Source organism: Coregonus clupeaformis, unplaced genomic scaffold, assembly GCF_020615455.1.
Source record: "Coregonus clupeaformis isolate EN_2021a unplaced genomic scaffold, ASM2061545v1 scaf1464, whole genome shotgun sequence".
Lineage (NCBI taxonomy): Eukaryota > Metazoa > Chordata > Actinopteri > Salmoniformes > Salmonidae > Coregonus > Coregonus clupeaformis.
Window position 1 is genome coordinate 1 of NW_025534918.1, and position 136,929 is coordinate 136,929.

General features: G+C 46.3%; 1 protein-coding gene across 2 annotated transcripts; it reads left to right on the forward strand.

Annotated features, from left to right (window-relative positions):
- Positions 1-18,505: 18,505 nt before the first annotated feature.
- On the forward strand, positions 18,506-93,335 carry LOC121535540 (kinesin-associated protein 3). Of its 2 annotated transcripts, none has more exons than XM_045218251.1 (20): positions 18,506-18,640; positions 19,068-19,199; positions 25,338-25,489; positions 25,660-25,712; positions 33,001-33,142; positions 40,893-40,992; positions 42,666-42,790; positions 43,983-44,081; positions 60,427-60,605; positions 61,350-61,512; positions 63,740-63,840; positions 65,879-65,987; positions 71,985-72,097; positions 72,326-72,491; positions 73,598-73,723; positions 78,861-78,959; positions 79,406-79,491; positions 82,865-83,027; positions 83,527-83,608; positions 92,941-93,335. In XM_045218251.1, exons 1-20 carry the CDS (start codon positions 18,609-18,611, stop codon positions 93,050-93,052), a joined length of 2,334 nt encoding a protein of 777 aa, XP_045074186.1. In that variant the 5' UTR covers positions 18,506-18,608; the 3' UTR covers positions 93,053-93,335. The 2 variants fall into 2 exon arrangements, with proteins under 2 accessions (XP_045074186.1, XP_045074187.1); XM_045218252.1 differs by having other exon boundaries at positions 25,663-25,712.
- The last annotated feature ends 43,594 nt before the right edge of the window (positions 93,336-136,929 follow it).

Sequence of the window (136,929 nt, forward strand, 5' to 3'; positions counted from 1 at the left end):
AAGCCCTGATTCTCCCATCTGTGTTCAATAAGATATAAAAGCTCCTGATTCTGCTATCAGTGTTTAATAAGATGTAAAGTTCGATGCTCCATCTGTGTTTAATAAGAGGAACAAGCCCTGATGTTCCCATCCTGTGTTTAATAAGAGGTGAAAAGCCCCTGATGTTCCATCTGTGTTTAATAAGATGTAAAACCCTGATGATCCCATCTCTGTTTAATAAGAGGTAAAAAGCCCTAGATGTTCATCTGTGTTTAATACAGAGGTAAAAGCCCTGATGTGTCATCTGTGTTTAATAAGAGGTAAAAAGCGATGTCTATCTGTGTTTAATAAGAGTGGAAGATGTCATCTGTAAGTTTAATAAGAGGTAAAAGCCCTGATGCTCCCATCTGTTTAATAAGAGGTAGGCTCTGATGCTCCATCTGTGTTTGAATAAGAGGTAAAAAGCCGATGCTCCATCTGTTTAATAAGAGTGTAAAAGCCCGATGCTCCCATCTGAAGTTAATAAGAGGTAAAAGCCAATGTGCCATCGGTTAATAAGGGGTAAAGTCCCGATGTCATCGTTAATAAGAGGTAAAATTTCTGATGATCCCATCTCTGTTTAATAAGAGGTAAAAGCCCGATTCTCCCATCTGTGTTTAATAAGAGGTAAAATTTGATGATCCCATCTCTGTTTAATAAGAGGTAAAAGCCCTGATGTCATCGTGTTTAGATAAGAGTGTAAAAGCCCGATGTTCCATCGTGTTTAAAAGAAAAGGATGATCTGTGTTTAATAAGAGGTAAAAGCCCGATGTTCATCTGTGTTTAATAAGAGGTAAAAGCCCTGGATGCACCCATCTGTGTTTAATAAGTTTAGAAAGCCGATGTAATGTGTTTAATAAGAGGTATAAGCCCTGGATGTTCCATCTGTGTTTAATAAGAGGTAGTGCCCTGATGTGCCCATCTGTGCTTAATAAGAGGTAAAAGCCCTGATGCTCCCATCTGTTTCAATAAGAGGTAAAGTCATCATGTTCCCATCTGTGTTTAATAAGAGGTGTTCTGATGTGCCCATCTGTGTTTAATAAGAGGTACAAGCCCTGATGCTCCCATCGTGTTTAATAAGTGGTAAAAGCCCGATGTCCCATCTGTTTAATAAGAGGTGGAAAGCCCTGATGTTAATCAGTTAATAAGAGGTAAAAGCCCTGATGCTCCCATCTGTGTTTAATAAGAGGTAAAATCCCTGCTGTTCCCATCTGTGTTTAATAATAGGTAAATGACCTGATGTTCCCAACTTGTGTTTAATAAGAGGTAAAAGCCCGATGTGCCCATCTGGGCTTAATAAGAGGTAAACCCCGATGCTATCTGTGAATAAGAGGTAAAAGCCCGATGCTCCATCTGTGTTTAATAATAGGTAAAGTCTGATGCTCCCATCTGTGTTTAAAAAGAGGTAAAATCCTGATTCTTCCATCTTGTGTTTAACAAGAGGTATTAAGCCCGATGTTTATTCCGTGTTTAATAAGAGGTAAAAAGCCCGATAGTTCATCTGTGTTTAATAAGAGGTAAAGTTGATGCTCCATCTGTGTTTTAATAAGATGTAAAAGCCCTGATTCTCCCATCTGTGTTTAATAAGATGTAAAAGCCTCTGATGCTCCCATCTGTGTTTAATAAGAGGAACAAGCCCGATGTTCATCGTGTTTAATAATGTAATATGGGGAACAGAGGACCAAGGAGCGGAATGCGAAAATTTATTTATGAGGATTATACGAACAAAAACAACAAACGATAACGTGACGCCCACGGTCCAACACAAAACCACACTGGAACAAGATCCTACAACCACTGTGGGAAAAACAGCCTGTTAAATGAATGTGGTTTCAATCAGAGACAACCAGCAACAGCTACAATGTTGCCGATTGAGAAAACACTGGCAACATAGAAATACTTAAACTAGAATGGAAAAACATGAAAACTCACACCCTGCTAACATACTAGAGTCTCAGAGCCAGGGCGTGACAATAAGAGGTAAAAATGATCCAATTCTCTGTTTAATAAGAAAAAGGATGTGATCTGTGTTTAATAAGAGTAAAAGCCCTGATGCACCCATCTGTGTTTAATATGTGTGTAAAAGCCCTGATGCTCCCATCTGTATTTAGATAAGAGCTTATAAGCCTGATGTTCCATCTGTGTTTAATAAGAGGTAAAAGCCCTGATGTGCCATCTGTGTTTAATAAGAGGTGGAAAAGCCCTGGATGCTCCATCTGTGTTTAATAAGAGGTGAAAGCCCTGATGCTCCCATCTGTGTTTAATAAGATAAAAGCCGATGTGCCATCTGTGTTTAATAAGAGGTAAAACGATGCTCCATCGTGTTTAATAAGAGGTAAAAGCCGATATTACATCTGTGTTTAAGAAGAGGTAAAAGCCCTGATGCTCCCATCTGTTTAATAAGAGGTAAAGCTCTGATGCTCCATCGGGTTTAACAAGAGGTAAATCCTGATCTCTTCCATCTGTGTTTAATAAGAGGTAAAAGCCCTGATGTTCATCTGTGTTTAATGAAGAGAGTTAGAAGCCCTGATGTTCATCTGTGTTTAATAAGAGGTAAAAAGCCGATGCTCGTTTAATAAAGTAAAAGAGCATGATGTTCATCTGTGTTAATAAGAGGTAAAAGCCCGATGTGCATGTGTTAAAGTAAGCCCATGCATCTGGTTTAATAAGGTAAAAGCGATGCTCATCTGTTTAATAAGATAAAAGCCGATGCTCCCATGGGTTTAATAAGAAAAGACATGATTTAATAAGGAAAGGATGTACCCATTGTGTTAATAAGAGGTAAAAGCCCGATGTTTCATCTGTGTTTAATAAGAGGTAAAATCCCTCAGGTGTTCCCATCTGTGTTTGATAATAGGTAAACGACCTGATGTTCCCAACTGTGTTTAAGAAGAGGGAAAAGATGCTCCATCTGTGTTTAATAAGAGGTAAAAGGATGATCTGTGTTTAAAGCTAAGAGGTACAAGCCTCGGATGATGTGTTAATAAGAGGTAAAAGCCCGATGCTCCATGTAAAATAAAAGCCGATGCCCCATCGGTAATAAGAGGTAAAATCCCGATTCTTCATCTGTGTTTAACAAGAGCAGAAGGATGTTCATCTGTGCTTTAATAAGAGGCTAAAAGCCCTGATGTCCCATCTGAATTCAATAAGAGGTAAAAAGCCCTGATGCTCCCATCTGTTCAATAAGAGGTAAAAGCCCGATGCTCCATCGTGTTTAATAAGAGGAAAATCGATTCTTCCATCTGTGCTTAACAAGAGGTACAAGCCCGATGTTCATTGTGTTTAATAAGAGGTAAAGCCCTGAGTTCCCATGGTTAATAAGAGGTAAAAGCCCGATGCTCCCATCTGTTTAATAAGAGGTAAAAGCCCGATGCTCCCAACTGTGTTTAAAAGAGGTAAAAGCGATGCCCCATGTATTTAATAAGTATAAGCTGATGTACATCTGTGTTTAATAAGAGGTAAAAGCCCGATGCTTTCCATCTGTGTTTAATAAGAGGTAAAATCCTGATGTTCCCATCTGTGTTTAATAAGAGGTAAAAGCATGATGTTCCCAACTGTGTTTAATAAGAGGTAAAAGCGATGCCATCTGTGTTTAATAAGAGGTAAAAGCCCTGATGTGCCATCTGTGTTTAATAAGAGGTAAAGCCTGATGCCCCATCTGTGTTTAATAAGAGGTAAAACGATGTCATCTGTGTTTAATAAGAGGTAAAACGATGCCCATCTGGTATAAGAGGAAAACCCTGATTCTTCCATCTGTGTTTAACAAGAGGTACAAGCCCTGATGGTCCCATCTGTGTTTAATAAGAGGTAAAAGCCCTGATGTCCCATCTGAGTTCAAAGAGTACAAGCCCGATGTTCCATCTGTGTTTAATAATAGGTAAAGCCCGATGTATCGTGTAATAAGAGGTAAAAGCCCGATGCTCCATCTGTGTTTAATAAGAGTGGTAAAAGCCCGATGTTCCCATCTGTGTCTAATAATAGGTAAATGACTTGATGTTCCCATCTGTGTTTAATAAGAGGTAAAAGCCCTGATATTCCCATCTTGTTTAATAAGAGGTAAAAAGCCCGAGCTATCTGTGTTTAATAAGATGACAAAAGCCATGATTCTCCCATCTGTGTTTGATAGGATTTAAAAGCCCTGATGCTCCCATCTGTGTTTAATATGAGGTAAAAGCCCTGATGCTCCCATCTGTGTTTAATAAGAGGTAAAAAGCCCTGATGCTCCCATCTGTGTTTAATAAGAGGTCAAGCCCTGATGTTCCCATCTGTGTTCAAGAAGAGGTACAAGCCCTGATGTTCCACATCTGTGTTAATAAAAGGTAAAAAGCCATGATGTTCCAACTGTGTTTAATAAGAGTGTAAAATCCTGGATGTTCTAACTGCGTGTTTAATAAGAGGTAAAAGTCCTGATGTTCCCATCTGTGTTTAATAAGAGGTAAAAGCCCTGATGCTCCATCTCTGTTTAATAAGAGGTAAAAGTCCTGATGTTCCAACTGTGTTTAATAAGAGGTAAAGCCCGATGCTCCGCATCTGTGTTTAATAAGATGTAAAAGCCCTGATGTGCCCATCTGTGTTTAATAAGAGGTAAATGCCCTGATGTTCCCATCTGTGTTTAATAAGAGGTACAAGCCCTGATGTTCCCATCTGTGTTCAAGAAGAGGTACAAGCCCTGATGTTCCCATCTGTGTTTAATAAAAGGTAAAAGCCATGATGTTCTAACTGTGTTTAATAAGAGGTAAAAGCCCTGATGTTCCCAACTGTGTTTAATAAGATGTAAAAGCCCTGATGTTCCCATCTGTGTTTAATAAGAGGTAAAAGCCTGATGCTCCATCTCTGTTTTAATAAGAGGTAAAAGCCTGATGTTCCCATCTGTGTTTAAAAAGAGGTAAAAGCCCTGATGCTCCCATCTGTGTTTAATAAGATGTAAAAGCCCTGATGTGCCCATCTGTGTTTAATAAGAGGTAAAAGCCCTGATGTTCCCATCTGTGTTTAATAAGAGGTACAAGCCCTGATGTTCCCATCTGTGTTCAAGAAGAGGTACAAGCCCTGATGTTCCCATCTGTGTTTAATAAAAGGTAAAATCCATGATGTTCCCATCTGTGTTTAATAAGAGGTAAAAGCCCTGATGTTCCCATCTGTGTCTAATAATAGGTAAATGACTTGATGTTCCCATCTGTGTTTAATAAGAGGTAAAGCCCTGATATTCCCATCTGTGTTTAATAAGAGGTAAAGCCCTGATGCTCCCATCTGTGTTTAATAAGATGACAAAAGCCATGATGCTCCCATCTCTGTTTAATAAGAGGTAAAAGCCCTGATGTTCCCATCTGTGTTTAATAAGAGGTAAAAGCCCTGATGCTCCCATCTGTGTTTAATAAGATGTAAAAGCCCTGATGTGCCCATCTGTGTTTAATAAGAGGTAAAAGCCCTGATGTTCCCATCTGTGTTTAATAAGAGGTACAAGCCCTGATGTTCCCATCTGTGTTCAAGAAGAGGTACAAGCCCCGATGTTCCCATCTGTGTTTAATAAAAGGTAAAAGCCATGATGTTCCCAACTGTGTTTAATAAGAGTGTAAAAAGCCCTGATGTTCCCAACTGTGTTTAATAAGAGGTAAAAGCCCTGATGTTCCCATCTATGTTTTAATAAGAGGTAAAAGCCCTGATGCTCCCATCTCTGTTTAATAAGAGGTAAAGCCCTGATGTTCCCATCTGTCGTTTAAAAAGAGGTAAAGCCCTGATGCTCCCATCTGTGTTTAATAAGATGTTCAAAAGCCCTGATGTGCCCATCTGTGTTTAATAAGAGGTAAAAGCCCTGATGTTCCCATCTGTGTTTAATAAGAGGTACAAGCCCTGATGTTCCCATCTGTGTTCAAGAAGAGGTACAAGCCTGATGTTCCCATCTGTGTTTAATAAAAGGTAAAATCCATGATGTTCCCATCTGTGTGTTTAATAAGAGGTAAAAGCCCTGATGTTCCTATCTGTGTCTAATAATAGGTAAATGATTGATGTTCCATCTGTGTTTAATAAGAGGTAAAAGCCCTGATATTCCCATCTGTGTTTAATAAGAGGTAAAGGCCTGACTGTCCCATCTGTGTTTAATAAGGATGACAAAAGCCATGATGCTCCCATCTGTGTTTGATAGGATTTAAGAGCCCTGATGCTCCCATCTGTGTTTAATATGAGGTAAAAGCCCTGATGCTCCCATCTGTGTTTAATAAGAGGTAAAAGCCCTGATGCTCCCATCTGTGTTTAATAAGAGGTACAAGCCCTGATGTTCCTATCTGTGTTCAAGAAGAGGTACAAGCCCTGATGTTCCCATCTGTGTTTAATAAAAAGGTAAAAGCCATGATGTTCCCAACTGTGTTTAATAAGAGGTAAAAAGCCCTGGATGTTCCCAACTGTGTTTAATAAGAGGTAAAGCCTGATGTTTCCCCCATCTGTGTTTAATAAGAGGTAAAAGCCCTGATGCCCATCTCTGTTTAATAAGAGGTAAAATTCCTGATGTTCCCAACTGTGTTTAATAAGAGGTAAAAGCCCTGATGTTCCCATCTGTGTTTAATAAGAGGTAAAAGCCCGATGCTCCCATCTCTGTTTAATAAGAGGTAAAAGCCCTGATGTTCCCATCTGTGTTTCAATAAGAGGTAAAAGCCCTGATGTCTCCCATCTGTGTTTAATAAGATGTAAAGCCCGATGTGCCATCTGTGTTTAATAAGAGGTAAAAGCCCTGATGTTCCCATCTGTGTTTAATAAAGGTACAAGACCTGATGTTCCCATCTGTGTTCAAGAAGAGGTACAAGCCCTGATGTTCCCATCTGTGTTTAATAAAAGGTAAAAGCCATGATGTTCCCAACTGTGTTTAATAAGAGGTAAAAGCCCTGATGTTCCCAACTGTGTTTAATAAGAGGTAAAAGCCCTGATGTTCATCTGTGTTTAATAAGAGGTAAAAAGCCTGATGCTCCCATCTCTGTTTAATAAGAGGTAAAAGCCCTGATGTTCCCATCTGTGTTTAATAAGAGGTAAAAGCCCTGATGCTCCCATCTGTGTTTAATAAGATGTAAAAGCCCTGATATTCCCATCTGTGTTTAATAAGAGGTAAAAGCCCTGATGCTCCCATCTGTGTTTAATAAGATGACAAAAGCCATGATGCTCCCATCTCTGTTTAATAAGAGTTAAAAGCCCTGATGTTCCCATCTGTGTTTAATAAGAGGTAAAAGCCCTGATGCTCCCATCTGTGTTTAATAAGAGGTAAAAGCCCTGATGTGCCCATCTGTGTTTAATAAGAGGTACAAGCCCTGATGCTCCCATCTGTGTTTAATAAGAGGTAAAAGCCCTGATGCTCCCATCTGTGTTTAATAAGAGGTAAAAGTCCTGATGCTCCCATCTGTGTTTAATAAGAGGTAAAATCCTGATTCTTCCATCTGTGTTTAACAAGAGGTACAAGCCCTGATGTTCCCATCTGTGTTTAATAAGAGGTAAAAGCCCTGATGCTCCCCATCTGAGTTCAATAAGAGGTACAAGCCTGATATGTCCCATCTGTGTTTAATAATAGGTACCAAGCCCTGATGTCTATCTGTGTTTAATAAGAGGTACAAGCCCCTGATGCTCCCATCTGTGTTTAATAAGAGGTAAAAGCCCTGATGCTCCCATCTGTGTTTAATAAGAGGTAAAAGCCCTGATGCTCCCATCTGTGTTTAATAAGAGGTAAAATCCCTGATTCTTCCATCTGTGTTTAACAAGAGGTACAAGCCCTGATGTTCCCATCTGTGTTTAATAAGAGGTAAAAGCCCTGATGCTCCCATCTGAGTTCAATAAGAGGTACAAGCCCTGATGTTCCCATCTGTGTTTAATAATAGGTACAAGCCCTGATGTTCCCATCTGTGTTTAATAAGAGGTAAAAGCCCTGATGCTCCCATCTGTGTTTAATAAGAGGTAAAAGCCCTGATGTTCCCATCTGTGTCTAATAATAGGTAAATGACTTGATGTTCCCATCTGTGTTTAATAAGAGGTAAAAGCCCTGATATTCCCATCTGTGTTTAATAAGAGGTAAAAGCCCTGATGCTCCCATCTGTGTTTAATAAGATGACAAAAGCCATGATTCTCCCATCTGTGTTTGATAGGATTTAAAAGCCCTGATGCTCCCATCTGTGTTTAATATGAGGTAAAAGCCCTGATGCTCCCATCTGTGTTTAATAAGAGGTAAAAGCCCTGATGCTCCCATCTGTGTTTAATAAGAGGTACAAGCCCTGATGTTCCCATCTGTGTTCAAGAAGAGGTACAAGCCCTGATGTTCCCATCTGTGTTTAATAAAAGGTAAAAGCCATGATGTTCCCAACTGTGTTTAATAAGAGGTAAAATCCCTGATGTTCCCAACTGTGTTTAATAAGAGGTAAAAGCCCTGATGTTCCCATCTGTGTTTAATAAGAGGTAAAAGCCCTGATGCTCCCATCTCTGTTTAATAAGAGGTAAAAGCCCTGATGTTCCCATCTGTGTTTAATAAGAGGTAAAAGCCCTGATGCTCCCATCTGTGTTTAATAAGATGTAAAAGCCCTGATGTGCCCATCTGTGTTTAATAAGAGGTAAATGCCCTGATGTTCCCATCTGTGTTTAATAAGAGGTACAAGCCCCTGATGTTCCCATCTGTGTTCAAGAAGAGGTATAGAGCCCTGATGTTCCCATCTGTGTTTAATAAAAGGTAAAAGCCATGATGTTCCCAACTGTGTTTAATAAGAGGTAAAAGCCCTGATGTTCCCAACTGTGTTTAATAAGAGGTAAAAGCCCTGATGTTCCCACCTGTGTTTAATAAGAGGTAAAAGCCCTGATGCTCCCATCTCTGTTTAATAAGAGGTAAAAGCCCTGATGTTCCCATCTGTGTTTAAAAAGAGGTAAAAGCCCTGATGCTCCCATCTGTGTTTAATAAGATGTAAAAGCCCTGATGTGCCCATCTGTGTTTAATAAGAGGTAAAAGCCCTGATGTTCCCATCTGTGTTTAATAAGAGGTACAAGCCCTGATGTTCCCATCTGTGTTCAAGAAGAGGTACAAGCCCTGATGTTCCCATCTGTGTTTAATAAAAGGTAAAATCCATGATGTTCCCATCTGTGTTTAATAAGAGGTAAAAGCCCTGATGTTCCCATCTGTGTCTAATAATAGGTAAATGACTTGATGTTCCCATCTGTGTTTAATAAGAGGTAAAAGCCCTGATATTCCCATCTGTGTTTAATAAGAGGTAAAAGCCCTGATGCTCCCATCTGTGTTTAATAAGATGACAAAAGCCATGATGCTCCCATCTCTGTTTAATAAGAGGTAAAAGCCCTGATGTTCCCATCTGTGTTTAATAAGAGGTAAAAGCCCTGATGCTCCCATCTGTGTTTAATAAGATGTAAAAGCCCTGATGTGCCCATCTGTGTTTAATAAGAGGTAAAAGCCCTGATGTTCCCATCTGTGTTTAATAAGAGGTACAAGCCCTGATGTTCCCATCTGTGTTCAAGAAGAGGTACAAGCCTGATGTTCCCATCTGTGTTTAATAAAAGGTAAAAGCCATGATGTTCCCAACTGTGTTTAATAAGAGGTAAAAGCCCTGATGTTCCCAACTGTGTTTAATAAGAGGTAAAAGCCCTGATGTTCCCATCTATGTTTAATAAGAGGTAAAAGCCCTGATGCTCCCATCTCTGTTTAATAAGAGGTAAAAGCCCTGATGTTCCCATCTGTGTTTAAAAAGAGGTAAAAGCCCTGATGCTCCCATCTGTGTTTAATAAGATGTAAAAGCCCTGATGTGCCCATCTGTGTTTAATAAGAGGTAAAAGCCCTGATGTTCCCATCTGTGTTTAATAAGAGGTACAAGCCCTGATGTTCCCATCTGTGTTCAAGAAGAGGTACAAGCCCTGATGTTTCCCATCTGTGTTTAATAAAAGGTAAAATCCATGATGTTCCCATCTGTGTTTAATAAGAGGTAAAGCCCTGATGTTCCCATCTGTGTCTAATAATAGGTAAATGACTTGATGTTCCCATCTGTGTTTAATAAGAGGTAAAAGCCCTGATATTCCCATCTGTGTTTAATAAGAGGTAAAAGCCCTGATGCTCCCATCTGTGTTTAATAAGATGACAAAGCCATGATGCTCCCATCTGTGTTTGATAGGATTTAAAAGCCCTGATGCTCCCATCTGTGTTTAATATGAGGTAAAAAAAGCCCTGATGCTCCCATCTGTGTTTAATAAGAGGTAAAAGCCTGAATGCTCCCATCTGTGTTTAATAAGAGGTACAAGCCCTGATGTTCCCATCTGTGTTCAAGAAGAGGTACAAGCCCTGATGTTCCCATCTGTGTTTAATAAAAGGTAAAAGCCATGATGTTCCCAACTGTGTTTAATAAGAGGTAAAAAGCCTGATGTTCCCAACTGTGTTTAATAAGAGGTAAAAGCCCTGATGTTCCCATCTGTGTTTAATAAGAGGTAAAAGCCCTGATGCTCCCATCTCTGTTTAATAAGAGGTAAAACCTGATGTTCCCAACTGTGTTTAATAAGAGGTAAAAAGCCCTGATGTTCCCATCTGTGTTTAATAAGAGGTAAAAGCCCTGATGCTCCATCTCTGTTTAATAAGAGGTAAAAGCCCTGATGTTCCCATCTGTGTTTAATAAGAGGTAAAAGCCCTGATGCTCCCATCTGTGTTTAATAAGATGTAAAAGCCCTGATGTGCCCATCTGTGTTTAATAAGAGGTAAAAGCCCTGATGTTCCCATCTGTGTTTAATAAGAGGTACAAGACCTGATGTTCCCATCTGTGTTCAAGAAGAGGTACAAGCCCTGATGTTCCCATCTGTGTTTAATAAAAGGTAAAAGCCATGATGTTCCCAACTGTGTTTAATAAGAGGTAAAAGCCCTGATGTTCCCAACTGTGTTTAATAAGAGGTAAAAGCCCTGATGTTCCCATCTGTGTTTAATAAGAGGTAAAAGCCCTGATGCTCCCATCTCTGTTTAATAAGAGGTAAAAGCCCTGATGTTCCCATCTGTGTTTAATAAGAGGTAAAAGCCCTGATGCTCCCATCTGTGTTTAATAAGATGTAAAAGCCCTGATATTCCCATCTGTGTTTAATAAGAGGTAAAAGCCCTGATGCTCCCATCTGTGTTTAATAAGATGACAAAAGCCATGATGCTCCCATCTCTGTTTAATAAGAGGTAAAAGCCCTGATGTTCCCATCTGTGTTTAATAAGAGGTAAAAGCCCTGATGCTCCCATCTGTGTTTAATAAGATGTAAAGCCCTGATGTGCCCATCTGTGTTTAATAAGAGTAGAAGCCCTGATGTTCCCATCTGTGTTTAATAAGAGGTACAAGCCCTGATGTTCCCATCTGTGTTCAAGAATAGGTACAAGCCCTGATGTTCCCATCTGTGTTTAATAAAAAGGTAAAAGCCATGATGTTCCCAACTGTGTTTAATAAGAGGTAAAAGCCCTGATGTTCCAACTGTGTTTAATAAGAGGTAAAGCCCTGATGTTCCCATCTATGTTTAATAAGAGGTAAAAGCCTGATGCTCCCATCTCTGTTTAATAAGAGGTAAAAGCCCTGATGTTCCCATCTGTGTTTTAAAAGAGGTAAAAGCCCTGATGCTCCCATCTGTGTTTAATAAGATGTAAAAGCCCTGATGTGCCCATCTGTGTTTAATAAGAGGTAAAGCCCTGATGTTCCCATCTGTGTTTAATAAGAGGTACAAGCCCTGATGTTCCCATCTGTGTTCAAGAAGAGGTACAAGCCCTGATGTTCCCATCTGTGTTTAATAAAAGGTAAAATCCATGATGTTCCCATCTGTGTTTAATAAGAGGTAAAGCCCTGATGTTCCCATCTGTGTCTAATAATAGGTAAATGACTTGATGTTCCCATCTGTGTTTAATAAGAGGTAAAAGCCCTGATATTCCCATCTGTGTTTAATAAGAGGTAAAAAGCCCTGATGCTCCCATCTGTGTTTAATAAGATGACAAAAGCCATGATGCTCCCATCTGTGTTTGATAGGATTTAAAAGCCCTGATGCTCCCATCTGTGTTTAATATGAGGTAAAAGCCCTGATGCTCCCATCTGTGTTTAATAAGAGGTAAAAGCCCTGATGCTCCCATCTGTGTTTAATAAGAGTTACAAGCCCTGATGTGCCCATCTGTGTTCAAGAAGAGGTACAAGCCCTGATGTTCCCATCTGTGTTTAATAAAAGGTAAAAGCCATGATGTTCCCAACTGTGTTTAATAAGAGGTAAAAGCCCAGATGTTCCCAACTGTGTTTAATAAGAGGTAAAAGCCCTGATGTTTCCCATCTGTGTTTAATAAGAGGTAAAAGCCCTGATGCTCCCATCTCTGTTTAATAAGAGGTAAAATCCCTGATGTTCCCAACTGTGTTTAATAAGAGGTAAAAGCCCGATGTTTATATCCATCTCTGTTTAATAGAGTAATAAGAGGTAAAAGCCCTGATGCTCCCATCTGTGTTTAATAAGATGTAAAAGCCCTGATATTCCCATCTGTGTTTAATAAGAGGTAAAAGCCCTGATGCTCCCATCTGTGTTTAATAAGATGACAAAAGCCATGATGCTCCCATCTCTGTTTAATAAGAGGTAAAAGCCCTGATGTTCCCATCTGTGTTTAATAAGAGGTAAAAGCCCTGATGCTCCCATCTGTGTTTAATAAGATGTAAAAGCCCTGATGTGCCCATCTGTGTTTAATAAGAGGTAAAAGCCCTGATGTTCCCATCTGTGTTTAATAAGAGGTACAAGCCCTGATGTTCCCATCTGTGTTCAAGAAGAGGTACAAGCCCTGATGTTCCCATCTGTGTTTAATAAAAGGTAAAAGCCATGATGTTCCCAACTGTGTTTAATAAGAGGTAAAAGCCCTGATGTTCCCAACTGTGTTTAATAAGAGGTAAAAGCCCTGATGTTCCCATCTATGTTTAATAAGAGGTAAAAGCCCTGATGCTCCCATCTCTGTTTAATAAGAGGTAAAAGCCCTGATGTTCCCATCTGTGTTTAAAAAGAGGTAAAAGCCCTGATACTCCCATCTGTGTTTAATAAGATGTAAAAGCCCTGATGTGCCCATCTGTGTTTAATAAGAGGTAAAAGCCCTGATGTTCCCATCTGTGTTTAATAAGAGGTACAAGCCCTGATGTTCCCATCTGTGTTCAAGAAGAGGTACAAGCCCTGATGTTCCCATCTGTGTTTAATAAAAGGTAAAATCCATGATGTTCCCATCTGTGTTTAATAAGAGGTAAAAGCCCTGATGTTCCCATCTGTGTCTAATAATAGGTAAATGACTTGATGTTCCCATCTGTGTTTAATAAGAGGTAAAAGCCCTGATATTCCCATCTGTGTTTAATAAGAGGTAAAAGCCCTGATGCTCCCATCTGTGTTTAATAAGATGACAAAGCCATGATGCTCCCATCTGTGTTTGATAGGATTTAAAAGCCCTGATGCTCCCATCTGTGTTTAATATGAGGTAAAAGCCCTGATGCTCCCATCTGTGTTTAATAAGAGGTAAAAGCCCTGATGCTCCCATCTGTGTTTAATAAGAGGTACAAGCCCTGATGTTCCCATCTGTGTTCAAGAAGAGGTACAAGCCCTGATGTTCCCATCTGTGTTTAATAAAAGGTAAAAGCCATGATGTTCCCAACTGTGTTTAATAAGAGGTAAAAGCCCTGATGTTCCCAACTGTGTTTAATAAGAGGTAAAAGCCCTGATGTTCCCATCTGTGTTTAATAAGAGGTAAAAGCCCTGATGCTCCCATCTCTGTTTAATAAGAGGTAAAATCCCTGATGTTCCCAACTGTGTTTAATAAGAGGTAAAAGCCCTGATGTTCCCATCTGTGTTTAATAAGAGGTAAAAGCCCTGATGCTCCCATCTCTGTTTAATAAGAGGTAAAAGCCCTGATGTTCCCATCTGTGTTTAATAAGAGGTAAAAGCCCTGATGCTCCCATCTGTGTTTAATAAGATGTAAAAGCCCTGATGTGCCCATCTGTGTTTAATAAGAGGTAAAAGCCCTGATGTTCCCATCTGTGTTTAATAAGAGGTACAAGCCCTGATGTTCCCATCTGTGTTCAAGAAGAGGTACAAGCCCTGATGTTCCCATCTGTGTTTAATAAAAGGTAAAAGCCATGATGTTCCCAACTGTGTTTAATAAGAGGTAAAAGCCCTGATGTTCCCAACTGTGTTTAATAAGAGGTAAAAGCCCTGATGTTCCCATCTGTGTTTAATAAGAGGTAAAAGCCCTGATGCTCCCATCTCTGTTTAATAAGAGGTAAAAGCCCTGATGTTCCCATCTGTGTTTAATAAGAGGTAAAAGCCCTGATGCTCCCATCTGTGTTTAATAAGATGTAAAAGCCCTGATGTGCCCATCTGTGTTTAATAAGAGGTAAAAGCCCTGATGTTCCCATCTGTGTTTAATAAGAGGTACAAGCCCTGATGTTCCCATCTGTGTTCAAGAAGAGGTACAAGCCCTGATGTTCCCATCTGTGTTTAATAAGAGGTAAAAGCCCTGATATTCCCATCTGTGTTTAATAAGAGGTAAAAGCCCTGATGCTCCCATCTGTGTTTAATAAGATGACAAAAGCCATGATGCTCCCATCTGTGTTTGATAGGATTTAAAAGCCCTGATGCTCCCATCTGTGTTTAATATGAGGTAAAAGCCCTGATGCTCCCATCTGTGTTTAATAAGAGGTAAAAGCCCTGATGCTCCCATCTGTGTTTAATAAGAGGTACAAGCCCTGATGTTCCCATCTGTGTTCAAGAAGAGGTACAAGCCCTGATGTTCCCATCTGTGTTTAATAAAAGGTAAAAGCCATGATGTTCCCAACTGTGTTTAATAAGAGGTAAAAGCCCTGATGTTCCCAACTGTGTTTAATAAGAGGTAAAAGCCCTGATGTTCCCATCTGTGTTTAATAAGAGGTAAAAGCCCTGATGCTCCCATCTCTGTTTAATAAGAGGTAAAAGCCCTGATGTTCCCGTCTGTGTTTAATAAGAGGTAAAAGCCCTGATGCTCCCATCTGTGTTTAATAAGATGTAAAAGCCCTGATGTGCCCATCTGTGTTTAATAAGAGGTAAAAGCCCTGATGTTCCCATCTGTGTTTAATAAGAGGTACAAGCCCTGATGTTCCCATCTGTGTTCAAGAAGAGGTACAAGCCCTGATGTTCCCATCTGTGTTCAAGAAGAGGTACAAGCCCTGATGTGCCCATCTGTGTTTAATAAAAAGGTAAAAGCCAGATGTTCCCAACTGTGTTTAATAAAGGTAAAATCCCTGATGTTCCCAACTGTGTTTAATAAGAGGTAAAAGCCCTGATGTTCCCATCTGTGTTTAATAAGAGGTAAAAGCCCTGATGCTCCCATCTCTGTTTAATAAGAGGTAAAAGCCCTGATGTTCCCATCTGTGTTTAATAAGAGGTAAAAGCCCTGATGCTCCCATCTGTGTTTAATAAGATGTAAAAGCCCTGATGTGCCCATCTGTGTTTAATAAGAGGTACAAGCCCTGATGTTCCCATCTGTGTTCAAGAAGAGGTACAAGCCCTGATGTTCCCATCTGTGTTTAATAAAAGGTAAAAGCCATGATGTTCCCATCTGTGTTTAATAAGAGGTAAAAGCCCTGATGTTCCCAACTGTGTTTAATAAGAGGTAAAAGCCCTGATGTTCCCAACTGTGTTTAATAAGAGGTAAAAGCCCTGATGTTCCCATCTGTGTTTAATAAGAAGTAAAAGCCCTGATGCTCCCATCTCTGTTTAATAAGAGGTACAAGCCCTGATGTTCCCATCTGTGTTTAATAAAAGGTAAAAGCCATGATGTTCCCATCTCTGTTTAATAAGACGTAAAAGCCCTGATGCTCCCATCTGTGTTTAATAAGAGGTAAAAGCCCTGATGTTCCCATCTGTGTCTAATAATAGGTAAATGACTTGATGTTCCCATCTGTGTTTAATAAGAGGTAAAAGCCCTGATATTCCCATCTGTGTTTAATAAGAGGTAAAAGCCCTGATGCTCCCATCTGTGTTTAATAAGATGACAAAAGCCATGATTCTCCCATCTGTGTTTGATAGGATTTAAAAGCCCTGATGCTCCCATCTGTGTTTAATATGAGGTAAAAGCCCTGATGCTCCCATCTGTGTTTAATAAGAGGTAAAAGCCCTGATGCTCCCATCTGTGTTTAATAAGAGGTACAAGCCCTGATGTTCCCATCTGTGTTCAAGAAGAGGTACAAGCCCTGATGTTCCCATCTGTGTTTAATAAAAGGTAAAAGCCATGATGTTCCCAACTGTGTTTAATAAGAGGTAAAAGCCCTGATGTTCCCAACTGTGTTTAATAAGAGGTAAAAGCCCTGATGTTCCCATCTGTGTTTAATAAGAGGTAAAAGCCCTGATGCTCCCATCTCTGTTTAATAAGAGGTAAAAGCCCTGATGTTCCCATCTGTGTTTAATAAGAGGTAAAAGCCCTGATGCTCCCATCTGTGTTTAATAGGATGTAAAAGCCCTGATGTGCCCATCTGTGTTTAATAAGAGGTAAAAGCCCTGATGTTCCCATCTGTGTTTAATAAGAGGTACAAGCCCTGATGTTCCCATCTGTGTTCAAGAAGAGGTACAAGCCCTGATGTTCCCATCTGTGTTTAATAAAAGGTAAAAGCCATGATGTTCCCAACTGTGTTTAATAAGAGGTAAAAAGCCCTGATGTTCCCAACTGTGTTTAATAAGAGGTAAAAGCCCTGATGTTCCCATCTGTGTTTAATAAGAGGTAAAAGCCCTGATGCTCCCATCTCTGTTTAATAAGAGGTAAAGCCCTGATGTTCCCATCTGTGTTTAATAAGAGGTAAAAGCCCTGATGCTCCCATCTGTGTTTAATAAGATGTAAAAGCCCTGATGTGCCCATCTGTGTTTAATAAGAGGTAAAAGCCCTGATGTTCCATCTGTGTTTAATAAGAGGTACAAGCCCTGATGTTCCCATCTGTGTTCAAGAAGAGGTACAAGCCCTGATGTTCCCATCTGTGTTTAATAAAAGGTAAAATCCATGATGTTCCCATCTGTGTTTAATAAGAGGTAAAAGCCCTGATGTTCCCATCTGTGTCTAATAATAGGTAAATGACTTGATGTTCCCATCTGTGTTTAATAAGAGGTAAAAGCCCTGATATTCCCATCTGTGTTTAATAAGAGGTAAAAGCCCTGATGCTCCCATCTGTGTTTAATAAGATGACAAAAGCCATGATGCTCCCATCTGTGTTTGATAGGATTTAAAAGCCCTGATGCTCCCATCTGTGTTTAATATGAGGTAAAAGCCCTGATGCTCCCATCTGTGTTTAATAAGAGGTAAAAGCCCTGATGCTCCCATCTGTGTTTAATAAGAGGTACAAGCCCTGATGTTCCCATCTGTGTTCAAGAAGAGGTACAAGCCCTGATGTTCCCATCTGTGTTTAATAAAAGGTAAAAGCCATGATGTTCCCAACTGTGTTTAATAAGAGGTAAAAGCCCTGATGTTCCCAACTGTGTTTAATAAGAGGTAAAGCCCTGATGTTCCATCTGTGTTTAATAAGAGGTAAAAGCCCTGATGCTCCCATCTCTGTTTAATAAGAGGTAAAAGCCCTGATGTTCCCATCTGTGTTTAATAAGAGGTAAAAGCCCTGATGCTCCCATCTGTGTTTAATAAGATGTAAAAGCCCTGATGTGCCCATCTGTGTTTAATAAGAGGTAAAAGCCCTGATGTTCCCATCTGTGTTTAATAAGAGGTACAAGCCCTGATGTTCCCATCTGTGTTCAAGAAGAGGTACAAGCCCTGATGTTCCCATCTGTGTTTAATAAAAGGTAAAAGCCATGATGTTCCCATCTGTGTTTAATAAGAGGTAAAAGCCCTGATGTTCCCAACTGTGTTTAATAAGAGGTAAAAGCCCTGATGTTCCCATCTGTGTTTAATAAGAGGTACAAGCCCTGATGTTCCCATCTGTGTTTAATAAAAGGTAAAAGCCATGATGTTCCCATCTCTGTTTAATAAGAGGTAAAAGCCCTGATGTTCCCATCTGTGTTTAATAAGAGGTAAAAGTCCTGATGCTCCCATCTCTGTTTAATAAGAGGTAAAAGCCCTGATGCACCAAGTGGTGCACTGACATGATTATGTCATCACCCCATCCTTCATAGAAAACAGGAAGTGGTTAAGAGGTATTCTGTTGGACCATAGTTCTGATCATAGCCGCGGGAAGTAGGGGTGCTGAGGGTGCTGCAGAACCCCCTGAAAAATCAGCAATAATACAAAATAAATGAATAAATTAATATCTTTTTTTTTCTCTCAAAAGTAGTGCACTGGGCCTTTACTAGTCCTGTATTAGCGGACCGATATATAAGTGTCTAGCGAATAGCAGCACCCCCACCAGAAACTTCCCAGGAACACGACCCTAACTAACATGTGAGTCTGTGTCTTGCCTGTAGAGAGCGCACAAGAACATCAATGTCTTTTTCACGACTCTCAACTACCCCTCTTTCTCTTTCCAACACAGTGCATTCTGGGAAAGATAGTTGATCCTAATAACACCGCCACTGGCTTCAACATTTTCCTAGCCAGTTATTTTGCTGTGATTCTGTTTAAATAGGCATCTTTGGTTTCATATAAAGAGCATAAGATGCAGTCGGAGGATGCACGCTATCTGAAACGGTAAAGATAACGCTGTCATTTCGTCAATCTCTTCTGTATCTCGCTTGTAACGTAAACAATAATGTAAAGCCTTATCATGCTAGCAGCATACCACCTAGCTAGCTAATTGGCATGCTATTCGTATAGCTAGCTAGCCTACAGTAGCCTACTTCTTTGTAACTCAAATTCAAGATCAAATGTTACCTGTAGACGTTATGTTGTTCTCCATAATGATGTAGAATATCTGCCGCATCCGGCAACGTCAACAACAGCTGTGATGGAGAACAAATCTCAGTCCATCCCGTGAATGGGCGTGGACAATAATTAGCCTCACCTCACTAGCTGTCATATGTATGCTGTCAAATGTGGTCAAGTTAGTTGATTCTAAAGCAAATGCTAAAATGAAAAGTTAACTAAAATATATTATTCATCCTTATGATGACCGCAGGAAAGTGAAGGGTGGTAGTCTGGACGTGCACCCTACAGAGAAAGCCCTGGTTGTTCAGTATGAGGTGGAGGCGACCATCCTTGGAGAGACCGGAGACGAGATGCTGGGAGACCGCAAGAAGTGTCAGAAGATGTAAGCATGGTTTTAGCGCAGTCAACAAAGGATGTAAATGATATGTGGTGTTTTGGTCTGTGATTTCAACAGTCTAGCCCTGCCACTTTCTTTGGTAAACTGAGAGATGTGGCTGGGGAAATGTAGCTAGTCTAATTCTATTCTATTCCCCTCTATTCTATTCCCCTCTATTCTATTCTATTCTATTCCCTCTATTCTATTCCCTCTATTCTATTCCCCTCTATTCTATTCCCCTCTATTCTATTCTATTCTATTCCCCTCTATTCTATTCCCCTCTATTCTATTCTATTCCCTCTATTCTATTCCCCTCTATTCTATTCCCCTCTATTCTATTCTATTCCCCTCTATTCTATTCCCCTCTATTCTATTCCCTCTATTCTATTCCCTCTATTCTATTCCCCTCTATTCTATTCTATTCCCCTCTATTCTATTCCCCTCTATTCTATTCCCTCTATTCTATTCCCCTCTATTCTATTCCCCTCTATTCTATTCTATTCCCCTCTATTCTATTCCCCTCTATTCTATTCCCCTCTATTCTATTCCCCTCTATTCTATTCCCCTCTATTCTATTCCCCTCTATTCTATTCCCTCTATTATATTCCCCTCTATTATATTCCCCTCTATTCTATTCTATTCCCTCTATTCTATTCCCTCTATTCTATTCCCTCTATTCTATTCCCTCTATTCTATTCTCTATTCCCTCTATTCTATTCCTCTATTCTATTCCTCTATTCTATTTCCCCTCTATTCTATTCCCTCTATTCTATTCTATTCCCTCTATTCTATTCTATTCCCTCTATTCTATTTCTATTCTATTCCCTCTATTCTATTCCCTCTATTCTATTCTATTCCCTCTATTCTATTCCTCTATTCTATTCTATTCCCTCTATTCTATTCCCTCTATTCTATTCTTCTATTCCCTCTATTCTATTCCCTCTATTCTATTCTATTCCTCTATTCTATTCCCTCTATTCTATTCTATTCCCTCTATTCTATTCCCTCTATTCTATTCCCTCTATTCTATCCCCTCTATTCTATTCCCCTCTATATTCTCTATTCTATTCCCTCTATTCTATTCCCCCTATTCTATTCCTCTATTCTATTCCCTCTATTCTATTCTATTCCCTCTATTCTATTCCCTCTATTCTATTCCTCTCTATTCTACTTCCCTCTATTCTATTCCCTCTATTCTATTCTTCCTCTATTCTATTCCCTCTATTCTATTCCCTCTATTCTATTCCCTCTATTCTATTTCCCTCTATTCTATTCCCTCTATTCTATTCCCTCTATTCTACTCCCCTCTATTCTATTCCCTCTATTCCCTATTCATTCCCTCTATTCTATTCCCTCTATTCTATTCCCTCTATTCTATTCTATTCCCTCTATTCTATTCCCCTCTATTCTATTCTACTCCCTCTATTCTATTCCCTCTATTTTTTCCCTCTATTCTATTCCCTCTATTCTATTCTATTCCCTCTATTCTATTCCCCTCTATTCTATTCCCCTCTATTCTATTCCCTCTATTCTATTCCCTCTATTCTATTCCCCTCTATTCTATTTCCCTCTATTCTATTCCTCTATTCTATTCCCTCTATTCTATTCTCCTCTATTCTATTCCCCTCTATTCTATTCCCCTCTATTCTATTCTATTCCCCTCTATTCTATTCCCCTCTATTCCCTCTTCATTCTATTCTATTCTATTCCCTCTATTCTATTCCCTCTATTCTATTCCCTCTATTCCCTATTCTATTCCTCTATTCTACTTCTATTCCCTCTATTCTATTTCCCTCTATTCTATTCTCCCTCTATTCTATTCTATCCCTCTATTCTATTCCCTCTATTCTATTTCCCTCTATTCTATTCCCCTCTATTCTATTCTACTCCCTCTATTCTATTCCCTCTATTCTATTATATTCCCCTCTATTCTATTCTATTCCCTCTATTCTATTCCCTCTATTCTATTCCCTCTATTCTATTCCCCTCTATTCTATTCTATTCCCTCTATTCTATTCCCCTCTATTCTATTCCCCTCTATTCTATTCCCTCTATTCTATTCTACTCCCCTCTATTCTATTCCCTCTATTCTATTCCCCTCTATTCTATTCCCCTCTATTCTATTCCCCTCTATTCTATTCTATTCCCCTCTATTCTATTCCCCTCTATTCTATTCTACTCCTCTATTCTATTCCCTCTATTTTATTCCCCTCTATTCTACTCCCCTCTATTCTATTATATTCCCTCTATTCTATTCCCTCATTCATCCCCTCTATTCTATTCTATTCCCTCTATTCTATTCCCCTATTCTATTTCTACTCCCTCTATTCTATTCCCTCTATTTTATTCCCTCTATTCTATTCCCTCTATTCTATTCTATTCTCCCTCTATTCTATTCCCCTCTATTCTATTCCCTCTATTCTATTCCTCTATTCTATTCCCTCTATTCTATTCCTATTCTATTCCTCTATTCTATTCCCTCTATTCCTCTATTTCTATTCTATTCCCTCTATTTCTATTCCCCTCTATTCTATTCCCCTCTATCTCTATTCTATTCCCTCTATTCTATTCCCTCTATTCTATTCTATCCCCTCTATTCTATTCCCTCTATTCTATCCCTCTATTCTATTCCTCTATTCTATTCTATTCTATTCCCTCTATTCTATTCCCTCTATTCTATTCTATTCCTCTATTCTATTCCCTCTATTCTATTCTCCCTCTATTCTATTCCCTCTATTCTATTCCCCTCTATTCTATTCCTCTATTCTATTTTCCCCCATTCTATTCCCTATTCTATTCCCTCTATTCTATTCTATTCTATTCCCTCTATTCTATTCCCCTCTATTCTATTCCCTCTATTCTATTCCTCTATTCTATTCTATTCCCCTATTCTATTCCCTCTATTCTATTCCTCTATTCTATTTCCTCTATTCTATTCTATTCCCTCTATTCTACTTCCCTCTATTCTATTCTACTCCCTCTATTCTATTCCCTCTATTCTATTCCCTCTATTCTATTCCCCTCTATTCTATTCCCCTCTATTCTATTCCCCCTATTCTATTCCCTATTCTATTCCCCCATTCTATTCCCCTCTATTCTATTCCCTCTATTCTATTCCCTCTATTCTATTCTATTCCCTCTATTCTATTCCCCTCTATTCTACTCATTCTATTATATCCCTCTTTCTATTCCCTCTATTCTACTCCCCATCTATTCTATTCCCTCTATTCTATTCCCTTCTATTCTATTCTACTCCCTCTATTCTATTTCCCTCTATTTTATTCCCCTCTATTCTATTTCCCTCTATTCTATTCTATTCTATTCCCCTATTCTATTCTATTCCCTCATTCTATTCCCTCCTTTTATTCCCTCTATTCTATTCCCCTCTATTCTATTCTATTCCCTCTATTCTATTCCCCTCTATTCTTTATTCCCTCTATTCTATCCTCTATTCCCCTATTCTATTCCTCTATTCTATTCCCCTCTATTCTATTCCCTCTATTCTATTCCCCATTCCCTTCTATTCTATTCCTATCCCCTATTCTATTCTCCCTCTATTCTATTCCCCTCTATTCTATTCTATTCCCCTCTATTCTATTCCCCTCTATTCTATTCCCTCTATTCTACTCCCTCTATTCTATTCTATTCCCCTCTATTCTATTCCCCTCTATTCTATTCTACTCCCCTCTATTCTATTCCCCTCTATTCTATTCCCCTCTATTCTATTCTATTCTATTCCCCTCTATTCTATTCTACTCCCCTCTATTATATTCCCCTCTATTTTATTCCCCTCTATTCTATTCCCCTCTATTCTATTATATTACCCTCTATTCTATTCCCCTCTATTCTATTCTACTCCCCTCTATTCTATTCTATTCCCCTCTATTCTATTATATTACCCTCTATTCTACTCCCCTCTATTATATTCCCCTCTATTCTATTCCCCTCTATTCTATTCTACTCCCCTCTATTCTATTCCCCTCTATTCTATTCTATTCCCCTCTATTCTATTCCCCTCTATTCTATTCTATTCCCCTCTATTCTATTCCCCTCTATTCTATTCTACTCCCCTCTATTCTATTCCCTCTATTCTATTCCCCTCTATTCTATTCCCTCTATTCTATTCCCCTCTATTCTATTCCCCTCTATTCTATTCTACTCCCCTCTATTCTATTCCCCTCTATTTTATTCCCCTCTATTCTACTCCCCTCTATTCTATTATATTCCCCTCTATTCTATTCCCCTCTATTCTATTCCCCTCTATTCTATTCTATTCCCCTCTATTCTATTCCCCTCTATTCTATTCTACTCCCCTCTATTCTATTCCCCTCTATTTTATTCCCCTCTATTCTATTCCCCTCTATTCTATTCTATTCTATTCCCCTCTATTCTATTCTACTCCCCTCTATTCTATTCCCCTCTATTTTATTCCCCTCTATTCTATTCCCCTCTATTCTATTCTATTCCCCTCTATTCTATTCCCCTCTATTCTATTATATTCCCCTCTATTCTACTCCCCTCTATTATATTCCCCTCTATTCTATTCCCCTCTATTCTATTCTACTCCCCTCTATTCTATTCCCCTCTATTCTATTCCCCTCTATTCCCCTCTATTCTATTCTATTCCCCTCTATACCCCTATATTCTATTCTATTCCCTCTATTCTATTCCCCTCTATTCTATTCCCCTCTATTCTATTCTACTCCCCTCTATTCTATTCCCCTCTATTTTATTCCCCTCTATTCTACTCCCCTCTATTCTATTATATTCCCCTCTATTCTATTCCCCTCTATTCTATTCCCCTCTATTCTATTCTATTCCCCTCTATTCTATTCCCCTCTATTCTATTCTACTCCCCTCTATTCTATTCCCCTCTATTCTATTCCCCTCTATTCTATGCTATTCTATTCCCCTCTATTCTATTCTACTCCCCTCTATTCTATTCCCCTCTATTTTATTCCCCTCTATTCTATTCCCCTCTATTCTATTATATTACCCTCTATTCTACTCCCCTATATTATATTCCCCTCTATTCTATTCTACTCCCCTCTATTCTATTCTATTCCCCTCTATTCTATTATATTACCCTCTATTCTACTCCCCTCTATTATATTCCCCTCTATTCTATTCTACTCCCCTCTATTCTATTCCCCTCTATTTTATTCCCCTCTATTCTATTCCCCTCTATTCTATTCTATTCCCCTCTATTCTATTCTATTCCCCTCTATTCTATCCTATTCCCCTCTATTCTATTCTATTCCCCTCTATTTTATTCCCCTCTATTCTATTCCCCTCTATTCTATTATATTACCCTCTATTCTATTCTCCTCTATTCTATTCTATTACCCTATATTCTATTCCCCTCTATTCTATTCTACTCCCCTCTATTCTATTCCCCTCTATTCTATTCCCCTCTATTCTATTCTATTCTATTCCCCTCTATTCTATTCTACTCCCCTCTATTCTATTCCCCTCTATTTTATTCCCCTCTATTCTATTCCCCTCTATTATATTCTATTCCCCTCTATTCTATTATATTCCCCTCTATTCTATTCCCCTCTATTCTATTATATTACCCTCTATTCTACTCCCCTCTATTATATTCCCCTCTATTCTATTCCCCTCTATTCTATTCTACTCCCCTCTATTCTATTCCCCTCTATTCTATTCCCCTCTATTCCCCTCTATTCTATTCTATTCCCCTCTATTCCATTCTATTCCCTCTATTATATTCCCCTCTATTATATTCTACTCCCCTCTATTCTATTCCCCTCTATTCTATTTCCCTCTATTCTACTCCCCTCTATTCTATTCTACTCCCCTCTATTCTATTCCCCTCTATTCTATTCCCCTCTATTCTATTCTATTCCCCTCTATTTTATTCCCCTCTATTCTATTCCCCTCTATTCTATTCCCCTCTATTCTATTCCCTCTGTTCTATTCCCCTCTATTCTATTCTACTCCCCTCTATTCTATTCCCCTCTATTCTACTCCCCTCTATTCTATTCTACTCCCCTCTATTATATTCCCCTCTATTCTATTCCCCTCTATTCTATTCCCCTCTATTCTATTCCCTCTGTTCTATTTCCCTCTATTATATTCCCCTCTATTCTATTCCCCTCTATCTCACTCCCTCCCTGTCAGTATTCGTCTGAAGAGCCTGAATACGAGCACAGACATTGCAGCTCTGGCCCGTAAGGTGGTTGAGGAGTGTAAACTCATCCATCCCTCCAAGCTGTCGGAGGTGGAGCAGCTGCTCTTCTATCTACAGAACCGCAAGAAGGCCAGCGGGAAAGGTGAGCATCGACATCAACTGTCCCCCCTGAAACACATACCACAGATAACTATGGTACCACTCCATAGTTTATGATACAGTTGGAGTTGTTATTGTGTTATTCCACTGTAAGGACTATGCTATAACAGTGTAGTTCTGTGTTAACCAGTGAAGCATTCCATTTCTCTGCAGCAGAGAAGAGAGTGGTGAAACCTAGAGACCTAACGCCATTTGAAGGAATGGAGGTAAGTAAGGGACATTCAGCAGTCACTGCTATTACTACAACTGCTACTATTTTAACGAATAACGCTAATATCATAACAATACATTTAATTATTAAGGGGCTTCTCACAACAGACCTCTAAAGCATCATTGTGACCGTGTGGTTCTGCTTTCTAGATAGATGAGGAGGCTAACATCAACCAGGTGTCTCTCTGTTCTAGATAGATGAGGAGGCTAACATCAACAAGGTGTCTCTCTGTTCTAGATAGATGAGGAGGCTAACATCAACAAGGTGTCTCTCTGTTCTAGATAGATGAGGAGGCTAACATCAACAAGGTGTCTCTCTGTTCTAGATAGATGAGGAGGCTAACATCAACAAGGTGTCTCTGTTCTAGATAGATGAGGAGGCTAACATCAACAAGGTGTCTCTGTTCTAGATAGATGAGGAGGCTAACATCAACAAGGTGCTCTCTGTTCTAGATAGATGAGGAGGCTAACATCAACAAGGTGTCTCTCTGTTCTAGATAGATGAGGAGGCTAACATCAACAAGGTGTCTCTGTTCTAGATAGATGAGGAGGCTAACATCAACAAGGTGTCTCTCTGTTCTAGATAGATGAGGAGGCTAACATCAACAAGGTGTCTCTATTCTAGATAGATGAGGAGGCTAACATCAACAAGGTTTCTCTCTGTTCTAGATAGATGAGGAGGCTAACATCAACAAGGTGCCTCTGTTCTAGATAGATGAGGAGGCTAACATCAACAAGGTGCCTCTGTTCTAGATAGATGAGGAGGCTAACATCAACAAGGTGTCTCTCTGTTCTAGATAGATGAGGAGGCTAACATCAACAAGGTGCCTCTGTTCTAGATAGATGAGGAGGCTAACATCAACAAGGTGTCTCTGTTCTAGATAGATGAGGAGGCTAACATCAACAAGGTGTCTCTATTCTAGATAGATGAGGAGGCTAACATCAACAAGGTTTCTCTCTGTTCTAGATAGATGAGGAGGCTAACATCAACAAGGTGCCTCTGTTCTAGATAGATGAGGAGGCTAACATCAACAAGGTGCCTCTGTTCTAGATAGATGAGGAGGCTAACATCAACAAGGTGTCTCTCTGTTCTAGATAGATGAGGAGGCTAACATCAACAAGGTGTCTCTCTGTTCTAGATAGATGAGGAGGCTAACATCAACAAGGTGCCTCTGTTCTAGATAGATGAGGAGGCTAACATCAACAAGGTGTCTCTGTTCTAGATAGATGAGGAGGCTAACATCAACAAGGTGTCTCTCTGTTCTAGATAGATGAGGAGGCTAACATCAACAAGGTGTCTCTGTTCTAGATAGATGAGGAGGCTAACATCAACAAGGTGTCTCTCTGTTCTAGATAGATGAGGAGGCTAACATCAACAAGGTGCCTCTGTTCTAGATAGATGAGGAGGCTAACATCAACAAGGTGTCTCTGTTCTAGATAGATGAGGAGGCTAACATCAACAAGGTGTCTCTCTGTTCTAGATAGATGAGGAGGCTAACATCAACAAGGTGTCTCTCTGTTCTAGATAGATGAGGAGGCTAACATCAACAAGGTGTCTCTGTTCTAGATAGATGAGGAGGCTAACATCAACAAGGTGCCTCTGTTCTAGATAGATGAGGAGGCTAACATCAACAAGGTGTCTCTCTGTTCTAGATAGATGAGGAGGCTAATATCAACAAGGTGTCCCTCTGTTCTAGATAGATGAGGAGGTTAACATCAACAAGGTGTGTCTCTGTTCTAGATAGATGAGGAGGCTAACATCAACAAGGTGTCTCTGTTCTAGATAGATGAGGAGGCTAACATCAACAAGGTGTCTCTGTTCTAGATAGATGAGGAGGCTAACATCAACAAGGTGTCTCTGTTCTAGATAGATGAGGAGGCTAACATCAACAAGGTGCCTCTGTTCTAGATAGATGAGGAGGCTAACATCAACAAGGTGTCTCTCTGTTCTAGATAGATGAGGAGGCTAACATCAACAAGGTGTCTCTCTGTTCTAGATAGATGAGGAGGCTAACATCAACAAGGTGTCTCTCTGTTCTAGATAGATGAGGAGGCTAACATCAACCAGGTGTCTCTCTGTTCTAGATAGATGAGGAGGCTAACATCAACAAGGTGTCTCTCTGTTCTAGATAGATGAGGAGGCTAACATCAACAAGGTGTCTCTCTGTTCTAGATAGATGAGGAGGCTAACATCAACAAGGTGTCTCTCTGTTCTAGATAGATGAGGAGGCTAACATCAACAAGGTGCCTCTGTTCTAGATAGATGAGGAGGCTAACATCAACAAGGTGTCTCTCTGTTCTAGATAGATGAGGAGGCTAACATCAACAAGGTGTGTCTCTGTTCTAGATAGATGAGGAGGCTAACATCAACAAGGTGCCTCTGTTCTAGATAGATGAGGAGGCTAACATCAACAAGGTGTCTCTCTGTTCTAGATAGATGAGGAGGCTAACATCAACAAGGTGCCTCTGTTCTAGATAGATGAGGAGGCTAACATCAACAAGGTGCCTCTGTTCTAGATAGATGAGGAGGCTAACATCAACAAGGTGTCTCTGTTCTAGATAGATGAGGAGGCTAACATCAACAAGGTGCCTCTGTTCTAGATAGATGAGGAGGCTAACATCAACAAGGTGCCTCTGTTCTAGATAGATGAGGAGGCTAACATCAACAAGGTCTCTCTGTTCTAGATAGATGAGGAGGCTAACATCAACAAGGTGTCTCTCTGCTCTAGATAGATGAGGAGGCTAACATCAACAAGGTGTCTCTGTTCTAGATAGATGAGGAGGCTAACATCAACAAGGTGTCTCTGTTCTAGATAGATGAGGAGGCTAACATCAACCAGGTGTCTCTCTGTTCTAGATAGATGAGGAGGCTAACATCAACAAGGTGTCCCTCTGTTCTAGATAGATGAGGAGGCTAACATCAACAAGGTGTCTCTCTGTTCTAGATAGATGAGGAGGCTAACATCAACAAGGTGTCTCTCTGTTCTAGATAGATGAGGAGGCTAACATCAACAAGGTGTCTCTCTGTTCTAGATAGATGAGGAGGCTAACATCAACAAGGTGTCTCTCTGTTCTAGATAGATGAGGAGGCTAACATCAACAAGGTGTCTCTCTGTTCTAGATAGATGAGGAGGCTAACATCAACAAGGTGTCTCTCTGTTCTAGATAGATGAGGAGGCTAACATCAACAAGGTGTCTCTCTGTTCTAGATAGATGAGGAGGCTAACATCAACAAGGTGTCTCTCTGTTCTAGATAGATGAGGAGGCTAACATCAACAAGGTGTCTCTCTGTTCTAGATAGATGAGGAGGCTAACATCAACAAGGTGTCTCTGTTCTAGATAGATGAGGAGGCTAACATCAACAAGGTGTCTCTGTTCTAGATAGATGAGGAGGCTAACATCAACAAGGTGTCTCTGTTCTAGATAGATGAGGAGGCTAACATCAACAAGGTGCTCTCTGTTCTAGATAGATGAGGAGGCTAACATCAACAAGGTGTCTCTCTGTTCTAGATAGATGAGGAGGCTAACATCAACAAGGTGTCTCTGTTCTAGATAGATGAGGAGGCTAACATCAACAAGGTGTCTCTCTGTTCTAGATAGATGAGGAGGCTAACATCAACAAGGTGTCTCTGTTCTAGATAGATGAGGAGGCTAACATCAACAAGGTGTCTCTGTTCTAGATAGATGAGGAGGCTAACATCAACAAGGTGTCTCTGTTCTAGATAGATGAGGAGGCTAACATCAACAAGGTGTCTCTGTTCTAGATAGATGAGGAGGCTAACATCAACAAGGTGTCTCTGTTCTAGATAGATGAGGAGGCTAACATCAACAAGGTGCCTCTGTTCTAGATAGATGAGGAGGCTAACATCAACAAGGTGTCTCTGTTCTAGATAGATGAGGAGGCTAACATCAACAAGGTGTCTCTCTGCTCTAGATAGATGAGGAGGCTAACATCAACAAGGTGTCTCTGTTCTAGATAGATGAGGAGGCTAACATCAACAAGGTGTCTCTGTTCTAGATAGATGAGGAGGCTAACATCAACAAGGTGTCTCTCTGTTCTAGATAGATGAGGAGGCTAACATCAACAAGGTGCCTCTGTTCTAGATAGATGAGGAGGCTAACATCAACAAGGTGTCTCTCTGTTCTAGATAGATGAGGAGGCTAACATCAACAAGGTGTCCTCTGTTCTAGATAGATGAGGAGGCTAACATCAACAAGGTGTCTCTGTTCTAGATAGATGAGGAGGCTAACATCAACAAGGTGTTCTCTGTTCTAGATAGATGAGGAGGCTAACATCAACAAGGTGTCTCTGTTCTAGATAGATGAGGAGGCTAACATCAACAAGGTGTCTCTGTTCTAGATAGATGAGGAGGCTAACATCAACAAGGTGTCCTCTGTTCTAGATAGATGAGGAGGCTAACATCAACAAGGTGTCTCTGTTCTAGATAGATGAGGAGGCTAACATCAACAAGGTGTCTCTGTTCTAGATAGATGAGGAGGCTAACATCAACAAGGTGTCTCTGTTCTAGATAGATGAGGAGGCTAACATCAACAAGGTGTCTCTGTTCTAGATAGATGAGGAGGCTAACATCAACAAGGTGTCTCTCTGTTCTAGATAGATGAGGAGGCTAATATCAACAAGGTGTGCCTCTGTTCTAGATAGATGAGGAGGCTAACATCAACAAGGTGTCTCTGTTCTAGATAGATGAGGAGGCTAACATCAACAAGGTGCCTCTGTTCTAGATAGATGAGGAGGCTAACATCAACAAGGTGTGTCTCTGTTCTAGATAGATGAGGAGGCTAACATCAACAAGGTGTCTCTGTTCTAGATAGATGAGGAGGCTAACATCAACAAGGTGTCCTCTGTTCTAGATAGATGAGGAGGCTAACATCAACAAGGTGTCTCTCTGTTCTAGATAGATGAGGAGGCTAACATCAACAAGGTGTCTCTGTTCTAGATAGATGAGGAGGCTAACATCAACAAGGTGTCTCTCTGTTCTAGATAGATGAGGAGGCTAACATCAACAAGGTGTCTCTGTTCTAGATAGATGAGGAGGCTAACATCAACAAAGGTGTCTCTGTTCTAGATAGATGAGGAGGCTAACATCAACAAGGTGTCTCTGTTCTAGATAGATGAGGAGGCTAACATCAACAAGGTGTCTCTGTTCTAGATAGATGAGGAGGCTAACATCAACAAGGTGTCTCTGTTCTAGATAGATGAGGAGGCTAACATCAACAAGGTGTCTCTGTTCTAGATAGATGAGGAGGCTAACATCAACAAGGTGTCTCTGTTCTAGATAGATGAGGAGGCTAACATCAACAAGGTGTCTCTCTGTTCTAGATAGATGAGGAGGCTAACATCAACAAGGTGTCTCTCTGTTCTAGATAGATGAGGAGGCTAACATCAACAAGGTGTCTCTGTTCTAGATAGATGAGGAGGCTAACATCAACAAGGTGTCTCTCTGTTCTAGATAGATGAGGAGGCTAACATCAACAAGGTGTCTCTGTTCTAGATAGATGAGGAGGCTAACATCAACAAGGTGTCTCTGTTCTAGATAGATGAGGAGGCTAACATCAACAAGGTGTCTCTCTGTTCTAGATAGATGAGGAGGCTAACATCAACAAGGTGTCTCTGTTCTAGATAGATGAGGAGGCTAACATCAACAAGGTGTCTCTCTGTTCTAGATAGATGAGGAGGCTAACATCAACAAGGTGCTCTGTTCTAGATAGATGAGGAGGCTAACATCAACAAGGTGTCTCTCTGTTCTAGATAGATGAGGAGGCTAACATCAACAAGGTGTCTCTCTGTTCTAGATAGATGAGGAGGCTAACATCAACAAGGTGTCTCTGTTCTAGATAGATGAGGAGGCTAACATCAACAAGGTGTCTCTCTGTTCTAGATAGATGAGGAGGCTAACATCAACAAGGTGTCTCTGTTCTAGATAGATGAGGAGGCTAACATCAACAAGGTGTGCCTCTGTTCTAGATAGATGAGGAGGCTAACATCAACAAGGTGTCTCTCTGTTCTAGATAGATGAGGAGGCTAACATCAACAAGGTGTCCCTCTGTTCTAGATAGATGAGGAGGCTAACATCAACAAGGTGTCTCTCTGTTCTAGATAGATGAGGAGGCTAACATCAACAAGGTGTCTCTGTTCTAGATAGATGAGGAGGCTAACATCAACAAGGTGTGCCTCTGTTCTAGATAGATGAGGAGGCTAACATCAACAAGGTGTCTCTCTGTTCTAGATAGATGAGGAGGCTAACATCAACAAGGTGTCCTCTGTTCTAGATAGATGAGGAGGCTAACATCAACAAGGTGTCTCTCTGTTCTAGATAGATGAGGAGGCTAACATCAACAAGGTGTCTCTCTGTTCTAGATAGATGAGGAGGCTAACATCAACAAGGTGTCTCTCTGTTCTAGATAGATGAGGAGGCTAACATCAACAAGGTGTCTCTCTGTTCTAGATAGATGAGGAGGCTAACATCAACAAGGTGCTCTCTGTTCTAGATAGATGAGGAGGCTAACATCAACAAGGTGTCTCTGTTCTAGATAGATGAGGAGGCTAACATCAACAAGGTGTCTCTCTGTTCTAGATAGATGAGGAGGCTAACATCAACAAGGTGTCTCTGTTCTAGATAGATGAGGAGGCTAACATCAACAAGGTGTCTCTCTGTTCTAGATAGATGAGGAGGCTAACATCAACAAGGTGTCTCTCTGTTCTAGATAGATGAGGAGGCTAACATCAACAAGGTGTCTCTCTGTTCTAGATAGATGAGGAGGCTAACATCAACAAGGTGTCTCTCTGTTCTAGATAGATGAGGAGGCTAACATCAACAAGGTGTCTCTGTTCTAGATAGATGAGGAGGCTAACATCAACAAGGTGCCTCTGTTCTAGATAGATGAGGAGGCTAACATCAACAAGGTGTCTCTGTTCTAGATAGATGAGGAGGCTAACATCAACAAGGTGCCTCTGTTCTAGATAGATGAGGAGGCTAACATCAACAAGGTGTCTCTCTGTTCTAGATAGATGAGGAGGCTAACATCAACAAGGTGTCTCTCTGTTCTAGATAGATGAGGAGGCTAACATCAACAAGGTGTCTCTCTGTTCTAGATAGATGAGGAGGCTAACATCAACAAGGTGTCTCTGTTCTAGATAGATGAGGAGGCTAACATCAACAAGGTGTCTCTGTTCTAGATAGATGAGGAGGCTAACATCAACCAGGTGTCTCTGTTCTAGATAGATGAGGAGGCTAACATCAACAAGGTGTCTCTCTGTTCTAGATAGATGAGGAGGCTAACATCAACAAGGTGGAAGAGTATGTTGAGCTGCTGTATGAAGGTATGGAGGAGAAGGTGAAAGGAGCTACACTCATCCTACACCTGGCCAGGAACCCTGATAATCTGGAGGAACTACTGCAGAATGGTAAGGAGAGGGGAGAGACGGAGAAGGGAGAGGGGAGAGACGGAGAGGGGAGAGGGGAGAGGGGAGAGACGGAGAGGGAGAGGGGAGAAGGAGAGGGGAGAGGGGAGAGATGGAGAGGGAGAGACGGACAAGGAGAGGGAGAGGAGAAGGAGGCGGAGAAGGAGAGGGGGAGAGACAGAGAAGGAGAGGGGAGAGGAGAGAGGGAGAGACGGAGAAGGGAGAGGGAGAGACAGAGAAGGAGAGGGGAGAGACGGAGAAGGAGAGGGGAGAGACGGAGAAGGAGAGGGGAGAGACAGAGAGGGGAGAGAGGAGAGGGGAGAGAGGAGAGGGGAGAGACGGAGAAGGAGAGGGGAGAGAGAGAGAAGGAGAGGGGAGAGAAGGAGAGGGGAGAGGGAGAGACGGAGAGGGGAGAGAGGAGAGGGGAGAGACGGAGAAGGAGAGGGGAGAGACGGAGAAGGAGAGGGGAGAGATGCAGAAGGAGAGGGGAGAGGCAGAGAGGGGAGAGACGGAGAAGGAGAGGGGAGAGACAGAGAAGGAGAGGGGAGAGACGGAGAAGGAGAGGGGAGAGACGGAGAGGGAGAGGGAGAGACGGAGAGGGTAGAGGGGAGAGACGGAGAGGGGAGAGATGGAGAAGGAGAGGGGAGAGGGGAGAGATGGAGAAGGAGAGGGAGAGACGGAGAGGGAGAGATGGAGAAGGAGAGGGAGAGACGAGAGGAGAGAGATGGAGAAGGAGAGGGGAGAGAGAGAAGGAGAGGGGAGAGATGGAGAGGGGAGAGACGAGAAGAGAGGGAGAGGGAGAGAGGAGCGGAGAGGGGAGAGAGGAGAAGGGAGAGGGGGAGAGAAGGAGATGGGAGAGATGGAGAAGGAGAGGAGAAGGAGGGGAGAGAAGAGAGAGGGGGAGGAGAGGGGAGAGAGAGAAGGGGAGAGGGGAGAGACGGAGAAGAGAGGGGAGAGAGAGAGGGAGAGAGGAGAGGGGGAGAGGGGAGAGACGGAGAGGGAGAGATGGAAAGGAGAGGGAGAGAGGAAGAGAGAGGAGAAGAGAGGGAGAGAGAGAGGAGAGATGGAGAGAGAGATGAAAGAGAGAGAGACGGAGAAGGAGAGGGGAGAGACGGAGAAGGAGAGGGGAGAGGGGAGAGAGGGAGAGGGGAGAGGGAGAGGGAGAGACGGAGAGAGAGAGGGGAGGAGAGACAGAGAGGGGAGAGGGGAGAGACGGAGAAGGAGAGGGGAGAGGGAGAGACAGAGAGGAAGGGGAGAGGGGAGAGATGGAGAGGGGAGAGACGGAGAAGGAGAGGGGAGAGATGCAGAAGGAGAGGGGAGAGGCAGAGAGGGGAGAGACGGAGAAGGAGAGGGGAGAGAAGAGAGAGGGAGAGAGGAAAGAGAGAGAGAGAGGAGAGGGGAGAGACCGGAGAGGGAGAGAGAGAAGGAGAGGGAGAGACGGAGAAAGAGGGAGAGGGAGAGATGGAGAAGGAGAGGGAAGAGGGGAGAGGGGAGATAGGGAGAGGGGAGAGGGAGAGATGGAGAAGGAGAGGGAGAGATGGAGAAGGAGAGGGGGAGAGGGGAGAGGGGAGAAGGAGAGGGAGAGAGGAGAGGGAGAGACGGAGAGGGGAGAGACGGAGAAGGAGAGGGGAGAGGGGAGAGACGGAGACGGAGAGGGGAGAGACGGAGAAGGGAGAGGGGAGAGAAGGAGATGGGAGAGATGGAGAAGGAGAGGGGAGAAGGAGAGGGGAGAGACGGAGAAGGAGAGGGGAGAGACGGAGAGGAGAGAGACGGAGAGGAGAGGGAGAGAGGGAGAAGGAGAGGGGAGAGGGGAGAGATGGAGAAGGAGAGGGGAGAGACGGAGAGGGGAGAGAGGAGAGGGGAGAGGGGAGAGACGGAGAGGGAGAGATGGAGAAGGAGAGGGGAGAGACGGAGAGGGGAGAGATGGAGAAGGAGAGGGGAGAGACGGAGAGGGGAGAGACAGAGGAGAGAGAGGGGAGAGGGGAGAGAGGAAAGGAGAGGGGAGAGGGGAGAGACGGAGAAGGAGAGGGGAGAGACGGAAGGGGAGAGACGAGAGAGGGAGAGGGAGAACGGAGAGGGAGAGGGAGAGATGGAGAGGGAGAGAGGAGAGGGGAGATGGAGAAGGAGAGGGAGAGAGGAGAGGGAGAGAGGAGAAGGAGAGGGAGAGATGGAGAAGGAGAGGGGAGAGACGGAGAGGGGAGAGATGGAGAAGGAGAGGGGAGAGAGGAGAGGGAGAGAGGAAGAGAGAGAGGAGAAGGAGGAGAGGGAGAGGGAGAAGGAGAAGGAGAGGGAGAGAGGAGAAGGAGAGGAGAGGGAGAGAGAGATGGAGAAGGAGAGGGGAGAGAGGAGAGGGGAGAGATGGAGAAGGAAGGGGAGAGAGAGAAGGAGAGGGAGAGAGGGAGAGAGGAGAGGGAGAGGAGAAGGAGAGGGGAGAGGGAGAGGAGAGGGAAGGGGAGAGACGGAGAAGGAGAGGGGAGAGATGGAGAGGGGAGAGACGGAGAAGGAGAGGGGAGAGATGGAGAAGGAGAGGGAGAGGAGAGAGGGGAGAGACGGAGAAGGAGAGGGGAGAGACGGAGAAAGAGGGGAGAGACGGAGAAGGAGGGGAGAGGGGGAGAAGGAGAGACGAGAAGGAGAGGGGAGAGGGAGATGGAGAGGGGAGAGACGGAGAAGGAGAGGGGAGAGAAGGAGAGGGGAGAGATGGAGAAGGAGAGGGGAGAGACGGAGAAGGAGAGGGGAGAGGGAAGGGAGAGAAGGAGAGGGAGAGATGGAGGGAGAGACGAAAGGAGAGGGGAGGGAAGACGAGAGGGGAGAATGGAGAGGGAGAGAGAGAAGGAGAGGGGAGAGAAGGAGAGGGAGAGATGGAGAAGGAGAGGGGAGAGATGGAGAAGGAGAGGGGAGAGACGGAGAAGGAGAGGGAGAGGGGAGAGACTGGAGAGGGGAGAGAAGAGAGGGGAGAGACGGAGAGGGGAGAGAGAGAGACGGAGAAGGAGAGGGGAGAGATGGAGAGGGGAGAGAGGAGAAGAGAGGGAGAGATGAAAGGAGAGGGGAGAGACAGAGAAGAGAGGGGAGAGACGAAAAGGGAGAGGGAGAGAGGGGGAGGAGAGAGAGGAAGGGAGGGAGAGGAGAGGAAGATGGAGAGAGAGGGAGAGGGAGAGATGGAAGAGGGAGAGAGGAGAGGGAGAAAGGAGAGGGAGGAGAGGGGAGAGACGGAGAAGGAGAGGGGAGAGACGAGAGGGGAGAGACGGAGAAGGAGAGGGGAGAGAAGGAGAGGGGAGAGATGGAGAAGGAGAGGGGAGAGAGGAGAGAGGAGAGGAGAGAGGGAGAGGGGAGAGGGAGAGAGGAGAGGGAGAGAAGAGAGGAGAGAGGAGAGGGAGAGAGAAGAGAGGGGAGAGGGAGAGGGGAGATGGAGGGAGAGGGGAGAGGGAGAGACGGAGAGGGAGAGACGGAGAGGGAGAGATGGGAGAGGGAGAGGGAGAGACGGAGAGGGGAGAAGGAGAGGGAAGATGGAGAAGGAGAGGGAGAGATGGAGAAGGAAGGGAGAGGAGAGAGGAGAAGGAGAGGAGAGGAGGAGAGGGAGAAGGAGAGGGAGAGGGGAGAGAGGAAGGAGAGGGAAGAAAGAGAGAGAGAGAAGAGGGGGGAGAGACAGAGAAGAGAGGGAGAGACGGAGAGGGGAGAGAGGAGAAGGAGAGGGGAGAGAGGGAGAGGGAGAAGGGAGAGGAGAGAAGGAGAGGGAGAGGGAGAGACAGAAGAGAGGGGAGAGACGGAGAAGGAGAGGGGAGAGAGGAGAAGGAGAGGGAGGAGAAGAGGGGAGTGAAGATGGAGAAGGAGAGGGGAGAAAGGGGAGAAGAAGAGAGAGGGGAGAAGGAGGGAAAAAGGAGAGGGAGAGGAGAGGAGGGAGAGATGAAGGGGAGAGGTGAGAGAGGAGAAGGAGAGGAGAGAAGGAGAGGGAGAGAGAGAGAAGGAGAGGGAGAGACGGAGAAGGAGAGGGAGAGATGGAGAGAGGGAGAGGGGAGAGAGAGAAGGAGAGGGGAGAGATGGGAGAAGGGAGAGGGGAGAGGAGGAGAGGGGAGAGATGGGAGAAGAGAGGGAGAGAGGAGAGGGGAAGAGAAAGGAGAGGAGAAGGAGAGGGAGAGACGGAGAAGGAGAGGGGAGAGAGGGAGAAGGAGAGGGGAGAGACGGAGAAGAGAGGGAGAGAGGGAGAGGGGAGAGACGGAGAGAGGAGAGAGGAGAGAGGGAGAGATGGAGAGGGAGAGAGAGAAGGAGAGGGGAGAGAAGGAGAGGGAGAGAGGGGAAGAGGGAGAGAGGGAGAAGGAGAGGAGAGGGGAGAGAAGGGAGAGGGGAGAGAGGAGAGAGAGAGAGGGAGAGAGGAGAGGGGAGAGACGGAGAGACGGAGAGAGGAGAGAGGAGAGGGAGAGAGAGAGAGAGAGAGAGGAGAGAGAGAGAGGAGAGGGAGAGGAGAGACGAGAGGGAGAGGGAAGAGAGGGAGAGGAGAGGGAGAGATGGAGAGGGGAGAGAAGAGGGAGAGGGAGAGAGGAGAGAGGAGAGAGGAGAGAGGAGAGAAGGAGAGGAGAGAGGAGAGACGAGAGGGAGAGGGGAGAGAGGAGAGGGAGAGAGAGGGAAGAGGAGAGGGAGAGAGAGGAGAGAGAGGGGAGAGGGGAGAGATGGAGAAGGAGAGGGGAGAGGGAGAGGAGAGAAAGGAAGAAGGAGAAGAGAGAAAGAGGAAGAAGAGAGAAAAGGAGAGGGAGAGAAAGAGGGAGAGACGGAGAAGGAGAGGAGAGGGAGAAGAGAGGGAGAGGGGAGAGATGGGAGGGAGAGAGAGGGAGAGGGAGAGAGGAGAGGAGAGAGAGAGAGGGAGAGGGGGGAGAGAGAGAGAGGGGAGAGGGAGAGAGGGAGAGATGGAGAAGGAGAGGGAGAGGGGAGAGATGAGAGAGGGGACGAGACGGAGAGGGGAGAGATGGAGAAGGAGAGAGGAGAGGAGAGGGAGAAGGAGAGGGAGAGATGGAGAAGGAGGGAGAGACTCGAGAGGGAGAGATGGAGAAGGAGAGGGGAGAGGAGAGACGGAGAAGGAGGGAGAGAGGAGAAGGAGAGGGGAGAGACGGAGAAGGAGAGGGAGGAGGGGAGAGAGAGAGGGAGAGACGAGAAGGAGAGGGAGAGAGGAGAGGGGAGAGACGGAGAGAGAGAGGGAGAGAGGAGAGAAGGAGAGGGGAGAGAGGAGAGGAGAGAGAGAGAAGGAGAGAGGAGAGACGGAGAGGAGAGGGAGAGAGGAAGGGAGAAGGAGAGGGAGAGGGGAGAGACGGAGAAGGAGAGGGGAGAGACGGAGAAGGAGAGGGGAGAGAGAGAAGGAGAGGGAGAGGGAGAGATGGAGAGGGGGAGGGGGGAGAGATGGAGAAGGAGAGGGGAGAAGAGGGGAGAAGGAGAAGGAGAGGGGGAGAGACGGAGAAGGAGAGGGAGAGAAGGGAGGGAGAGAGAGAATGGAGAGAGAGAGAGTGGAGAAGGGAGAAGAAGGGAGAGAGAAAGGAGAGGGAGAGAGGAGAGGGGAGAGAGAGAAGGAGAGGGAGAGGGAGAAGGGGGGAGAGAGGAGAAGGAGAGAGGGGAGAGAGAAGAGAGGGAGAGCGAAAGAGGAGAGAGAGGAGGGAGGGGAGAGAGGAGAGGGAGAGGGAGAGAAAGGAGGTGGAGAAGGAGGGAGAGAGGAGAAGGAGAGGGGAGAGATGGAGAAGGAGAGGGGCGAGATGGAGAAGGAGAGGGAGAGACGGAGAGGAGGAGAGATGGAGAGGGGAGAAAGAAGGAGAGGGAGAGAAGGAGAGGGGAGAGATGGAGAGAGGAGAGGAGGAGAGACGGAGAAGGAGAGGAGGAGAGGGAGAGAAGGAGAGGGAGAGAGGGAGAGACGGAGAGGAGAGAGTGAGAGGGGAGAGACGAGAGAGGGAGAGACGGAGAAGGAGAGGGAGAGACGGAGAAGGAGAGGGAGAGATGGAGAGAGGAGAGACGGAGAAGGAGAGGGGAGAGATGAGAAAGAGGGAGAGGAGAGAAGGAGAGGGGAGAGACGGAGAAGGAGAGAGGGGAGAGAGGAGAGGGAGAGGGGAGAGAAGAGGGTAGAGGGAGAGACGGAGAGGGGAGAGATGGAGAAGGAGAGGGGAGAGGGGAGAGATGGAGAAGGAGAGGAGAGGGGAGAGGGGAGAGACGGAGAAGGAGAGGGAAGAGGGGAGAGGGGAGAGACGGAGAGGGGAGAGGGGAGAGATGGAGAAGGAGAGGGGAGAGGGGAGAAGGAGAGGGAGAGAGGAGAAGAGAGGGAGAGAAGAGAGGGAGAGATGGAGAAGGAGAGGGGGAGGAGAGGGGAGAAGGAGAGGGGAGAGATGGAGAAGGAGAGGGAGAGGGGAGAGAGAGAGGGAGAGACGGAGAGGAGAGAGAGGAGAGGGGGAGGGGAGAGAGGAGAAGGAGAGGGGAGAGGGGAGAGGGGAGAGATGGAGAAGAAGAGGGGAGAGACGGAGGGAGAGACGGAGAGGGGAGAGATGGAGAAGGAGAGGGAGAAGGAGAGGGGAGAGACGGAGAAGGAGAGGGGAGAGATGGAGAGGGGAGAGACGGAGAAGGAGAGGGAGAGACGGAGAAGGAGAGGGAGAGGGGAGAAGGGAGAGGGAGAAGGAGAGGGAGAGGGGAGAGACGGAGAAGGAGAGGGAGAGAGAGAAGGAGAGGGAGAGAGAGAAGGAGAGGGGAGAGGGAGAGGGGAGAGATGGAGATGGGGGAGGTGAGAGATGGAGAAGGAGAGGGGAGAAGGAGAGGGGAGAGACGGAGAAGGAGAGGGGAGAGATGGAGAGGGGAGATACGGAGAAGGAGAGGGGAGAGGGGAGAGACGGAGAGGGGAGAGACGGAGAGGAGAGAGACGGAGAGGGGAGAGGGGAGAGGGGAGAGACGGAGAGGGGAGAGACGGAGAGGGGAGAGATGGAGAAGGAGAGGGGAGAGACGGAGAGGGGAGAAGGAGAGGGAGAGATGGAGAAGAGAGGGGAGAGACGGAGAGGGAAGATGGAGAAGGAGGGGGAGAGGGAGAGAGAAAGGAGAGGGGAGAGACGGAGAAGGAGAGGGGAGAGACGGAGAAGGAGAGGGGGAGAAGGGAGAGGGAAGAAGGGAGAGGGGAGAAGGGAGAGACGGAGAAGGAGAGGGGAGAGACGGAGAAGGAGAGGGGAGAGACGGAGAAGGAGAGGGGAGAGGGGAGAGGGGAGAGATGGAGAGGGGGGAGGTGAGAGATGGAGAAGGAGAGGGGAGAAGGAGAGGGGAGAGACGGAGAAGGAGAGGGGAGAGACGGAGAAGGAGAGGGGAGAGATGGAGAGGGAGGGGAGAGGGAGAGGGGAGAGACGGAGAAGGAGAGGGGAGAGAGAGGGAGAGAGGAGAAGGAGAGGGGAGAGACGGAGAAGGAGAGGGGAGAGACGGAGAAGGAGAGGGGAGAGATGGAGAAGGAGAGGGAGAGGGGAGGGGAGAAGGAGAGGGGAGAGGGGAGAGGGGAGAAGGGAGAGGGGAGAGGGGAGAGACGGAGAAGGAGAGGGGAGAGGGGAGAAGGAGAGGGGAGAGACGGAGAGACGGAGAAGGAGAGGGGAGAGGGGAGAGACGGAGAAGGAGAGGGGAGAGGGGAGAAGGAGAGGAGAGGGGGGAGAGGCAGAGAAGGCTTGCAGTATATGCATAGTTAACCAGCAGGACAGTGGCCCTGCTCTTGTCCGTATGTCTAATGTTCTGTTTGTCTCTGTGTGTGTCTCTGTCTGTCCTGTAGAAACGGCTCTAGGAGCCCTGGCCAGAGTGCTGCGGGAGGACTGGAAGCAGAGTGTTGAGCTTGCCACCACCATCATCTATGTCTTCTTCTGCTTTTCCAGGTAAATAATAGAGGTGGGGAGAAGGGAGGGACAGCATTGGGACAAACATCATTTTCCTGTTGACTCATCACCCTCCGGTTGCTAGCTCACCTTTCTAACTGCTAGGCTACCTGCCGCCCCATTTGATACTTTATACGACAGCTTTACTCAGAAGGCCTTTCGCTTTTCTGTTGTTACATTCAGTGGTAGTGGAGTGTAAGTGCTACATCTCTATTCAGGCTTATAGAATGCTGCCAACTGCTGTTAATCTCATTCAAATGTATTATATCCAATCACAGGGCAGTCTGAGATATGGCTTTTTCTTTGCAACTCTGCCTAGAGGGTCAGCATCCCGGAGTCGCCTTCATTTCTCAGAACAAGAATAGACTGACGAGTTTCAGAAGAAAGTTATTTGTTTCTGGCCGATTTGAGCCTGTAATCGAACCCACAATTGCTGATGCTCCAGATACTCAACTAGTCTGAAGAAGGCCAGTTTTATTGCTTCTTTAATCAGCACAACAGTTTTTAGCTGTGCTAACTTAATTGCAAAAGGGTTTTCTAATGATCAATTAGCCTTTTAAAATGATAAACTTGGATTAGCAAACACAGCGTGCCATTGGAGCACAGGACTGATGGTTGCTGATAATGGGCCTCTGTACGCCTATGTAGATATTCCATAAAAAATCTGCAGTTTCCAGCTACAATAGCCATTTACAACATGAACAATGTCTACATGTATTTCCGATCAATTTGATGTTATTTTAATGGACAAACAAATTGCTTTTCTTTCGAAAACAAGGACATTTCTAAGTGACCCCAAACTTCTGAACGGTAGTGTGTGTGCTCCAATTTAGGTGACCTCCTTCCTCATCTTCATTTCTAGGCAGGAAGTGAAGTGATGTGGGTAATAAACTGTTCCTTCTCCCTTAACGTGACCTGACCTGACCTCGGCCCTCCATTCCTCACTAATCCACATCTCTCCACCCTTATCAGTGACCGCAACCTTTCCTTTACTCAGTACATTCCCAGCTTAATTGCCTCCACCAAATACATTCCTCCTACAGATAACCATTAACTTCTGGTGTAGAAACCAGACTACGTCACTCCTCATGTCTATGGGATAACTGATGAGTAACAATATTTCAAGTTTATTAGTCAGAACCAATCAGCTGAAACACCTGCATTTTGGAGCTGCCTTATTCAAGAAAGCAAAAAAAGAGACCATATTTGTATATATATATATTTTTTTACATTGTTTCCAAACTGATATGCCAAAATAACAAGAAAAAGAACAGGTGTGTCTGTGGGTCTCTGAATGACAGGTCACCAACAGGGTGTCATTTGGGTAACCTTAGGGAGACCCATGGGGCGGCGCACAGTTGGCCCAGCGTCGTCCAGGGTAGGGGAGGGAATGGCCGGCAGGGATGTAGCTCAGTTGGTAGAGCATGGTGTTTGCAACGCCAGGGTAGTGGGTTCGATTCCCACGGGGGGCCAGTATGAAAAATAAAAAAATTATGTATGCACTCACTAACTGTAAGTCGCTCTGGATAATTAGTGTTCCTTCAGTATATTGTCCCTTGTTCTGACCCCTGTTTCTCCCAGATCCATGGCCTACAGTTTACTTATCCTATAGTATATTTAGTCTAGTATGTCAGTATTCATACTTTAACCCTAATCCTTCTATCTCCATATAGTTTCTCCCAGTTCCATGGGCTGGTGACCCACTATAAGATCGGAGCTCTGTGTATGAATGTCATCGAACACGAACTGAAGAGATACGACCTCTGGCAGGACGAACTGCAGAAGAAGACCAAGACATATATCCTTCACTTCAGGGTCTGGGTCAGGGTCGGGGTCAGTGTCGGGGTCGGGGTCTGGGTCTGGGTCGGGGTCGGGGTCTGGGTCTGGGTAAGGGTCAGGTCAGGGTCTGGGTCAGGGTCGGGGTCTGGGTAAGGGTCAGGTCAGGGTCTGGGTCAGGGTCAGGGTCAGGGTCTGGGTCAGGGTCGGGGTCGGGGTCTGGGTCGGGGTCGGCATCGGGGTCTGGGTCGGGGTCGGGGTCTGGGTCAGGGTCGGGGTCTGGGTCAGGGTCGGGGTCTGGGTCAGGGTCGGGGTCTGGGTCGGGGGTCGGTCGGGGTCGGGGTCAGGGTCAGGGTCAGGGTCTGGGTTAGGAGACGTATATCCTTTAATGCAGGGCTGTTAAATGTTGGTCCCCTGGTCATTAATTCCACTCACCTGGTGTCCCTGGTCTGAATCAGTCCCTGATTAGAAGGAGTGGATGAAAATCAGAAGTGTTTTGGCCCTCCAGGACTGACATTGAACACCCGTGCAGTGTTTTGGCCCTTCAGGACTGACATTGAACACCCCTGCAGTGTTTTGGCCCTTCAGGACTGACATTGAACACCCGTGCAGTGTTTTGGCCCTTCAGGACTGACATTGAACACCCCTGCAGTGTTTTGGCCCTTCAGGACTGACATTGAACACCCCTGCAGTGTTTTGGCCCTTCAGGACTGACATTGAACACCCCTGCAGTGTTTTGGCCCTTCAGGACTGACATTGAACACCACTGCAGTGTTTTTGGCCCTTCAGGACTGAACATTGAACACCCCTGCAGTGTTTTGGCCCTTCAGGACTGACATTGAACACCCCTGCAGTGTTTTGGCCCTTCAGGACTGACATTGAACACCCCTGCAGTGTTTTGGCCCTTCAGGACTGACATTGAACACCCCTGCAGTGTTTTGGCCCTTCAGGACTGACATTGAACACCCCTGCAGTGTTTTGGCCCTTCAGGACTGACATTGAACACCCCTGCAGTGTTTTGGCCCTTCAGGACTGACATTGAACACCCCTGCATGGTTTTCTAAGTGATGATAAATAACCGTTTGCTGTGGGAAATGAATGGATGCTGATCCCAGGGTGTGTCAGTTTTTCCATGTACCCCCTTTACTGTTGCTGTTTTGTCAATAATAAATAAATCAGTCAGTCAGTCAGAGCCCTTCCTTGACTGTAACTACGTGAAGACGACCCTGACAACCAGGCCTTGAGGAAGGAACATGAGAAGGCCTTTAAGAAGTACCAGGGACTACTGGTAAAACAGGAGCAGCTGCTGAGAGGTACCAGTCTAACCCTAACCCCTAACCCCACAGTATAACCCTAACCCCTAACCCCACAGTATAACCCTAACCCCACAGTATAACCCTAACCCCTAACCCCACAGTATAACCCTAACCCACAGTATAACCCTAACCCCACAGTATAACCCTAACCCCTAACCCCACAGTATATCCCTAACCCCACAGTATAACCCTAACCCCTAACCCCACAGTATAACCCTAACCCACAGTATAACCCTAACCCCACAGTATAACCCTAACCCCTAACCCCACAGTATATCCCTAACCCCACAGTATAACCCTAACCCCTAACCCCACAGTATAACCCTAACCCCTAACCCACAGTATAACCCTAACCCCTAACCCACAGTATAACCCTAACCCCTAACCCACAGTATAACCCTAACCCCTAACCCCACAGTATATCCCTAACCCCACAGTATAACCCTAACCCCTAACCCACAGTATAACCCTAACCCCTAACCCCACAGTATATCCCTAACCCCACAGTATAACCCTAACCCCTAACCCACAGTATAACCCTAACCCCTAACCCACAGTATATCCCTAACCCCACAGTATATCCCTAACCCCTAACCCCACAGTATATCCCTAACCCCTAACCCCACAGTATATCCCTAACCCCACAGTATAACCCTAACCCCTAACCCCACAGTATATCCCTAACCCCTAACCCCACAGTATATCCCTGACCCCACAGTATATCCCTAACCCCTAACCCCACAGTATATCCCTGACCCCTAACCCCACAGTATATCCCTAACCCCTGACCCCACAGTATATCCCTAACCCCTAACCCCACAGTATATCCCTAACCCCACAGTATATCCCTAACCCCTAACCCCACAGTATATCCCTGACCCCTAACCCCACAGTATATCCCTAACCCCTGACCCCACAGTATATCCCGAACCCCTAACCCCACAGTATATCCCTAACCCCACAGTATATCCCTAACCCCACAGTATATCCCTAACCCCTAACCCCACAGTATATCCCTAACCCCTAACCCCACAGTATATCCCTAACCCCACAGTATAACCCTAACCCCTAACCCCACAGTATATCCCTAACCCCTAACCCCACAGTATATCCCTAACCCCTAACCCCACAGTATATCCCTAACCCCACAGTATATCCCTAACCCCTAACCCCACAGTATATCCCTAACCCCACAGTATAACCCTAACCCCACAGTATATCCCTAACCCCTGACCCCACAGTATATCCCTAACCCCACAGTATATCCCTAACCCCACAGTATATCCCTAACCCCTAACCCCACAGTATATCCCTAACCCCTAACCCCACAGTATATCCCTAACCCCACAGTATAACCCTAACCCCTAACCCCACAGTATATCCCTAACCCCACAGTATATCCCTAACCCCACAGTATAACCCTAACCCCTAACCCCACAGTATAACCCTAACCCCTAACCCCACAGTATATCCCTGACCCCTAACCCCACAGTATATCCCTAACCCCACAGTATATCCCTAACCCCACAGTATATCCCTAACCCCTAACCCCACAGTATAACCCTAACCCCTAACCCACAGTCTAACCCTAACCCCTAACCCCACAGTATATCCCTAACCCCACAGTATATCCCTAACCCCTGACCCCACAGTATATCCCTAACCCCACAGTATATCCCTAACCCCTAACCCCACAGTATAACCCTGACCCCTAACCCCACAGTCTAACCCTAACCACTAACCCCACAGTATATCCCTAACCCCACAGTATATCCCTAACCCCACAGTATATCCCTAACCCCTGACCCCACAGTATATCCCTGACCCCTGACCCCACAGTATATCCCTAACCCCTAACCCCACAGTATATCCCTAACCCCTAACCCCACAGTCTAACCCTGACCCCTGACCCCACAGTCTAACCCTAACCACTAACCCCACAGTATATCCCTAACCCCACAGTATATCCCTAACCCCACAGTATATCCCTAACCCCACAGTATATCCCTAACCCCTAACCCCACAGTATATCCCTGACCCCTGACCCCACAGTATATCCCTAACCCCTAACCCCACAGTATATCCCTAACCCCTAACCCCACAGTATATCCCTAACCCCACAGTATATCCCTAACCCCACAGTATATCCCTAACCCCTAACCCCACAGTATAACCCTGACCCCTAACCCCACAGTATATCCCTAACCCCTAACCCCACAGTATAACCCTAACCCCTAACCCCACAGTATATCCCTAACCCCTGACCCCACAGTATATCCCTAACCCCTAACCCCACAGTATATCCCTAACCCCTAACCCCACAGTATAACCCTGACCCCTAACCCCACAGTATATCCCTAACCCCTAACCCCACAGTATAACCCTAACCCCTAACCCCACAGTATATCCCTAACCCCTGACCCCACAGTATATCCCTAACCCCTAACCCCACAGTATATCCCTAACCCCTAACCCCACAGTCTAACCCTGACCCCTAACCCACAGTATATCCCTAACCCCACAGTATATCCCTAACCCCTAACCCCACAGTATATCCCTAACCCCACAGTATATCCCTAACCCCTAACCCCACAGTATATCCCTAACCCCACAGTATATCCCTAACCCCTAACCCCACAGTATATCCCTAACCCCACAGTATATCCCTAACCCCACAGTATATCCCTAACCCCTACAGTATATCCCTAACCCCACAGTATATCCCTAACCCCCACAGTATATCCCTAACCCCTAACCCCACAGTATATCCCTAACCCCACAGTATATCCCTAACCCCTAACCCCACAGTATATCCCTAACCCCACAGTATATCCCTAACCCCACAGTATATCCCTAACCCCACAGTATATCCCTAACCCCACAGTATATCCCTAACCCCACAGTATATCCCTAACCCCTAACCCCACAGTATATCCCTAACCCCTGACCCCACAGTATATCCCTAACCCCACAGTATATCCCTAACCCCTAACCCCACAGTATATCCCTAACCCCTAACCCCACAGTATATCCCTAACCCCTAACCCCACAGTATATCCCTAACCCCACAGTATATCCCTAACCCCTAACCCCACAGTATATCCCTAACCCCTAACCCCACAGTATATCCCTAACCCCACAGTATACCCCTGACCCCACAGTCTAACCCTAACCCCACAGTATATCCCTAACCCCTAACCCCACAGTATATCCCTAACCCCACAGTATATCCCTAACCCCACAGTATACCCCTGACCCCACAGTCTAACCCTAACCCCACAGTATATCCCTAACCCCTAACCCCACAGTATATCCCTAACCCCTAACCCCACAGTATATCCCTAACCCCTAACCCCACAGTATATCCCTAACCCCACAGTATATCCCTAACCCCACAGTATACCCCTGACCCCACAGTCTAACCCTAACCCCACAGTATATCCCTAACCCCACAGTATATCCCTAACCCCTAACCCCACAGTATATCCCTAACCCCTAACCCCACAGTATATCCCTAACCCCTAACCCCACAGTATATCCCTAACTCCACAGTATATCCCTAACCCCTAACCCCACAGTATATCCCTAACCCCTAACCCCACAGTATATCCCTAACCCCACAGTATATCCCTAACCCCACAGTATACCCCTGACCCCACAGTCTAACCCTAACCCCACAGTATATCCCTAACCCCACAGTATATCCCTAACCCCTAACCCCACAGTATATCCCTAACCCCTAACCCCACAGTATAACCCTAACCCCTAACCCCACAGTATATCCCTAACCCCTAACCCCACAGTATATCCCTAACCCCTAACCCCACAGTATAACCCTGACCCCTAACCCCACAGTATAACCCTAACCCCTAACCCAACAGTATAACCCTAACCCCTAACCCCACAGTATAACCCCTAACCCAACAGTATAACCCTAACCCCTAACCCCACAGTATAACCCCTAACCCAACAGTATAACCCTAACCCCTAACCCCACAGTATAACCCCTAACCCTTTAAGAAGAACCAGGGACCTCTGGTCAAACCGGAGCAGCTGCTCAGAGGTAACATTCATAGTTGTACCTGGCCTTCGCTCACAGCGATCTAGTTGTTAGCAGACCTTGTTTAGGCAGGATACTGGTCTGCTTGAGCTCTGGACAGCTCTGGAAGATGGAATGGATTTGAAATAGAATCTCTGTCCTCCTACCCTGTGTAGCTGAATGGGCATTTAGATCCCCCTGTTCTCTAGTAGCTGTCCCTGTTGTTGAACCTGGCTGAGATGATCCTCCTGTTCTCTAGTAGCTGTCCCTGTTGTTGAACCTGGCTGAGATGATCCCCCTGTTCTCTAGTAGCTGTCCCTGTTGTTGAACCTGGCTGAGATGATCCCCCTGTTCTCTAGTAGCTGTCCCTGTTGTTGAACCTGGCTGAGATGATCCTCCTGTTCTCTAGTAGCTGTCCCTGTTGTTCAACCTGGCTGAGATGATCCTCCTGTTCTCTAGTAGCTGTCCCTGTTGTTGAACCTGGCTGAGATGATCCTCCTGTTCTCTAGTAGCTGTCCCTGTTGTTGAACCTGGCTGAGATGATCCTCCTGTTCTCTAGTAGCTGTCCCTGTTGTTGAACCTGGCTGAGATGATCCTCCTGTTCTCTAGTAGCTGTCCCTGTTGTTGAACCTGGCTGAGATGATCCTCCTGTTCTCTAGTAGCTGTCCCTGTTGTTGAACCTGGCTGAGATGATCCCCCTGTTCTCTAGTAGCTGTCCCTGTTGTTGAACCTGGCTGAGATGATCCTCCTGTTCTCTAGTAGCTGTCCCTGTTGTTGAACCTGGCTGAGATGATCCTCCTGTTCTCTAGTAGCTGTCCCTGTTGTTGAACCTGGCTGAGATGATCCTCCTGTTCTCTAGTTGCTCTGTCCCTGTTGTTGAACCTGGCTGAGATGATCCTCCTGTTCTCTAGTAGCTGTCCCTGTTGTTGAACCTGGCTGAGATGATCCTCCTGTTCTCTAGTAGCTGTCCCTGTTGTTGAACCTGGCTGAGATGATCCTCCTGTTCTCTAGTTGCTCTGTCCCTGTTGTTGAACCTGGCTGAGATGATCCTCCTGTTCTCTAGTAGCTGTCCCTGTTGTTGAACCTGGCTGAGATGATCCCCCTGTTCTCTAGTAGCTGTCCCTGTTGTTGAACCTGGCTGAGATGATCCTCCTGTTCTCTAGTAGCTGTCCCTGTTGTTGAACCTGGCTGAGATGATCCTCCTGTTCTCTAGTAGCTGTCCCTGTTGTTGAACCTGGCTGAGATGATCCTCCTGTTCTCTAGTAGCTGTCCCTGTTGTTGAACCTGGCTGAGATGATCCTCCTGTTCTCTAGTAGCTGTCCCTGTTGTTGAACCTGGCTGAGATGATCCTCCTGTTCTCTAGTAGCTGTCCCTGTTGTTGAACCTGGCTGAGATGATCCTCCTGTTCTCTAGTAGCTGTCCCTGTTGTTGAACCTGGCTGAGATGATCCCCCTGTTCTCTAGTAGCTGTCCCTGTTGTTGAACCTGGCTGAGATGATCCCCCTGTTCTCTAGTAGCTGTCCCTGTTGTTGAACCTGGCTGAGATGATCCTCCTGTTCTCTAGTAGCTGTCCCTGTTGTTGAACCTGGCTGAGATGATCCTCCTGTTCTCTAGTAGCTGTCCCTGTTGTTGAACCTGGCTGAGATGATCCTCCTGTTCTCTAGTAGCTGTCCCTGTTGTTGAACCTGGCTGAGATGATCCTCCTGTTCTCTAGTAGCTGTCCCTGTTGTTGAACCTGGCTGAGATGATCCTCCTGTTCTCTAGTAGCTGTCCCTGTTGTTGAACCTGGCTGAGATGATCCTCCTGTTCTCTAGTAGCTGTCCCTGTTGTTGAACCTGGCTGAGATGATCCCCCTGTTCTCTAGTAGCTGTCCCTGTTGTTGAACCTGGCTGAGATGATCCTCCTGTTCTCTAGTAGCTGTCCCTGTTGTTGAACCTGGCTGAGATGATCCTCCTGTTCTCTAGTAGCTGTTCCTGTTGTTGAACCTGGTTGAGATGATCCTCCTGTTCTCTAGTTGCTCTGTCCCTGTTGTTGAACCTGGCTGAGATGATCCTCCTGTTCTCTAGTAGCTGTCCCTGTTGTTGAACCTGGCTGAGATGATCCTCCTGTTCTCTAGTAGCTGTCCCTGTTGTTGAACCTGGCTGAGATGATCCTCCTGTTCTCTAGTTGCTCTGTCCCTGTTGTTGAACCTGGCTGAGATGATCCTCCTGTTCTCTAGTAGCTGTCCCTGTTGTTGAACCTGGCTGAGATGATCCCCCTGTTCTCTAGTAGCTGTCCCTGTTGTTGAACCTGGCTGAGATGATCCTCCTGTTCTCTAGTAGCTGTCCCTGTTGTTGAACCTGGCTGAGATGATCCTCCTGTTCTCTAGTAGCTGTCCCTGTTGTTGAACCTGGCTGAGATGATCCTCCTGTTCTCTAGTAGCTGTCCCTGTTGTTGAACCTGGCTGAGATGATCCTCCTGTTCTCTAGTAGCTGTCCCTGTTGTTGAACCTGGCTGAGATGATCCTCCTGTTCTCTAGTAGCTGTCCCTGTTGTTGAACCTGGCTGAGATGATCCTCCTGTTCTCTAGTTCTGTTCTCTAGTTGCTCTGTCCCTGTTGTTGAACCTGGCTGAGATGATCCTCCTGTTCTCTAGTAGATTTCCCTGTTGTTGAACCTGGCTGAGATGATCCTCCTGTTCTCTAGTAGCTGTCCCTGTTGTTGAACCTGGCTGAGATGATCCTCCTGTTCTCTAGTAGCTGTCCCTGTTGTTGAACCTGGCTGAGATGATCCTCCTGTTCTCTAGTAGCTGTCCCTGTTGTTGAACCTGGCTGAGATGATCCTCCTGTTCTCTAGTAGCTGTCCCTGTTGTTGAACCTGGCTGAGATGATCCTCCTGTTCTCTAGTAGCTGTCCCTGTTGTTGAACCTGGCTGAGATGATCCTCCTGTTCTCTAGTAGCTGTCCCTGTTGTTGAACCTGGCTGAGATGATCCTCCTGTTCTCTAGTAGCTGTCCCTGTTGTTGAACCTGGCTGAGATGATCCTCCTGTTCTCTAGTAGCTGTCCCTGTTGTTGAACCTGGCTGAGATGATCCCCTGTTCTCTAGTAGCTGTCCCTGTTGTTGAACCTGGCTGAGATGATCCTCCTGTTCTCTAGTAGCTGTCCCTGTTGTTGAACCTGGCTGAGATGATCCTCCTGTTCTCTAGTAGCTGTCCCTGTTGTTGAACCTGGTTGAGATGATCCTCCTGTTCTCTAGTTGCTCTGTCCCTGTTGTTGAACCTGGCTGAGATGATCCTCCTGTTCTCTAGTAGCTGTCCCTGTTGTTGAACCTGGCTGAGATGATCCTCCTGTTCTGTAGTAGCTGTCCCTGATGTTGAACCTGGCTGAGATGATCCTCCTGTTCTCTAGTTGCTCTGTCCCTGTTGTTGAACCTGGCTGAGATGATCCTCCTGTTCTCTAGTAGCTGTCCCTGTTGTTGAACCTGGCTGAGATGATCCCCCTGTTCTCTAGTAGCTGTCCCTGTTGTTGAACCTGGCTGAGATGATCCTCCTGTTCTCTAGTAGCTGTCCCTGTTGTTGAACCTGGCTGAGATGATCCTCCTGTTCTCTAGTAGCTGTCCCTGTTGTTGAACCTGGCTGAGATGATCCTCCTGTTCTCTAGTAGCTGTCCCTGTTGTTGAACCTGGCTGAGATGATCCTCCTGTTCTCTAGTAGCTGTCCATGTTGTTGAACCTGGCTGAGATGATCCCCCTGTTCTCTAGTAGCTGTCCCTTTTGTTGAACCTGGCTGAGATGATCCTCCTGTTCTCTAGTAGCTGTCCCTGTTGTTGAACCTGGCTGAGATGATCCTCCTGTTCTCTAGTAGCTGTCCCTGTTGTTGAACCTGGCTGAGATGATCCTCCTGTTCTCTAGTTGCTCTGTCCCTGTTGTTGAACCTGGCTGAGATGATCCTCCTGTTCTCTAGTAGCTGTCCCTGTTGTTGAACCTGGCTGAGATGATCCTCCTGTTCTCTAGTAGCTGTCCCTGTTGTTGAACCTGGCTGAGATGATCCTCCTGTTCTCTAGTTGCTCTGTCCCTGTTGTTGAACCTGGCTGAGATGATCCTCCTGTTCTCTAGTAGCTGTCCCTGTTGTTGAACCTGGCTGAGATGATCCCCCTGTTCTCTAGTAGCTGTCCCTGTTGTTGAACCTGGCTGAGATGATCCTCCTGTTCTCTAGTAGCTGTCCCTGTTGTTGAACCTGGCTGAGATGATCCTCCTGTTCTCTAGTAGCTGTCCCTGTTGTTGAACCTGGCTGAGATGATCCTCCTGTTCTCTAGTAGCTGTCCCTGTTGTTGAACCTGGCTGAGATGATCCTCCTGTTCTCTAGTAGCTGTCCCTGTTGTTGAACCTGGCTGAGATGATCCTCCTGTTCTCTAGTAGCTGTCCCTGTTGTTGAACCTGGCTGAGATGATCCCCCTGTTCTCTAGTAGCTGTCCCTGTTGTTGAACCTGGCTGAGATGATCCCCCTGTTCTCTAGTAGCTGTCCCTGTTGTTGAACCTGGCTGAGATGATCCTCCTGTTCTCTAGTAGCTGTCCCTGTTGTTGAACCTGGCTGAGATGATCCTCCTGTTCTCTAGTAGCTGTCCCTGTTGTTGAACCTGGCTGAGATGATCCTCCTGTTCTCTAGTAGCTGTCCCTGTTGTTGAACCTGGCTGAGATGATCCTCCTGTTCTCTAGTAGCTGTCCCTGTTGTTGAACCTGGCTGAGATGATCCTCCTGTTCTCTAGTAGCTGTCCCTGTTGTTGAACCTGGCTGAGATGATCGTCCTGTTCTCTAGTAGCTGTCCCTGTTGTTGAACCTGGCTGAGATGATCCCCTGTTCTCTAGTAGCTGTCCCTGTTGTTGAACCTGGCTGAGATGATCCTCCTGTTCTCTAGTAGCTGTCCCTGTTGTTGAACCTGGCTGAGATGATCCTCCTGTTCTCTAGTAGCTGTCCCTGTTGTTGAACCTGGCTGAGATGATCCTCCTGTTCTCTAGTTGCTCTGTCCCTGTTGTTGAACCTGGCTGAGATGATCCTCCTGTTCTCTAGTAGCTGTCCCTGTTGTTGAACCTGGCTGAGATGATCCCCTGTTCTCTAGTAGCTGTCCCTGTTGTTGAACCTGGCTGAGATGATCCTCCTGTTCTCTAGTAGCTGTCCCTGTTGTTGAACCTGGCTGAGATGATCCTCCTGTTCTCTAGTAGCTGTCCCTGTTGTTGAACCTGGCTGAGATGATCCTCCTGTTCTCTAGTAGCTGTCCCTGTTGTTGAACCTGGCTGAGATGATCCTCCTGTTCTCTAGTAGCTGTCCCTGTTGTTGAACCTGGCTGAGATGATCCTCCTGTTCTCTAGTAGCTGTCCCTGTTGTTGAACCTGGCTGAGATGATCCCCCTGTTCTCTAGTAGCTGTCCCTGTTGTTGAACCTGGCTGAGATGATCCCCTGTTCTCTAGTAGCTGTCCCTGTTGTTGAACCTGGCTGAGATGATCCTCCTGTTCTCTAGTAGCTGTCCCTGTTGTTGAACCTGGCTGAGATGATCCTCCTGTTCTCTAGTAGCTGTCCCTGTTGTTGAACCTGGCTGAGATGATCCTCCTGTTCTCTAGTAGCTGTCCCTGTTGTTGAACCTGGCTGAGATGATCCTCCTGTTCTCTAGTAGCTGTCCCTGTTGTTGAACCTGGCTGAGATGATCCTCCTGTTCTCTAGTAGCTGTCCCTGTTGTTGAACCTGGCTGAGATGATCGTCCTGTTCTCTAGTAGCTGTCCCTGTTGTTGAACCTGGCTGAGATGACCCCTGTTCTCTAGTAGCTGTCCCTGTTGTTGAACCTGGCTGAGATGATCCTCCTGTTCTCTAGTAGCTGTCCCTGTTGTTGAACCTGGCTGAGATGATCCTCCTGTTCTCTAGTAGCTGTCCCTGTTGTTGAACCTGGCTGAGATGATCCTCCTGTTCTCTAGTTGCTCTGTCCCTGTTGTTGAACCTGGCTGAGATGATCCTCCTGTTCTCTAGTAGCTGTCCCTGTTGTTGAACCTGGCTGAGATGATCCTCCTGTTCTCTAGTAGCTGTCCCTGTTGTTGAACCTGGCTGAGATGATCCTCCTGTTCTCTAGTTGCTCTGTCCCTGTTGTTGAACCTGGCTGAGATGATCCTCCTGTTCTCTAGTAGCTGTCCCTGTTGTTGAACCTGGCTGAGATGATCCCCCTGTTCTCTAGTAGCTGTCCCTGTTGTTGAACCTGGCTGAGATGATCCTCCTGTTCTCTAGTAGCTGTCCCTGTTGTTGAACCTGGCTGAGATGATCCTCCTGTTCTCTAGTAGCTGTCCCTGTTGTTGAACCTGGCTGAGATGATCCTCCTGTTCTCTAGTAGCTGTCCCTGTTGTTGAACCTGGCTGAGATGATCCTCCTGTTCTCTAGTAGCTGTCCCTGTTGTTGAACCTGGCTGAGATGATCCTCCTGTTCTCTAGTAGCTGTCCCTGTTGTTGAACCTGGCTGAGATGATCCTCCTGTTCTCTAGTTGCTCTGTCCCTGTTGTTGAACCTGGCTGAGATGATCCTCCTGTTCTCTAGTAGCTGTCCCTGTTGTTGAACCTGGCTGAAATGATCCTCCTGTTCTCTAGTAGCTGTCCCTGTTGTTGAACCTGGCTGAGATGATCCTCCTGTTCTCTAGTTGCTCTGTCCCTGTTGTTGAACCTGGCTGAGATGATCCTCCTGTTCTCTAGTAGCTGTCCCTGTTGTTGAACCTGGCTGAGATGATCCCCCTGTTCTCTAGTAGCTGTCCCTGTTGTTGAACCTGGCTGAGATGATCCTCCTGTTCTCTAGTAGCTGTCCCTGTTGTTGAACCTGGCTGAGATGATCCTCCTGTTCTCTAGTAGCTGTCCCTGTTGTTGAACCTGGCTGAGATGATCCTCCTGTTCTCTAGTAGCTTTCCCTGTTGTTGAACCTGGCTGAGATGATCCTCCTGTTCTCTAGTAGCTGTCCCTGTTGTTGAACCTGGCTGAGATGATCCTCCTGTTCTCTAGTTGCTCTGTCCCTGTTGTTGAACCTGGCTGAGATGATCCTCCTGTTCTCTAGTAGCTGTCCCTGTTGTTGAACCTGGCTGAGATGATCCTCCTGTTCTCTAGTAGCTGTCCCTGTTGTTGAACCTGGCTGAGATGATCCTCCTGTTCTCTAGTTGCTCTGTCCCTGTTGTTGAACCTGGCTGAGATGATCCTCCTGTTCTCTAGTAGCTGTCCCTGTTGTTGAACCTGGCTGAGATGATCCTCCTGTTCTCTAGTAGCTGTCCCTGTTGTTGAACCTGGCTGAGATGATCCTCCTGTTCTCTAGTTGCTCTGTCCCTGTTGTTGAACCTGGCTGAGATGATCCTCCTGTTCTCTAGTAGCTGTCCCTGTTGTTGAACCTGGCTGAGATGATCCTCCTGTTCTCTAGTAGCTGTCCCTGTTGTTGAACCTGGCTGAGATGATCCTCCTGTTCTCTAGTTGCTCTGTCCCTGTTGTTGAACCTGGCTGAGATGATCCTCCTGTTCTCTAGTAGCTGTCCCTGTTGTTGAACCTGGCTGAGATGATCCTCCTGTTCTCTAGTAGCTGTCCCTGTTGTTGAACCTGGCTGAGATGATCCTCCTGTTCTCTAGTTGCTCTGTCCCTGTTGTTGAACCTGGCTGAGATGATCCTCCTGTTCTCTAGTAGCTGTCCCTGTTGTTGAACCTGGCTGAGATGATCCTCCTGTTCTCTAGTAGCTGTCCCTGTTGTTGAACCTGGCTGAGATGATCCTCCTGTTCTCTAGTAGCTGTCCCTGTTGTTGAACCTGGCTGAGATGATCCTCCTGTTCTCTAGTAGCTGTCCCTGTTGTTGAACCTGGCTGAGATGATCCTCCTGTTCTCTAGTAGCTGTCCCTGTTGTTGAACCTGGCTGAGATGATCCTCCTGTTCTCTAGTAGCTGTCCCTGTTGTTGAACCTGGCTGAGATGATCCTCCTGTTCTCTAGTAGCTGTCCCTGTTGTTGAACCTGGCTGAGATGATCCCCCTGTTCTCTAGTAGCTGTCCCTGTTGTTGAACCTGGCTGAGATGATCCTCCTGTTCTCTAGTAGCTGTCCCTGTTGTTGAACCTGGCTGAGATGATCCTCCTGTTCTCTAGTAGCTGTCCCTGTTGTTGAACCTGGCTGAGATGATCCTCCTGTTCTCTAGTAGCTGTCCCTGTTGTTGAACCTGGCTGAGATGATCCTCCTGTTCTCTAGTAGCTGTCCCTGTTGTTGAACCTGGCTGAGATGATCCTCCTGTTCTCTAGTAGCTGTCCCTGGTGTTGAACCTGGCTGAGATGATCCTCCTGTTCTCTAGTAGCTGTCCCTGTTGTTGAACCTGGCTGAGATGATCCTCCTGTTCTCTAGTAGCTGTCCCTGTTGTTGAACCTGGCTGAGATGATCCTCCTGTTCTCTAGTAGCTGTCCCTGTTGTTGAACCTGGCTGAGATGATCCTCCTGTTCTCTAGTTCTGTTCTCTAGTTGCTCTGTCCCTGTTGTTGAACCTGGCTGAGATGATCCTCCTGTTCTCTAGTAGCTGTCCCTGTTGTTGAACCTGGCTGAGATGATCCTCCTGTTCTCTAGTAGCTGTCCCTGTTGTTGAACCTGGCTGAGATGATCCTCCTGTTCTCTAGTAGCTGTCCCTGTTGTTGAACCTGGCTGAGATGATCCTCCTGTTCTCTAGTAGCTGTCCCTGTTGTTGAACCTGGCTGAGATGATCCTCCTGTTCTCTAGTAGCTGTCCCTGTTGTTGAACCTGGCTGAGATGATCCTCCTGTTCTCTAGTAGCTGTCCCTGTTGTTGAACCTGGCTGAGATGATCCTCCTGTTCTCTAGTAGCTGTCCCTGTTGTTGAACCTGGCTGAGATGATCCTCCTGTTCTCTAGTAGCTGTCCCTGTTGTTGAACCTGGCTGAGATGATCCCCCTGTTCTCTAGTAGCTGTCCCTGTTGTTGAACCTGGCTGAGATGATCCTCCTGTTCTCTAGTAGCTGTCCCTGTTGTTGAACCTGGCTGAGATGATCCTCCTGTTCTCTAGTAGCTTTCCCTGTTGTTGAACCTGGCTGAGATGATCCTCCTGTTCTCTAGTTGCTCTGTCCCTGTTGTTGAACCTGGCTGAGATGATCCTCCTGTTCTCTAGTAGCTGTCCCTGTTGTTGAACCTGGCTGAGATGATCCTCCTGTTCTCTAGTAGCTGTCCCTGTTGTTGAACCTGGCTGAGATGATCCTCCTGTTCTCTAGTTGCTCTGTCCCTGTTGTTGAACCTGGCTGAGATGATCCTCCTGTTCTCTAGTAGCTGTCCCTGTTGTTGAACCTGGCTGAGATGATCCCCCTGTTCTCTAGTAGCTGTCCCTGTTGTTGAACCTGGCTGAGATGATCCTCCTGTTCTCTAGTAGCTGTCCCTGTTGTTGAACCTGGCTGAGATGATCCTCCTGTTCTCTAGTAGCTGTCCCTGTTGTTGAACCTGGCTGAGATGATCCTCCTGTTCTCTAGTAGCTGTCCCTGTTGTTGAACCTGGCTGAGATGATCCTCCTGTTCTCTAGTAGCTGTCCCTGTTGTTGAACCTGGCTGAGATGATCCTCCTGTTCTCTAGTAGCTGTCCCTGTTGTTGAACCTGGCTGAGATGATCCTCCTGTTCTCTAGTTGCTCTGTCCCTGTTGTTGAACCTGGCTGAGATGATCCTCCTGTTCTCTAGTAGCTGTCCCTGTTGTTGAACCTGGCTGAGATGATCCTCCTGTTCTCTAGTAGCTGTCCCTGTTGTTGAACCTGGCTGAGATGATCCTCCTGTTCTCTAGTTGCTCTGTCCCTGTTGTTGAACCTGGCTGAGATGATCCTCCTGTTCTCTAGTAGCTGTCCCTGTTGTTGAACCTGGCTGAGATGATCCCCCTGTTCTCTAGTAGCTGTCCCTGTTGTTGAACCTGGCTGAGATGATCCTCCTGTTCTCTAGTAGCTGTCCCTGTTGTTGAACCTGGCTGAGATGATCCTCCTGTTCTCTAGTAGCTGTCCCTGTTGTTGAACCCTGGCTGAGATGATCCTCCTGTTCTCTAGTAGCTTTCCCTGTTGTTGAACCTGGCTGAGATGATCCTCCTGTTCTCTAGTAGCTGTCCCTGTTGTTGAACCTGGCTGAGATGATCCTCCTGTTCTCTAGTTGCTCTGTCCCTGTTGTTGAACCTGGCTGAGATGATCCTCCTGTTCTCTAGTAGCTGTCCCTGTTGTTGAACCTGGCTGAGATGATCCTCCTGTTCTCTAGTAGCTGTCCCTGTTGTTGAACCTGGCTGAGATGATCCTCCTGTTCTCTAGTTGCTCTGTCCCTGTTGTTGAACCTGGCTGAGATGATCCTCCTGTTCTCTAGTAGCTGTCCCTGTTGTTGAACCTGGCTGAGATGATCCTCCTGTTCTCTAGTAGCTGTCCCTGTTGTTGAACCTGGCTGAGATGATCCTCCTGTTCTCTAGTTGCTCTGTCCCTGTTGTTGAACCTGGCTGAGATGATCCTCCTGTTCTCTAGTAGCTGTCCCTGTTGTTGAACCTGGCTGAGATGATCCTCCTGTTCTCTAGTAGCTGTCCCTGTTGTTGAACCTGGCTGAGATGATCCTCCTGTTCTCTAGTTGCTCTGTCCCTGTTGTTGAACCTGGCTGAGATGATCCTCCTGTTCTCTAGTAGCTGTCCCTGTTGTTGAACCTGGCTGAGATGATCCTCCTGTTCTCTAGTAGCAATCCCTGTTGTTGAACCTGGCTGAGATGATCCTCCTGTTCTCTAGTTGCTCTGTCCCTGTTGTTGAACCTGGCTGAGATGATCCTCCTGTTCTCTAGTAGCTGTCCCTGTTGTTGAACCTGGCTGAGATGATCCTCCTGTTCTCTAGTAGCTGTCCCTGTTGTTGAACCTGGCTGAGATGATCCTCCTGTTCTCTAGTAGCTGTCCCTGTTGTTGAACCTGGCTGAGATGATCCCCCCTGTTCTCTAGTAGCTGTCCCTGTTGTTGAACCTGGCTGAGATGATCCTCCTGTTCTCTAGTAGCTGTCCCTGTTGTTGAACCTGGCTGAGATGATCCTCCTGTTCTCTAGTAGCTGTCCCTGTTGTTGAACCTGGCTGAGATGATCCTCCTGTTCTCTAGTAGCTGTCCCTGTTGTTGAACCTGGCTGAGATGATCCCCCTGTTCTCTAGTAGCTGTCCCTGTTGTTGAACCTGGCTGAGATGATCCTCCTGTTCTCTAGTAGCTGTCCCTGTTGTTGAACCTGGCTGAGATGATCCTCCTGTTCTCTTGTTGCTCTGTCCCTGTTGTTGAACCTGGCTGAGATGATCCTCCTGTTCTCTAGTAGCTGTCCCTGTTGTTGAACCTGGCTGAGATGATCCTCCTGTTCTCTAGTAGCTGTCCCTGTTGTTGAACCTGGCTGAGATGATCCTCCTGTTCTCTAGTAGCTGTCCCTGTTGTTGAACCTGGCTGAGATGATCCTCCTGTTCTCTAGTAGCTGTCCCTGTTGTTGAACCTGGCTGAGATGATCCTCCTGTTCTCTAGTAGCTGTCCCTGTTGTTGAACCTGACTGAGATGATCCTCCTGTTCTCTAGTTGCTCTGTCCCTGTTGTTGAACCTGGCTGAGATGATCCCCCTGTTCTCTAGTAGCTGTCCCTGTTGTTGAACCTGGCTGAGATGATCCCCCTGTTCTCTAGTAGCTGTCCCTGTTGTTGAACCTGGCTGAGATGATCCCCCTGTTCTCTAGTAGCTGTCCCTGTTGTTGAACCTGGCTGAGATGATCCTCCTGTTCTCTAGTTGCTCTGTCCCTGTTGTTGAACCTGGCTGAGATGATCCTCCTGTTCTCTAGTAGCTGTCCCTGTTGTTGAACCTGACTGAGATGATCCTCCTGTTCTCTACTTGCTCTGTCCCTGTTGTTGAACCTGGCTGAGATGATCCCCTGTTCTCTAGTAGCTGTCCCTGTTGTTGAACCTGGCTGAGATGATCCCCTGTTCTCTAGTAGCTGTCCCTGTTGTTGAACCTGGCTGAGATGATCCCCCTGTTCTCTAGTAGCTGTCCCTGTTGTTGAACCTGGCTGAGATGATCCTCCTGTTCTCTAGTTGCTCTGTCCCTGTTGTTGAACCTGGCTGAGATGATCCTCCTGTTCTCTAGTAGCTGTCCCTGTTGTTGAACCTGGCTGAGATGATCCTCCTGTTCTCTAGTTGCTCTGTCCCTGTTGTTGAACCTGGCTGAGATGATCCTCCTGTTCTCTAGTTGCTCTGTCCCTGTTGTTGAACCTGACTGAGATGATCCTCCTGTTCTGTAGTTGCTCTGTCCCTGTTGTTGAACCTGACTGAGATGATCCTCCTGTTCTCTAGTTGCTCTGTACCTGTTGTTGAACCTGGCTGAGGACACCAGGACAGAGCTGAAGATGAGAAACAAGAACATTGTCCACATGCTGGTGAAGACCCTGGACCGGGAGAACGAGGAGCTGCTGGTGCTAGTGGTGTCCTTCCTCAAGAAACTCAGCATCTTCCTGGAGAACAAGAACGATATGGTAAGAGAGGGAGATGGGAGAGGAGGGAGAGAGAGAAGAATAAGGAGAGGGAGGAATGAGGAGGGAGAGGGGAGAAGGAGGGAGGGACGGAGAGGGATGTATGCATGGAGAGATGGAGGGCTGTCAAGCCAACACACATCAACATAGACCCTTCTCTTATTCTAATGTAGTATTGCCTCACTATCTAGTCTAGTTTATATGGTGGTGGATAAGGAGTAGAGTCAGGTCTAGTTTATATGGAGGGAATACAGTACAATAAATTGCATACAGGAGGATACCAGGTCAGAATACTGTATCTAAATCAGCATAGAGGGAACAGTGTGCTGTCTAGATGTGATATCCTCTTCAGGAGACATTTTACCAGTGAAAAAACAACTACCTTGCTGTGTCCATACATTATACATGATCGTTCTAGTCTATGGGGAAGGAGACATCATCGGACTTTATTTCACACGGTTTACTGGACGCTATAATAAAAGTCATAATGAGTCCTAATCATTTCCCTGTATTGTGATTGGTTGTTAACCCTAACCCTGTATTGTGATTGGTTATTAACCCTAACCCTGTGCTGTGATTGGTTATTAACCCTAACCCTGTGCTGTGATTGGTTATTAACCCTAACCCTGTGCTGTGATTGGTTATTAACCCTAACCCTGTGCTGTGATTGGTTATTAACCCTAACCCTGTGCTGTGATTGGTTATTAACCCTAACCCTGTGCTGTGATTGGTTGGTTGTATTGCTAGGCTGAGGTGGACACCGTAGAGCGTCTGTCTCGTCTGGTCCCGTGTGAACATGAAGACCTGCTGAACATCACACTGCGTCTGCTCCTCAACCTCTCCTTTGACACCGGGCTCCGCAACAAGATGGTGCAGGTCGGCTTGCTGCCCAAACTCACCTCCCTGCTGGGTACGTACCACACTGGACTATGTCCTCTCAAATCAGTTCATAGGACTTTATTGGCAAAATTATTAATTAATTAATTATTGGGAAACTTATGTTAACGTTGCCAAAGCAAATGGAATAGACAATAAACAAAAGGGAAAGGAACATGTGATACATTAGTAAACATTACACTCACAAAAGTTTTAAAAGAATAAAGACATTTCAAAAATTATATTATGTATATATACAGTGTTGTAATGATGTGCAAATAGTTAAAGTACAAAAGGGAAAATAAATAAACATAAATATGGGTTGTATTTACAATGGTGTTTGTTCTTCACTGGTTGCCCTTTTCTTGTGGCAACGGGCCACAAATATTGCTGCTGTGATGGCACACTGTGGTTTTTCACCCAGTAGATATGTGAGTTTATCAATGTTTGATTTGTTTTCAAATTCTTTGTGGGTCTGTGTAATCTGAGGGAAATATGTGTCTCTAATGTGGTCATACATTTGGCAGGAGGTTAGGAAGTGCAGCTCAGTTTCCACCTCATTTTGTGGGCAGGAATTTCTTAATTTGGGGTATTCTGCCACTGTGTACTCTCTGTTTAGCACCGGATAGCATTCCAATTTGCTCTGTTTTTTGGTTGATTCTTTCCAGTGTGTCAAATAGTTCTCTTTTTGTTTTCTCATGATTTGGTTGGGTCTAATTGTGTTGTTGTTGTCCTGGGGCTCTGTGGGGTCTGTTTGTGTTTATGAACAGAGCCCCAGGACCAGCTTACTTAGGGGACTCTTCTCCAGGTTCATCTCTCTGTAGGTGATGGCTTTGTTATGGAAGGTTTGGGAATCGCTTCCTTTTAAGTGGTTGTAGAATTTAATGGCTCTTTTCTGGATTTGATAATTAGCGGGTATTGGCCTAATTCTGCTCTGCACAGAGGATATTTTTGGTGTTTGTCCCATTTTGTGAATTCTTGGTTGGTGAGTGGACCCCAGACCTCACAATCATAAAGAGCAATGGGTTCTATAACTGATTCAAGTATTTTTAGCCAGATCCTAATTGGTATGTCAAATTTTATGTTCCTTTTGATGGCGTAGAAGGCCCTTCTTGCCTTGTCTCTCAGATCGTTCACAGCTTTGTGGAAGTTACCTGTGGTGTTGATGTTTAGGCCGAGGTATGTATAGTTTTTTGTGTGCTCTAGGGCAATGGTATCTAGATGGAATTTGTATTTGTGGTCCTGGCAACTGGACCTTTTTTGGAACACCATTATTTTTGTCTTACTGAGATTTACTGTCAGGGCCCAGGTCTGACAAAATCTGTGCAGAAGATCTAGGTGCTGCTGTAGGCCCTTCTTGGTTGGGGACAGAAGCACCAGATCATCAGCAAGCAGTAGACATTTGACTTACATTTGACATTTTAGTCATTTAGCAGACACTCTTATCCAGAGCGACTTACAGTTAGTGAGTGCATACATTTTCATACTGGCCCCCCGTGGGAAACGAACCCACAACCCTGGGGTTGCAAGCGCCATGCTCTACCAACTGAGCTACAGAGGACCATTAGGGGGAAGCCGGGCGTTGCAGACTGTTCTAGTGCCCTCGACAATTCATTGATATAAATGTTGAAGAGGGTGGACTGAGGATAATGTTGAAAAGTTTAAGAATAGCCCATTTGAATTTGTGGTCTGTATATTTAATAATTTCGTTTAGGATACCATCAACACCACAGGCCTTTTGGGGTTGGAGGGTTTGTATTTTGTCCTGTAGTTCATCCAATGTAATCTTAGTCTTTAATAACTGATTCAAAGCGTTATAAATGATCGTGTGAACATGGTTTTGCTCTTGCTTCTTTGTTAGGGCGGTAGATAGCCTAGCGGTTAAGCCTAGCGGATCTCTGAGCCGACTAGATGAAAAGTCTGCCGATGTGCCCTTGAGCAAGGCACTTAACCATAGTTGCTCCTGTAAGTCGCTCTGGATAAGAGCGTCTGCTAAATTATTTTAAAAAAAGTAAATATGGCCTGATTTCTGACGTGCTGTTCCTTCTTTTTCCGTAGTGTATTTCTGTATTGTTTAACTGATTGACCATAGTGAAGGCGTAGGCTCAGGTTTTCTGGGTCTCTCTCTCTCTCTCTCTCTCTCGCTCTCTCTCTCTCTCTCTCCCTCTCTCTCTCTCTCCCAGATCTATCTATCTATCTGAATATAATGTATCAGGTTTGAGCTGTTGGTTTAATGTGTAGTAATGTGTTCCTTCTCTCAGGTGATGAGAACCACAAGCAGATGGCCATGTGTATCCTGTACCACATCAGTGTTGATGACAGGTTCAAGTCCATGTTCGCCTACACAGACTGCATCCCACAGGTAACGGTACAACACCTGATCCTGGATCAGCACCTACACCAGGGTTGTGCTCAATTCAGAATTGGATTCAGAATTGGATTGAGAATGCCTCATCAATTCCAATTCAATTAGAATTGAATTACGATTGATGCAGTAAACAGGATATATTATTGCAATTCGAATTTAATGAAAGGAAATATAATTGAATTCAGTGAAATTCTATGAAATTTAAATGCCTCTTCTATTCTATATTAGGTGTAGTATATACAAATATACGTCAAATATACATCTTGTACATAAAACATGTCCTTGCCATCCAGGACCTCTATACCAGGCAGTGTCAGAGGAAGGCCCTAAAAATGGTCAAAGACTCCAGCCACCCACGTCATAGACTGTTCTCTGCTACCGCGCGACAAGCGGTACCGATGCACCAAGTCTGGAACCAGCAGGACGCTGAACAGCTTCTACCCCCGAGCCATAACACTGATAAATACACTAAACAAAAGTATAAACGCAACATACGACAATTTCAAAGATTTTACTGAGTGACAGTTCATATAAGGAAATAATTCAATTGTAATACATTAATTAGGCCCTAATCTATGTATTTCACATGACTGGGAATACAGATATGCATCTGGTCACTAGGCCCTAATCTATGTATTTCACATGACTGGGAATATGTTGGTCACGGATACCTTAAAAATAAACAGTATCTGGTGTGATCACCATTTGCCTCATGCAGCGCGACACATCTCCTTCACATAGAGTTGATCAGGCTGTTGATTGTGGCCTGTGGAATGTTGTTCCACTCCTCTTCAATGGCTGTGCGAAGTGGCTGTAAATTGGCAGGAACTGGAACACGCTGTCGTACACGTCGATCCAGAGCATCCCAAACATGCTCAATGGGTGACATGTCTGGTGAGTATGCAGGCCATGGAAGAACTGGGACATTTTCAGCTTCCAGGAATTGTGTACAGATCCTTGCGACATGGAGCAGTGCATTATCATGCTGAAACATGTGGTGATGGCGGCGGATGAATGACATGACAATTGGCCTCAGGATCTCGTCACCGAATCTCTGGCATTCAAATTGCCATCGATAAAATGCAATTGTGTTCGTTATCCGTAGCTTATGTCTACCCATACCATAACCCCACTGCCACCATGGGGCACTCTGTTCACAACGTTGACATCAGCAAACCGCTCCCCCACATAACGCCATACACGTGGTCTGCGGTTGTGAGGTCGGTTGGACGTACTGCCAAATTCTCTAAAACAAGGTTGGAGGTAGAAAAATGAACATTCAATTCTCTGGCAACAGCTCTGGTGGATATTCCTGCAGTCGCATGCCAATAGCATGCTCCCTCAACTTGAGACTCCTGTGGCATTGTGTTATGTGACAAAACTACACATTTTACAGTGACCTTTTATTGTCCCCAGCACAAGGTGCATATGTGTAATGATCATGGTGTTTAATCAGCTTCTTGATATGCCACACCTGTCAGGTGGATGGATTATCTTGGCTAATAAGAAATGCTCACTAACAGGGATGTAAACAGGTTTGTGCCCAGTATTTGAGAGAAATAAGATTTTTGTGCGTATGGAAAATTTCTGGGATCTTTTATTTCAGCTCATGAAACATTTACATTTACATCATTTAGCAGACGCTCTTATCCAGAGCGACTTACAGTTAGTGAGTGCATACATTTTTAAAAAAATAATAATCATACTGGCCCCCTGTGGGAATCAAACCCACAACCCTGGCGTTGCAAACACCATGCTCTATCAACTGAGCTACATCCCTGCCGGCCATTCCCTCCCCTACCCTGGACGACGCTGGGCCAATTGTGCGTCGCCCCATGGGTCTCCCGGTCGCGGCCGGCTGCGACAGAGCCTGGATTCGAACCAGGATCTCTAGTGGCACAGTTAGCACTGCGATGCAGTGCCTTAGACCACTGCGCCACTCGGGACCAACACTTTACATATTGTGTTTATATTTTTGTTCAGTGTATCTGATGCTAACATGCTAACTTAGTGCTCTGTGTTGACTCACCAGTTGATGAAGATGTTGTTTGAGCACGGTGAGGAGAGGATCGATGCTGAGCTCATCTCCTTCTGTATCAACCTGGCAGCTAACAAGAAGAACGCTCAGCTCATCTGTGAAGGTAGGAAGGTCCACTATCAGTTATACAGCTCATCTGTGAAGATAGGGAGGTCCACTATCAGTTATACAGCTCATCTGTGAAGGTACAGACCACTATCAGTTATACAGCTCATCTGTGAAGGTACAGACCACTATCAGTTATACAGCTCATCTTTGAAGTTACAGACCACTATCAGTTATACAGCTCATCTGTGAAGTTACAGACCACTATCAGTTATACAGCTCATCTGTGAAGTTACAGACCACTATCAGTTATACAGCTCATCTGTGAAGTTACAGACCACTGTCAGTTATACAGCTCATCTGTGAAGATAGGGAGGTCCACTATCAGTTATACAGCTCATCTGTGAAAGTGCAGACCACTATCAGTTATACAGCTCATCTGTGAAAGTACAGACCACTATCAGTTAAACAGCTCATCTGTGAAGATAGGGAGGTCCACTATCAGTTATACAGCTCATCTGTGAAAGTACAGACCACTATCAGTTATACAGCTCATCTGTGAAGTTACAGACCACTATCAGTTATACAGCTCATCTGTGAAGGTACAGACCACTATCAGTTATACAGCTCATCTGTGAAGGTACAGACCACTATCAGTTATACAGCTCATCTGTGAAAGTACAGACCACTATCAGTTATACAGCTGATCTGTGAAGATAGGGAGGTCCACTATCAGTTATACAGCTCATCTGTGAAGGTACAGACCACTATCAGTTATACAGCTCATCTGTGAAGGTACAGACCACTATCAGTTATACAGCTCATCTGTGAAGTTACAGACCACTATCAGTTATACAGCTCATCTGTGAAGGTACAGACCACTATCAGTTATACAGCTCATCTGTGAAGGTACAGACCACTATCAGTTATACAGCTCATCTGTGAAGTTACAGACCACTATCAGTTATACAGCTCATCTGTGAAGGTACAGACCACTATCAGTTATACAGCTCATCTGTGAAGTTACAGACCACTATCAGTTATACAGCTCATCTGTGAAGGTACAGACCACTATCAGTTATACAGCTCATCTGTGAAGGTACAGACCACTATCAGTTATACAGCTCATCTGTGAAAGTACAGACCACTATCAGTTATACAGCTCATCTGTGAAGATAGGGAGGTCCACTATCAGTTATACAGCTCATCTGTGAAGGTACAGACCACTATCAGTTATACAGCTCATCTGTGAAAGTACAGACCACTATCAGTTATACAGCTGATCTGTGAAGATAGGGAGGTCCACTATCAGTTATACAGCTCATCTGTGAAAGTACAGACCACTATCAGTTATACAGCTGATCTGTGAAGATAGGGAGGTCCACTATCAGTTATACAGCTGATCTGTGAAGGTACAGACCACTATCAGTTATACAGCTCATCTGTGAAGGTTTTTTATTTTTATTTATTTTTTATTTCACCTTTATTTAACCAGGTAAACCAGTTGAGAACAAGTTCTCATTTACAACTGCGACCTGGCCAAGATAAAGCATAGCAGTGCGATAAAAACAACAACACAGAGTTACATATGGGGTAAAACAAAACAAAAATCAAAAAAATACAACAGAAATACAATTAATATACAGTGTGCAAATTTAGCAAGTTATGGAGGTAAGGCAATAAAATAGGCTATAGTGCAAAATAATTACAATTTAGTATTAACACTGGAATGATGTGCAAGAGATGATGTGCAAATAGAGATACTGGGGTACAGATGAGCAAAATAAATAACAATATAGGGATGAGGTAGTTGGGCGGGCTAATTTCAGATGGGCTGTGTACAGGTGCAGTGATCGGTAAGGTGCTCTGACAACTGATGCTTAAAGTTAGTGAGGGAGATAAGCGTCTCCAGCTTCAGAGATTTTTGCAATTTGTTCCAGTCATTGGCAGCAGAGAACTGGAAGGAATTGCGGCCAAAGGAGGTGTTGGCTTTGGGGATGACCAGTGAGATATACTCGCTGGAGCGCAGACTACGGGTGGGTGTTGCTATGGTGACCAATGAGCTAAGATAAGGCGGGGATTTGCCTAGCAGTGATTTATAGATGGCCTGGAGCCAGTGGGTTTGGCGACGAATATGTAGTGAGGACCAGCCAACAAGAGCGTACAGGTCACAGTGGTGGGTATTATATGGGGCTTTGGAGACAAAACGGATGGCACTGTGATAGACAACATCCAATTTGCTGAGTAGAGTGTTGGAGGCTATTTTGTAAATGACATCGCCGAAGTCAAGGATCGGTAGGATAGTCAGTTTTACAAGGGCATGTTTGGCAGCATGAGTGAAGGAGGCTTTGTTGCGAAATAGGAAACCGATTCTAGATTTAACTTTGGATTGGAGATTCTTAATGTGAGTCTGGAAGGAGAGTTTACAGTCTAACCAGACACCTAGATATTTGTAGTTGTCCACGTACTCTAAGTCAGACCCGTCTAGAGTAGTGATTCTAGTCGGGTGGGCGGGTGCAAGCAGCGTTCGGTTGAAGAGCATGCATTTTGTTTTACTAGTGTTTAAGAGCAGTTGGAGGCTACTGAAGGAGTGTTGTATGGAATTGAAGCTCGTTTGGAGGTTTGTTAACACAGTGTCCAATGAAGGGCCAGATGTATACAAAATGGTGTCGTCTGCGTAGAGGTGGATCTGAGAGTCACCAGCAGCAAGAGCGACGTCATTGATATACACAGAGAAAAGAGTTGGCCCAAGAATTGAACCCTGTGGCACCCCCCATAGAGACTGCCATAGGTCCAGACAACAGGCCCTCCGATTTGACACATTGAACTCTATCTGAGAAGTAGTTGGTGAACCAGGCGAGGCAGTCATTAGAGAAACCAAGGCTATTTAGTCTGCCAATAAGAATGCGGTGGTTGACAGAGTCGAAAGCCTTGGCCAGGTCAATGAAAACGGCTGCACAGTACTGTCTATTATCGATCGCGGTTATAATATCATTTAGGACCTTGAGCGTGGCTGAAGTGCACCCATGACCAGCTCGGAAACCGGATTGCATAGCGGAGAAGGTACGGTGGGATTCGAAATGGTTGGTGATCTGTTTGTTGACTTGGCTTTCAAAAACTTTTGAAAGGCAGGGCAGGATGGATATGGGTCTGTAACAGTTTGGATCTAGAGTGTCACCCCCTTTGAAGAGGGGGGATGACCGCGGCAGCTTTCCAATCTCTGGGGATCTCAGACGTTACGAAAGAGAGGTTGAACAGGCTAGTAATAGGGGTTGCGACAATTTCGGCGGCTAGTTTTAGAAAGAAAGGGTCCAGATTGTCTAGTCCAGATGATTTGTAGGGGTCCAGATTTTGCAGCTCTTTTAGAACATCAGCTGTCTGGATTTGTGTGAAGGAGAAGCGGGGGGGCATGGGCAAGTTGCAGCGGAGGGTGCAGAGCTGGTGGCCGGGGTAGTGGTAGCCAGGTGGAAAGCATGGCCAGCCGTAGCAAAATGCTTGTTGAAATTCTCGATTATTGTAGATTTATCGGTGGTGATAGTGTTTCCTAGCCTCAGTGCAGTGGGCAGCTGGGAGGAAGTGCTCTTATTTTCCATGGACTTTACAGTGTCCCAAAACTTTTTGGAGTTAGTGCTACAGGATGCAAATTTCTGTTTGAAAAAGTTAGCCTTTGCTTTCCTAACTGCTTGTGTATATTGGTTCCTAACTTCCCTGAAAAGTTGCATATCACGGGGGGCTATTTGATGCTAATGCAGTACGCCACAGGATGTTTTTGTGCTGGTCAAGGGCAGTCAAGTCTGAGGAGAACCAGGGGCTATATCTGTTCTTAGTTCTGTATTTTTTGAATGGGGCATGTCTATTTAAGATTGAGAGGAAATTACTTTTAAAGAACAACCAGGCATCCTCTACTGACGGAATGAGATCTATATCCATCCAGGATACCTGGGCCAGGTCAATTAGGAAGGCCTGCTCGCTGAAGTGTTTTTGGGAGCGTTTGACAGTGATGAGGGGTGGTCGTTTGACCGCGGACCCGTTACGGACGCAGGCAATAAGGCAGTGATCGCTGAGATCCTGGTTGAAGACAGCGGAGGTGTATTTAGAGGGTAAGTTAGTCAGGATGATATCTATGAGGGTACCCATGTTTACGGATTTAGGGTTGTACCTGGTAGGTTCGTTGATAATTTGCGTGAGGTTGAGGGCATCTAGCTTGGATTGTAGGATGGCTGGGGTATTAAGCATATCCCAATTTAGGTCACCAAGCAGTACGAACTCTGAGGATAGATGGGGGCAATCAGTTCACATATGGTGTCCAGGGCACAGCTGGGGGCTGAGGGGGGTCTGTAGCAAGCGGCAACAGTGAGAGATTTATTTCTGGAAAGGTGGATTTTTAGAACTAAAAGCTCAAACTGTTTGGGCACAGACCTGGATAGTATGATGGAGCTCTGCAGGCTATCTCTACAGTAGATTGCAACTCCACCCCCTTTGGCAGTTCTATCTAGACGGAAAATGTTATAGTTGGGGATGGAAATTTCAGAATTTTTGGTGGCCTTCCTAAGCCAGGATTCAGACACTGCTAGAACATCAGGGTTGGCGGAGTGTGCTAACGCAGTGAATAACTCAAACTTAGGAAGGAGGCTTCTGATATTTATGTGCAGAAAACCAAGACTTTTACGGTTACAGAAGTCAATAAATGATAGCTCCTGGGGAGTAGGAGTGATACTGGGGGCTGCAGGGCCTGGGTTAGCCTCTACATCACCAGAGGAACAGAGGAGGAGTAGAATAAGGATATGACTAAAGGCTTTAAGAACTGGTCTTCTAGTGCGTTGGGTACATAGAATAAAGGGGGCAGTTCTCCGGGCGTTGTAGAAAAGATTCAGGGCATTATGTACAGAAAAGGATATGGAAGGATATGAGTACAGTTCAGGTAATCCTAAGTGTTGGGTAACAATGAAAGAGATAGCATCATTGGAGGCATCGATTGAGCCGGTCTCGGCGTGTATGGGGGGGGGAACAAAGGAACTATATGAGACAGTTTGAGAGGGACTAGGGGTTCTACATTGAAATTGTATAATAAGAACTAACCCAAACAGCAATAGGCAAGGCATAATTGACATGGGAGAGAGGCATAAAGCAGTCACGTGTTATTAGAGAGAGCTAAGACACAACTGGAAATAGCGATAACGTTTGGGCTAAGACTAAACAGAAAAAAACAGGACAGAGTACCGTGTAGAGGAACAGTCCAGCAGGCATCAGCTGTGCAGCTGAGTGATCATAAGGTCCAGTGAACAGCAATATGTGAGTCCGAGAGCAGTTCAAATTGGTGCTTCAGCACAGCTAGCAGGGGAGCTAGCAGGCTAGCTCAAGGCTAACTGGTGCTTGCTATATGGCAATGGTATCAGCCAGCAACAGGTTGCAGCTAGCTAGCTGGTTGTGATGATCCGGCGCTAGGGTCCAGTGATTCCGGCAGAAAGTCCAATAAGCTATGGGTCGATAGCACGCTGGGTCGATAGCACGCTGTGCAGACTGGCCGACGAATTGTCCAGGCTAGCTAGAGCTGGCTGGTGGATAGTGTAGGCCACGGACAATGATGATGAAGACGCTAACAGTGACTAATAACAGGTAGCCATTTAGTTGCAGCTAGCTAGCTGGTTGTGATGATCCGGCGCTAGGGTCCAGTGATTCCGGCAGAAAGTCCAATAAGCTATGGGTCGATAGCACGCTGGGTCGAGGTTGCAGGAGAGTATATTTAGTTAAAGAATGAAAGTAAAAAATTGAGAAATATAGACAAAAAAAACAAGAAACGGGATATTTACACAGGACGAAAAATAAAAGCGACCGTACTGCTACGCCATCTTGGATTACCATGACCACTATCAGTTATACAGCTCATCTGTGAAGGTACAGACCACTAGATGTATCAGAGATGGTCTGGTGATCTAAGAACCATGGAAATAAGTCCTAGACACTTCATTGTCATCCTCCATGTGAATTAATTCAATAGTATAAATATTTCACATGCTGTTGAATAAATGATGAATGCTTGATTCCCTTCCCTCAGGTAATGGTCTGAAGATGTTGATGAAGAGGGCTCTGAAGCTGAAGGATCCTTTACTGATGAAGATGATACGAAACATCTCTCAACACGACGGACCACCCAAACACCTCTTCATCGTTAGTACTAAATTCATGTTGGATGTTAGTGACTTGATAAAGCAGATGTTGTAACTGAATTGGTTGAAAAGACTGTGAAGAACACATTATGAAGCTCCCAGCAATGAAGCCATATAAAAGCATGCATACAGTGCACCATGAGGCAGCAGTGGATCAGAGATATTTGGAAAGGAGACTGTATGTATGAAGTGTTGCTGAGTGACTTACTAACAGAACGGTCTCCTTCAGGACTACGTAGGAGACTTGGCAGCCCAGATCAGTCCTGATGAAAACGAGGAATACGTGATAGAGTGTCTGGGGACCCTGGCTAACCTCACTATCGCTGATCTGGACTGGGAACTGGTGCTGAAGGAGTACAACCTGGTACCTTACCTTAAAGATAGACTCAAACCAGGTGAGTGAGTGAGTGAGTGAGTGAGTGAGTGAGTGAGTGAGTGAGTGAGTGAGTGAGTGAGTGAGTGAGTGAGTGAGTGAGTGAATGAGTGAGTGAATTCTACAACCACCTAAAAGGAAGCGATGCCCACACATTCCATCACAAAGCCCTCACCTACAGAGAGATGAACCTAGAGAAGAGTCCCCTCAGCCAGCTGGTTCTGGGGCTCTGTTCATAAACAGACCCCACAAAGCCCTCACCTACAGAGAGATGAACCTGGAGAAGAGTCCCCTCAGCCAGCTGGTTCTGGGGCTCTGTTCTCAAACAGACTATTTAACAAACTGTAAAGAATCAACAACCAAAATTGGACCGCTATCTGGCCCTAAACAGCGAGTACACACTGGCAGAATACCTAACCACTGTGACAGACCCAAAATTACGAAAATCCTTGATTATGTACAGACTCAGTGACCATAGCCTTGCTATTGAGAAAGGCCGCCGTAGGCAGACCTGGCTCTCAAGAGAAGATAGAATATGTGCCCACTGCCCACAGCTATTTGCACATTTCTAAAACACTGTTCATAGCTGAGAATATAACTCTGGAAATGTCTTGATCTTTTTGAAACCTTTTTGAGTGTAATAGTTACTGTTAATTTCTAATCGTTTTTTGTTGATGTTGTTTTGTGTCTTTTCTCACTTCTGTTTATTGTTTATTTCACTTGCTTTGGCGATGTACACACGTTTCCCAGTAAAGCCCTTTTGATTTGATTTGAATTGACACGTTTCCCATGCCAGTAAAGCCCTTTTGATTTGAATTGACACGTTTCCCATGCCAGTAAAGCCCTTTTGATTTGAATTGACACGTTTCCCATGCCAGTAAAGCCCTTTTGATTTGAATTGAATTGAATTGAGAGACAGAGCGAGAGAGAGAGCGAGAGAGAGAGACTCAAACCAGGTAACTATATCACTGAAGAATAAGAGTGGATTTAGTTTCTGAGAGAAAGAGAGAATAGGGAGTTGTTCTAAAGAAACAACTCCATATTTTGTAACTCACCGTAGTTCTGAAAACAAGTAGAACAGGAGATCACCGTCTAACCCCAGAAACCTGACCTCTGTGTTGTCATCAGGCTCTGCGGAGGATGACCTGATACTAGAGGTGGTGATCATGATTGGGACGGTGTCCATGGATGACAGCTGTGCCGCCATGTTGGCCAAGTCTGGCATCATCCCTGCTATTATAGAACTACTGAATGGTAAGACATCATCCCTGCTATTATAGAACTACTGAATGGTAAGACATCATCCCTGCTATTATAGAACTACTGAATGGTAAGACATCATCCCTGCTATTATAGAACTACTGAATTGTAAGACATCATCCCTGCTGTTATAGAACTACTGAATGGTAAGACATCATCCCTGCTATTATAGAACTACTGAATGGTAAGACATCATCCCTGCTATTATAGAACTACTGAATGGTAAGACATCATCCCTGCTATCATAGAACTACTGAATTGTAAGACATCATCCCTGCTATTATAGAACTAGTGGAAAGCCTTCCCAGAAGAGTGGAGGCTGTTATAGCAGCAAAGGGGGGACCAACTCCATATTAATGCCCATGATTTTAGAATGAGATGTTGGACGAGCAGGTGTCCACATACTTTTGGTTATGTAGTGTATGAACATATAGGTAGGGATAAAGTGACTATGCATCAGGATAAATAATCAACAGTAGCAGCAGCGTATGTGAAGAGTTAAAAGGGTGTATAAAGGGTCAGTGCAGATAGTCCGGGTAGCTATTGGTTAACAAACTAACTATTTAGCAGTCTGATGGCTTGGAGGTAGAAGCTGTTCAGGGTCCCGTTGGTTCCAGACTTGGTGCATCGGTACCGCTTGCTGTGCGGTAGCAGAGAGAACAGTCTATGACTTGGGTGGCTGGAATCGTTGAACATTTGTAAGGCCTTCCTCTGACACCGCCTGGTATAATTCCTTAGTTACAGTGTATTCGGAAAGTATTCAGACCACTTGACTTTTTCCACATTTTGTTGTTACAGCCTTATTCTAAAATGGATTAAATAAATAAAAATCCTAATCAATCTACACACAATACCCCCTAATGACAAAGTGAAAACAGGTTTTTAGACATTTTTGCAAATGTATTAAAAATAAGAAACAGAAATACCTTATTTACATAAGTTTCAGACCCTTTGCTATGAGACTCTAAATTGAGCTCAGGTGCATCCTGTTTCCATTGATCATCCTTGACATGTTTCTATAACTTGATTGGAGTACACCTGGGGTCAATTCAATTGATTGTGCATGATTTGGAAAGGCAAACACCTGTCTAAATAATTTCCCACAGTTGACAGGGCATGTCAGAGCAAAAACCAAGCCATGAGGTCGAAGGAATTGTCCGTAGAGCTCCGAGACAGGATTGTGTCGCGGCACAGATCTAGAGAAGGGTACCAAAAAATGTCTGCAGCATTGAAGGTCCCCAAGAACACAGTGGCCTCCATCATTCTTAAATGGAAGAAGTTTGGAACCACCAAGACTATTCCTAGAGCTGGCCGCCCGGCCAAACTCTGACAGAGCTCTAGAGTTCCTCTGTGGAGATGGGAGAACTTCCAGAAGGACAACCATCTCTGCAGCACTCCACCAATCAGGCCTTTATGGTGGAGTGACCAGACGGAATCCACTCCTCAGTAAAAGGCACATAACAGCCCGCTTGGAGTTTCTCAAAAGGCACCTAAAGACTTTCAGACCATGAGAAAGAAGATTCTCGGGCCTGAATGCCAAGCGTCACGTCTGGAGGAAACCTGGCACCATCCCTACGGTGAAGCATGGTGGTGGCATGTCATGCCTAAGTTTGCTAATCTTGCCAATGAAAAAATTATTAAAGTAGTTGGCAATATCAGTTGGTTTTGTGATGAATGAGCAAATGATTCAATGAATGATGGAGCTGAGTTTGCAGGCACTGGTTACACATGTTATCCAGATACTGACTGTTAGCACTTGGTGTCTATAGCAGCTTCCCACCAGAATGGGCTTTAGGTGAGGCAGGTGAACCTGTAGCCATATTACTTCAACAGTATTTAACATGAGATCCTCTCTAAGCTTTACAGGGATGTGGTTCTGAATATAAACAGCAACACCGCCCCCATTGACATTTCTGTATTTTCTGTAAATGTTATAACCTTGTATTGCTACCACTGTATCATCAAAGGTATTATCTAAGTGAGTTTCAGAGATTGTCAGAATATGAATGTCATCTGTTACTAGCAAATTAATGAATGAATGAACCTTGTTTCTTAAGCTCCATATGTTAACGTGGGCTATTTTGAGCACTTTTCTTCTGGGATGCTTCCTTGTTTTTATTGCTTTACTGGGAAGCTTAGCAGCAGTAGATGTGCTCATGTTCTTTATGTTAGTGCAGGGTGAGCTGCACACAGTGGCCTTCCTCCTCGGGCACACCGCCTCAGTGCTAACAGTATAAATCTGGTTCCTGGGCACATGATCACAGCACACAACAGCTGCAGGATCAGCAGAGGCATTCAGGGCAGCTAGAGGGACACAAACCAGGTTACCCACATTGTGTCTACTGACGCCCCTTATGTAATGTACATTTGCTGAAGCATTTTGACAACTCTGCGTCACAATGGTAGGGATAAGCTGAGCTGGGCTTGGGTCATTGCTAAGTCATTGTCTCAACGCAGCCTTATAATGCTGTAAGAGGATCCAGGAACCCAAATGATTTGGGTGGATCCCATCCTCCTTATAAAATGTGTTTTGTTTCCAAAAGGTAACGAAATTGTCAACAAAAGTTACACCCATTGAGATGCAATTATCACGTAGCCAGTTGTGAAGAGCAAGAATCCTGCTAAAGCGTTCAATGCCACGATTCAGAGAGGGCACAGGGCCAGATATTATGCTTTTTTTTTGTTAGTGTCTAGCAGAGATTCAATCAGCTCTTTAAAATCCAGTTTCAACTGTTCAGAGCTGCCCTTCATAATGTCATTAAAACCCACATGGACTACGATAGAATCCATTTCCATGTCCTGACGTAATACATTCGGGACCAGCTTAGTAACGTATTTTACTCGAGCTCCAGGATAGGACATTGTTTTTGCACCAGGAATGGTCACATTTCTTACCATGGAGCTGCCGAAAATCACGGCTGGCGAGAAGGATGAGGAAATCCGCCCACTCCCACTCTTCACAGGATGCCGGCCTCCGACAGATGGAGAAGCCCCGCTCGATCCAGAGCAGGGACGGAAGGTTGCCGACGTCGACTTCGAAATCGTAGTAGTAGGTACTGCTGCCGCAGACACCCCCAGCGACGAAGGAGCAGGAAGATCAGGCTCCAGGACGGCGAAACTATTCATTGTTTGTATCCGCTCCGGGCCTCTCGTTGGGAGTGTAGACTCCTTTGCGGGAGGTCGCTGTCTTTGGCTTCCACGGCTCGTGACGTGCGACCATCGTTGATTGCCTTTCTCCTCATGCTGTGCTCCTTTGACGGCGCTATCAGATGGGGGAGCTCCGGGCAACACCGGCCAGTCGGATAATGACAAACGACAAGGCGGAGATGCATCCAACAAGCACAAACACCGTCCAGCCACCGGCGTAGAAAATGTAAACATTCCATTCTGCGTTTTCCCCAGTTTCTTACGTAGGCTGGCGACCTGCGTGATCAAGGAAGCCACCTCAAGACTATAATCCATAAGGAAACATCATGACCACTGAGGGAGTGGGGGGGTAGGACTATACCTTTTGTCAAGGTGGGTGAGGGCAGTGTGCAGTGCAATGGCGATTGAAGAGGGTCGAGTGTGTCCAGGAGTTGATATGGTCTTTGACTACACATCACATCACATTCATTAGCCCTGGTTCTTGCTTGTGTGAGCCCTCATTTGAAACATTCCCCATGGCACCCAGTGTTTTCCGTAAGTACATGGCGTAGCCAGCCAAATAGAAAAGGCCTATAGCCTCACGGATCATGCTAGACTCCTCTAGTGCTGCAGGAATGTCTCTCTCTTTCCCAGAGGGGGGATCAAGGGAATCAGAGACCTGGATCAGAACCAATATGACAGCTTCTTATTGAACTGATGAGACCTGGATCAGAACCAATATGACAGAGCTTCTTATTGAACTGATGAGACCTGGATCAGAACCAATATGACAGAGCTTCTTATTGAACTGATGAGACCTGGATCAGAACCAATATGACAGAGCTTCTTATTGAACTGATGAGACCTGGATCAGAACCAATATGACAGAGCTTCTTATTGAACTGATGAGACCTGGATCAGAACCAATATGACAGAGCTTCTTATTGAACTGATGAGACCTGGATCAGAACCAATATGACAGAGCTTCTTATTGAACTGATGAGACCTGGATCAGAACCAATATGACAGCTTCTTATTGAACTGATGAGACCTGGATCAGAACCAATATGACAGAGCTTCTAATTGAACTGATGAGACCTGGATCAGAACCAATATGACAGAGCTTCTTATTGAACTGATGAGACCTGGATCAGAACCAATATGACAGAGCTTCTTATTGAACTGATGAGACCTGGATCAGAACCAATATGACAGAGCTTCTTATTGAACTGATGAGACCTGGATCAGAACCAATATGACAGCTTCTTATTGAACTGATGAGACCTGGATCAGAACCAATATGACAGAGCTTCTTATTGAACTGATGAGACCTGGATCCAGAAACGATTCCCTGCCTGATGATCCAGAAACGATTCCCTGCCTGACGATCCAGAAACGATTCCCAGCCTGACGATCCAGAAACGATTCCCTGCTTGACGATCCAGAAACGATTCCCTGCCTGACGATCCAGAAACGATTGCCCCGCCTGGCGATCCAGAAACGATTCCCTGCCTGACGATCCAGAAACGATTCCCTGCCTGACGATCCAGAAACGATTCCCTGCCTGACGATCCAGAAACGATTCCCCGCCTGACGATCCAGAAACGATTCCCCGCCTGACGATCCAGAAACGATTCCCAGCCTGACGATCCAGAAACGATTCCCCGCCTGACGATCCAGAAACGATTCCCTGCCTGACGATCCAGAAACGATTCCCCGCCTGACGATCCAGAAACGATTCCCTGCCTGGCGCAATACAGACTTCTCACAACATAGCTCAGCCTCATCATAGAAATAAGAAACACTTCATACTGTGCATGTGGCTGTTAAACAAAACGACCTGTGGGATGGTTTTAGAGGTCAGGGTTTGGATGGTTTTAGAGGTCAGGGTTTGGATGGTTTTAGAGGTCAGGGTTTGGATGGTTTTAGAGGTCAGGGTTTGGATGGTTTTAGAGGTCAGGGTTTGTTTCCCTTTTTTGTCTAAGATGGTTGTTTCTCCCTACAGCCCAGCAGGAGGATGATGAGTTTGTGTGCCAGATCGTCTATGTGTTCTACCAGATGGTGTTTCACCAGGCTACCAGGGAGGTCATCATCAAAGATACACGTATCCTTCCTACCCACAATGCACTGCTTCTTACATTTAAAACAAGTTGATGCATAGTCAAAAATTGTTGTATTTTGACCAGCTAATACTTGAGTAAAGTGTGAAATATATTTTTTCAGTTTTAATTATTAAAACCCATGCTCCTCCTCCTCCTCTTCCTCATCATCCTCCTCCTCTTCCTCATCCTCCTCCTCTTCCTCCTCCTCTTCCTCCTCCTCCTCCTCTTCCTCCTCCTCCTCTTCCTCCTCCTCTTCCTCCTCCTCCTCCTCCTCCTCCTCCTCTTCCCTCCTCCTCCTCCTCCTCCTCCTCCTCCTCCTCTTCCTCCTCCTCCTCCTATAGAAAACCACATCATTACTGTATGTTTTGTCTGTTTGGTCCTATGAGCCAGATATGAACCCAGCGACCTCAGACTTCCCAGAGCCCTTAACCCTTAACCCTCATCTCAGAGGCTCCGGCGTACCTTATCGATCTGATGCACGACAAGAATGCTGAGATACGCAAGGTCTGTGACAACACTCTGGACATAATCGCTGTAAGTAACGTACTATTCCTGAATTAAAGACTATAACAGAGGGAGAAACACCTGCCACTAGGGGGGGCATTGCTGTGTGTACCCCAGTCTCTCTGAGGGAGGGGTATCCTACGAAGCAAGCTACATCTACTCAGGCTTTTATAAAGCTAGCCAGCTTCAGTTAGCTTCACATTTCAGGTCTCATCCGTACTACGACGGTGGATTGTATTATTATTTTTGTTTGGGGGTGGATCAGCTTTAATATTGCAGATAGATTGTAGCTTCCATCAATGTAATTGTCTGCATCATTTCCAATCCACAATATATTTTTAGGTAAATACATGTATACACTACCGGTCAAAAGTTTAAGAACACCTACTCATTCAAGGGTTTTTCTTTATTTTTACTATTTTCTACATTGTAGAATAATAGTGAAGACATCAAAACTATGAAATAACACATATGGAATCATGTAGTAACCAAAAAAGTGTTAAACTAATCAAAATATATTTTATATTTGAGATTCTTCAAATAGCCACCCTTTGCCTTGATGACAACTTTGCACACTCCTTAATGTGGCCGACAGACAAGTTCCTTGCTTTCTCCCCCTTCTTCTTGCCTCTTCCATTTTTGTGGTAATGCTGCAATTAGTCAGTTGTAATTTTGGGTAGAGCAGACATTTCCATATATTTTTGTTAGCTGCATGTGTGACATAAATACACCAGTCCTATTTATGAAATAATTTACAAAGATGATACTTTTTTTTTTTATATTGGAAAATAATGTTTTTTTAATCAAATTAGTATATTTGAGTTTAACCATAATATTTGTTGTATTATTTGTTCTGTCTTTTCTGGTGGATTAAACTGAAATTGCAACCAACGTTCTATGGCTTGTTTAAAAAATAACGATATTTTGGAGATTATTTCCTTTTCAAATAACTGAAAGTGAGAGGTTGTAATCTGAATACAGTGAGGGAAAAAAGTATTTGATCCCCTGCTGATTTTGTACGTTTGCCCACTGATAAAGAAATTATCAGTCTATAATTTTAATTGTAGGTTTATTTGAACAGTGAGAGACAGAATAACAACAAAAAAATCCAGAAAAACGCATGTCAAAAATGTTATAAATTGATTTGCATTTTAATGAGGGAAATAAGTATTTGACCCCTCTGCAAAAGAAAATCTGTGGAGGGAGCTGAAGGTTTGAGTTGCCAAACGTCAGCCTCGAAACCTTAATGACTTGGAGAAGATCTGCAAAGAGGAGTGGGACAAAATCCCTCCTGAGATGTGTACAAACCTGGTGGCCAACTACAAGAAACATCTGACCTCTGTGATTGCCAACAAGGGTTTTGCCACCAAGTACTAAGTCATGTTTTGCAGAGGGGTCAAATACTTATTTCCCTCATTAAAATGCAAATCAATTTATAACATTTTTGACATGCGTTTTTCTGGATTTTTTTGTTGTTATTCTGTCTCTCACTGTTCAAATAAACCTACAATTAAAATTATAGACTGATCATTTCTTTGTCAGTGGGCAAACGTACAAAATCAGCAGGGGATCAAATACTTTTTTCCCTCACTGTAAAGGGAAAAAGGCCTTTCTTGAACATTGGGTGAGACAATCTTACTAATTTGCTAGAGAACCAGTTCGGATTTAAGTTTAACTTTTGTATGACTGAAGCTTTTAGTGATAGGTCTAATGCTTTAATATTTAATAATTTCTGCCCTCTGAATTCATATTCATTATATAAATAGGCCCTTTTAATTTTGTCTGGCTTGCCATTCCAAATCAAATACAATATTTTTTGCTCATATAATTTTAAAAACAAGTCGCTAGGTGTAGGAAAGACCATTAGCAAATAGGTAAACTGGGACATGACTAAAGAGTTAATCAGGGGGATTTTTCCACAAATAGACAGGTATTTACCTTTCCATGGAAACAAGATCCTATCTATTTTTGCTAACTTACTATTCAAATGTATTGTAGTGAGATCATTTCTATCTTTCGGGATATGAATACCGAGTATGTCCACATCACCGTCAGACCATTTTATTGGTAAACTACACGGTAATGATCCAATACGTAATATAGTACACTTAACATAATTTGGTTGTAATCTAGAGAGGTTAGAAAAAGTATCTAGATCCTCTACGAGGCTGTGGAGGGATCCAAGTTGTGGATTTAAAAGAAAACTTTGTTTTTAAGCCCTGGATTTCTAACCCCTTGATATTATTGTTGGATCTGATTTTAACAGCTAACGGTGGATATTGTTCGTCCTCCTGCCGCTAACTCTAGCAGGCTTGTAACTGCGCGTGCATGTCGCACATGGCTAGTCGAACATCAAACTCTTCATTGAGACAATGGCTGAAACATCAATCCATGGATGAGTCAGTTCCACATTTTCATTTGTGCCGAAATCAAAATGAAAGAAAAGTTATCTTGCTAATTCAGCTGTCTTTATCTTGTTACTTAAATTTTTTTTAGTCATTTAGCAGACGCTCTTATCCAGAGCGACTTACAGGAGCAATTAGGGTTAAGTGCCTTGCTCAAAACCGATTTTTCACCTAGTCGGCTCGGGGATTAGAACCAGCGACCTTTCGGTTACTGGCACAACGCTCTTAACCACTAAGCTACCTGCTGTCTCTGGTGTGCTTATCAATGTACGAGCACCCTTTTCCCGCTCCTAACGCTTCTCCTCCTCTGTGGAACAGCTTGTTGCCTTGTGGCCATAGACATATAATCCATAGAAGGGTTTTGGAACCTCTAGCCCTGGCTATTTAACTGTTAAACTCATGGGTACACAAGCAATGGCTGCCAGTCTTGACTTGAATGGGAAATGCCATCTGTCGATGTACACTGAGTGTACAAAACATTAGGAACACCTGCTCTTTCCATGACATAGACTGACCAGGTGAATCCAGGTGAAAGCTATGATCCCTTATTGATGTCACTTGTTAAATCCACTTCAATCAGTGTAGATGAAGGGGAGGAGACAGGTTAAAGAAGGATTTTTAAGCCTTTTGACAATTGAGACATGGATTGTGTATGTGTGCCATTCAGAGGGTGAATGGGCAAGACAAAATATTTAAGTGCCTTTGAACGGGGTAAGGTAGTAGGTGCCAGGCGCACTGGTTTGAGTGTCAAGAACTGCAACGCTGCTGGGTTTTTCACGCTCAACAGTTTCTCCCACCTTATCCCCCTCCCTCCCTCCCTCCCTCCCCCTCCCCCTCTCTCCCTCCCCTCCCCCTCTCTCCCTCCCACCCCCCTCTCTCCCTACCACCCCCTCCCTCCCTCCCTCCTTATCCCCCTCCCCCTCCCTCCCTCCCTCCCTCCCTCCAACCCCCTCTCTCCCTCCCACCTTATCCCCCTCCCCCTCCCTCCCTCTCTCTAGGAGTATGATGAGGAGTGGGGGAGGAAGACTCAGAGAGAGAAGTTCCGATGGCATAACTCTCAGTGGTTAGAGATGGTGGAGAGCAGGCAGATGGAGGATGGAGAGCCCTTCATGTACGGAGACGATGGAGAGATGGACAGACCTGACCTCTTCTACAGCACTGGTCAGTACACACACGCACACGCACGCACACACGCACGCACACACACACACACGCACACACACGCACACACACGCACACACGCACACACGCACGCACACACGCACACACACACGTACGCACACACGCACACACACACACACACGCACGCACACACACACACACACACACGCACGCACGCACGCACACACACACACACACACGCACACACGCACACACGCACACACGCACACACACGCACGCACGCACACACGCACGCACGCACACACACACGCTTCTTAAGTGCTGGTCAGTACACACACACACACACACACACACACACGCTTCTTAAGTGCTGGTCAGTAAAGTGTATACAGTGCTATTTGAATGAATCACCCATAGCATTTTTAGATCCAGTGTGCTGTTCGGTTGTCTCTTTGAGTTCCACCAGCAGCTGTCAGGAAGATGATGGTGTGAGATCCTTTAGAGGAAGACCTCTCTCTCTCTCTCTCTCTGTGTCCAGATGGGATCACCCCTGCGTCAGGAGCAGTCAGTCCAGACTTCTTCAGTGATCCCTACGCACAGAATGGAGACGGACAACATGGGTATGATACTGAGACAACCTTTAACACTCCCAGACACTATTGATTCCTCTCACCCATACACACTCACCTTTACATGTCATCCATACAGTACTCTTCCAGTATACCTGTTAGTATCTAACACCTTGGAGGATAGAGTCTAACACCTTGGAGGATAGGGTCTAACACCTTGGAGGATAGGGTCTAACACCTTGGAGGGTAGAGTCTAACACCTTGGAGGATAGAGTCTAACACCTTGGAGGATAGGGTCTAACACCTTGGAGGGTAGGGTCTAACACCTTGGAGGATAGAGTCTAACACCTTGGAGGATAGGGTCTAACACCTTGGAGGATAGGGTCTAACACCTTGGAGGATAGGGTCTAACACCTTGGAGGATAGGGTCTAACACCTTGGAGGGGGGGTCTAACACCTTGGAGGGGGGGTCTAACACCTTGGAGGGGGGGTCTAACACCTTGGAGGATAGGGAGTTGTGGGGGTAGGGGTGTAGGCCGTGGGGGGTGGAGGGGGTGGAGGCCGTGGGGGTGGAGGGGGGTGTAGGCCTTCAGAAAGTATTCACACCCCTTGGCTACACACAATACCACAATGTCAAAGTGGAATTATGTTTTAGAAATTTTTACAAATTAATTAAAAATGAAAAGCTTAAATGTCTTGAGTCAATTAGTATTCAATCCCTTTGTTATGGCAAGCCTAAAGAAATTCAGGAGTAAACATTTGTTTAACAAGTCACATAAGTTGCATGAAATCACTCTGTGTGCAATAATAGTGTTTAACATGATTTTTGAATGACTACCTACACAAAAATGTATGCACGCATGACTGTAAGTCGCTTTGGATAACAGCGTCTGCTAAATGGCATATTATATTATTATTTATTATTACCTCATCTCTGTACCCTACACATACAATTATCTGTAATGTCCCTCAGTCGAGCAGTGAATTTAAAGCACAGATTCAACCACAAAGACCAGGGAGGTTTTCCAATGCCTCACAAAGAAGGGCTCCTATTGGTAGATGGGTACAAATAAAAAAGCAGACATTGAATATCCCTTTGAGCATGGTGAAGTTATTAATTACACTTTGGATGGTGTATCAATACACCCAGTCACTACAAAGATAATTAATTAATTAGACTGACTAGCTCTCTAAGTCACAGAGGTTATGATCCTATTAGTGGGTAGGTCTGCGTGACAGGTTATGATCCTATTAGTGGGTAGGTCTGCGTGACAGAGGTTATGATCCTATTAGTGGGTAGGTCTGCGTGACAGAGGTTATGATCCTATTAGTGGGTAGGTCTGCGTGACAGAGGTTATGATCCTATTAGTGGGTAGGTCTGCGTGACAGGTTATGATCCTATTAGTGGGTAGGTCTGCGTGACAAAGGTTATGATCCTATTAGTGGGTAGGTCTGCGTGACAAAGGTTATGATCCTATTAGTGGGTAGGTCTGCGTGACAAAGGTTATGATCCTATTAGTGGGTAGGTCTGTGTGACAGGTTATGATCCTATTAGTGGGTAGGTCTGCGTGACAAAGGTTATGATCCTATTAGTGGGTAGGTCTGCGTGACAAAGGTTATGATCCTATTAGTGGGTAGGTCTGCGTGACAGGTTATGATCCTATTAGTGGGTAGGTCTGCGTGACAGGTTATGATCCTATTAGTGGGTAGGTCTGCGTGACAGGTTATGATCCTATTAGTGGGTAGGTCTGTGTGACAGGTTATGATCCTATTAGTGGGTAGGTCTGTGTGACAGGTTATGATCCTATTAGTGGGTAGGTCTGTGTGACAAAGGTTATGATCCTATTAGTGGGTAGGTCTGTGTGACAAAGGTTATGATCCTATTAGTGGGTAGGTCTGCGTGACAGAGGTTATGATCCTATTAGTGGGTAGGTCTGCGTGACAAAGGTTATGATCCTATTAGTGGGTAGGTCTGTGTGACAGGTTATGATCCTATTAGTGGGTAGGTCTGCGTGACAAAGGTTATGATCCTATTAGTGGGTAGGTCTGCGTGACAGAGGTTATGATCCTATTAGTGGGTAGGTCTGCGTGACAAAGGTTATGATCCTATTAGTGGGTAGGTCTGTGTGACAAAGGTTATGATCCTATTAGTGGGTAGGTCTGCGTGACAAAGGTTATGATCCTATTAGTGGGTAGGTCTGCGTGACAAAGGTTATGATCCTATTAGTGGGTAGGTCTGCGTGACAAAGGTTATGATCCTATTAGTGGGTAGGTCTGCGTGACAGGTTATGATCCTATTAGTGGGTAGGTCTGTGTGACAGGTTATGATCCTATTAGTGGGTAGGTCTGTGTGACAGGTTATGATCCTATTAGTGGGTAGGTCTGCGTGACAAAGGTTATGATCCTATTAGTGGGTAGGTCTGCGTGACAAAGGTTATGATCCTATTAGTGGGTAGGTCTGCGTGACAAAGGTTATGATCCTATTAGTGGGTAGGTCTGCGTGACAGGTTATGATCCTATTAGTGGGTAGGTCTGTGTGACAGGTTATGATCCTATTAGTGGGTAGGTCTGTGTGACAGGTTATGATCCTATTAGTGGGTAGGTCTGTGTGACAGGTTATGATCCTATTAGTGGGTAGGTCTGCGTGACAGGTTATGATCCTATTAGTGGGTAGGTCTGTGTGACAGGGGGTCAATGCAAATAGTCCGGGTAGCCATTAACTATTTAGCATTCTTATGGCTTGGGGGTAGAAGCTGTTAAGGAGCCTTTTGGACCTAGACTTGGCGCTCCGGTACCGCTTGCTGTGCGGTAGCAGAGAGAACAGTCTATGACTAGGGTGGCTGGAGTCTTTGACCATTTTTAGGGCCTTCCTCTGACACCGCCTGGTATAGAGGTCCTGGATGGCAGGAAGCTTGGCCCCAGTGATATACTGGGCCGTACGCACTACCCTCTGTAGTGCCTTGCGGTCGGATGCCGAGCAGTTGCCATACCAGGCGGTGATGCAACCGGTCAGGATGCTCTCGATGTTGCAGCTGAATAACCTTTTGAGGATCTGAGTACCCATGCCAAATCTTTTCAGTCTCCTTAGGGGGAATAGGCGTTGTCGTGCCCTCTTCACGACTGTCTTGGTGTGTTTGGACCATGATAGTTTGTTGGTGATGTGGACGCCAAGGAACTTGAAGCTCTCGACCCGCTCAATACAGACCCGTCGATGTGAATGGGGGTTGTGCTCGGCCCCTCTTTTCCTGTAGTCCACGATCAGCTCTTTTGTCTTGCTCACATTGAGGGAGAGGTTGTTGTCCTGGCACCACATTGCCAGGTCTCTGACCTCCTCCCTATAGGCTGTCTCATCATTGTCGGTGATCAGGCCTACCACCGTTGTGTCGTCTGCAAACTTAATGATGCTGTTGGATTTGTGCGGTTGTGGGTGAACAGGGAGTACAGGAGGGGACTAAGCACGCCCCCGTGTTGAGGATCAGCGTGGCAGATGTGTTGTTGCCTACCCTTACCACCTGGGGGCGGCCCGTCAGGAAGTCCAGCATCCAGTTGCAGAGGGAGGTGTGAATGTTGACCTGTTTAAAGGCTTTACTCACATTGGCTACGGGTTAGAGTGCGATCACACAGTCTTCCGGAACAGATGTTGCTCTGATGCGTGGTTCAGTGTTGCTTGCCTTGAAGCGAGCATAGAAGACATTTAGCTCATCTGGTAGGCTCGCGTCACTGGACAGCTCGCGGCTGAGTTTCTTTTGTAATCAGTAATAGTTTGCAACCCCTGCCACATCCGACGAGCGTCAGAGCCGGTGTAGTAGGATTCAATCTTAGTGCTGTATTGACGCTTTGCCTGTTTGATGGTTCGTCGGAGGGCATAGCGGGATTTCTTAAAAGTGCCTGGATTAGTGTCCCGCTCCTTGAAAGTGGCAGCACTAGCCTTTAGCTCGGTGGGGATGTTGCCTGTAATCCATTCTGGTTGGGATATGTACGTATGGTCACTGTGGGGACGTCGTCGATGTACTTATTGATGAAGCCAGTGACTGAGGTGGTGTACTCCTCAATGCCATTGGATGAATCCCGGAACATATTCCAGTCTGTGCTAGCAAAACAGTCCTCTAGCGTAGCATCCGCTTCATCAGACCACAGTTTATCATGAGATACTCTACCTCAGGTGAGCAAAACCTTGAGACTTCCTTAATATTAGAAATCGCGCACCAGCTTTTTTTGACAAATGGACACAGACCACCTCCCCTCGTTTTATGGAGGTTGATGTTCTGTCTTGCCGATGAGATAATCCAGCTAACTGTATATTATCCATGTCCTCGTTCAGCCACGACTCAGTGAAACATAACATGTTACAGGGATTATAATCTTCATTGACAGGGCAGCAATGGAGCAAGGATTATTATCTTCATTGACATGGCAGCAATGGAGCAAGGATTATAATCTTCATTGACAGAGCAGCAATGGAGCAGGGATTATAATCTTCATTGACAGAGCAGCAATGGAGCAAGGATTATAATCTTCATTGACAGGGCAGCAATGGAGCCGGGATTATAATCTTCATTGACAGGGCAGCAATGGAGCAAGGATTAGTATCTTCATTGACAGGGCAGCAATGGAGCAAGGATTATAATCTTCATTGACAGAGCAGCAATGGAGCAAGGATTATTATCTTCATTGACAGGGCAGCAATGGAGCAGGGATTATAATCTTCATTGACAGGGCAGCAATGGAGCCGGGATTATAATCTTCATTGACAGGGCAGCAATGGAGCCGGGATTATAATCTTCATTGACAGCAGCAATGGAGCAAGGATTATTATCTTCATTGACAGGGCAGCAATGGAGCAGGGATTATAATCTTCATTGACAGGGCAGCAATGGAGCCGGGATTATAATCTTCATTGACAGGGCAGCAATGGAGCAAGGATTAGTATCTTCATTGACAGGGCAGCAATGGAGCAAGGATTATAATCTTCATTGACAGAGCAGCAATGGAGCAAGGATTATTATCTTCATTGACAGGGCAGCAATGGAGCAGGGATTATAATCTTCATTGACAGGGCAGCAATGGAGCAGGGATTATAATCTTCATTGACAGGGCAGCAATGGAGCAAGGATTAGTATCTTCATTGACAGGGCAGCAATGGAGCAAGGATTATAATCTTCATTGACAGAGCAGCAATGGAGCAAGGATTATTATCTTAATTGACAGGGCAGCAATGGAGCAGGGATTATAATCTTCATTGACAGGGCAGCAATGGAGCCGGGATTATAATCTTCATTGACAGGGCAGCAATGGAGCCAGGATTATAATCTTCATTGACAGCAGCAATGGAGCAAGGATTATTATCTTCATTGACAGGGCAGCAATGGAGCAGGGATTATAATCTTCATTGACAGGGCAGCAATGGAGCAAGGATTATTATCTTCATTGACAGGGCAGCAATGGAGCAGGGATTATAATCTTCATTGACAGGGCAGCAATGGAGCCGGGATTATAATCTTCATTGACAGCAGCAATGGAGCAAGGATTATTATCTTCATTGACAGGGCAGCAATGGAGCAGGGATTATAATATTCATTGACAGGGCAGCAATGTTACAGGGATTATAATATTCATTGACAGGGCAGCAATGGAGCAGGGATTATAATCTTCATTGACAGGGCAGCAATGGAGCAAGGATTATTATCTTCATTGACAGGGCAGCAATGGAGCAAGGATTATGATCTTCATTGACAGAGCAGCAATGGAGCAAGGATTATTATCTTCATTGACAGAGCAGCAATGGAGCAAGGATTATTATCTTCATTGACAGGGCAGCAATGGAGCAGGGATTATAATCTTCATTGACAGGGCAGCAATGGAGCCGGGATTATAATCTTCATTGACAGCAGCAATGGAGCAAGGATTATTATCTTCATTGACAGGGCAGCAATGGAGCAGGGATTATAATATTCATTGACAGGGCAGCAATGGAGCAGGGATTATAATCTTCATTGACAGGGCAGCAATGGAGCCGGGATTATAATCTTCATTGACAGGGCAGCAATGGAGCAGGGATTATAATCTTCATTGACAGGGCAGCAATGGAGCAGGGATTATAATCTTCATTGACAGGGCAGCAATGGAGCAGGGATTATAATCTTCATTGACAGGGCAGCAATGGAGCAGGGATTATAATATTCATTGACAGGGCAGCAATGGAGCAAGGATTATTATCTTCATTGACAGAGCAGCAATGGAGCAAGGATTATTATCTTCATTGACAGGGCAGCAATGGAGCAGGGATTATAATCTTCATTAACAGAGCAGCAATGGAGCAAGGATTATTATCTTCATTGACAGAGCAGCAATGGAGCAAGGATTATTATCTTCATTGACAGTGCAGCAATGGAGCAGGGATTATAATCTTCATTGACAGGGCAGCAATGGAGCCGGGATTATAATCTTCATTGACAGCAGCAATGGAGCAAGGATTATTATCTTCATTGACAGTGCAGCAATGGAGCCGGGATTATAATCTTCATTGACAGCAGCAATGGAGCAAGGATTATAATCTTCATTGACAGAGCAGAAATGGAGCAGGGATTATAATCTTCATTGACAGGGCAGCAATGGAGCAGGGATTATAATCTTCATTGACAGGGCAGCAATGGAGCAGGGATTATAATCTTAATTGACAGGGCAGCAATGGAGCCGGGAGGTTGAGAAGGTTTGTCATGGGCTCTCAAATCCTCAAAAGGTTCTACAGCTGTACCATTGAGAGCATCTTGACTGGCTGGATCACCGCCTGGTATGGTAACAGCACCGCCCTCCATCGCATGGCACATCACTGGTGCCGAGCTCCCTGCCATCCAGGACCTCTATGTCAGAGCTCCCTGCCATCCAGGACCTCTATATCAGAACTCCCTGCCATCCAGGACCTCTATACCAGAGCTCCCTGCCATCCAGGACCTCTATACCAGAGCTCCCTGCCATCCAGGACCTCTATATCCGAGCTCCCTGCCATCCAGGACCTCTATATCCGAGCTCCCTGCCATCCAGGACCTCTATATCCGAGCTCCCTGCCATCCAGGACCTCTATGTCAGAGCTCCCTGCCATCCAGGACCTCTATATCCGAGCTCCCTGCCATCCAGGACCTCTATGTCAGAGCTCCCTGCCATCCAGGACCTCTATATCCGAGCTCCCTGCCATCCAGGACCTCTATATCTGAGCTCCCTGCCATCCAGGACCTCTATATCCGAGCTCCCTGCCATCCAGGACCTCTATATCCAAGCTCCCTGCCATCCAGGACCTCTATATCCGAGCTCCCTGCCATCCAGGACCTCTATGTCAGAGCTCCCTGCCATCCAGGACCTCTATGTCAGAGCTCCCTGCCATCCAGGACCTCTATATCAGAGCTCCCTGCCATCCAGGACCTCTATATCAGAGCTCCCTGCCATCCAGGACCTCTATATCCGAGCTCCCTGCCATCCAGGACCTCTATATCCGAGCTCCCTGCCATCCAGGACCTCTATATCCGAGCTCCCTGCCATCCAGGACCTCTATACCAGAGCTCCCTGCCATCCAGGACCTCTATACCAGAGCTCCCTGCCATCCAGGACCTCTATATCCGAGCTCCCTGCCATCCAGGACCTCTATATCACAGCTCCCTGCCATCCAGGACCTCTATATCCGAGCTCCCTGCCATCCAGGACCTCTATACCAGAGCTCCCTACCATCCAGGACATCTATATCCGAGCTCCCTGCCATCCAGGACCTCTATATCAGAGCTCCCTGCCATCCAGGACCTCTATATCAGAGCTCCCTGCCATCCAGGACATCTATATCCGAGCTCCCTGCCATCCAGGACCTCTATATCCGAGCTCCCTGCCATCCAGGACCTCTATGTCAAGCGGTGTGAAAGGACGGGCCGGAAAATTGTTAAAGACTCTAGCCACGCAAGCCATAGACGGTTCTCTCTGCTGCCGCACGGCAAACAGTACCGGAGCATCAAGTGTGACACCAACAGGCTCCTGAACAGCTTCTATCCCCAACCCATAAGACTGATAACAGAATGGCTACAGACTATTTGAGTATTTTATTTATGCACACACACAGACAGAGACAGAGAGACAGAGAGACAGAGAGACAGCGACAGAGACAGAGACAGAGAGACAGAGAGACAGAGAGAGAGACAGAGACAAAGACAGAGACAGAGAGAGAGAGACAGAGACAGAGACAGAGACAGAGACAGAGACAGAGAGACAGAGAGACAGAGAGACAGAGAGACAGAGACACAGAGAGAGAGAGACAGAGACAGAGAGAAAATGCAAATGCCTCTATCCCCCCAAAAAATGGTCAGCAGCTCTGTCGCACGCTGGATCTAGTCAATGGTAGGCTTCAAGGGGCTTCTTACAGTAGGTACACCTACAGCTCATCCCTTGGGAGTAGTACTGTAGATTACTTTATCACTGACCTCAACCCAGGGTCTCTCAGTGTTCACTGACACCCCTATCAGACCACAGCAAAATCACAGTCTACTTGAACAGAGCAATACTCAATCATGAGGCATCAAAGCCAAAGGAACTGAATAATATTAAGAAACGCTATAGATGGAAGGAAAGTAGTGTGGAAACCTACCCCCCAAAAAAAAAATTTAAAAAAATAAAATGGTAACAACAAATTCAATCCCTTGTAGATAACTTCCTGGACAAAACGTTTCACTGTAATAGTGAAGGTGTAAATTTGGCAGTAGAAAACCTAAATAGTATACAGTGCATTCGGGAAGTATTCAAACCCCTTGACTTTTTCCACATTTTGTTACGTTACAGCCTTATTCTAAAATGGATGTAATTGTTTTTTCCCCCTCATCAATCTACACACAATACCCCATAATGACCAAGCAAAAATCGTTTTTTATAAATTTTAGCAAATGTATAATGAAAACACCCGGAAATAAAACATTTACATAAATATTCAGACCCTTTGCTATGAGACTCGAAATTGAGCTCAGGTGCATCCTGTTACCATTGATCATCCATGAGATGTTTCTACAACTTGATTGGAGTCCACCTGTGGTAAATTCTATTGATTGGACATGATTTGGAAAGGCACACACCTGTCTATATAAGGTCCCACAGTTGACAGTGCATGTCAGAGCAAAAACCAAGCCATGAGGACGTAGGAAGGGTACAAAGAAATGTCTGCAGCATTGAAGGTCCCAAAGAACACAGTGGGCTCCATCATTCTTTTAATTTTTTTTGTCATTTAGCAGACGCTCTTATCCAGAGCACACACACACACACACTAACACACACACTAACACACACACTAACATTGAAACTCCTTGCATTTGATAACGTTGTAATATTTCTAATGTTACTATATATTTGTCTCTCTCCAGTGGAGGAGCTGATGGGTTTGACCTGACTACGGGGACATCGAGCCGACCAGCCACCGGCTTCGGCTTCAGACCAGACGAACAGTTCTTCTACGACTACACTTCTTCCAGATAGAGACCTTCTCACCATCCACAGTCTGACCAACCCCCATTCATTCACTATTAACACTTAACACTGACCAACCCCCATTAATTCACCATCAACACTTAACACTGACCAACCCCCCATCAACACTTAACACTGACCAACCCCCATCAACACTTAACACTGACCAACCCCCATCAACACTTAACACTGACCAACCCCCATCAACACTTAACACTGACCAACCCCCATCAACACTTAACACTGACCAAACCCCCATCAACACTTAACACTGACCAACCCCCATCAACACTTAACACTGACCAAACCCCCATTGACTCACTATGAACACTAGATGTGCCTCCCAAATGGCACCCTATTCCCATAGGGTTCTGGTGAAAGTAGTGCACTATATATGAAATAGGGTACCATTTGAGATGCAACCTAACACTATCTAGTGTTATTGATACAGGGAGTGTCAGAATGTTAGCGACTAGTCGTCATTTTTCAGTAACCGCTGCATCAGAATCTCCTGGCTTTACTTTCCTGACTTCTGTGTGCTAATGCAAGCTGACAGCCATAGATGTTTTTTTATACACTATATTTGCTGGATTTGAAATGATTCAAATGTATTTATTGGAATGTTTTTGTTATTCTGGCAATGCTAAGGTAGGTGCAAATATCATGCTACATGTTGACTTTTATTTGAACATGAAGTAGCGGAGGGCTTAAATTATGTTTTTAATTTGTAGACATTTAAATGTTTATATCAGCACACAAACCACACACTTCTGCATGGATATTACTTAAAACTAAGGACCACTGAATCATTAATAAAAAGACGGTAATCAAAATAGAATTGCAATACAGGCTACTAAGGCAGGCTTGAAACCACTTTAATTTAGAATTAAAGGTGCTACACATGTATTTATTTTGTTGCATTGTAATTTCAGAAAATATCCATAATATATCTGCAGTAATAGTGGAATGATAGTGTTTCCCAGTATTGCTTACCCACCAATGTTGTGGTTGGCTGTGATATTCACTTTTTGATTTCTCACTGCCAGAGTGGAATCTGTTGTCAAAATGGGAAAGTTTTTTTTTTGACTTTGTGGCTGTTTTATGTAGTGGAAATCGGCTCAGGTGGTCCTTTCCTGGTTGCAAAAATACGACACTGTTCGCTCAATTTCAGTTTATGTGAGAAAACAAGCAGTGTAGGGAATCATTGTACCATCTAAATCTCTGTGAAATATATTTTCAATAACAAAAAGCTGTTTGAAGCTGGTGGACCAAAACCGAAAGTAAAAGGCTCAGGCGTGAGTCTCCACCATGTTACAGGGAAATAGAATGCGGGGGAGGAGATTTGTTTTGAATGCAGCATAAAGCTGTTGCAATTCACCTAGCTTCCACACAGGGGGGCAATTCACCTAGCTTCCACATAGGGGAGATATTCACCTAGCTTCCACATAGGGGAGATATTCACCTAGCTTCCACATAGGGGAGAAATTCACCTAGCTTCCACATAGGGGAGAAATTCACCTAGCTTCCACATAGGGGAGAAATTCACCTAGCTTCCACATAGGGGAGAAATTCACCTAGCTTCCACACAGGGGAGAAATTAGTCTAGCTTCCACACAGGGGAGAAATTCACCTAGCTTCCACATAGGGGAGAAATTCACCTAGCTTCCACATAGGGGAGAAATTCACCTAGCTTCCACACAGGGGAGAAATTCACCTAGCTTCCACACAAGGGAGAAATTCATCTAGCTTCCACATAGGGGAGAAATTCACCTAGCTTCCACATAGGGGGGCAATTCAGAGAAATTCTAAGTGTAGCACCTTTAAATTCTTGTTATTATATCTGCATGAACAGACAAACCACTCACGTTGTCAGCTTTGGCATAAAAAAATAATAATCTAATAATAATAATTTAGCTCTAGGATCACGTTACTCTAACTATATTTAACATAACATAATATGCTCTTCAATGCTACTGCTATTGCACTGCATTTAAAATCACCATTACATGTTCTCAATACACTGTAGAGTGCACACCTTGTAACTACACGTAACGAAATAATCATGCGCTAGTTAACTATGTATAATGTGTATATATATACTAATCTGTTGGGGTCAGGCTGTATTGGCCCTGCAGGCTAGCCCTAATCTAGACCAGCAACATGTGTTTAGAGAGTTGGGCCATTGAGGTTTCTCCATTATGACACTACAACATTCTACGACAGCCATGTTAGGGAGCCCCATTTAACAGGGAGAGGCGATACTGACACACCTGGTGTCCAACTTTATATATCGTGTGCTAAGTTGAGTGGAAACAAACAGATTAGGTTCAGCCAGTTGTCCTGATGAGCCCTTCCCAGCTAGCTAGTTTATGCTTGTTGCTAGAAACTTTCAGCGAGATTTTGAAACTTTTGAAACGTAAAGGCCGTATTTGTACATTTTCGGTGAAAATCACTACAATAAATGTGCTTTAGCCGTCACCCTGGCCTGATATTGGCTACACTAGCTAGCTACTTCCCTCATTACTGCGGCAAGAGGAAGAGTGAAGGACCCTGTGTTGTTGTGTTGTCGGCTAGCAGCTCAAACTCTCCCCATTGAGCAGTAGACTGTATCACGGTGACATCTACCAATATTACAAGTTATTTCTCCTGTAGGCTGCTATTCTAATCTAAATCAAATCAAGTGGGATGGAACAAATTGGAGATGGTGACCATTATACTACAGGTTATTTCTCCCTCGCCCATCGAAATAAACATCCCTTTCTTTTACAAGTTTTAACTAGCACCATGCTGCTGTTGTTTCCAGCTAGCCAGCATGCACTAGCTGCTATTGTTTCCAGCTAGCCAGCATGCACTAGCTGCTATTGTTTCCAGCTAGCCAGCATGCACTAGCTGCTGTTGTTTCCAGCTAGCCAGCATGCACTAGCTGCTGTTGTTTCCAGCTAGCCAGCATGCACTAGCTGCTGTTGTTTCCAGCTAGCCAGCATGCACTAGCTGCTGTTGTTTCCAGCTAGCCAGCATGCACTAGCTGCTGTTGTTTCCAGCTAGCCAGCATGCACTAGCTGCTGTTGTTTCCAGCTAGCCAGCATGCACTAGCTGCTGTTGTTTCCAGCTAGCCAGCATGCACTAGCTGCTGTTGTTTCCAGCTAGCCAGCATGCACTAGCTGCTGTTGTTTCCAGCTAGCCAGCATGCACTAGCTGGGAAGGGCAGCAAGAGTATATCAGGACGACTGACCCAATCCATTCGTCTCCACACTCGACTCTCAGATGCGCGACATACGTCATCCATTTGGGCACCGGTCTTGTCCGTATAGCCTCTCCACCATTAACAGAACATGGAATATTTAAAGGATCAATAAGTCAAGTCAGAAGCTAGCAGATTCATTATTTACCAACAACTACAAATCTCAATAAAACTAAATCACGTTTTGAAGTTCACTTTCCTTGCTTTGTCTAAGAATACTCATGAATCTAGCAAATACGTTTTGTGGGTCAGAGTGCAGTATTTATTTAGTTTCATAGCACAAACTTTTGCCAGCAAGTTTCTCACACTGGCATTAGCCAGGGGGCTGCCCGGACAAGTCCAGGGGGGTTGCCTAGCAACACGTGCCTCGGAGGGAGGCAACATCTGCATAGAGTGGTGTGGAGGAGGAGTCTGGAAGCGACATCACCATTCATTTCCTGGATTCAGGGTTCACTCAAAACATAGTTTTAAGCTTTGTTTTACTATTGACAGCTACAGCTGATTTGGGGATTGTACTGTACATCGATTTGCTCTCCTTAAATATTTCTAATCTGATGTATTTTATTTCAGTCTCTGAATTGTTTAATCAAACTTTTCACCACCAGCTCCTGATATCAGGGCATAAAAAACTACAATCTGTTCCTGAATTAGCCTCCATGGGCGCCCAGCTATATCCTGTCCCAGCTTGTTTTCCCTGGCTAAACTAGCTGGCTAAACTAGCTGGCTAAACTAGCTGGCTAAACTAGCTGGCTAGCTGAACTTTGTCAAACTTCATATATACTGCACCCTCAACTTCAAAACTCCTTTGCTAGTTATACAATCATGTAACTAAGAAATTCCCTGGAAAGGAACTTGAAAATTCTTTATTGTTTTGTTGAATAGTCATGATTGGTTCGCACGGTGGCAAAGGAAATCATTGCTACTTAACGCGGATCCAAGTTCAGTTTTGAGCTCCATTGGCGTAGGGTTAGCTGAATGTTTCGTGCAGCCATGGCTTGATGGGATATGTAGTTATTTTGCCAACACAGCCACATATGTACACAGTCTTGTACCTTTTTTAAACCAACTATTGTATTTGTTGATTAAATTGGACTTTATTAATGTAATGAATAATCCAGGAATGTTAATTGACATAAAAAAAAAACGAATAATAAAGCAACTCTACAGCCAGTGGCTAAATGACTTCTGGGCTCCTCCTCTCCACTCTATAGCGCTAGTGGTGAACGACTCCTGGTATCGGAGTCGTTGGAGTCGACACTCTCTCGACAAATGCTCTAAACCAGGGGTATTCAACTCTGACCCTATACCAGGGGTATTCAACTCTGACCCTATACCAGGGGTATTCAACTCTGACCCTATACCAGGGGTATTCAACTCTGACCCTATACCAGGGGTATTCAACTCTGACCCTATACCAGGGGTATTCAACTCTGACCCTATACCAGGGGTATTCAACTCTGACCCTATACCAGGGGTATTCAACTCTGACCCTAAACCAGGGGTATTCAACTCTGACCCTATACCAGGGGTATTCAACTCTGACCCTATACCAGGGGTATTCAACTCTGACCCTATACCAGGGGTATTCAACTCTGACCCTATACCAGGGGTATTCAACTCTGACCCTATACCAGGGGTATTCAACTCTGACCCTATACCAGGGGTATTCAACTCTGACCCTATACCAGGGGTATTCAACTCTGACCCTATACCAGGGGTATTCAACTCTGACCCTATACCAGGGGTATTCAACTCTGACCCTATACCAGGGGTATTCAACTCTGACCCTAAACCAGGGGTATTCAACTCTGACCCTATACCAGGGGTATTCAACTCTGACCCTATACCAGGGGTATTCAACTCTGACCCTAAACCAGGGGTATTCAACTCTGACCCTATACCAGGGGTATTCAACTCTGACCCTATACCAGGGGGTATTCAACTCTGACCCTATACCAGGGGTATTCAACTCTGACCCTATACCAGGGGTATTCAACTCTGACCCTATACCAGGGGTATTCAACTCTGACCCTATACCAGGGGTATTCAACTCTGACCCTATACCAGGGGTATTCAACTCTGACCCTACGAAGTCTGGAGCCAGCTGGTTTTCTGTTCTACCTGATAATTAATTGCACCCACCTGGTGTCCCAGGTCTAAATCAGTCCCTGGTTAGAGAGGAATCACCCCCCTGGTGTCCCAGGTCTAAACCAGTCCCTGATTAGAGGGGAATCACCCACCTGGTGTCCCAGGTCTAAACCAGTCCCTGATTAGAGGGGAATCACCCACCTGGTGTCCCAGGTCTAGACCAGTCCCTGATTAGAGGGGAATCACCCACCTGGTGTCCCAGGTCTAGACCAGTCCCTGATTAGAGGGGAATCACCCACCTGGTGTCCCAGGTCTAGACCAGTCCCTGATTAAAGGGGAACAATTTAAGAAACGCAGTGGAACTGGCTTCGGGGTCCAGAGTTGAGTTTGAGGGCTCTAAACAATGCTATGTAACTGAATGTCTAGAATTAGAACAATATGTAAAATTCGAAAAGTTGGCCCAACTGTCTAAATATATGGCTATGACCGAGACAGTATTAACCAGAATGTATTGCATGACTAGATTGATGGTGGTAGACAGTGGTTTGCTTGTGTAAAAATGATATGGGCTCTTGCAATGATGGTAAAAATCAGTAGGCTACATTTGGGTTTGAATAAACAGAAAGGATTCAACGTGCAGTAAATGTCTTACACTTACAGCAAGCAATGTGTCAGAACATACAGTAGACAGCAGTAGACACTTTCCTATTCTGTGACACTCTTCACGACTATTCTGTGACACTCTTCACGACTATTCTGTGACACACTTCACGACTATTCTGTGAAACTCTTCACGACTATTCCGTGACACACTTCACGACTATTCTGCGACACACTTCACGACTATTCTGTGACACCCTCACGACTATTCTGTGACACCCTTCACGACTATTCTGTGACACACTTCACGACTATTCTGTGAAACTCTTCACGACTATTCTGTGACACCCTTCACGACTATTCTGTGACACACTTCACGACTATTCTGTGAAACTCTTCACGACTATTCTGTGACACCCTTCACGACTATTCTGTGACACCCTTCACGACTATTCTGTGACACACTTCACGACTATTCTGTGACACTCTTCACAACTATTCTGTTACACTCTTCACGACTATTCTGTGACACACTTCACGACTATTCTGTGACACACTTCACCATGAATTACGTCTGTTGCTCGTTGACAATAGAGTGCTTTTATTTGATATGTTTATATGTACAGTATTCTCAGTTTATATTAACTATGATTTTATATTAGAGCTTTTGTTTATTGTTTGTTTTATAATAGAGGTCATGTTTATTATTTTGTTAATCGTATTTAAAGTATGTGTTACTTTATTGTGTTAGTGTAAGGGAAGAACAGCACAGTAGTGTATTTAATGTGAGAATAGTACCCGAAGTTCATAGGAACTACTGGAAACCACTGCTGTAGCATCCTCTGCTGCTACGAAGGACCTTAGAAAACCATGTGAGGGATTTATTGGAATGGAGTGTGAACATTAGCGCAATTAAAATCACTGTTAAAATCAAAATGTCTGTCAATTATTCAACAATTAACATGGACATCAAAAAATTAACATGGACATTTAAAATTCCGTTACATTTAGCTGATTTTTGTTAATTGAAAACATATTAAATATGAAGTATTTCATTTGAATATGAATAAAATATTATGGTCATGCATGATTGGTCAGGACAATTCCCTTTTATTGTGAAAAAACATCAGTAGCACAAAGAATTGAAGACACTGAAATGAAAGTGAATGTAGAGGAGAGTAGGGGAGAGCAGGGGAGAGCATTGGGAGAGCAGGGGAGAGGAGAGGAGAGGAGAGTAGGGGAGAGGAGGGGAGAGTAGAGGAGAGGAGAGGAGAGGAGGGGAGAGTAGGGGAGAGGAGGGGAGAGTAGAGGAGAGGAGAGGAGAGGAGAGGAGAGGAGAGGAGAGGAGTGAAGGGGAGAGCAGGGGAGAGGAGAGGAGAGGAGAGGGAGAGGAGAGGAGAGGAGAGGAGAGCAGGGGAGAGGAGAGAGGGAGAGGAGAGGAGAGGAGAGGAGTGAAGGGGAGAGCAGGGGAGAGTAGAGGAGAGGAGAGGAGAGGAGTGAAGGGGAGAGCAGGGGAGAGTAGAGGAGAGGAGAGGAGAGGAGGGGAGAGTAGGGGAGAGTAGAGGAGAGGAGAGGAGAGGAGTGAAGGGGAGAGCAGGGGAGAGTAGAGGAGAGGAGAGGAGAGGAGGGGAGAGTAGGGGAGAGTAGAGGAGAGGAGGGGAGAGTAGAATAGGGGAGAGTAGAGGAGAGTAGAGATAGTAGGGGAGAGTAGGGGAGAGTAGAGGAGAGGAGAGTAGGGGAGAGTAAGGGAGAGTAGGGGAGAGTAGGGGAGATTAGAGGAGAGTAGGGGAGAGGAGGGGAGAGTAGGGGAGAGTAGAGGAGAGTAGGGGAGAGGAGAGGAGAGGAGAGTAGGGGGGAGTAGAGTAGGGGAGAGTAGAGGAGAGGAGGGGATAGTAGGGGAGAGGAGGGGAGAGGATAGTAGGGGAGAGTAGGGGAGAGTAGGGGAGAAGAGAGGAGAGGAGAGTAGGGGAGAGTAAGGGAGAGTAGAGGAGAGTAGGGGAAAGTAGGGGAGATTGAAGTAGAGTAGGGGAGAGTAAAGGAGAGGAGGGGATAGTAGGGGAGAGTAGGGGAGAGTATAGGAGAGTAGGGGATAGGAGAGGAGAGGAGAGTAAGGGAGAGTAGGGAAAAGGAGGGGAGGGGAGAGTAGGTGAGAGTAGGGGAGAGTAGAGGAGAGGAGAGTAGGGGAGAGGAGAGCAGAGGAGAGTAGAGTAGAGGAGAGTAGGGGAGGGGAGAGTAGAGGAGAGGAGAGTAGGGGAGAGTAGGGGAGAGTAGAGGAGAGGAGAGTAGGGGAGAGGAGGGGAGAGTAGAGGAGATGAGGGGAGAGGAGAGGAGAGTAGGGGAGAGGAGAGGAGAGTAGAGGAGAGTAGGGGAGAGTAGGGGAGAGGAGGGGAGAGTAAGGGAGAGGAGGGGAGAGTAGGGGAGAGTTGAACCATCCTTGTTCTAGGAAACCAGATATTTAGGAAGAGGTCATCATTTCATTGAATCTGTGAAGGAAGAAACCACATGGAAAAACTGGTAAACTCAGACACACCAGTAGGATTGTTTGCCTGCCGACAGACAGTACTTAGTATTCAGAACAGAGTGTCGGCAGTCAATCTCTTTTGTGTTCACACAGCAAAGACCTTGAAGTCGTCAGCCACTCAGCCTTTTAAAATACTCCAAACCAGAAGGTGGCAGTAGCGTTGTTTGGCAAGGTCGTGTGTTAATTATACTCAACGTGTGTATTCATGGATGTCAAGGGAAGCCAGGCTTCCAAAATATTTGACTAATAAAAATGATAAAATAATTGATATTTTGTCTTTCTGTGTTTTCATAATGTTCCGTCAATTTGCAAGTGGCTGAATCTCACCGGAGCGTGGGAAACAGCGCCCCCTCTGTCTCAGTATGTGTAGCCCATGTTTCTGATGCTGTCTGGACCAAAAGAGTAGCAATTGATTGATTGATGCGAGCAAGAATTTTGCCTCCCTTGATTAAAAAAATTAATACAACAATTTGCCAATCAGTGTTGAGCAGAGCTCAACTGTGGGTTGTCCTGGTGCAGCAAAACGCCCGCCAAGGGAGGCCATTTTGGATTTGTCTTTCCAAGGGAAGAAGCTTGTGTTGATGTCCTGCAGTAGCTAGCTTGCTAAATCGGCCTGTTCCTAAGCCATGGATGAAGATCGGGATTTGTACTTGTGGTTTTGACTTAATTCTCTGTACAGGCCAATGATTATGACGGCGATTCTAATCTAACCATAAATTCATATATTGTGCCACTGACCTGAGACGATTGAAGTTCAATATGTAGCCTAGATGTAACCTAGTAGGCTCACGTTAACTAGCTAGCTGTCACGCCCTGGCTCTGGGGACACTGTTATGTTGAGCCAGGGTGTGTAATTCTATGTTTGTATTTCTATGTTGGCCTGAGTGACTCCCAATCAGAGGCAACGAGTGTCAGCTGGTTGTCTCTGATTGGGAGCCATATTTAACTGTCTGTCTTTCACTTTGTGTTTTTGGTTTCTTGTTCTTGTTTGGTTTGTGTTAAACCGTAGACATCACGTTATCGTCCGTTGTTTTGATCGTGTGATCATTCTATTAATAAATATGTACGCATTCAACGCTGCGCCTTGGTCTCTCCCTGACGTTCGTGACACTAGCGAACTTAGCTGGTTCATTGTTGCTCACGTTAACTAGCTAGCTAACTTAGCTGGTTCATTGTTGCTCACGTTAACTAGCTAGCTAACTTAGCTGGTTCATTGTTGCTCACGTTAACTAGCTAGCTAACTTAGCTGGTTCATTGTTGCTCACGTTAACTAGCTAGCTAACTTAGCTGGTTCATTGTTGCTCACGTTAACTAGCTAGCTAACTTAGCTGGTTCATTGTTGCTCACGTTAACTAGCTAGCTAACTTAGCTGGTTCATTGTTGCCCATGCGAAATAGCAAGCATTTTAGCTAGGTAGCCTATGACAACAAAAACTAAAAGCGTACTGTACGACAGAGCCATAGACTGTTCTGCCAACATCAAAGACAGGAGGATAGCGATGGCGTTCAACTAGTCTACAAGTAGGGTGAGTCAACACGTTCTGTTTTACTTACTTACGCACACACACACACACACACACACACACACACACACACACACACACACACACACACACACACACACACACACACACAGACAGAAATCGGCACCATGGACAGCCACATGATATTTAGCAACATTGGACTAAATTGTTTTTGGCATCTTTAAGTTTGTTTTCAGTGTATTAAACTAAGCATATATAACCTTGTAGATTTGATGATGTTTAAATGTTGAAGTTGAAATGGTGCTGGAATAGTGGAGGCAGGGCTCCTGTTGTCTTTGGGTTAGGGTTAGGGTTAGGGTTAGTTAGTATAGTGGAGGCAGGGCTCCTGTTGTCTTTGGGTTAGGGTTAGGGTTAGGGTTAGTTAGTATAGTGGAGGCAGGGCTCCTGTTGTCTTTGGGTTAGGGTTAGGGCTAGGGTTAGTTAGTATAGTGGAGGCAGGGCTCCTGTTGTCTTTGGGCTAGGGTTAGGGTTAGGGTTAGTTAGTATAGTGGAGGCAGGGCTCCTGTTGTCTTTGGGTTAGGGTTAGGGCTAGGGTTAGTTAGTATAGTGGAGGCAGGGCTCCTGTTGTCTTTGGGCTAGGGTTAGGGTTAGGGTTAGTTAGTATAGTGGAGGCAGGGCACCTGTTGTCTTTGGGTTAGGGTTAGGGTTAGTTAGTATAGTGGAGGCAGTGCTCCTGTTGTCTTTGGGTTAGGGCTAGGGTTAGTTAGTATAGTGGAGGCAGGGCTCCTGTTGTCTTTGTGCTAGGGTTAGGGTTAGGGTTAGTTAGTATAGTGGAGGCAGGGCTCCTGTTGTCTTTGGGTTAGGGTTAGGGCTAGGGTTAGTTAGTATAGTGGAGGCAGGGCTCCTGTTGTCTTTGGGTTAGGGCTAGGGTTAGTTAGTATAGTGGAGGCAGGGCTCCTGTTGTCTTTGGGCTAGGGTTAGGGTTAGGGTTAGTTAGTATAGTGGAGGCAGGGCTCCTGTTGTCTTTGGGTTAGGGTTAGGGTTAGGGTTAGTTAGTATAGTGGAGGCAGGGCTCCTGTTGTCTTTGGGCTAGGGTTAGGGTTAGGGTTAGTTAGTATAGTGGAGGCAGGGCTCCTGTTGTCTTTGGGTTAGGGTTAGGGTTAGTTAGTATAGTGGAGGCAGTGCTCCTGTTGTCTTTGGGTTAGGGTTAGGGCTAGGGTTAGTTAGTATAGTGGAGGCAGGGCTCCTGTTGTCTTTGTGCTAGGGTTAGGGTTAGGGTTAGTTAGTATAGTGGAGGCAGGGCTCCTGTTGTCTTTGGGTTAGGGTTAGGGCTAGGGTTAGTTAGTATAGTGGAGGCAGGGCTCCTGTTGTCTTTGGGTTAGGGTTAGGGTTAGGGTTAGTTAGTATAGTGGAGGCAGGGCTCCTGTTGTCTTTGGGTTAGGGTTAGGGCTAGGGTTAGTTAGTATAGTGGAGGCAGGGCTCCTGTTGTCTTTGTGCTAGGGTTAGGGTTAGGGTTAGTTAGTATAGTGGAGGCAGGGCTCCTGTTGTCTTTGGGTTAGGGTTAGGGCTAGGGTTAGTTAGTATAGTGGAGGCAGGGCTCCTGTTGTCTTTGTGCTAGGGTTAGGGTTAGGGTTAGTTAGTATAGTGGAGGCAGGGCTCCTGTTGTCTTTGGGCTAGGGTTAGGGTTAGTTAGTATAGTGGAGGCAGTGCTCCTGTTGTCTTTGGGTTAGGGTTAGGGTTAGGGTTAGTTAGTATAGTGGAGGCAGGGCTCCTGTTGTCTTTGGGCTAGGGTTAGGGTTAGGGTTAGTTAGTATAGTGGAGGCAGGGCTCCTGTTGTCTTTGGGCTAGGGTTAGGGTTAGGGTTAGTTAGTATAGTGGAGGCAGGGCTCCTGTTGTCTTTGGGCTAGGGTTAGGGCTAGGGTTAGTTAGTATAGTGGAGGCAGGGCTCCTGTTGTCTTTGGGCTAGGGTTAGGGTTAGGGTTAGTTAGTATAGTGGAGGCAGTGCTCCTGTTGTCTTTGGGTTAGGGTTAGGGTTAGGGTTAGGGTTAGTTAGTATAGTGGAGGCAGGGCTCCTGTTGTCTTTGGGCTAGGGTTAGGGTTAGGGTTAGTTAGTATAGTGGAGGCAGTGCTCCTGTTGTCTTTGGGTTAGGGTTAGGGTTAGGGTTAGTTAGTATAGTGGAGGCAGTGCTCCTGTTGTCTTTGGGTTAGGGTTAGGGTTAGGGTTAGGGTTAGTTAGTATAGTGGAGGCAGGGCTCCTGTTGTCTTTGGGCTAGGGTTAGGGTTAGGGTTAGTTAGTATAGTGGAGGCAGGGCTCCTGTTGTCTTTGGGCTAGGGTTAGGGTTAGGGTTAGTTAGTATAGTGGAGGCAGGGCTCCTGTTGTCTTTGGGCTAGGGTTAGGGCTAGGGTTAGTTAGTATAGTGGAGGCAGGGCTCCTGTTGTCTTTGGGCTAGGGTTAGGGTTAGGGTTAGTTAGTATAGTGGAGGCAGTGCTCCTGTTGTCTTTGGGTTAGGGTTAGGGTTAGGGTTAGGGTTAGTTAGTATAGTGGAGGCAGGGCTCCTGTTGTCTTTGGGCTAGGGTTAGGGTTAGTTAGTATAGTGGAGGCAGTGCTCCTGTTGTCTTTGGGTTAGGGTTAGGGTTAGGGTTAGGGTTAGGGTTAGTTAGTATAGTGGAGGCAGTGCTCCTGTTGTCTTTGGGTTAGGGTTAGGGTTAGGGTTAGTTAGTATAGTGGAGGCAGTGCTCCTGTTGTCTTTGGGCTAGGGTTAGGGCTAGGGTTAGGGTTAGGGTTAGTTAGTATAGTGGAGGCAGGGCTCCTGTTGTCTTTGGGTTAGGGTTAGGGTTAGTTAGTATAGTGGAGGCAGGGCTCCTGTTGTCTTTGGGTTAGGGTTAGGGTTAGGGTTAGTTAGTATAGTGGAGGCAGGGCTCCTGTTGTCTTTGGGCTAGGGTTAGGGTTAGGGTTAGTTAGTATAGTGGAGGCAGGGCTCCTGTTGTCTTTGGGTTAGGGTTAGGGTTAGGGTTAGTTAGTATAGTGGAGGCAGGGCTCCTGTTGTCTTTGGGTTAGGGTTAGGGTTAGGGTTAGTTAGTATAGTGGAGGCAGGGCTCCTGTTGTCTTTGGGCTAGGGTTAGGGTTAGGGTTAGGGTTAGTTAGTATAGTGGAGGCAGGGCTCCTGTTGTCTTTGGGCTAGGGCTAGGGTTAGGGTTAGTTAGTATAGTGGAGGCAGGGCTCCTGTTGTCTTTGGGCTAGGGTTAGGGTTAGGGTTAGTTAGTATAGTGGAGGCAGGGCTCCTGTTGTCTTTGGGCTAGGGTTAGGGTTAGTTAGTATAGTGGAGGCAGGGCTCCTGTTGTCTTTGGGTTAGGGTTAGGGTTAGGGTTAGTTAGTATAGTGGAGGCAGGGCTCCTGTTGTCTTTGGGCTAGGGTTAGGGTTAGTTAGTATAGTGGAGGCAGGGCTCCTGTTGTCTTTGGGTTAGGGTTAGGGTTAGGGTTAGTTAGTATAGTGGAGGCAGTGCTCCTGTTGTCTTTGGGTTAGGGTTAGGGTTAGGGTTAGTTAGTATAGTGGAGGCGGGGCTCCTGTTGTCTTTGGGTTAGGGTTAGGGTTAGTTAGTATAGTGGAGGTGGGGCTCCTGTTGTCTTTGGGCTAGGGCTAGGGCTAGGGTTAGTTAGTATAGTGGAGGCGGGGCTCCTGTTGTCTTTGGGTTAGGGTTAGGGTTAGTTAGTATAGTGGAGGCGGGGCTCCTGTTGTCTTTGGGCTAGGGTTAGGGTTAGGGTTAGGGTTAGTTAGTATAGTGGAGGCGGGGCTCCTGTTGTCTTTGGGCTAGGGCTAGGGCTAGGGTTAGTTAGTATAGTGGAGGCGGGGCTCCTGTTGTCTTTGGGCTAGGGTTAGGGTTAGGGTTAGTTAGTATAGTGGAGGCAGGGCTCCTGTTGTCTTTGGGCTACGGTTAGGGTTAGGGTTAGTTAGTATAGTGGAGGCAGGGCTCCTGTTGTCTTTGGGTTAGGGTTAGGGTTAGGGTTAGTTAGTATAGTGGAGGCAGTGCTCCTGTTGTCTTTGGGCTAGGGCTAGGGTTAGTTAGTATAGTGGAGGCAGGGCTCCTGTTGTCTTTGGGTTAGGGTTAGGGTTAGGGTTAGGGTTAGTATAGTGGAGGCAGGGCTCCTTTTGTCTTTGGGTTAGGGTTAGGGTTAGTATAGTGGAGGCAGGGCTCCTGTTGTCTTTGGGTTAGGGTTAGTTAGTATAGTGGAGGCGGGGCTCCTGTTGTCTTTTGACTTGCAGTAACTCTGTTTCTAAATCAGTAGTTGTTTAGGGTTAGGGTTAGTTAGTATAGTGGAGGCAGGGCTCCTGTTGTCTTTGGGCTAGGGCTAGGGCTAGGGTTAGTTAGTATTGTCACGATTCAGACAGACGACCAGAGGACCACAATTGCGTCACACCAGAAAGTTTATTAAACTTAAGGGAAAAGGGAAGTAGGGAGTGAATGAAGGCTCCAGGGGTAACAGGGATCCCGTCCAATGCGCTGGGTCTGTGCCCCCCCAGTGGCAGCGATGCGTCCTATGAAGCCGGTGGTGGGTGGTCCAGAAGTCCTGGGGGAGACACAGACACAACAGGGCGGAATGAAACCAGGCAGCAGTACAGTTCAAGGGAAATCCAAAATACGTAGTAGCAAGGCAGAAGGCTGGTCAGAGTTACCGGGATTGAAGAGTAGTCAGGAGTCGTAATGGCAGAAGCAGGTCTGGATCTCCTGAGGCAGAAGAGTATCCAAAAAACAGGCAGGTCCGGGGTCACAAAACCAGGGTGAGCCAGAAGCGCGAGCAAACAGGTTCCGGGTGTGAGCTTTGCAGACGATCTGACACCGGAGAGCTGAAAGACAGGGCCTTAAATACTGGGAGAGGTTAGTGGGTAATGCAGCGCAGCTGGCAGAGTAATTAGAGCCGAGCAGAGCAGGGACAGGTGGAGCTAGTTAGGCTGAGTAGAGAGAGGGAGGTGAGCAGAGTGGAAGATAGTGGAAACAAATTAAGGTGGTAACCCGGTGGAGTGAGAGGGCTCATGACAGAACCCCCCAAGGGACGGCCCCAGAAGTCCCAAGAGCAACACCACGCCGGGCGGGAGGAGGGGAGCCGGAGGAGGGCTAGAACTCCTCCGAACGGTCCGAGTGAACGTCCTCATCCTCGGAGGAAGCCGGAGGGCCGTGGTCGGGGAGATGGGACAGGTCCCGAGACAGGATCAGGCACAGGACAGGAAGCCGAGCGGGCCGGACGGTTAGGGACCCCTCTGGGGCGGCCCCTACGGATTGCAGGTTGATCAGGATGCCGTTGGTGGAAAGCGGTGATGAGAGTCCTATCCACAATCCGACTAGCTGGCACCCAGGTCCTTTCCTCAGGTCCATAGCCCTCCCAGTCAATGAGGTACTGGAGACCCCTACCCCTCCGTCTGGACCGAAGCAGGCGGCGGACGGTGTAAACCAGACCACCATCGACGAGCCGTGGAGGAGGAGGACCAGGCGCAGCAGGGACCAGCGGACTCTCATGGATGGGCTTAATCTTAGACACATGGAAAGTGGGGTGCACCCTCAGGGAATTAGGCAGTTGGAGCCGGACAGCAGTTGGGCTAATCACTCTTATGATAGGGAATGGGCCAATGAACCGAGGTGCCAGCTTCTGCGACTCCACCCTGAGTGGCAGGTTCTTCGATGACAACCACACCCCTTTGACCAACATGGTAGGTGGGAGCAGGAATTCTCCGACGGTTGGCCCCGGTAGTGTAGCTGGCAACGGACCTGAGGAGTGTGGCTCGGGCTTGTGACCAGGTGCGGCGACATCGACGGGCAAAAGCAAGTGCAGATGGGCAAGTAACCTCCTCCTCCTGGCTGGCAAATAGAGGAGGCTGGTATCCATAAACACATTGGAAAGGGGACATACCGATGGCAGAGCAGGTCAGAGAATTGTGTGCGTACTCCACCCATGTCAATTGCTGCGACCAGGAGTGGGGGTTGCGTGAAGTCATGCATCGCAGCGCCTTCTCGAGCTCCTGATTAGCCCGCTCTGACTGCCCATTGGATTGGGGATGGAATCCGGAAGTCAGACTGACTGTGGCTCCCAGCAGGTGACAGAACTCCTTCCAAAAAGCGGAGGAGAATTGTGGACCACGGTCAGAAACAACATCCCTTGGCAGTCCGTGGATCCGGAAGACGTGTTCCAGGACCACCTGGGCGGTCTCCTTGGCGGTTGGGAGCTTGGGGAGGGGAATGAAGTGTGCCATCTTGCTGAAACGGTCAACGATGGTGAGAATGACGGTCATGCCACTTGAAGGGGGCAGCCCCGTGACAAAGTCAAGGGCGATGTGAGACCAGGGACGTCTGGGCACAGGCAGGGGCTGCAGCAATCCGGCTGGGGGCTGGCAGGACGACTTGTGTTGGTTGCAGATGGGGCAGGCTTGGACGAATTCCCGTACATCCTTCCTCAGAGAGGGCCACCAGAACCTCTGGGCGAGCAGGTTGTAAGTGCGGGTGGAGCCAGGGTGACAAGCTAGGCGGGAGTCATGTCCCCACTGAATGACCTGGGACCTCAGGTCTTCGGGGGACAAAAAGGCGGTCAGCTGGGCAAGTGCTGGGACCTGGCTGGTTACGGAGAGCCTCCAGCACCTGTTCCTCAACAGCCCAGGTCAGAGCTGCAACGATGCAGGGACTTGGCAGAATCGACACAGGGTCCTTGGAGGGGGTGTCATCCTTCTGGAATTGACGGGAGAGGGCGTCTGGCTTGGTGTTGCGTGATCCAGGCCGGTATGACAGAGTGAAATTAAACCTGGTGAAGAACAGGGCCCAGCGGGACTGCCTGGGAGTTCAACCGTTTGGCGTGCGGATGTACTCCAAGTTCTTATGATCGGTCCAAACGAGAAATGGAATGGTGGACCCCTCCAGCCAGTGACGCCACTCCTCCAAGGCAAGCTTCACAGCCAGCAGCTCACGGTTCCCTATGTCGTAATTGCACTCAGAGGGGGACAACCGACGTGAGAAAAAGGCACAGGGATGGAGCTTCCTATCCTCCGCAGCCCACTGAGAAATCACAGCCCCAACTCCCACATCCGAGGCGTCCACCTCCACAATGAATTGCCGGTCCACATCAGGCATCTGGAGGATGGGAGCGGAGGTGAACCTCACCTTGAGGGTACTGAAGGCTTTGTCGGCTGCTGGGGTCCAGGTGAAGGGTTGCTTGGTGCTGGTTAGAGCAGTGAGAGGGGCAGCAACGGTACTGTAGTTCCGGATAAACTTCCTATAGAAGTTAGCAAACCCCAGAAACTGTTGCAGCTTCTTTCTGTTCTCCGGAACTGGCCATGAAGTGACTGCTGATACTTTGGCAGGATCCATTTGGATACTTCCTTCTGCCACTATGTACCCCAGGAAGGCCACTGTCTTGACGTGAAACTCACATTTCTCTGCCTTGGCGTAGAGGGAATTCTCCAGAAGACGATGAAGGACTTGCTGGACATGGCGGGTGTGTTCAGACAGGTTTCTGGAGTAAATTAAGATGTCATCCAGGTAAACGAAGACAAACTTGTTTAACATGTCCCGCAGTACATCATTCACTAGAGCCTGGAACACAGCAGGAGCATTGGTGAGGCCAAAAGGCATAACCAGATACTCGTAGTGGCCTGTTGGTGTATTGAATGCGGTTTTCCATTCATCTCCCTCCCGGATCCGCACTAGGTGGTAAGCGTTTCTGAGATCCAACTTGGTAAAAACAGTGGCTCCCTGGAGCAACTCAAAAGCAGAGGTGAGCAGAGGCAGAGGGTAACGGTTCTTCACTGTGATGTCGTTGAGTCCCCTGTAGTCGATGCAGGGGCGAAGAGATCCGTCCTTCTTCCCCACAAAGAAGAAGCCAGCACCAGCAGGAGATGAAGATGAACGGATTAATCCTGCGGACAGAGAGCCATTGATGTAGTCCTCCATGGACTTTCTTTCAGGAGCAGACAACGAATAAAGACGACCCCTTGGAGGAGCTGTTCCAGGGAGGAGGTCGATGGCACAGTCGTACGGTCGGTGAGGGGGCAGAGATGTGGCTCTTGCTTTGTTAAACACCTCTCTGAGACCATGGTAGCATTCTGGGACATTGGAGAGGTCAGGAGCGGAGTTAGTAGGTACTGGCCGAGGGGGTAGTGCGGCAGCAAGCAGGCAGGTTCGGTGGCAGTCCTCTCCCCACTCCCTGATCACCCCGGTCACCCAGTCGAGCTGAGGGGTTGTGCCGGCGGAGCCATGGGTAACCCAGGATGAGGGGTTGGCCTGGAGAGGGGAGCAGGTGAAACTGGATAGTTTCTTGATGGTTTCCGGACAGACCCATCGAGACCGGGGCCGTGACATGAGTGACCGATCCGAGTAAGTGTCCGTCCAGTGCCCGGGCAGGAATAGGAGGTGTCAAACGGAGGTTCTCCAGTCCCAGTTGGCGTGCCAGCTTGATGTCCATTATGTTGGCTTCGGCGCCCGAATCCACCAGAGCAGCCAGGGTGTGAGTTGAGTCAGAGAGGCGGAGGTGAACTTGCAGCAGGGGTTTGCGGTCGGAGGACTGGATGGTCATAGAACTCAACCGGACTCCCCCTACGCCCGGTGAGCTTCGGCCCTTTAAAGGGCAGGTTACCACACGATGTCCATCACCTCCACAATAGAGGCAGAGGTTTGAGGTGAAGCGGCGCTGGCGCTCTGCAGGAGTGAGGGAGGCTCGCCCAATCTCCATAGGCTCAGACTGATCAAGCTGACCTGGGTGAGTGGCAGTAGATGACAGGAGCCCAGTCGGATCTCTCCGAATGCCGGTAGTAGGTGGACCTTGGCGCCCCCTCTCACGACGACGGGTCTGTATCCTTCTGTCGATCCTGACAGTCAGTGCGATGGCTTCATCAAGAGTGGAAGGCAGTTCATGGGAGACCAACTCGTCCTTGATATAGTCAGCCAAACTATGGAAGAACGCGTCCACCAACGATGGTGTGTTCCAAGAACTTCGTCTAGCCAGGGTTCGGAAGTCGATGGAATGGTCTGCGACTGTACGTCTGCCTTGTCGAATACTGAACAGTTCACGAGACGCCTCTGCGGTGGGTGAATCCAGGTCAAACACCTTCAGCATCTCCTCAGCAAACAGGTCGAAGGTTGCACATGCGGGGTTTGACGTTCGAACTCTGCTGTTCCCCAGAGTCGAGCTCGGCCCGTCAGGTGAGTGATGGCATACCCAACTTTAGCCCCCTCCGTGGCGAAGGTCCTTGGCTGCAAGGAGAACTGAAGTCGGCAGCTAGTCAGGAATGGCCGGACCTGGGTTGAATCGCCGTTGAACCGCTCGGGGTTTCCAATCTTGGGTTCCGGAGCAGCGGCTGCAATGACCGGGGCAGGTAACTCGGGGGCTGGGCTGGTGGGCAGACTGGCTGGGGTAAGGTTGGTGAGGAGTTGAATGATCATGGCGAGTTGTTGTTGCTGCTGCTGGAACTGCTGCTCATGCTCATCGGTTTCCATGTCGGGGAAAGTGTGCGCTGAGTCCATAATGGTCAGATCGTACTGTCACGATTCAGACAGACGACCAGAGGACCACAATTGCGTCACACCAGAAAGTTTATTAAACTTAAGGGAAAAGGGAAGTAGGGAGTGAATGAAGGCTCCAGGGGTAACAGGGATCCCGTCCAATGCGCTGGGTCTGTGCCCCCCAGTGGCAGCGATGCGTCCTATGAAGCCGGTGGTGGGTGGTCCAGAAGTCCTGGGGGGAGACACAGACACAACAGGGCGGAATGAAACCAGGCAGCAGTACAGTTCAAGGGAAATCCAAAATACGTAGTAGCAAGGCAGAAGGCTGGTCAGAGTTACCGGGATTGAAGAGTAGTCAGGAGTCGTAATGGCAGAAGCAGGTCTGGATCTCCTGAGGCAGAAGAGTATCCAAAAACAGGCAGGTCCGGGGTCACAAAACCAGGGTGAGCCAGAAGCGCGAGCAAACAGGTTCCGGGTGTGAGCTTTGCAGACGATCTGACACCGGAGAGCTGAAAGACAGGGCCTTAAATACTGGGAGAGGTTAGTGGGTAATGCAGCGCAGCTGGCAGAGTAATTAGAGCCGAGCAGAGCAGGGACAGGTGGAGCTAGTTAGGCTGAGTAGAGAGAGGGAGGTGAGCAGAGTGGAAGATAGTGGAAACAAATTAAGGTGGTAACCCGGTGGAGTGAGAGGGCTCATGACAAGTATAGTGGAGGCAGGGCTCCTGTTGTCTTTGGGTTAGGGTTAGGGTTAGGGTTAGTTAGTATAGTGGAGGCAGGGCTCCTGTTGTCTTTGGGTTAGGGTTAGGGTTAGGGTTAGTTAGTATAGTGGAGGCAGTGCTCCTGTTGTCTTTGGGCTAGGGCTAGGGTTAGTTAGTATAGTGGAGGCAGGGCTCCTGTTGTCTTTGGGTTAGGGTTAGGGTTAGGGTTAGGGTTAGTATAGTGGAGGCAGGGCTCCTGTTGTCTTTGGGTTAGGGTTACTGTTAGGGTTAGGGTTAGTATAGTGGAGGCAGGGCTCCTGTTGTCTTTGGGTTAGGGTTAGGGTTAGGGTTAGGGTTAGTATAGTGGAGGCAGGGCTCCTGTTGTCTTTGGGTTAGGGTTAGGGTTAGTTAGTATAGTGGAGGCGGGGCTCCTGTTGTCTTTTGACTTGCGGTAACTCTGTGTTTCTAAATCAGTAGTGGTTTAGGGTTAGGGTTAGTTAGTATAGTGGAGGCAGGGCTCCTGTTGTCTTTGGGTTAGGGTTAGGGTTAGTTAGTATAGTGGAGGCAGGGCTCCTGTTGTCTTTGGGCTAGGGTTAGGGTTAGGGTTAGTTAGTATAGTGGAGGCAGTGCTCCTGTTGTCTTTGGGCTAGGGCTAGGGTTAGTTAGTATAGTGGAGGCAGGGCTCCTGTTGTCTTTGGGTTAGGGTTAGGGTTAGGGTTAGGGTTAGTTAGTATAGTGGAGGCAGGGCTCCTGTTGTCTTTGGGTTAGGGTTAGGGTTAGGGTTAGTTAGTATAGTGGAGGCAGTGCTCCTGTTGTCTTTGGGCTAGGGCTAGGGTTAGTTAGTATAGTGGAGGCAGGGCTCCTGTTGTCTTTGGGTTAGGGTTAGGGTTAGGGTTAGGGTTAGTATAGTGGAGGCAGGGCTCCTGTTGTCTTTGGGTTAGGGTTAGGGTTAGTATAGTGGAGGCAGGGCTCCTGTTGTCTTTGGGTTAGGGTTAGGGTTAGGGTTAGTTAGTATAGTGGAGGCAGGGCTCCTGTTGTCTTTGGGTTAGGGTTAGGGTTAGGGTTAGGGTTAGTATAGTGGAGGCAGGGCTCCTGTTGTCTTTGGGTTAGGGTTAGGGTTAGGGTTAGGGTTAGTATAGTGGAGGCAGGGCTTCTGTTGTCTTTGGGTTAGGGTTAGGGTTAGGGTTAGGGTTAGAGGGAAGGGTTAGGGTTAGGGTTAGGGTTAGGGTTAGGTGGACGTCACCGGACAGATGTTGCTTTCCGGTTTTGTGATGAAATGTGTATGTCTAGTTGAATTTATTCCGCTGCTGTGTGACTGTTGTCTTTTTGTTGTCAAGGCCTTATTGTAAATCATGGTGGCGTATGAACTAATGGGTTGTAGAGCAAACAACGCAATTATCAGAACACAGGTTGTCACATGGATGTTTTACTGGCTTGGATTCTTCATTGATTTTACCCACACACTGCTACTGCATGTAAAGTCTTGGTCCCATGTTTCATGAACTGAAATAAAAGATCCCAGAAATGTTCCATACACACAAAAAGCTTATTTCTCTCATTGTGTGCACACATTTGTTTACATCCCTGTTAGTGAGCATTTCCTCCTTTGCCAAGATAATCCATCCACCTGACAGGTGTGGCATATCAAGAAGCTGATTAAACAGCATGATCATTACACAGGCGCACCTTGTGCTGGGGACAATAAAAGGCCACTAAAATATGCACAGATGTCTCAAATTTTGAGGGAGCGTGCAATTGGCATGTTGACTGCAGGAATGTCCAAAAGAGTTGTTGCCAGAGAACTGAATGTTCATTTCTCTACCATAAGCCACGTCCTACGTCGTTTTAGATTATTTGGCAGTACATCCAAACGGCCACACAACCTCAGACCACGTGTAACCACGCCAGTCCAGGTCCTCCACATCCGGCTTCTTCACCTGCAGGATCGTCTGAGACCAGCCACCCGGACAGCTGATGAAACTGTGGGTTTGCACAACCGAAGAAATTCTGCGCAAATGGTCAGAAACCGTCTCAGGGAAGTTAATCTGCGTGCTCGTCGTCCACACCAGGGTCAGTGGACAAATGTGTTTTTTTTTAAGGTATCTATGACCAACATATGCATATCTGTATTCCCAATCATGTGAAATCCATAGATTAGTGACTAAAGAATGCATTTCAATTCACTGATTGCATTATATGAACTGTAATTTAATAAAATCTTTTAAATTGTTGCATGTTGCGTTTCATATTTTTGTTCAGTGTAGTTTATAGTCTAGATTCCAATGTTGGCTAGGTAGCTGATGGCTGCTCTAATATTGCTGTTTTGTAGAAAGCCCTTGATACTAGCCAGATGGCCAGAGCTAGATAACTAACTAGCAAAATTACGAAGAAACAGTTTACTTCACTCGCCATAATCCCATACTGTCAGTGCCAGCCCATAGCTAAATGTTTAGCTAGCTAGCTAACGACACTGCACTAACTCGGCAGCTAACACAGGCAGTTGTGTCATGGAAACTAATCCATTGTGATTTAATTATAATGGCAATACTAGCTACAGTGGTTATCTAGCTTGTAGGAAGGTTTTAGTGTTGTGTGCACTTAGCTAGGTCCCATCCCATAGCCTACCTACATTGCATATGAAGTGTGACTGTCTCGTGTCATTTAACCGTGGCTCTACGGAGACAACGCCCTCTTTTTTCCTTTGTGTTGTCACCCCTGTCAGCTCCCCCACGTGGGGGTTCATGCTCTCTGATTGTCTCAAAGTCAAGTTGTTGGCCACTGACGAGCATTGCGATTGGACAAGTAGAAATGACAGGTTCGTCGCAGGATAAGGAACGGTCTCCCACTGTGTTAAGTCTATAGGAAGTCAAATTCTCGATGTGTTTCATGCTTTAACTCCAAAAAAACAGATTTTCACCAAGTCAATTTTTTTTGTTAGAGGTTTTATGATGCTTGTACCTAAACCAAATTAGATAATTTAAAGATAGTTCTATACATCAGTTAGGGTCTCTATACGCTTCAATATGAGGTCCTAAACCTAGCATGAAAGTGCATCCTTGTAGCTGTGTGGGCTAATATAGTCTAAATGTTTGCCTTGGGGTAAATTGAGCCAATAGCAAGTTGAGCAAATGTAAGCGTTTTCTTCCCAGGCGTAATGCAAAGCATTATCTCTGAGATATGAGGTAACAGGGCCTGGCCTATGTTAAAAGTGTTTTTTTTTTATAAGTACAACGGGTTTGTTGGGTGTCAAGCATGTGTTAAAAGATACTTACAATTATTAGAAGACAAAAAGCGATTGTGACTGTGTTGAATTGTGTTTGGGAAATAATGATAGACATGGTTTTAAAAAGGTTGTAGTAATATTTCATTTACAGACATTTGTAGGCGGTTTAACTTACCCTGTCCTGGCTCAACTTACCCCATACCCGGGTTGTGCCAAGAGACCACTTTGTGGACAAGCTATGTTTTAAAACTGTAATGTTTACATTATTTCTGATTTATTTCTAGGGATACACAACATCCTGAAATATATGTAGATATCTGTCACGATGTCCACCGATGCTGCCCCCCCTCCTGGTTTGGGCAGGCTTCGGCGTTCGTCGTCAAAGGAGTACTAGCTACTGCCGATCCCATTCTCATCACTCCACTTGTCATGTCTTGTCAATCACACACACCTGGTGCTCATTCCCCTAATTAGTATGTGTATAAGTGTTCCCTCTGTTCCCCTTGCCTTTGTGAGTGATTGTTTATTGTGAGAGCATGTTAGCTCGGTTGAGCTACTCAACATTGTATTTTTTTTTTACCAAGGTGGATGTTTTCCCTTGAGCTTGTTCCTTTTGACGCTTGGGGCGTTTGATTTATGTGAACACATTAAACTCTAGACTTCAGTATTTTACCTCCTGTGCCTGACTCCTTCATTTCACCTCGTCACAGAATCACTCACCCGATATGGAGCCAGCAGGAGAAGACCGAAGGCCTGCATGCATGCTATGTTTTCAAAACTGGAATGTTTACATGAATTCTGATTTATTTCCAGGGATACACAACATCCTGAAATATACGTAGATATCTTTGTTGATAAGAATAGTACAGTATATTTCCCTTGACAGAGTGATGCTTAATGTTTAAAACAATTGCTCAATTTACCCCACTTCCCCTACAGTAACTTTTAAAAGATCTCGCAAATTATAAAGGCATTGTTATATTTTATATAATTACAGAAAGATACAGTAAGAACACACAAGCAATACTCAAATCATCATGCGGTAAATGATAATCGAACAGTTTGTTATGTTTATATTAATTTAATTCTCCTTTATCATTATTTTAACTGTAAAACATATTCAGATCTAAATAGCTTTATCCTGTCCCAAAAGGTCATACAGAACAAAACAAAATGGCTTAGAAATGCAGTGATTATGTTGTCACAGTAAAGCCAATTGCACAACAGAACAAATTGAAGGTAAGATGCTCATTTCAATCCAAAAGTATTAAAAAGATGACAGAATTATTTCAACAAAAAAGCGAAGTTGTTCAATACAAAATATAGTTTGTAAGTGAAAGTATAGCGCCAATAGCAGTCCGTGTTAGTATAGCTATCAGATGCTAAAGTTCCTGTTATTTGGTCAGTTTTCTTATTTCCTCTCCAGTCTGCGTGTTCCTCTGAGGAGGAGAGAGATTATTAACTCCTCAATTTCTATCAGTCTGTAGAGTAAACATTTCCAGAATATAGTTTGTTTTACATTGAAATAATTAATAGATATTGAATTGGGTCATCAGTGCCCTTTCAAAATGAACACGGTTGATTCCTCTGCTACACCCTCTAGTTGTTCTTCCCCCAGCTAGGGGGTGCTGTTTCCTGGGGGACACCTCTGTATCACCTCTTCTACCTCCACCACCTCCACCACCAAGTCACGGATGGACTTCACACTATCTAGAGGCACCGCTTCCTCCTCTTCCTCCTCTCCCTCCATCCCCCCTGTGATAGACTGCAGCCCCAGAGCCTCTCCTCCACTGTCCCCTGCCTCCACTACACCCTCCCCAAGCCCAGTGTGTGGAGTAGTAGCACCCTCTGGTGATGGGACCAGGGTATTGCATGCAAGCAGGGCACGCTGGCTCTCAGTGACAGTAACTCCGGTGAATGAGGTAACTGTCGCTCCCGCCTCACTGCCTCCAGGCTGTGTCTCTGATCCCTTGGGGTTAAGGTTAGGGTCAACCTGAGTCCGGGAGGCTGGTTCAGTGTCTATGGCTTGGGTAGATGAGCTAGTTTGGACTTTACCACTAGCTTTCATTTCTGGAGGGGTGTCAGAGTGGACCGAACCACTGTCTACAGTTTCTACATGGGCGTTGGATGGGGCTGTACCAATGCGATGTGCCTCTGTGTTCTCTGCCTCTTTACAAAGATGTTCTTCCTCCTCTTCTTTCTCGTCCACGGCGAGAGGTACAGATGCCCCCTCCTTCACCCCTGCAGGAGTTTTCAGGTAGACTGCTCTGTCCGTGGCTTTTCTCTGACCAGTGGAGGGCACTGTGGCCTCAAGAAGAATCATACTCATTGCTGCTAGAGCCTCGACACACACTGACACACGGTCACTCACTGGGCTTTCTCTGGCTGTGGCTGGTTTGTCTTCAGTTCCTGGTGGTTGGGATGCTTTGGCTGTGTCTGTAACTTCAGGTGTCTGGGGAGCTGGTTCGGCCACAGGAAGAGGAGGCTGGGGGGAGACGGGTTCAGATCCGGGTGCTGCCTGCATCTCTGGTGCAGCTAAGGGTGCATAAGGTGTAGTTGTGGCCAAAGGGGCGTCAGGATTGGCTAAGGAAGCATCAGGTTTGGTTGAGGCAGCACCAGAGGGGGAATCACTTTCAGCAGAGGACATTTCAGGTAGAGGTGAAGGGGTATCAGGTAGAGGTGAAGGGGTATCAGGTAGAGGTGAAGGGGTATCAGGTAGAGGTGAAGGGGTATCAGGTAGAGGTGAAGGGGTATCAGGTAGAGGTGAAGGGGTATCAGGTAGAGGTGAGAGTGGGGCTGGGACTGGGGCTGGGGCTGAGGCTGGGAGTGGGACTGGGGCTGAGGCTGAGCCTGGGGCTGAGGCTGAGACTGGGGCTGGGGCTGAGCCTGGGGCTGAGGCTGGGAGTGGGGCTGAGACTGGGGCTGAGGCTGAGGCTGGGGCTGAGGCTGAGACTGGGGCTGGGGCTGGGGCTGAGCCTGGGGCTGAGGCTGGGAGTGGGGCTGGGGCTGGGGCTGAGACTGGGGCTGGGAGTGGGGCTGAGGCTGAGACTGGGGCTGGGGTTGGGGCTGGGGCTGAGACTGGGGCTGGAGCCTCACTTTGTGGAGTTATGATAATGACAGTAGGAGTGAGGGCAGCCATATCCACCTCCAGCCTCCCAGCGCTAGAAGGAGAGTTCCCCACCAGGGGAGAAGGTGCCCGCTCGGCCTGTCTGCTCAACCCAGAGACAGCCATCTTGGCAGGGCTGGCGGGGGCGGAGAGGGGAGGGGTGTGACCGTCTGTCAGGCTGCTTTGACTGGCACTCTGCATGTCAGTACTGCCCACCATGGCACTCTGCATGTCAGTACTGTCCACCATGGCACTCTGCATGTCAGTACTGTCCACCATGGCACTCTGCATGTCAGTACTGTCCACCATGGCACTCTGCATGTCAGTACTGCCCACCATGGCACTCTGCATGTCAGTACTGTCCACCATGGCACTCTGCATGTCAGTACTGTCCACCATGGCACTCTGCATGTCAGTACTGTCCACCATGGCACTCTGCATGTCAGTACTGCCCACCATGGCACTCTGCATGTCAGTACTGTCCACCATGGCACTCTGCATGTCAGTACTGTCCACCATGGCACTCTGCATGTCAGTACTGTCCACCATGGCACTCTGCATGTCAGTACTGTCCACCATGGCACTCTGCATGTCAGTACTGTCCACCATGGCACTCTGCATGTCAGTACTGTCCACCATCAGGTTGTTCTTCCTCAGACTGGCGGCTTCTTTCAGCACTGGAGAACATGAGAGACCGAAAGGGAGAAGAATGAATTGATAAAGTCCATACAGGAGAAGCATACAGTACATACAATCAATTCTTTATACAGGGTATACAAGAGGATAATGGTGTTATACAGGGTATACAAGAGGATAATGGTGTTATACAGGGTATACAAGAGGATAATGGTGTTATATGGGGTATACAAGAGGATAATGGTGTTATACAGGGTATACAAGAGGATAATGGTGTTATACAGGGTATACAAGGGGGTAATGGTGTTATACAGGGTATACAAGGGGGTAATGGTGTTATACAGGGTATACAAGAGGGTAATGGAGTTATACAGGGTATACAAGAGGATAATGGTGTTATACAGGATAAACAAGAGGATAATGGTGTTATACAGGGTATAGAAGAGGATAATGGTGTTATACAGGGTATACAAGGGGGTAATGGTGTTATATAGGGTATACAAGAGGATAATGGTGTTATACAGGGTATACAAGAGGATAATGGTGTTATACGGGGTATACAAGAGGGTAATGGTGTTATACAGGGTATACAAGAGGATAATGGTGTTATACAGGGTATACAAGAGGATAATGGTGTTATACAGGGTATACAAGAGGATAATGGTGTTATACAGGGTATACAAGAGGGTAATGGGGTTATACAGGGTATACAAGGGGGTAATGGTGTTATACAGGGTATACAAGAGGATAATGGTGTTATACAGGGTATACAAGAGGATAATGGTGTTATACAGGGTATACAAGAGGATAATGGTGTTATACAGGGTATACAAGAGGATAATGGTGTTATACAGGGTATACAAGAGGATAATGGTGTTATACAGGGTATACAAGAGGATAATGGTGTTATACAGGGTATACAAGAGGATAATGGTGTTATACAGGGTATACAAGAGGATAATGGTGTTATACAGGGTATACAAGAGGATAATGGTGTTATACAGGGTATACAAGAGGATAATGGTGTTATACAGGGTATACAAGAGGATAATGGTGTTATACAGGGTATACAAGAGGATAATGGTGTTATACAGGGTATACAAGAGGATAATGGTGTTATACACTTCTATTACTGCCAGTAGAAAAGACAAGGGATGGGTTACAGGGTTTTAGAACATGGGAGACCAAAAGGGAACACAGTGAAATGTAAAAGGCCTTTTTATATGCAATGGGTTAATAAGCTGTTGTCTCCTATACATTAGTAGAATGGATGTAAATGTCAGGAGAATCTGGGACCCTGAATAACAGACACAAGCAGTTAACGCACCTTTGTTGACCTCACTGGTCAGAATGTTCAGTAGAATATCTTCATAAACGTTTTTCACTTGGATGAAGTTGGTGTAATCAGCAAAGATGTACTGGTCCAACTTCAGCAGGTCCTGTAAAGTGCAAAAACATGGTTTTTATGATGATTAACTACAGTACCTGCTCCAACAGCCTGCTCTTGCAACCTGCTCTTGCATTTGATAGGGTGAGCTGTGGATGGACTGAGCCCATTTGATAGGGTGAGCTGTGGATGGACTGAGACCCTCAGCCTGCTCTAGGATATATCTAGATGTAATGACTGACAGAACGAGACCAGTGCACATACCGGTTTGTATGACGGAGCCAGGTTCCTCCTGATAGCAGGTAGCGTGATGTCAACCAGAGCCTCCTGAAAGATCCTCTTCCTCACCGTGCTACTGTCGTGGTCGTATTGCTGCCGGGAACAACCACACAACAACAATGTTACTGTTAGCCTCTACACCCTGTCGTGGTCGTATTGCTGCCGGGAACAACCACACAACAACAATGTTACTGTTAGCCTCTACACCCTGTCGTGGTCATATTGCTGCCGGGAACAACCACACAACAACAATGTTACTGTTAGCCTCTACACCCTGTCGTGGTCGTATTGCTGCCGGGAACAACCACACAACAACAATGTTACTGTTAGCCTCTACACCCTGTCGTGGTCGTATTGCTGCGGGAACAACCACACAACAACAATGTTACTGTTAGCCTCTACACCCTGTCGTAGTCGTATTGCTGTCGGGAACAACCACACAACAACAATGTTACTGTTAGCCTCTACACCCTGTCGTGAGTCGTATTGCTGCCAGGAACAACCACACAACAACAATGTTACTGTTAGCCTCTACACCCTGTCGTGGTCGTATTGCTGCCGGGAACAACCACACAACAACAATGTTACTGTTAGCCTCTACACCCTGTCGTGGTCGTATTGCTGTCGGGAACAACCACACAACAACAATGTTACTGTTAGCCTCTACACCCTGTCGTGGTCGTATTGCTGTCGGGAACAACCACACAACAACAATGTTACTGTTAGCCTCTACACCCTGTCGTGAGTCGTATTGCTGCCGGGAACAACCACACAACAACAATGTTACTGTTAGCCTCTACACCCTGTCGTGGTCGTATTGCTGTCGGGAACAACCACACAACAACAATGTTACTGTTAGCCTCTACACCCTGTCGTGGTCGTATTGCTGCCGGGAACAACCACACAACAACAATGTTACTGTTAGCCTCTACACCCTGTCGTGGTCGTATTGCTGCCGGGAACAACCACACAACAACAATGTTACTGTTAGCCTCTACACCCTGTCGTGGTCGTATTGCTGCCGGGAACAACCACACAACAACAATGTTACTGTTAGCCTCTACACCCTGTCGTGGTCGATATTGCTGCCGGGAACAACCACACAACAACAATGTTACTGTTAGCCTCTAAACCCTGTCGTGGTCGTATTGCTGCCGGGAACAACCACACAACAACAATGTTACTGTTAGCCTCTACACCCTGTAGTGGTCATATTGCTGCCGGGAACAACCACACAACAACAATGTTACTGTTAGCCTCTACACCCTGTCGTGGTCATATTGCTGCCGGGAACAACCACACAACAACAATGTTACTGTTAGCCTCTACACCCTGTCGTGGTCATATTGCTGCCGGGAACAACCACACAACAACAATGTTACTGTTAGCCTCTACACCCTGTCGTGGTCATATTGCTGCCGGGAACAACCACACAACAACAATGTTACTGTTAGCCTCTACACCCTGTCGTGGTCGTATTGCTGCCGGGAACAACCACACAACAACAATGTTACTGTTAGCCTCTACACCCTGTCGTGGTCATATTGCTGCCGGGAACAACCACACAACAACAATGTTACTGTTAGCCTCTACACCCTGTAGTGGTCATATTGCTGCCGGGAACAACCACACAACAACAATGTTACTGTTAGTCTCTACACCCTGTCACGGTCATATTGCTGCCGGAAAGACCCATCAACTAACCAATTAACCAATCAACCAATCAACTAACCAATCAACCAATCAACCCATCAACTAACCAATTAACCAATCAACCCATCAACTAACCAATCAACCAATCAACCCATCAACTAACCAAATAACCAGTCAACCAATTAATCACAACAAGACAACCACACAACAAGTGTTAGACAGAATAACCCTAGCTGAGTTTCCCCTCGCCAACTATGAATTCACTGATGGTAAGCTACAGTAGGTAGGGCAGTGTTGCATCGTGAAGCTACAGTCAGAAGACAGGAGGTACGAAGCTACAGTCAGAAGACAGGAGGTACGAAGCTACAGTCAGAAGACAGGAGGTACGAAGCTACAGTCAGAAGACAGGAGGTACGAAGCTACAGTCAGAAGACAGGAGGTACGAAGCTACAGTCAGAAGACAGGAGGTACGAAGCTACAGTCAGAAGACAGGAGGTACGGAAGCTACAGTCAGAAGACAGGAGGTACGAAGCTACAGTCAGAAGACAGGAGGTACGAAGCTACAGTCAGAAGACAGGAGGTACGAAGCTACAGTCAGAAGACAGGAGGTACGAAGCTACAGTCAGAAGACAGGAGGTACGGCAGTAGGTAAAACCTCTGTCTGTTTATCTCACCTTGAGGACTCTGAGCTTGGCTTTCTCCATGGCTGAGGTGAGTATGGTAGGGTTGTCTTTCAGTGAGGTCTGGAGGAGCATCTCAAAGGTGTACACAGCATTCTCCATCAGCTACAACAAGACAGAAACACACAGGAAAACATTTCAACTAAAAAAAACTGAGATGTGAAGAAATGGTGCGGTGTAGAATATACAGAAAATAGATTAACAGCAGAGTTCGTTTTTTCTAGAGTCTAGGTCTACTTCAGACCTAACCTGTCTACAGTCTAACATGTTTCATGTCTATCTGTGAGCTGTGAATCAGACCTAACCTGTCTAACCTGTTGCCTGTCTATCTGTGAGCTGTGGATCAGACCTAACCTGTATACAGTCTAACCTGTTGCCTGTCTATCTGTGAGCTGTGGATCAGACCTAACCTGTTGCATGTCTATCTGTGTGTTGTGGATCAGACCTAACCTGTTGCATGTCTATCTGTGTGTTGTGGATCAGACCTAACCTGTATACAGTCTAACCTGTTGCATGTCTATCTGTGTGTTGTGGATCAGACCTAACCTGTTGCATGTCTATCTGTGAGCTGTGGATCAGACCTAACCTGTATACAGTCTAACCTGTTGCATGTCTATCTGTGAGCTGTGGATCAGACCTAACCTGTTGCATGTCTATCTGTGTGTTGTGGATCAGACCTAACCTGTTGCATGTCTATCTGTGAGCTGTGGATCAGACCTAACCTGTATACAGTCTAACCTGTTGCATGTCTATCTGTGAGCTGTGGATCAGACCTAACCTGTTGCATGTCTATCTGTGAGCTGTGGATCAGACCTAACCTGTTGCATGTCTATCTGTGTGTTGTGGATCAGACCTAACCTGTTGCATGTCTATCTGTGAGCTGTGGATCAGACCTAACCTGTATACAGTCTAACCTGTTGCATGTCTATCTGTGAGCTGTGGATCAGACCTAACCTGTTGCATGTCTATCTGTGTGTTGTGGATCAGGCGAACTGAGTTGGAGAACTTGAAGCGATGCCGGAGTTCCTGAAGCTGTTCTGTCAGGACCTCCACTCTGCTGTAACACTCCTCCAGACTGGCCTGACACATCTGACCCAGAGCCTGGGTAGAGAGAGAGGGAGAGAGGGGCAAGCCTGGTTAGAGAGAGAGAGAGAGGGGCAAGCCTGGTTAGAGAGAGAGAGAGAGAGAGGGAGAGGGAGAGGGGCAAGCCTGGTTAGAGAGAGGGGGAGGGAGAGGGGCAAGCCTGGTTAGAGAGAGGGGGAGAGGGGCAAGCCTGGTTAGAGAGAGAGGGAGAGGGGCAAGCCTGGTTAGAGAGAGAGAGAGGGAGAGGGAGAGGGAGAGGGGCAAGCCTGGTTAGAGAGAGGGGGAGGGAGAGGGGCAAGCCTGGTTAGAGAGAGGGGGAGAGGGGCAAGCCTGGTTAGAGAGAGAGGGAGAGGGGCAAGCCTGGTTAGAGAGAGAGAGGGAGAGGGAGAGGGGCAAGCCTGGTTAGAGAGAGAGAGAGGGAGAGGGAGAGGGGCAAGCCTGGTTAGAGAGAGGGGGAGGGAGAGGAGCAAGCCTGGTTAGAGAGAGGGGGAGGGAGAGGGGCAAGCCTGGGTAGAGAGAGAGAGGGAGAGGGAGAGGGGCAAGCCTGGTTAGAGAGAGGGGGAGGGAGAGGGGCAAGCCTGGTTAGAGAGAGGGGGAGGGAGAGGGGCAAGCCTGGTTAGAGAGAGAGGGAGAGGGAGAGTGGCAAGCCTGGTTAGAGAGAGGGAGAGGGGCAAGCCTGGTTAGAGAGAGAGGGGGAGGGAGAGGGGCAAGCCTGGTTAGAGAGAGAGAGGGAGAGGGAGAGAGGCAAGCCTGGGTAGAGAGAGAGAGGGAGAAGGGCAAGCCTGGTTAGAGAGAGAGGGAGAGGGGCAAGCCTGGGTAGAGAGAGAGGGAGAGGGGCAAGCCTGGGTAGAGAGAGAGAGAGGGAGAGGGGCAAGCCTGGTTAGAGAGAGAGGGAGAGGGGCAAGCCTGGGTAGAGAGAGAGGGAGAGGGGCAAGCCTGGTTAGAGAGAGAGGGGGAGAGGCAAGCCTGGCTAGAGAGAGAGAGGGAGAGGGGCAAGCCTGGTTAGAGAGAGAGGGAGAGGGGCAAGCCTGGTTAGAGAGAGAGGGGGAGAGGCAAGCCTGGTTAGAGAGAGAGGGAGAGAGGGGCAAGCCTGGTTAGAGAGAGAGAGGGAGAGGGGCAAGCCTGGGTAGAGAGAGAGAGGGAGAGAGGGGCAAGCCTGGTTAGAGAGAGAGGGAGAGAGGGGCAAGCCTGGTTAGAGAGAGAGAGGGAGAGAGGGGCAAGCCTGGTTAGAGAGAGAGGGAGAGAGGCAAGCCTGGTTAGAGAGAGAGAGAGGGAGAGAGGCAAGCCTGGGTAGAGAGAGAGGGAGAGGGGCAAGCCTGGTTAGAGAGAGAGGGAGAGAGGCAAGCCTGGTTAGAGAGAGGGAGAGGGGCAAGCCTGGTTAGAGAGAGAGAGGGAGAGGGGCAAGCCTGGTTAGAGATAGAGAGAGGGAGAGGGAGAGAGGCAAGCCTGGGTAGAGAGAGGGAGAGGGGCAAGCCTGGTTAGAGAGAGAGGGAGAGAGGCAAGCCTGGTTAGAGAGAGAGAGAGAGGGGCAAGCCTGGTTAGAGAGAGAGGGGAGAGGCAAGCCTGGGTAGAGAGAGAGGGAGGAGAGGGGGCAAGCCTGGTTAGAGAGAGAGGGAGAGAGGCAAGCCTGGTTAGAGAGAGAGAGGGAGAGAGGCAAGCCTGGTTAGAGAGAGAGGGGGAGAGGGGCAAGCCTGGTTAGAGAGAGGGAGAGGGGCAAGCCTGGTTAGAGAGAGGGAGAGGGGCAAGCCTGGGTAGAGAGAGAGAGAGAGGGAGAGGGGCAAGCCTGGTTAGAGAGAGAGAGGGAGAGGGGCAAGCCTGGGTAGAGAGAGAGAGGGAGAGGGAGAGAGGCAAGCCTGGTTAGAGAGAGAGAGGGAGAGGGGCAAGCCTGGGTAGAGAGAGAGGAGAGGGAGAGGGGCAAGCCTGGTTAGAGAGAGAGAGGAGAGGCAAGCCTGGTTAGGGAGAGAGGGGGAGAGAGGCAAGCCTGGTTAGAGAGAGAGGGAGAGGGGCAAGCCTGGTTAGGAGAGAGAGGGGAGAGGGGCAAGCCTGGTTAGAGAGAGGGAGAGGGAGAGGGGCAAGCCTGGTTAGAGAGAGAGGGAGAGGGGCAAGCCTGGTTAGAGAGAGAGAGGGAGAGGGGCAAGCCTCGGTAGAGAGAGAGAGGGAGAGGGGCAAGCCTGGTTAGAGAGAGAGGGAGAGAGGCAAGCCTGGTTAGAGAGAGGGAGAGGGGCAAGCCTGGGTAGAGAGAGAGAGGGAGAGGGAGAGGGGCAAGCCTGGTTAGAGAGAGAGAGGGAGAGGGGCAAGCCTGGGTAGAGAGAGAGAGGGAGAGGGAGAGAGGCAAGCCTGGTTAGAGAGAGAGAGGGAGAGGGGCAAGCCTGGGTAGAGAGAGAGAGGGAGAGGGAGAGGGGCAAGCCTGGTTAGAGAGAGAGGGGAGAGGGCAAGCCTGGTTAGGGAGAGAGGGGGAGAGGGGCAAGCCTGGTTAGAGAGAGAGAGGGAGAGGGGCAAGCCTGGTTAGGGAGAGAGGGGGAGAGGGGCAAGCCTGGTTAGAGAGAGGGAGAGGGAGAGGGGCAAGCCTGGTTAGAGAGAGAGGGGAGAGGGCAAGCCTGGTTAGAGAGAGAGAGAGGGAGAGGGGCAAGCCTGGGTAGAGAGAGAGAGGGAGAGGGGCAAGCCTGGTTAGAGAGAGAGAGGGAGAGAGGCAAGCCTGGGTAGAGAGAGAGAGGGAGAGGGGCAAGCCTGGTTAGAGAGAGAGGGAGAGGGCAAGCCTGGGTAGAGAGAGAGAGGGAGAGGGGCAAGCCTGGTTAGAGAGAGAGAGGGAGAGGGGCAAGCCTGGGTAGAGAGAGAGAGGGAGAGGGAGAGGGGCAAGCCTGGTTAGAGAGAGAGGGAGAGGGGCAAGCCTGGTTAGGGAGAGAGGGGGAGAGGGGCAAGCCTGGTTAGAGAGAGAGAGGGAGAGGGCAAGCCTGGTTAGGGAGAGAGGGGGAGAGGGGCAAGCCTGGTTAGAGAGAGGGAGAGGGAGAGGGGCAAGCCTGGTTAGAGAGAGAGGGAGAGGGGCAAGCCTGGTTAGAGAGAGAGAGGGAGAGGGGCAAGCCTGGGTAGAGAGAGAGAGGGAGAGGGGCAAGCCTGGTTAGAGAGAGAGAGGGAGAGAGGCAAGCCTGGTTAGAGAGAGAGGGAGAGGGGCAAGCCTGGGTAGAGAGAGAGAGGGAGAGGGGCAAGCCTGGTTAGAGAGAGAGAGGGAGAGGGGCAAGCCTGGTTAGAGAGAGAGGGAGAGGGGCAAGCCTGGTTAGAGAGAGAGGGAGAAGGGCAAGCCTGGGTAGAGAGGGAGAGGGAGAGGGGCAAGCCTGGTTAGAGAGAGAGAGGGAGAGGGGCAAGCCTGGTTAGAGAGAGAGGGAGAAGGGCAAGCCTGGTTAGAGAGAGAGGGAGAGGGGCAAGCCTGGGTAGAGAGAGAGAGGGAGAAGGGCAAGCCTGGTTAGAGAGAGAGAGGGAGAGAGGCAAGCCTGGGTAGAGAGAGAGAGGGAGAAGGGCAAGCCTGGTTAGAGAGAGGGAGAGGGGCAAGCCTGGGTAGAGAGAGAGAGGGAGAGGGGCAAGCCTGGGTAGAGAGAGAGGGGGAGGGAGAGAGGCAAGCCTGGGTGAGAGAGAGAGGGAGAAGGGCAAGCCTGGTTAGAGAGAGAGGGAGAGGGGCAAGCCTGGGTAGAGAGAGAGAGAGGGAGAGGGGCAAGCCTGGGTAGAGAGAGAGAGGGAGAGGGGCAAGCCTGGTTAGAGAGAGAGAGGGAGAGAGGCAAGCCTGGTTAGAGAGAGAGAGAGGGCAAGCCTGGGTAGAGAGAGAGAGAGGGAGAGGGGCAAGCCTGGTTAGAGAGAGAGAGGGAGAGGGGCAAGCCTGGTTAGAGAGAGAGAGAGGGAGAGGGGCAAGCCTGGTTAGGGAGAGAGAGGGAGAGGGGCAAGCCTGGTTAGAGAGAGAGAGGGGAGAGGGGCAAGCCTGGTTAGGGAGAGAGAGGGAGAGGGGCAAGCCTGGTTAGAGAGAGAGAGAGGAGAGGCAAGCCTGGGTAGAGAGAGAGGGAGAAGGGCAAGCCTGGTTAGAGAGAGGGAGAGGGGCAAGCCTGGGTAGAGAGAGAGAGGGAGAGGGGCAAGCCTGGGTAGAGAGAGAGAGAGGGAGAGGGCAAGCCTGGGTAGAGAGAGAGAGGGAGAGGGCAAGCCTGGGTAGAGAGAGAGAGGGAGAGGGGCAAGCCTGGTTAGAGAGAGAGAGGGGAGAGAGGCAAGCCTGGTTAGAGAGAGAGGGAGAGGGGGCAAGCCTGGGTAGAGAGAGAGAGGGAGAGGGCAAGCCTGGTTAGAGAGAGAGAGGGAGAGGGCAAGCCTGGTTAGAGAGAGAGAGGGAGAGGGGCAAGCCTGGTTGAGAGAGAGGGAGAAGGGCAAGCCTGGTTAGAGAGAGAGAGGGAGAGGGGCAAGCCTGGTTAGAGAGAGAGGGAGAAGGGCAAGCCTGGTTAGAGAGAGAGAGGGAGAGAGGCAAGCCTGGGTAGAGAGAGAGAGGGAGAAGGGCAAGCCTGGTTAGAGAGAGGGAGAGGGGCAAGCCTGGGTAGAGAGAGAGGGAGAGGGGCAAGCCTGGGTAGAGAGAGAGAGGGAGAGGGAGAGAGGCAAGCCTGGGTAGAGAGAGAGAGGGAGAAGGGCAAGCCTGGTTGAGAGAGAGGGAGGGAGAGGGCAAGCCTGGGTAGAGAGAGAGAGGGAGAGAGGGGCAAGCCTGGGTAGAGAGAGAGAGAGAGAGGGCAAGCCTGGTTAGAGAGAGAGAGGGAGAGAGGCAAGCCTGGTTAGAGAGAGAGAGGGCAAGCCTGGGTAGAGAGAGAGAGAGGGAGAGGGGCAAGCCTGGTTAGGGAGAGAGAGGGAGAGGGGCAAGCCTGGTTAGAGAGAGAGAGAGGGAGAGGGGCAAGCCTGGTTAGGGAGAGAGGGGGAGAGGGGCAACAGAGGGGCAACACACGCTGTAACACACATACTATTAGACATGAGCGTGATTCACCTCAAGCAATAAGATTATACTGCTGAAGGTGAACATTGTAAATGCTAGTACCACACTGGTCGTTCGAGCCGGATATGTTAAGTTGTAAGTATAAAGATCCATTAAAAAAACTGGAGGCCTCTTGCACTTCAATGTTGCGATGTGAAAATCCTGGCGAAATGCATAGAATAAAAATGGTTTTACCAGATATTGTTCATCCTGATCAGACAGGTTTTTTACATGGACGATATATTGGAGATAAAATACGACAATTACTTGAAACCATTGAACACTATGAAACATCAGAGATACCAAACCTGGTCTTCATAGCAGATTTTGAAAAGGCCTTTGATAAAGTATGACTAGAATTTATATATAAATGCCTGGACTACTTTTAATTTCGGTGAATCTCTTATACAATGGGTTAAAGGTATATACAGCAACCCAGGATGTAAAACAGTAAATAATGGCTACTCAGAAAGTATTGAGCTGTTAAGAGGAGTCAAACACGGCTGTCCGCTGTTTCCATATCTACAGCGCCTTGCAAAAGTATTCATCCCCCTTGGCGTTTTTTCTATTTTGTTGCATTACAACCTGTAATTTAAATGGATTTTTATTAGGATTTCATGTAACGGACATACACAAAATAGTCCAAATTGGTGAAGTGAAATGAAAAAATTACAAATAAATAATGGAAAAGTGGTGCATGCATGTCAGAGTGCTGTGTGTGGATGTAGTGAAGGGAATCAAGCGCAGGAACAAGGATGTACTTCAACAGACTTTAGTAATATCCAACACAGGAATGAGTCGCCAACCCAACCGGGCGGCGCGAACAATTACGCACAACACACAGTGCGGAAAACAAGAAAAAGCGCACGCAGCGCGAACTCTCGAAAATACAATAAACGAGAGAGAAACTCCTCGGAGGCAAGCTGACAATAACAATCACACATAACACCTGACCCAAATAAACGAAACTAAATAGGGAACACAATCAAACACAAACAAGGGACAGGTGTTACAAACAGACAAAACCAAACGAACATGAAACATAGAACGGTGGCAGCTAGTACTCCGGAGACGACGACCGCCGAAGCCTGCCCGAACAAGGAGGAGGAGCAGCCTCGGCCGAAACCGTGACAATGCATCTTTATTCACCCCCTTTGCTATGAAGCCCCTAAATAAGATCTGGTGCAAACAATTACCTTCAGAAGTCACATAATTAGTTAAATAAAGTCCACCTGTGTGCAATCTAAGTGTCACATGATCTCAGTATATATACACCTGTTCTGAAAGGCCCCAGTGTCTGCAACACCAATAAGCAAGGGGCACCACCAAGCAAGCGGAACCATGAAGACCAAGGAGCTCTCCAAACAGGTCAGGGACAAAGTTGTGGAGAAGTACAGATCAGGGTTGGGTTATAAAAAAATATCTGAAACTTTGAACATCCCACGGAGCACCATTAAATCCATTATTAAAAAATGGAAAGAATATGGCACCACAACAAACCTGCCAAGAGAGGGCCGCCCACCAAAACTCACGAACCAGGCAAGGAGGGCATTAATCAGAGGCAACAAAGAGACCAAAGATAACCCTGAAGGAGCTGCAAAGCTCCACAGCGGAGATTGGAGTATCTGTCCATAGGACCACTTTAAGCCGTACACTCCACAGAGCTGGGCTTTACAGAAGAGTGGCCAGAAAAAATCCATTGCTTAAAGAAAATAATAAGCAAACACGTTTGGTGTTTGTCAAAAGCCATGTGGGAGACTCCCCAAACATATGGAAGAAGGTACTCTGGTCAGATGAGACTAAAATTGAGCTTTTTGGCCATCAAGAAAAATGCTATGTCTGGCGCAAACCCAACACCTCTCACCACCCCGAGAACACCATCCCCACAGTGAAGCATGGTGGTGGCAGCATCATGCTGTGGGGATGTTTTTCATCGGCAGGGACTGGGAAACTGGTCAGAATTGAAGGAATGATGGATGGCGCTAAATACAGGGGAATTCTTGAGGAAAACCTGTTTCAGTCTTCCAGAGATTTGAGACTGGGACGAAGGTTCACCTTCCAGCAGGACAATGACCCTAAGCATACTGCTAAAGCAACACTCGAGTGGTTTAAGGGGAAACATTTAAAATGTCTTGGAATGACCTAGTCAAAGCCCAGACCTCAATCCAATTGAGAATCTGTGGTATGGCTTAAAGATTGCTGTACACCAGCGGAACCCATCCACCTTGAAGGAGCTGGAGCACCTTCGAAGTGGTCGGCATGTTATGTAAATCAAATGATACAAACCCCTCAAAAATACTTTTGCAAGCCACTGTATTTATTAGTTCACTAGTCTCATTCACTAGTCTCCCGAGTGGCGCAGTGGTCTAAGGCACTGCATTGCAGTGCTAGCTGTGCCACTAGAGATCCTGGTTCGAATCCAGGCTCTGTCGTAGCCGGCCGTGACCGGGAGACCCATGGGGCGGCGCGCAATTGGCCCAGCATCGTCCACGGTAGGGGAGGGAATGGCCGGCAGGGATGTAGCTCAGTTGATAGAGCATGGCGTTTGCAACGCCAGGGTTGTGGGTTCGATTCCCACAGGGGGTAGGAAAATAAATAAATAATGTAAGTCGCTCTGGATAAGAGCGTCTGCTAAATGACTAAAATGTAAATGTATTATGGCCATTGAAATGCTAGCTATGAAAATCAGATCCAACAAGAACATCAAGGGGTTAGAAATCCAGGACTTTTAAAACTAAAGTGTCAATGTATGCTGATGACTCAAGTCCGCAAGTCCGCAATCTGGATCCCTGCACAGTCTCATTGAAGATCTTGATGACGTTTCTAGCCTCTCTGGACTAAAACCTATTTATGACAAGTGTACCATTATTATTGGTAATATGTAATTATTTTGCACTATGGCCTATTTATTGCCTTACCTCCATAACTTGCTACATTTGCACACACTGTATATACATCTTCTGTTGTATTTTTTACTTTATGTTTTGTTTTACCCCATATGTAACTCTGTGTTGTTGTTTTTATCGCACTGCTTTGCTTTATCTTGACCAGGTCGCAGTTGTAAATGAGAACTTGTTCTCAACTGGCTTACCTGGTTAAATAAAAGTGAAATACATTTTTTTTTTACTATTGGACTGTTAAAAGACAGTGTTTACACTACCTTGTAGTTTACCGATAAAATGGCCGGATGGTGTGAAGTAGAGATACTTGGTATTCACATCTCAAAAAATATAAATGAACATACCACTAATTTCAATAGAAAGTTTGCAAAAATAGATATGATTCTGCAACCATGGAGAGGTTAACTATTTGGTCCTATAACTGTTTAATTACTTACTAATGGCGAAGCCTACTCCCGGGGCAGCAGGGGGCCTGGCGGGTAGGAGCGTTGGGCCAGTAACCGAAAGGTTGCTGGATCGAATCCCCGAGCTGACAAGGTAAAAGTCTGTCGTTCTGCACTTGAGCAACACCCACTGTTCCCCGGGCGCTGATGTCGATGAAGGCACCTCTCTTATTCAGAGGGATTGGGTTAAATGCGGAAGATGCATTCAGTTCTACAACTGACTAGGTATCCCCCTTTCCCAGATGACTAGTTTTTTTAAAATCATGAGCAAAACATATTTCACTTTATTTGGAACGCTAAGCCAGAGAAAATTAAAACGTGCCAATTTATATAATGAGTTTGGGGGGGAATTATTAAATATGAAGCATTAAACTAAAAGCTTCACTCATACAGAAGTTAAACTTAAACCCGAACTGGTTCTTCAGTAGATGATTAAAAAAGGTTCATCTTTTGTTAAAAAATTGCCTTTTTGCCTTTATACAGATTACAACTTCTAATGTCCGACTAATTGAAAATGAAACTTTGTTTATAGTATAGCCCTTTCTTAAACAAGCCATACAAAAATGGTTACAATTTAAATGTTATCCTCCAGAAAAGATGGAACAAATATTACAACAAATATTATGGTTAAACTCAAATATACTGATTGATAAAAAAAAAAAAAACATTATTTATGGGTGTCACGGATTCTGCCGAGGCTGCTCCTCCTCCTTGCTCGGGCAGGCTTCGGCATTCGTCGTCACCGGAATACTAGCTGTCACCGATCTATGTTTCTGTGTTCTACCTGTTGTTGTCTGATTGTTACACACCTGTTGCCCATTATGGTAATTACTCCTTCCCTATTTAACCCGGTGGCTCCCAATGTGTTTTGTGCGTGTTTGTTTTTCGTTTCGTGTGTCGTTGGTGAGCGGGTTTGTTCCTCCCTGTGTGGAGGTATCTTGTATTGGTTTCTTTACTTCTACAGTAAAGAACGTTTCATAGAGTTCTGTGTCCTGCGCCTGACTTCGATCCACCGCAATACACTGACACTCGTGACAATGGGAAAAATGTTTTTGTTTTTTTATGGTATTATATTTATCAGGGGTGTCAAACGTCCGGCCCAAGGGCCGGATCAGGCCCGCAAACGGGTTTAATCCGGCCCGCGAGATGATTAAAAAATAATCATAATAATAATTGTAAAGTATAAAAATGCGCTGCAATTTTTCAATAAAATAAACTGCTGTTCCAATTGCGTCCACTGGATGGCGCAATAGCAATTGTGTTAAGCAAGCAAACTGTTTATACCGGGGCAGAGCAAGTAGGTCAAGCACGTGCAGCCAATGAGCTACTTTGTTTTGCCCGCGATATTTATTACGGCTTCTACTTTTAACATTATGTGCTTTGGCACCCTCATTGCCCCAATATGTCTCTGTCAAAAAAGAGAAAAGTGGACGCAGAGTGCAGAGTGTTCCAAGAAAAATTGTCATCCTATTTATTCACGGAATTGAATGGGAAAGCTGTATGTTTGGTGTGTTCAGAGCATGTTGCAGTGCTGAAAGAATATAACCTTCGTCGCCACTATGTGAGTCTTCATGCCGACAAATATGACAACTTTCAAGGACAGCGGAGATGAGAGAAGGTGAATGAACTGTTGGCGGGTCTGAAGAAACAGCAGTCTGTGTTTACTCACAGCCGAGACATCAGTGACGCTGCAGTGAAAGCTAGCTACCTCATTGCTAATGAAATCGCAGTGGCTTCAAAACCATTTAGTGAGGGTGAATTTGTAAAAACATGCATGATGAAGGCAGCGGAGATTGTGTGCCCTGAAAAGCGGCAGGCTTTTGCAAATATCAGCCTGACAAGAAACACAGTTGCAGACAGGATTTCCGATCTTTCAGTGGATTTGGACAGCCAGTTGAAGCAAAAAGTAAAGTCATTTATTGCGTTTTCGGTTGCAATTGATGAAAGCACAGACATTACAGATGTTGCACAACTGGCCATTTTCATCCGCGGAGTTGATGACACATTGACCGTCACCGAGGAGTTCGTGGAGTTGGTGCCGATGACAGATACAACGACAGTAGCTGATATTTTTACCGCACTCATCGGCGCGCTGGACAGGGTCGGAGTGGACTGGTCCCGCGCTGTCAGCCTGGCTACAGATGGTGCGCCCTCAATGATCGGGAAAAAAGCAGGCGTTGTGACAAAGTTCAGAGAGAAAGTGCAATCTGCAAATGGAGGACGTGATTTTTTGACTTTTCACTGTATTTTGCACCAGGAGGCTTTGTGTTGCAAGTCATTAAAGATGGATAACGTCATGAAGGTGGTCATCCAAACTGTTAATTTCATCCGATCCAGAAGCCTGAATCACCGTCAGTTTGACAGCCTTCTCAGAGAGAAAGACCACATCTATGGCCTGCCATACCACACTGAGGTAAGATGGTTAAGCCGAGGTGCTGTGCTGAGGCGTTTCTTTGATTTACGAGAAGAAATTGAACAGTTCATGGAAGAAAAGGGCAAACCAGTGTTAGAATTTCATTCCGCAGAATGGATGCAGGACCTTGCATTTATGGTGGATGTTACAGAGCACCTGAATAACTTGAACAAACAGCTGCAAGGGCGCAACAAAGTTGTCACGCAGTATTATGACAGCATACGTTCTTTCCAAGTTGAAGCTGTCATTGTGGGAGACGCAACTTGCCGGTGGTGATGCAGCTCACTTCCCCTGTCTGAAAAATGTGTGCGCGACCCAACATGTGGCAGACATGAAGCGGTTCAAAGATAAAATAACGGGACTGTTACAGGGAGTTTGAGCAACGCTTTCAGATTTATGTTTATATGTTTTTATGTTGATGTGCTATTGTTTTTAATTGATTTTATTTGTATATTTAACCTATTCTTGACTCTGTGGTTCTTGCACTTGTTTGGGGAACAGGATTTCATTATTTTTATCTACATTTCTGCCTGAGAAATGACACCCTGATATAGTTCTGTGATCTGTGAAACAGTTCTGTTAATCACTGAGGCATTGTGTGTTTGTGTGTTCTTTTTCTTTAGAATTTTCAAATAAACTTGACGTGTTTTATGATTAATAGTGATGTTGTGCTTGTACTATTTTGGACACACTGTCCTCAGGCTCCAGCTTTATGTTGTATGTTGATCGTATTAAAACAAAGAAAACAATCTGAAGTTGTTGTTTTTAAGTTATATATACCATGATTTTTCCAGTCCGGCCCACTTGGGAATAGATTTTCCTCCATGTGGCCCCTGAGCTAAAATGAGTTTGACACCTCTGATATTTATTAATGATATTATGAATAGAAATGGTGGAGTTATGCCCACATATACAGCTATCAAAAATATATGGGAAATGTATAACCAACTGATTTCAGCATTACCACAGAAAATGGAGGAGGCAAGTGGAAAAG

Coding starts and splice junctions, on each gene's coding strand:
- LOC121535540 (XM_045218251.1), top strand. CDS start 18,609: ATGCAGTCGGAGGATGCACGCTATCTGAAACG. Junction 78,960..79,405: donor GGTCATCATCAAAGATACAC/GTATCCTTCCTA, acceptor CCCTCATCTCAG/AGGCTCCGGCGTACCTTATC. Junction 79,492..82,864: donor ACACTCTGGACATAATCGCT/GTAAGTAACGTA, acceptor CCCTCTCTCTAG/GAGTATGATGAGGAGTGGGG.